At 39.8% G+C, this 121,896-nt stretch overlaps 2 long non-coding RNA genes across 2 annotated transcripts; both read right to left on the reverse strand.

Annotated features, from left to right (window-relative positions):
• Positions 1-31,694: 31,694 nt before the first annotated feature.
• LOC147996815 (uncharacterized) lies at positions 31,695-33,107 on the reverse strand. The gene is made up of 3 exons (XR_015655021.1): positions 33,066-33,107; positions 32,374-32,412; positions 31,695-31,864 (listed from the first exon to the last, which is right to left on the reverse strand). It is a non-coding gene; the product is annotated as an uncharacterized LOC147996815 (long non-coding RNA).
• Positions 33,108-62,685: 29,578 nt separating this feature from the next.
• LOC147996816 (uncharacterized) lies at positions 62,686-116,001 on the reverse strand. Its single transcript, XR_015651664.1, has 3 exons — positions 115,983-116,001; positions 67,171-67,928; positions 62,686-64,178 (listed from the first exon to the last, which is right to left on the reverse strand). It is a non-coding gene; the product is annotated as an uncharacterized LOC147996816 (long non-coding RNA).
• Between the last annotated feature and the right edge of the window lie 5,895 nt (positions 116,002-121,896).

The raw sequence follows: 121,896 nt of genomic DNA on the forward strand, positions 1-121,896 counted from the left end.
CTAGCTAATGATAATCCTCATTTTTTAGCCAGCAAGCTAAAGGACCTGCTTGAAATTCAAAACACATAGTGTTATTTTCCAGAGGACCCTGGTAAAATAATAATTCCATGTTTACTGTATAAAATGCAAAGGGCAGAGTAAAGACTTCATTTAACCTGGAATTCATAGTTAATTAATTGAATGAAATATACATACATACATATATATATTCTATTTCACTAATTATCAAAAATCCATTAGGATGTCTTTTATTATTATAAATTTTGTTTAAATAGAAGCCTAGAGTAGCAATAAACAGCTGGTCCTCTTTATTTGAGGACTGAATATTTGCAAACTTGCCTATTCATTAACATTTATTTAAAAATCTAGAACGAATACACGTGGTGCTTTTACAATCCATCAAAGACTTAGACAGCAGTTAAAAACTATAAAAGAATAGAATCTAAAGTGAGGGACAGCAAGGTGGTACAGCTATCCCACTCTCATCTGTGTGAGTATATATTTTTTTGGTGGTATTCTTAGTATCACCACATTTTTCACATTTTTGTACCTTAGTTGGTGGATTAAATGTTAAAATGTTGTGGCCAATTATAGCACTGAGAAACTATCAAGTGTACCTTAGGATGGAGAGAATACAATGTGCTTCACAGAGCAAAGTGTGTTGAATAGGCATCAGTCGGTTACAGTGACCCTGGCTGTACGTTCAATGTCAATGAATCAACAATGCTAATTAAATAAAAGGATGCTGGCTGTTAATTTGGATGATCTTCTGAACGTAAACTATTCTAGGAGAAACACTTGTGGGTGTATTTGTAAGAACATTTCCAGAAAAGTTTTCATGAGATGGGAAGACCCAGACCGACTTTGCCTGAATCCCAGACTGAATCTAAAAACAAAAGAGAAGACATCCAGTTGAGCAGCAGCATTCAAATGTCTGTAGTGCAGTGAGACCAGTCACCCACACTATTGCCTCTCTGACTACAGCCTTGATTGTGGTAATGTGGAATTGTAATTGGTACTTTGTGTATTTATTATGCCACAATTTTCTTATTATCTTAGAATACTTTCATGTTTACAGCAAAAATTGTTAAAGGTAAAACAGTGTTCCATGTTCTGCCATCAGTAGCCTCATCCATTCAGGACTACCATATCTCCCAACAGCATCATGTTCTCCTAATGCATTTAGTCATCTCTTGTTTTATTTATTTATTATTGTATTTATCTTGACTCTCAAAGAAATGAGCTCTAACATACAGCCTTGGTGTGTACGTGGTTTATGCAAATTCTGTTTATGATGTTTGCACAATGATAAAATGACATTTCTCAGAACATGTCACTGTCATTTACCAGATTGGGTTTTGTGATAGAATCATACAGAGCCAGGTATGCAATGATGGTCAAATCAGCTAAGCTTTGGCTCTGGAATATCTTTCAAATCATGTAGTTTATCTAAATGATCTCCTATGCTTTGATGATTACCATAATAGATGTCTTTTTTCACAAGGAGAAGTACCTCACATATTTTGCATGTCATATGCTTGAGTGATATTTCTCAGACCATATTTTTGCAGTCAAGAGGAAGGCAGAGAATGATAGCATACTCAGGTCCAGGCTAAGTCAGGCAGGGTCAGGTAGGAAGGAGCTCCACCCAGCTGACCTTCCAACCCAGTGAAAAACAGCAAATGAGAATAAAATAAATAATGTTCAGGGCTAAGTAGGGAAAGCAGCACTTCAGAAATTTGGGAAGCAGAGTTTTCTAGAGGCTGCCCACAGTGGCTTCCTTCTGCATACACCTAAACTGTGGCAGAAGTCAGTGATTCCATTGTCCATGCACGCTGCTTGCAGACCCAGAGATTCCAAAGTAATGAGATCCTAAGATTCAGTGGAAACAGAGCTCACATGATAGATGGCTTTCTGAGCTCCTACTTCTAACCTGACTTCCTGTCTCTGACTTTTTATTAGATGCCAAAGAAAAGGGTCTATGACCCTATTAACTAGGAACACACATGTTTTAGAGTTCAGACTAACATTAATCTCTACTCTGGTGGCTGTATTCTGTGAATTTGCAACTACAATATTGCTAGATGAACCTCCATGGTCTTCTAATAGCTTGGCCATTACAACCCAAATGAGACTTTTATGACATTGTTCTCACCTGTGACACCTTATTATGGTAATGATCAGAAAAGGACCCCCAGGCTCGTGTATTCAAATGTATTCCCTAATTGGTGATGCTGTTGTAGGAGATAATGAATGGAACTTTTGGGAAGTAGGACCTAAGTGGAGAAAGTGGGTTCCTGAGATGGGGCCAGCCTATTTAATGTTCTCTTTCAGTTTTCTGTGCTGACTCATGACCCTGTTATCATAGAGCCGTATGGCACAACCTGGTACCATTTATATGTGATGGATCACAGTCCTTCAAACCATGAGCAAAATTATTCCCACCTTCCCTTAAACTGTGCCCTGTCAAATATCTGGTCTTGGTGAAAAATTAATGAATCCACACTACAAAGGGAAGAAAGTCCTACTTGGAAGCTAGAGGTGAGATGCACTCTGGTTGGTTAGAGAGGGCCCTTAGTGTTCAAACTCTTGACGACATTACTTGTGCTAAGCACTGTCTCCTAACTGCAAGTATGTGTTTCAATACATAATGATAATGGAAGAGACACTATGAGTTCAGGAAAGCATCTGCTTCAGCAAAAGAAGGGCATTCTTTGGACATGGTCTCTAGCAAGCTTCTCAACTTTATCACTTCAATATTTGTTGGAATTAGCTGAACATTTATCTCAGAATTGTTTGAGGATTCTGTAAGGATTAATGTTTCCCTTGTGTGAAACACTGACAGCATGTCCTGGTAAGTAACACTTCTACTGTTCACTATCACTGCTTAAGCAGAAAGCATTGACTATTGATCCCACCAGCATATGGCTTCAAATTTCCTTCTAAATTAGTCATGTCCTCGTGGTGTTAAAACAGAGGACTTTCATCTCCTTTGTATTCAAAGCTGGGATTCAGACCCCCAGAGGCCAATTTCAGCTACCTTGCAGTACAGTTCTCTTTCTACTCAAGCATACCCTGAACCTACTCAGTTTCCCATGCCATCTGAGAGCCATCTCCCAAACACACCCGGAAAGCCTGAATCTACCTCCCTCAACAGTGTTCTATCATCCCATTAAACCCACCAGGAAATGATAATGACTGGGTTGGTAAATATAAAAACAAACCCCTCAAATTTTAAAAACTGAATAAAGATAACAGTAGACTAGATTGTAGTAGTCCAAGGGGTGTATCCATCTCAGTGCACTGCCATTGGTGCCTAGGATTAAATCTAATTTGGGTTTGAGAGAAAAAAAGAAAGAAAGCATATCTGCTTCTCCCTAATAAGCCCTCTGCAGCTTTTGTTCATGAGCTCTTCCCTCTGTCAACAGTGTTTTTAGATGACAGAGCTCTGGTCCCCATGGCAACATATCAGAAAAGGTCCACTTATAAAAGAGCAGGGTCTTCTAGTTGCCATAAGCAGTGTTTCTTAATGGTTTTTCAAGGCCAAAGATATGTTCAGAGTAGGTTTGCTTGCTTGTTTGTTTCAAAATTACAAGAGTGGGGTTTGTGATCTTCCACGTTTGCCTTCAGTTACATTCCTCTTCTTTGGTATGCTTTTTACTTTATGAAAACAAATTAATCTCCCAGAACATTATGAGTACCATAAACCATTTTCAATAACGAATGTTGTTTGTTTTATAAAGTCAGATGGTACAAAAGGAAAGAAAATGCTTCTTCAATATAAAGTAATATCATCTTACCCTGTGCTTATCAAGCTGTGATATGAAAATCTCAGCAATGTCAGAGATAAAAATCACCACAAACCACAGAGGGGAAGCAATTTGAAACAGATTTGCCTCTGACTTGTTTCAGATAAAACAGAAAAACAAACAGTACCTATCCTTTCCTGATAGTGTGGGCAGTCACTCAGCATTCACCTCATCATCCAAAAAAATGTTTTCTGAGCATCCAGCATGTGTGAATCTCAGCTTGACCATTCCTTGAGACCAACCCAGCAGGGTGTACGTATCAGGATGACCTTTCTGAATAAATGGTTCAAGTCCAATGACAGACATCTGTGTTTATAATATACTGAGTGATATCAGACTTAGGATACATATTCTTTTCCTACAAAAATCAATACATAGACACATCAGCTACGATAAATCACAGAAGAGGAGAGCTCACTTTTCAAAATTGAGACATAGTAAAACAAAGTAAATCCTTCACTGAGACTATGGACTGTGATCCTTGCTGTTGGGGTGTGGAGGTAAGACTTTCTTCTCCTTCCAATTTCATACATTTTATATTGTAATGCACTCTGGAAGAATTTGGAAAGACATGCGTTCATTCATTTTAAAACTAAGTACTGAATCTCTCTCTCTCTCTCTCTCTCTCTCTCTCTCTCTCTCTCTCTCACACACACACACACACACACACACACACTCCCATGTACACACATGCACACACACATGCACAGACACACTAGGAGCCATGAGACTGAGTTTTGTCTCAGCAGGGCCTCTCCAATCTCAGTGTGCTGTCTTAGGTCAAGGAGTTCCTTGAAAGATATAGATTTAATAAAACTATTTTGTTTGATTCTTTATGAGTTTCACATTATGCACCCCAATCCTACTCATCCCCTCATCCCTATCTATCCACCCTCTGCCATTTCAACATCCCCTCTAAATGAAAATAAACAAGAAAACAAAGTAAAACATAGAAAACATCTTGTCATGAAAGTGGTAGTGTGTCTGCCACAGTGTATCCCACAATATCCCCTATTGTCCACACATCTTTACTTAGAAATGTTCATTGCAGTGAGTCATTGGCCTGGTTTAAGGAGAAAGATAAGAAGCCTTATTCCCACTCTCATCTAATGTGTAAACCAAAACATCTAAGTCCCACCTTGACAAACTTGTATCTTGCCCAGGTCTACAATATTGGCAACAACTTGCAATAACTACAGTGTGGGAAGGAAGCATGTTTATGGAGCCCTGAAGAATGCAAAATGTACAGTAGTGCCCTTTTATTCATGGCTTCTCTTTCTATAGTTATGTTTAGGGATTTGAAATGTCTTTCTTAAGGATAAAAAGGAGCTTTCTTTTGGATTACTCTGAAAGAGCACTCTCTCAAATTCTAACTAGAAGCATCTATCACAGGTTGCACACTAAAATCGGGTTTAACCCAAATTACAGCTGAGTTGTCCTTTCAACAAGAGAAGGCATGACGAATAGCCAAGCACAACACTCACAGCTATGTGTATCCACTACGATGGGCTGAAGCACTGTGAAGGGACAAGGGACAGATGGTTGGTGTCTCCTGACAGATTTGTGACATGCTTCACAGCACACAGGTGACCAGATTGAAGAGTCAAAGAATGAAAGTCCCCTGAAGCTCTGTAGCATGAAGGCAGGCTATGATGAGCACTTTGAGATAGTTTCATAATTAACTGCATGCAGAAGAGGGCCTGAAGCCAGCTCTTGACAATTTCCTTTTCAATAACCTAAAAAACTAGTCAAATGAACAAACAACTAAAAGGAGCAGTCTATGCTCTATGCAAGCATTTGCCACAAAGAAAAAGGGAGAAAACACAGACATCTATGGGGCTGATAGATGTTAAAACAAATTAGTACAGAAAATAAAACAATTCTAGCCTCTCAGAAAAGAAGGGAGTTAGGGAAGAAAGGCTGTGGGATCAACACAGGAGGGTTTCTGGGAGAACTTCTTCATGTCCTTGATACTTGAGCTGTGTCAGCACGTTGCTGCTAAATAGGTAAAGCATTATAAATCTCTTCGTGATGGATGAAGCAAACATCCATTGGGTTACGTCTGCTTCTTGGCCATACAGCTCCATTAGGGTCACAACCAAATATCCAGCCTCCACTGACTGTTGGGTCCTTCCTTACATGCTTAGCACCCAGCCTCACTCCCTTCCAATGTGTCAGATTCGGTGCAGAAGCTCAGAGGCCAGCATCTGGAAATTACCCTGAGCTTCAGTCCTGCACCACTTCCTTTGCCACAGTCTGAGGGATGTTTCCTTCCTGCAGTCGCTATGTCCTTACTCAGCATCTCGCTAGACAGGCTCTACTATAAATTGTTGAACTTAACTTTCTGCAATGAAATACTCTGTAAGCTTCCTATTATGTAACTTAAGCTAAGATTAATGAAGTCATTTGCACAAAGCCACTCAGCCATCCAGTCATAGAACGGGTTCTGAACTCTGATAACACAGACTACAAATCCTAAATTCGTGCCTTTACAAAATTAGAAATGTGTTCATCATCTTTGTTTTAGTAACACCCTCCAAATCCCGAGGGGGAAATTGGTGCTGGTTCCACCTGGTTTCTGCCTGGGTCGTGAGAGCATTATGCTGAGCTCTGCGGTATGGACAGAAGGCAATCTTGGCAGTGTTTGACAACTTCCTAGGACTCCCCAGCAAGTTGATTTAAGTGGTCTCAACATGAGCTGTCACAACTAACTTTTTTCTTGTAGTTGTATTTTTAGATCCTAAATCAGAACAATATAACCCCTCTTTCTTTCTCTCTCCCTCCCTTCCTGCCTTTCTCCCCCTCCCTTCCTTCCCCCCTCCCCCTTCCTCCCTCCTTCCATCTCCCTCTCCCTTATCATCTCCCTCTCTCAAGCGCCAGCGCGTGCGCGTGTATGTGTGTGAGTGTGTGTGTGTGTGTGTGCGTGTGTGTGTGCGTGCGCGCGCGCGCACGCACGCGCACGTGCAAGCACGTGTGTGTCGCAGTTCTGGAGATCAAATTGAGTCTCATTCATGGTTGATAAGTCACTGAGCTATAGCCTAGCCCTATAATTCTAATGAAGTTCTCTAACTGAGCCCCTGAAAGAAAATCAATGTCTTCGCGCAGACATTCCCAGAGAAGAGCAGAGGGTTTGGGGTATCCCTTTTTATGACATTTGTGGTTCTGGAGCAGCTGTTCTTAGGATTTCGGTCCTCTTTACAGTGAAGCACTCCTGGGTGCATTTTAAACATAAGGGGTCATAAGAACATTTTTCCTTTTCTTTTTCATCTTTCTTTCTTTCTTTTCTCTTTTATTTGTTAAGGGAAACCAAGTGTGCCTAGTTGCTATGAATTAGCCACTTCTTGAGTCACTTACTCTGCATGGTAGAAAATGCACACTTCTGGATGTGTCCAAAGCCTTTGAAAATGAACCTATATAATACCAACATCTGTCCTGATTTCTCTGTCTTCCTAATTCTTGGAAAACTGGAGTGCACATCTAATAGCTGGCCAAAGTTCAACATCAAAGCCCATTTCACAGCCCTTAGCTCCTAATTGAAATTTCACAGTACAATACTTAAGACATAACTTCAGATTGAGTGGTCATTTAAGTAAATGTTTTTCTAGCCATTTAACTGTATGTTACATCCTCTCTACTCTGTGCTTCTCATGACTAACAAGTTGCTTCTCTGGTCATTAAGCTTTTCTGGTATTTATTTGATAACATCTAAAATGTCCTGGTTTTCTGTGGGTTGAATTTAACCTGGCCATTTAGCTAATAGTCTTAGCCATTTGCGTGCCTTCAAAGGGGAGAGCATTTCTGTTCTCACAGGAGACAATAGTGCTTGGCCCACACACTGCTGCTGTTGTTCAAACTGTTAACTCTGGCTAGTTTCCTTTCTTGATCTCTCAGCCCCAATCTTGGGATGAGACTGTGCAGAAACTCAGCAACAGACAAGATGTACAGACAACATCTGAACAATTCATGTGAAAAAATAAACAAACATTTGATAACAAGAAAGAACAATCCTCTTCTCCTCCTTCTAAACAGACTTTAAAAATAATCATAGCAACTTCAAATAATCAAAACAATAGAATAGCACAATGAATCTTCTTTACAACCATGCCCAAGAGTTAGAAATATTTCCTATCATTTTTACCTTCCACACTCAAAACAATATTTGTTTATTAATTTTGTGCTAGATTCCTGGCTAAAGAATTTTAAATTGTAAATCACTTCATCTGTTAAATCTTTCTTTTCTTACAGTTTTTTTTTTGCTATTACCACCAAAGCATTTCACCTAGCAGAATTAACAATAATTCCTCAACTTCCTCTAGTGCCAAGTTCATATTTAAATGTTCCCAGCTGTCATCTCTGACTCAGTAGAGCAGCTCTGTGCTGGAGCTCAGCTCTGTGCTAGAGCACATGCCCCTGAAATCAATCCCCAGCAATGGAAGAGAAGTCAGTCATTATTGCTTCTTAATCGTTTCACTTTAAATCAGAACCCAAATGGGTTAACATACTGAATTTAATATTTACAAATTAAAACCTCCACTCTCTTTCCTCTAGTCTTCAGACCTGTGAGTGAAACTGGCCTCCAAAAGCCTACTTCTCAATCCCTTCTAACTTGGAGTTGGGGGTCAATGGAAGCTTATTTAAATATTCACTACAAACTGGTTTTAGGCTTGGTGGCTTTTTTCTCTCATGTACCTTGTTCATCTTCAGCAATAAAGATACCAATTCCCAGTAGCTGTGTCTCAAAGGCAACCTACCGTCTCTCCCATTTGACCTGTGTATGTTCTCTTACAGCATAGCTTTGCAGTTATTTGCCCAGGGTGAGAAGCCAGTTAAATTACTCTTTTAGTCAGTAGAGACACTGTTCTGAAACATTGCTAAGAATAGGATTGGAAAATGTGGTTTGAGTGTGGAGTGTCCCCAAAGACTCAGGTTTGAACACTTAGTGCCTAGATGTTGGTGCCATTTGGGAATGTTTGGGAATCTTTGAGAAATGAGGCCCAGTGGGAGGAAATGGATCTCTGGGGACATGTTTGATGGTTTATAACCGCTGTGTGACAGACTTTTTCTGGAGAGATGCAACATACACACACACACACACACACACACACACACACACACACACACACACATCTAGTTACTCCAGAAAGGGGCACACAACACACTAAAGCAATATTTGCATTGAAGTACAGTTTTGTGGACCAATGAAGATTTTTGGAGACTACTAACAGAAGTGGAGATGAAATGCTACACACAGGCACAGATATGCTTAAGAAGTGACTACATTCCCCCACCCTACCCTCCATGTGACAACTCACAAACTCTGGGTCTCCCTGCACACCTTCATGCAGGGGGATATTCCAGTAATCTTCTCCCACATTTAAGGTGGTCAGTATATTCCCCTAGAAATTAGACAAATTCAAGAATGTCTTCCCACAGCTCTGCTGGTCAGTCTTGTCCCTCAGCAGTTATTTAATATTTCTGTAGCCCTGGGCAGAGGTGCTGGTGACTTTTAAAATTTTCAGCTTTCCCAAACACATACAGTTTTCATACACTGAATCTCATACTCCTCTCCTGAACCTCTCCACTCCTTTCTGGAAGTCATATTTCTATTCTGCTGAAGCCTAGTCTCACTTGCTATTCCATTATTGTTTCTTAATATGAACGAGCTCCAACCACCAGAGTTTTGAGTAGTGTCTTCAACAATTCCTTCTCCATACAGTAGGCTGTGTCCTCAAACGCTGAGCCTAAATAAACCCTTTCATCCTTAAATTGCTTTCTGGGTCTTAACACAAGGATCTGTGACTCCATAACTCTACAAAAGCAACACAGAGAACATTCTGATGCCACTTCCCAATTCACCCTGCCCCACTCCATAAACTGTAGCTGCAGCTCCAAGCTGAGCCTGAGAAATCATGTTCCTAGGTGTCTCTGCTCAAGTACAATATCTTAGCTGTCTTGCTTTCACTGTTCTATTATTTTTCAAAAACAAAGTTGGTTTTTTTAAAATAATGAATTTGTATTGATGGACTAAACCTCTCATGAATTATTATATATTTCCACAAAGAAACCTCTCCTATTTCCCCAATGAACAGTTCTCCTCAGTGTTAGAAACCTCATTCAGGATTACAGCTTCTTTGCTGCTTTAACCCTATTATACTACTCTGCTCACAAAATTGCATCGTTTACATCTCTATGTTCTTGCTCACTCTAAGTCTGACTAAATGTAGTGAAAAATAACCACGCCATGTTCTATATGTTATGGCTGTCTTGAAATTTCCTTAACCAAAACAACTTAATCCAACATTTAAAAATTCAGCTTCACCCAAATGTTTAGGGCAGAAGCAAAATAAACTAAGATTCTTTGCCAGAATGTGATAGAACTGTCCTCTAACCCAGTTCACAATTGTTTTTATTCCTTTCTGAAACATATAAGCCCAGCCTCTTTTGTATACATTCCGATTGCCAATCTGACCTTCCAGTGTTCCTCCACAGTGGCTTACTGAGCACAGCTTACAACATTCTCAGGCTTCTTTTTTTTTTATTACAATTATAAAGTTTTAATCAATTAATATGTACACATATTTTAATATAAAATTAATTTGTTATAAATTTTTTTTCTTTTTCATTTTTTTTATTTAGAGAATACTTTATTAGTTTTTGTAATCAAACCCACGTATATAAGACCTTACATATTTAATACAGTGTGTTACCCCTGTACAAATGGAAAAAACTTAAGTTCAACATTTCTAGACCAATATGGCTGTTAATTTCTGTACAGTGCCAACTCAACACAGTAAACGGGGATACTTTTTTCGAAAGTTGACAGCACAGGTAAAGTTTCAAAAAATTCAAATTATATATCTGTATATATATATTTATATTTATATAAAAAGACCAATAATAGCAGTGTGTTATGCATCAACAGCAGCAACAGCTTTTCCAGGTTCTGCAGTCATCTGAACAAAACTGTAGAGACATCCAGCACACTCCATTAAAAAAAGAAAGTAAAAAAACAAAACCCGAGAAAACAGCACAGTTCTGTTACTCTTGTGGTACCTGGCACCATTTTTTTTTTAAATTAGCTTCTCAATCATCATCTGGAAAGAAAACATTCTGAGCAACATCATTAAAAACAGCTCTGATAAAGCACGGTCACTACTACGTATCATAAAGCAGGTACAAGCTATTTTACATCCACAGAGGTATGATACAGTACTGTCCTACATCTATAATACTAGAGGATACAATTTAAAAGGCATTATTTGAGACTTGATTCTACTTTTCCAGCAGAGGGCCCAAAGGATGGTGTGACACAGCTTTGTAAAGAAACATACTCTAGACAGGATTTCCTTTCACTAGTGGCACACTTCTAAGGATTCATTCTCTCCATGAATGTCAGCTAAAACCGTTATTAAAAAAAATGAAATATCCCTAGAACAAAACCGTATAACCACCGGATTCACATGAAGATGACCTAGTGGAGACAAGCTGGACCTCACCTTACCAACAAGCTATCAAATCTGTTATGTTTAAACAGTGAGACCTCCAAGGAAGGAGATGCCAAGTAGTGCTTCAAAGCTTCGGACCACAATCAAACACAGCATCCTTTTCAACAGAAGCAGAAGCTCATCTGAATATGCTCATGGATGCTGACATCAACATTTAATCATCTCCTCACTCATCCAGGAAGAGGGGGAGATCAGTTACTACTGTACTTTAATGTGTTCAACCAAATCACCATATTACAAAAATAGCAAGCTGCCATAATAAAAAATAAGGCTCCTCTATCCAGCACCAGATAGCATCATTTTACTTTCAAGCCTAGAAATTGCACACTTGTATATAAACCAACCGAAGATGAGGATTGAGAGTTCATCTTGGTGGATTTTTCCTTTGATGAATATGAAGTGTCCTTCCTTATCTTTTTTGATGACTTTTAATTGAAAATTGATTTTATTTGATATTAGAATGGCTACTCCAGCTTGCTTCTTCTGACCATTTGCTTGGAAAGTTGTTTTCCAGCCTTTCACTCTGAGGTAGTGTCTGTCTTTGTCTCTGAGGTGTGTTTCCTGTAGGCAGCAGAATGCAGGGTCCTCGTTGCGTATCCAGTTTGTTAATCTATGTCTTTTTATTGGGGAGTTGAGGCCATTGATATTGAGAGATATTAAGGAATAGTGATTATTGTTTCCTGTTATATTCATATTTGGATGTGAGGTTATGTTTGTGTGCTTTCATTCTCCTTGTTTTGTTGCCAAGACGATTAGTTTCTTGCTTCTTCTAGGGTATAGCTTGCATCCTTATGTTGGGCTTTACCCTTTATTATCCTTTGTAGTGCTGGATTTGTAGAAAGATATTGTGTAAATTTGGTTTTGTCATGGAATATCTTGGTTTCTCCATCTATGTTAATTGAGAGTTTTGCAGGATACAGTAACCTGGGCTGGCATTTGTGTTCTCTTAGGGTCTGTATGACATCTGTCCAGGATCTTCTGGCCTTCATAGTTTCTGGCGAAAAGTCTGGTGTGATTCTGATAGGTCTGCCTTTATATGTTACTTGACCTTTTTCCCTTACTGCTTTTAATATTCTTTCTTTATTTTGTGCGTTTGGTGTTTTGACAATTATGTGACGGGAGGTGTTTCTTTTCTGGTCCAATCTATTTGGAGTTCTGTAGGCTTCTTGTATGCCTATGGGTATCTCTTTTTTTAGGTTAGGGAAGTTTTCTTCTATGATTTTGTTGAAGATATTTACTGGTCCTTTGAGCTGGGAGTCTTCACTCTCTTCTATACCTATTATCCTTAGGTTTGATCTTCTCATTGAGTCCTGGATTTCCTGTATGTTTTGGACCAGTAGCTTTTTCCGCTTTACATTATCTTTGACAGTTGAGTCAATGATTTCTATGGAATCTTCTGCTCCCGAGATTCTCTCTTCCATCTCTTGTATTCTGTTGGTGAAGCTTGTATCTACAGCTCCTTGTCTTTTCTTTTGATTTTCTATGTCCAGGGTTATTTCCATGTGTTCTTTCTTGATTGCTTCTATTTCCATTTTTAATTCCTTCAACTGTTTGATTGTGTTTTCCTGGAATTCTTTCAGGGATTTTTGTGATTCCTCTCTGTAGGCTTCTACTTGTTCTCTAAGGGAGTTCTTTATGTCTTTCTTGAAGTCCTCCAGCATCATGATCAAATATGATTTTGAAACTAGATCTTGCTTTTCTGGTGTGTTTGGATATTCAGTGTTTGCTTTGGTGGGAGAATTGGGCTCCGATGATGCCATGTAGTCTTGGTTTCTGTTGCTTGGGTTCCTGCGCTTGCCTCTCGCCATCAGATTATCTCTAGTGTTACTTTGTTCTGCTATTTCTGACCGTGGCTAGACTGTCCTATAAGCCTGTGTGTCAGGAGTGCTGTAGACCTGTTTTCCTGTTTTCTTTCAGCCAGTTATGGGGACAGAGTGTTCTGCTTTCGGGCGTGTAGTTTTTCCTCTCTACAGGTCTTCAGCTGTTCCTGTGGGCCTGTGTCTTGAGTTCACCAGGCAGGTTTCTTGCAGGGGAAAAGTTGGTCCTACCTGTGGTTCCAAGGCTCAAGTTTGCTCGTGGGGTACTGCCTAAGTCCTCTCCGCTGTGGCAGCAACCGGGAAAATCTGCGCCACTCCTTCCGGGAGCCTCCGTGCACCAGGGTTCCAGATGGCGTTTGGTGTTTTCCTCTGGCGTCTGGATGTGCACAGAGTGCAGTCTCTTCTGGTTTCCCAGGCGTGTCCGCCTCTCTGAAGGTTTAGCTCTCCCTCCCACGGGATTTGGGTGCAGAGAACTGTTTATCCGGTCTGTTTCCTTCAGGTTCTGGCGGTGTCTCAGGCGCAGGGATCCTGCCGCTCCTGGGCCCTCCCCTACGGGAACCCAGAGGCCTTATACAGTTGCCTCTTGGGCCAGGGATGTGGGCAGGGGTGGGCAGTGTTGGTGGTCTCCTCCGCTCTGCAGCCTCAGGAGTGCCCACCTGATCAGGTGGTGAGGTCTCTCCATTCTCAGGCTTCTTTACTTCACAGATAGCAAACTTTTCTAAACTCTCACAAGCCAGTTGTAAAGGTCTATAAACCATATGGCCAGGTTTATCACAATAGCTCCACCCAGTTTCAATTTTCCAGTTTTTTTTCTCATTTTTGTAACCAACTATGTAACAAGGAATAGTTTAAAGGAAGAAGAATTTATTTTCATAGGTATCTAAGTATTTGAGAGTATCAGTGGAAGCTGGGTGCTACAGGTTCACAAGACTTCTCCTAAAGGACTTCTTCTTCCACAAAGACACATTAAGCATTTGAGGTCTATATTTAAACACAAATATATTTGGATGATTTTTTACATTTAAACATTCTACCTTTGACTTTCAAAAGGTCTAGTCACCTCATCACAAAATATACTTTGTCTTCTTTCAATAGTCTCATAACCTTGCACTTCTAATGCCAAAGAGGTGAGCACAGAGTCTCAAGCTTGCAATTCTGGCAATTGTAAGCTGAGGCAGGATGGTTGGTAGGCTAGATAGTAAGTTAGAGACCAACATATGCTCACTCCAATCTATGGAGTGAGACATTGTCTCAACAACAACAACAATGAATGTTAGGAATATAGTAGCTTTTGGAACTCCAGGCAATCTCCTAACTGTGAACCCCACAGTATAGAAATTACAAAACAAGTTACATATTTTCATTATACAACAGTGTTAAATTTGTATATAAAATATATGTCCCACCGGCTCAAACTTTTGAGCACTTGGACCCCAGTCAGTCAGACTGTTTGAGAAAGCATGTGAAACTTTTGAGATGAATTACATTGCTGCAGGAGGTTGCTCAGGGAAGACCTTGAGATTTACAGTCCAGCCCAACTCCCCAACCTCTCTCTTCTTTCTGGTCCACTCATATCTAAGTTTCCACTGCTACAGCTTTGAGTCTCTACCACTGTTATGCCTTTCTCATCATTAGCTAATATCTTTTTATGAATAGATTTATATCTTTTTATGACAACTTTAAATATGAATTACTTTTGGGTACTACATCTGGACTTTGGTCAAGGGGGTCATGGAAATCCCAAAGGTGCTGCCAAGGTGAGCTCATGCTGTGGAGGGGGAGAGAAATGAAAAGTGTCTAAGAAACACAAAGTGTAATAAGGACAAAATAGTGTTACCTTAGCCACTTCAGGTTTATGCAGTTTGGGAAGCTAAAAACCTCCACACAGGCTGCCTCTAAACTGGATGACAGTCAAAAGTTTCAGAACTAGGAAAACCAGTTGTATAACTTGGCCAAGTTCAGAGATCTAATAACCCAAGAGAGCATCTGGCATGATTCTTAGAGAGCAAAGGGTAGAGTGGCTAGAACCCACTCTAGGGGTTCTACCATCAAGGAGAACTTGAGCATCAAGGAAGGAATTGCCTTCTCCTCTGTCTTGCTGCCATGTCTAGCCTCTGGCTAATTGAATGGTCCTGCCACACTGAGGAAAGAACTCCACTGTGCAGGCTTGCATGACAGCACTCTCTTGGACAAATTCAGAGATGATGCTTTACTGAATCCCTAGAGACTCTCCTCACTGGTCCATATGATACTTAAAATTGAGCATCATAGCATCTGATTATTCGAAAAGCATTTCGAGAAACAATAAGCCTTTATGCATTGAACTGCCTTGCCTCTTTGTCATAATTCCATTAAGCACATTCTCTGCATCTACCTCCAGGCTTTTTTTTTCCTGTTCCATTGATGTGTTTATCATCTGAGCTACTCTGCCTTGCTTTATGCCATTATAGAGCATGTCTTCAAGCCAGATAGTTACCCCATTTTTTTAGGATTATGTTGACAATTCTGAGTCATTCATTTACCCTAAAAGTTTTAAAATTTGGTATTTGAAATGCACAGAAAAAGTGGCTAGGATTTCAGGCAAGATTGTGTCAAACCTGTAAGCCAGATCAGAAGAACTGACACCTTAATAACTTTCAGTCTCCCAAGACTGAAACGATGAATTCTGCATTTACTTAGTTCTGTTGGCATATTCACTGGAGTTCAATAATTCTCCTCATATAAATAAAACACATATTACATTCGATTTGTGTTCAAGAATTTTATTTTGGTGATCAAACCTAATGTGTTCCCTCCTCTCAAATTCTACTTACTGACCTATCTAGAAAGGTGATTGGCATTTGTACATTAACTATATACCTTACACTCTTTTTTTTTTTATTAACTTGAGTATTTCTTATATACATTTCAAGTGTTATTCCCTTTCCCGGTTTCCGGGCAAACATCCCCCTCCCCCCTCCCCTTCCTTATGGGTGTTCCCCTCCCAACCCTCCCCCCATTGCCGCCCTCCCCCCATAGTCTAGTTCACTGGGGGTTTAGTCTTAGCAGGACCCAGGGCTTCCCCTTCCACTGGTGCTCTTACTAGGATATTCATTGCTACCTATGGGGTCAGAGTCCAGGGTCAGTCCATGTATAGTCTTTAGGTAGTGGCTTAGTCCCTGGAAGCTCTGGTTACTTGGCATTGTTGTACATATGGGGTCTCGAGCCCCTTCAAGCTCTTCCAGTTCTTTCTCTGATTCCTTCAACGGGGGTCCTATTCTCAGTTCAGTGGTTTGCTGCTGGCATTCGCCTCTGTATTTGCTGTATTCTGGCTGTGTCTCTCAGGAGCAATCTACATCCGGCTCCTGTCGGTCTGCACTTCTTTGCTTCATCCATCTTGTCTAATTGGGTGGCTGTATATGTATGGGCCACATGTGGGACAGGCTCTGAATGGGTGTTCCTTCAGTCTCTGTTTTAATCTTTGCCTCTCCCTTCCCTGCCAAGGGTATTCTTTTTCCTCATTTAAAGAAGGAGTGAAGCATTCACATTTTGATCATCCGTCTTGAGTTTCCTTTGTTCTAGGGATCTAGGGTAATTCAAGCATTTGGGATAATAGCCACTTATCAATGAGTGCATACCATGTATGTCTTTCTGTGATTGGGTTAGCTCACTCAGGATGATATTTTCCAGTTCCAACCATTTGCCTACGAATTTCATAAAGCCGTTGTTTTTGATAGCTGAGTAATATTCCATTGTGTAGATGTACCACATTTTCTGTATCCATTCCTCTGTTGAAGGGCATCTGGGTTCTTTCCAGTTTCTGGCTATTACGAATAAGGCTGCGATGAACATAGTGGAGCACGTGTCTCTTTTTATATGTTGAGGCATCTTTTGGGTATATACCCAAGAGAGGTATAGCTGGATCCTCAGGCAGTTCAATGTCCAATTTTCTGAGGAACCTCCAGACTGATTTCCAGAATGGTTTTACCAGTCTGCAATCCCACCAACAATGGAGGAGTGTTCCTCTTTCTCCACATCCTCGCCAGCATCTGCTGTCACCTGAGTTTTTGATCTTAGCCATTCTCACTGGTGTGAGGTGAAATCTCAGGGTTGTTTTGATTTGCATTTCCCTTATGACTAAAGATGTTGAACATTTCTTTAGGTGTTTCTCAGCCATTCGGCATTCCTCAGCTGTGAATTCTTTGTTTAGCTCTTAACCCCATTTTTAATAGGGTTATTTGTCTCCCTGTGGTCTAACTTCTTGAGTTCTTTGTATATTTTGGATATAAGGCCTCTATCTGTTGTAGGATTGGTAAAGATCTTTTCCCAATCTGTTGGTTGCCGTTTTGTCCTAACCACAGTGTCCTTTGCCTTACAGAAGCTTTGCAGTTTTATGAGATCCCATTTGTCGATTCTTGATCTTAGAGCATAAGCCATTGGTGTTTTGTTCAGGAAATTTTTTCCAGTGCCCATGTGTTCCAGATGCTTCCCTAGTTTTTCTTCTATTAGTTTGAGTGTGTCTGGTTTGATATGGAGGTCCTTGATCCACTTGGACTTAAGCTTTGTACAGGGTGATAAGCATGGATCGATCTGCATTCTTCCACATGTTGACTTCCAGTTGAACCAGCACCATTTGCTGAAAATGCTATCTTTTTTCCATTGGATGGTTTTGGCTCCTTTGTCAAAAATCAAGTGACCATAGGTGTGTGGGTTCATTTCTGGGTCTTCAATTCTATTCCATTGGTCTATCTGTCTGTCTCTGTACCAATACCATGCAGTTTTTATCACTATTGCTCTGTAATACTGCTTGAGTTCAGGGATAGTGATTCCCCCTGAAGTCCTTTTATTGTTGAGGATAGCTTTAGCTATCCTGGGTTTTTTGTTATTCCAGATGAATTTGCAAATTGTTCTGTCTAACTCTTTGAAGAATTGGATTGGTATTTTGATGGGGATTGCATTGAATCTGTAGATTGCTTTTGGTAAAATGGCCATTTTTACTATATTAATCCTGCCAATCCATGAGCATGGGAGATCTTTCCATCTTCTGAGGTCTTCTTCAATTTCTTTCCTCAGTGTCTTGAAGTTCTTATTGTACAGATCTTTTACTTGCTTGGTTAAAGTCACACCGAGGTACTTTATATTATTTGGGTCTATTATGAAGGGTGTCGTTTCCCTAATTTCTTTCTCGGCTTGTTTCTCTTTTGTATAGAGGAAGGCAACTGATTTATTTGAGTTAATTTTATACCCAGCCACTTTGCTGAAGTTGTTTATCAGCTTTAGTAGTTCTCTGGTGGAACGTTTGGGATCACTTAAATATACTATCATGTCATCTGCAAATAGTGATATTTTGACCTCTTCTTTTCCGATCTGTATCCCGTTGATCTCCTTTTGTTGTCTGATTGCTCTGGCTAGAACTTCAAGAACTATATTGAATAAGTAGGGAGAGAGTGGGCAGCCTTGTCTAGTCCCTGATTTTAGTGGGATTGCTTCAAGTTTCTCTCCATTTAGTTTAATGTTAGCAACTGGTTTGCTGTATATGGCTTTTACTATGTTTAGGTATGGGCCTTGAATTCCTATTCTTTCCAGGACTTTTATCATGAAGGGGTGTTGAATTTTGTCAAATGCTTTCTCAGCATCTAATGAAATGATCATGTGGTTCTGTTCTTTCATTTTGTTTATATAATGGATCACGTTGATGGTTTTCCATATATTAAACCATCCCTGCATGCCTGGGATGAAGCCTACTTGATCATGGTGGATGATTGTTTTGATGTGCTCCTGAATTCGGTTTGCCAGAATTTTATTGAGTATTTTTGCGTCGATATTCATAAGGGAAATTGGTCTGAAGTTCTCTTTCTTTGTTGTGTCTTTGTGTGGTTTAGGTATAAGAGTAATGGTGGCTTCGTAGAAGGAATTCGGTAGTGCTCCATCTGTTTCAATTTTGTGGAATAGTTTGGATAATATTGGTATGAGGTCTTCTATGAAGGTTTGATAGAATTCTGCACTAAACCCGTCTGGACCTGGGCTCTTTTTGGTTGGGAGACCTTAATGACTGCTTCTATTTCCTTAGGAGTTATGGGGTTGTTTAACTGGTTTATCTGTTCCTGATTTAACTTCGATACCTGGTATCTGTCTAGGAAATTGTCCATTTCCTGAAGATTTTCAAGTTTTGTTGAATATAGGTTTTTATACTAAGATCTGATGATTTTTTGAATTTCCTCTGCATCTGTAGTTATGTCTCCCTTTTCATTCCTGATTTTGTTAATTTGGACGCACTCTCTGTGTCCTCTCGTTAGTCTGGCTAAGGGTTTATCTATCTTGTTGATTTTCTCAAAGAACCAACTTTTGGTTCTGTTGATTCTTTCTATGGTCCTTTTTGTTTCTACTTGGTTGATTTCAGCTCTGAGTTTGATTATTTCCTGCCTTCTACTCCTCCTGGGTGTATTTGCTTCTTTTTGTTCTAGAGCTTTTAGGTGTGCTGTCAAGCTGGTGACATATGCTCTTTCCAGTTTCTTTCTGCAGGCACACAGCGCTATGAGTTTTCCTCTTAGCATAGCTTTCATTGTGTCCCATAAGTTTGGGTATGTTGTACCTTCATTTTCATTAAATTCTAAAAAGTTTTTAATTTCTTTCTTTATTTCTTCCTTGACTAGGTTATCATTGAGTAGAGCATTGTTCAATTTCCACGTGTATGTGGGCATTCTTCCCTTATTGTTATTGAAGACCAGTTTTAGGCCGTGGTGGTCTGATAGCACGCATGGGATTATTTCTATCTTTCTGTACCTGTTGAGGCCCGTTTTTTGACCAACTATATGGTCAATTTTGGAGAAAGTACCATGAGGAGCTGAGAAGAAGGTATATCCTTTTGCTTTAGGATAGAATGTTCTATAAATATCAGTTAAGTCCATTTGGCTCATGACTTCTCTTAGTCTGTCTACGTCTCTGTGTAATTTCTGTTTCCATGATCTGTCCATTGATGAGAGTGGGGTGTTGAAATCTCCCACTATTATTGTGTGAGGTGCAATGTGTGTTTTGAGCTTTAGTAAGGTTTCTTTTACGTATGTAGGTGCCCTTGTATTTGGGGCATAGATATTTAGGATTGAGAGTTCATCTTGGTGGATTTTTCCTTTGATGAATATGAAGTGTCCTTCCTTATCTTTTTTGATGACTTTTAGTTGGAAATTGATTTTATTTGATATTAGAATGGCTACTCCAGCTTGCTTCTTCTGACCATTTGCTTGGAAAGTTGTTTTCCAGCCTTTCACTCTGAGGTAGTGTCTGTCTTTGTCTCTGAGGTGTGTTTCCTGTAGGCAGCAGAATGCAGGGTCCTCGTTGCGTATCCAGTTTGTTAATCTATGTCTTTTTATTGGGGAGTTGAGGCCATTGATATTGAGAGATATTAAGGAATAGTGATTATTGTTTCCCGTTATATTCATATTTGGATGTGAGGTTATGTTTGTGTGCTTTCATTCTCTTTGTTTTGTTGCCAAGACGATTAGTTTCTTGCTTCTTCTAGGGTATAGCTTGCATCCTTATGTTGGGCTTTACCATTTATTATCCTTTGTAGTGTTGGATTTGTAGAAAGATATTGTGTAAATTTGGTTTTGTCATGGAATATCTTGGTTTCTCCATCAATGTTAATTGAGAGTTTTTCTGGGTACAGTAACCTAGGCTGGCATTTGTGTTCTCTTAGGGTCTGTAGGACATCAGTCCAGGATCTTCTGGCCTTCATAGTTTCTGGCGAAAAGTCTGGTGTGATTCTGATAGGTCTGCCTTTATATGTTACTTGACCTTTTTCCCTTACTGCTTTTAATATTCTTTCTTTATTTTGTGCGTTTGGTGTTTTGACAATTATGTGATGGGAGGTGTTTCTTTTCTGGTCCAATCTATTTGGAGTTCTGTATGCTTCTTGTATGCCTATGGGTATCTCTTTTTTTAGGTTAGGGAAGTTTTCTTCTATGATTTTGTTGAAGATATTTACTGGTCCTTTGAGCTGGGAGTCTTCACTCTCTTCTATACCTATTATCCTTAGGTTTGATCTTCTCATTGAGTCCTGGATTTCCTGTATGTTTTGGACCAGTAGCTTTTTCTTCTTTACATTATCTTTGACAGTTGAGTCAATGATTTCTATGGAATCTTCTGCTCCTGAGATTCTCTCTTCCATCTCTTGTATTCTGTTGGTGAAGCTTGTATCTACAGCTCCTTGTCTCTTCTTTTGGTTTTCTATATCAGGGTTGTTTCCATGTGTTCTTTCTTGTTTGCTTCTATTTCCATTTTTAATTCCTTCAACTGTTTGATTGTGTTTTCCTGGAATTCTTTCAGGGATTTTTGTGTCTCCTCTCTATGGGCTTCTACTTGTTTATTTATGTTTTCCTGGAATTCTTTCAGGGATTTTTGTGTCTCCTCTCTATGGGCTTCTACTTGTTTATTTATGTTTTCCTGGAATTCTTTCAGGGATTTTTGTGTCTCCTCTCTATGGGCTTCTACTTGTTTATATTTTCCTGGAATTCTTTCAGGCATTTTTGCGATTCCTCTCTGTAGGCTTCTACTTGTTCTCTAAGGGAGTTCTTCACGTCTTTCTTGAAGTCCTCCAGCATCATGATCAAAAATGATTTTGAAACTAGATCTTGCTTTTCTGGTGTGTTTGGATATTCCATGTTTGTTTTGATGGGAGAATTGGGCTCCGATGGTGCCATGTAGTCTTGGTTTCTGTTGCTTGGGTTCCTGCACTTGCCTCTTGCCATCAGATTATCTCTAGTATTACTTTGTTCTGCTATTTCTGACAGTGGCTAGACTGTCCTATAAGCCTCTGTGTCAGGAGTGCTGTAGACCTGTTTTCCTCTCTTTCAGTCAGTTATGGGGACAGAGTGTTCTGCTTTCGGGCGTGTAGTTTTTCCTCTCTACAGGTCTTCAGCTGTTCCTGTGGGCCTGTGTCTTGAGTTCACCAGGCAGCTTTCTTGCAGCAGAAAAGTTGGTCTTACCTGTGGTCCCGAGGCTCAAGTTCGCTAGTGGGGTGCTGCCCACGGGGTCTCTGCAGCGGCAGCAACCAGGAAGACCTGTGCCGCCGTTTCAGGGAGCTTCAGTGCACCAGGGTTCCAGATGGTCTTTGGCTTTTTCCTCTGGCGTCCGAGATGTGTGTGCAGAGAGCAGTCTCTTCTGGTTTCGCAGGCTTGTCTGCCTCTCTGAAGGTTTAGCTCTCCCTCCCACGGGATTTGGGTGCAGAGAACTGTTTATCCGGTCTGTTTCCTTCAGGTTCCTGGCGGTGTCTCAGGCAGGGGTCCTGCCGCTCCTGGGCCCTCCCCCACGGGAGCCCAGAGGCCATATACAGTTTCCTCTTGGGCCAGGGATGTGGGCAGGGGTGAGCAGTGTTGGTGGTCTCTTCCGCTCTGCAGCCTCAGGAGTGCCCACCTGACCAGGCGGTGAGGTCTCTCTCTCTCATGGGGTCTGGGAGCAGAGAGCTGCTGCGGGCCGGGATCCGCGGGTGTGGGACTTCCGGTAAACACAGAACGTGCCCGGTCCTAGAGGAATTCTGCTTCCGTGTGTCCCAAGCTCACCAGGCAGCTTTCTTGCAGCAGAAAATTTGGTCTTACCTGTGGTCCCGGGGCTCAAGTTCGCTCGTGGGGTGCTGCCCACGGGCTCTCTGCAGCGGCAGCAACCAGGAAGACCTGTGCCGCCGTTTCCGGGAGCTTCAGTGCACCAGGGTTCCAGATGGTCTTTGGCTTTTTCCTCTGGTGTCCGAGATGTGTGTGCAGAGAGCAGTCTCTTCTGGTTTCCCAGGCTTGTCTGCCTCTCTGAAGGTTTAGCTCTCCCTCCCACGGGATTTGGGTGCAGAGAACTGTTTATCCGGTCTGTTTCCTTCAGGTTCAGGCTGTGTCTCAGCACCTTACACTCTTAATATAAAGAAATCACAGCAGTCCTTTTTGGTTTATTTATTAAATTTTGTTAGCTCTTAGGTGCTTTCTATATAACATTTATGAACTATGTTTGTCTCCTAGGAACACTCTTGGTTCCCAGGAACAGTGTTTATCCCTTATAAACTCCGTGAATATCCTTATTCACTACGTGAATGGCAGCATTGTTATTACTCAGTCCCAGTGGATGTACTTTTCATTTGTTTGTCTCATTTTGTTAGCTAGAAGTGATGTGAAATCTTGAAATGAAGTGGGAAAGGGCATCTTTACCTCAGTCCTGATCTTAGGGGAATGTTTCTGTTTTCTTCCACTTAGTCCTATAGTTCGTGTGTTGAAGTCATTTGTCAAATTGAGAAAGTGTCCTTTCATTACTAGTTTTCTGGGTGTTCTTATCATTTTTATATTTTGTCCTTTGTTGGCTTTCTATGCCAATTGACATACCAATGTATTTTTTCTTTCTTCCTCAGCTGGATGAGGTGATTATTTATGTAAGTTGGTTATTGATATTGATATTCTCTTGGATATTTGAAGAGGTTCCAAAATATCTACAGTATAGATACTATCTTTATGTATTATACGTTAAATATACTGGTACGTTGTTCAAGTTTCTGAACCTGTATTCAAGAAAATTGCTGTGCTCGGTGTTCTTTCCTCGTAACATGTATCAGTACTGTAGATATCTCAGTGATATTGAGGTTGAAAAGTGATTAGAGACTCCTTCTTTTGTTTCTACTTTTTAGAAGGCACTATAGAAATCCATGCCATTCCTTCTTAAGTGTATGGTAGATTTACCAATAAAACCATTCAGTCCAGGCTTAGTTATTGAATAATGGTAAACCCAGCACTGGAGAATTCAAAGCAAGAAGCTGGCAAGTTTGAAACCAGTTTAGCTACAAAGAAAAAATGAAGAAGGAAACTGGAGAAGGGAGCAAATTCAGGCTTGCTTTTAGTTTTTAGATGATTATGACTCAGTATATTAAATCATTACAGTATAGTTTACATGTAACATACATGGGTAGATTTCATATATTGAGCTTTCTGAAGGTTCTTCCAGATTTACCTCTTTGCATGAAATTCATACATTCTTGGGTGTGATCCCCATTGGAACATGTTCAAACTACCAGTTGGCTGCACCTTAAAGAAAACTGACATCACTTCTAGAAGCTATCAATTGCCAATAGCTACTTAGCACTGGGTGAAAATTCATGTCTGTCCCCCCCTCCCCATACCAGAATTTTGTCTGTCTTGAGGAGGAGCTTGTCTTATGAATGCCCTCATACTCTCTGTAAGGTTATACCTACAGTTGTCGTGCTATGTCTGAAAGAAGCTGTTTCTCTGTGGTAATCAACACCCTTGGCTCTTATAATCTTTCTGCAACATTTTCTCCAATGGTCTCTGAGCTCTAGAAGGAAATGGTGGTAGTCAAATTCCATAGCTCTATTTGAAGTATGAAACTAGATCCCTATCTCTCACCATTTGTCAAAGGCACTGTCTTTTTTCATTTTGACCTTTTTTGTCAAAAGGCACATAGTTACAGGAGTTTGGACTTATATATGAATCTGCAGTTCCTTTCCATCAATCGATGTGTTAGTTTTTTCATCAATATCCTGCTGTTTTTATTACTATAGGCCAATAGCATAACTAGAATTCTTGCCTGGTGATAATGCTAGCAGGTTTATTTGTTTGTTTTAATGCTGAGGATTTTTTCTCTATCTTTTATCTTTCCATAAAATTAATTTTTTTCAATTTCAATGAGGAATCGTGTTAGAATTACACTGAGGATTGCATTGAATTTACAGGTTGCTTTTGCTAGTATGGCCTTCTTTGTAAGATTTAATCCTACCAATCCATAAGCATAAAAGATCTTTTCAGCTTTTGATATCTTCTTCAATTTCATTTCTTTAGTGTCTCAAAATTTTTATTATACAAGTCTTTTACTTTGTACTTACATATATTCTAAGATACTTTTTGAGGATGTTGGAAATAATATTGTTTCACTTGTTTCTTTTCAGTATATTTGACATTTGTATATAGGGAGGCTATTGATTTGTGCATTAATTTAGTATCTTGTCACTTTGCTAAAACATCTGGAGGAGTCTTCTGGTAGAGTCTTTAGGGACTTTTACATACAGAATCACATCAATCACATCATCTTCAAACAAAGACATTTTAACTTCTTCCTTTCCTATTTATACCTCCTTTTATTTCTTTCTCCTGTTTTTTTTCTCTAGCTAGACATAAAGGATGGTGGCTAGAGAATCACTTGTAGGAAGCTGGTGAGTCTTAACGGAAAGGAACAAGCCAAGATAGGAACTCTTTAACCTTTGTGCTGCCTAGAGTTTCTTTAGGATTTTCATCTCAACCATTATCTTCTGAATTGTCCTTATTATTTTATTTCTATTCATTATTGCATATGTTTTCATATGCTATGTTCCTCATTAAAGCACACAGGGTTTTATAACATTTTTAAGATATGCATTTGTTGGCTTGAAGGAGAAACATCCCCTGTAAGCTCAGATTCTTGGGCACTTGGTTTCTAGTTGGTGGCACTGTTTTAGAAAGTGGAGTGGTCTTCCAGAGGAAGTATATCACCAGTTCTTGATTTGAGAATTCATGGCCTTACCCTGCTTTAAGTTCAGGTTTTGCCTTAGGAGGCATGGTGTGTAGATTCAGGATTGAGAGTCTGATTAGCATTAATGGCCTCTGGACATAAGACTATCTGTTGTCTATGACATAGTTCTGATGAGAAAAGGCCAAAAAACAAAAACAAAACAAACAAACAAAACCAGTAGCTCAGAATGTGAGACCCCTCCAATAGTGGTAATTTAGAATCTGAAACTGATTGTAGAATGTATATTGAAAAGCACATATCAACATCGTGAGAATGGTCCCTCCCAACAAGAGAGTTACAGATGATAAGAGTGATGAGATGGGCATTGAGGGAGGTGGGTCAAGGACTTGGAAGGAGGTTGCCCAGAACAAGCAGTGTTTCCTTAGCACACTGGAGCACCACATGACAAATGTTAGAAACATGATTAATAACTTCTCTTCATGTACAGATATTCATAATGAAACAAAAGAGACATGCAATATTTTACCTAGCCATACCAAATTTTGCAAATATAAAATTCCAACTCATCTTGCTTAGCCTCCGAACCCACTTATCTAATAATTCTTTCACTCTCCTCACATTTTGTTTCTGCTCTTGCCTTGGGAGACATTTGTGTTACTAAATTTCATTGAACATGTATCTCTCTAGCAATGGGAGAAGACTATTATAGACATTTATAATTTGAGAACAATCAGTGTCTTCCTTGGGGATAAAATCCAGATAATTTAAAATGTGATTATTAATGTAAAAATAATGGAATACTGATCCTTCCATTTCTTAGCAGCATTAAAATGTCTTTAACCACCAAAGATCTTTAGAAATAAAAGGTAGCTGACAGCCTAAGATGGTGAATAATTTGGAATACAATTAATTTTAGGACTCTTGAAACGTAATGCTTTTATATTACTACAAATGGACATAACTAATCACTCCTTGTGGAATACCCATAAGCTAATAAATTGGCTATATGTTCTTTATTTACTACAGTTTCTCTTATTGCTTGAACTCTTTTTTTTTGTTCTTTTTTTTTTTTCGGAGCTGGGAACTGAACCCAGGGCCTTGCGCTTCCTAGGTAAGCACTCTACCACTGAGCTAAATCCCCAGCCCCTGCTTGAACTCTTATAGCAAAGTCCAGTATTCAATTTAAAATTATTACTAAGAAAAAATGACTTTTCTGGAAACAGTGACCAAGTGCAGACACAGCCTGAGGCTGGGCTGGTGGCCAGGTAGCTCAGTCCCACAGGTCCATTATTCTTCATCCTTCTACCATGAGTTTTAGGTGGAGAGTGGGAGGTAGATATGGTCACTATAAATTGTGTACATGCATGAAATTATCAATAAATTTTAAAACTTTACATTAAAACATGTTATTTGCTCAAGTGCAGACCTAAGCAGTCAGATGGACAGGTGAGTGAGCCCCTGCCATCTGGACTGCCCCACTTCCTAGACTCAATTCCCAAGTCCCATTCAATAGCCTCTCCCTTTTCACTTCACTACCTGCCTGGAACTAGATCCTTGCCTCCAATTTCAGAAGTCTCCAGCTGCTCAGATGTGAGCTATACCAGGTAGAAGAGACTATGGTACAGTTACACTAGATGGTAAGGAGGTCAGGTCAGTGTGGATGACGAAAGGACCCTCATCAGAAAAAGCAAAATAAGGAAGATATTCACGGAGGCAAAAAAAGTTGAGGATAATGTAGGAAATCAGCTACATGTACTAAGCCAGATCAAATATATGAAAATATTTAGAATTACAGGAAGATAGCTCTCACTCTGAACAAAATGGAGTTTTTGGTATAAGAAAAGGTGGAAGACACCGCCAGAACCTGAAGGAAACAGACCGGATAAACAGTTCTCTGCACCCAAATCCCGTGGGAGGGAGAGCTAAACCTTCAGAGAGGCGGACACGCCTGGGAAACCAGAAGAGACTGCACTCTGTGCACATCCAGACGCCAGAGGAAAACACCAAACGCCATCTGGAACCCTGGTGCACGGAGGCTCCCGGAAAGAGCGGCGCAGATCTTCCCGGTTGCTGCCGCCGCGGAGAGGACTTAGGCAGTACCCCACGAGCAAACTTGAGCCTTGGAAACGCAGGTAGGACCAACTTTTCCCCTGCAAGAAACCTGCCTGGTGAACTCAGGACACACAGAGGCAAAATTCCTCTAGGACCGGGCACTTCCTGTGTTTACCGGAAGTCCCACACCCGCGGATCCCGGCCCGCAGCAGCTCTCTGCTCCCAAACCCCGTGGGAGAGAGACCTCACCGCCTGATCAGGTGGGCACTCCTGAGGCTGCAGAGCGGAGGAGACCACCAACACTGCCCACCCCTGCCCACATCCCTGGCCCAAGAGGCAACTGTATAAGGCCTCTGGGTTCCCGTAGGGGAGGGCCCAGGAGCGGCAGGATCCCTGCGCCTGAGACACCGCCAGAACCTGAAGGAAACAGACCGGATAAACAGTTCTCTGCACCCAAATCCCGTGGGAGGGAGAGCTAAACCTTCAGAGAGGCGGACACGCCTGGGAAACCAGAAGAGACTGCACTCTGTGCACATCCAAACGCCAGAGGAAAACACCAAACGCCATCTGGAACCCTGGTGCACGGAGGCTCCCGGAAAGAGCGGCGCAGATCTTCCCGGTTGCTGCCACAGCGGAGAGGACTTAGGCAGTACCCCACGAGCAAACTTGAGCCTTGGAACCACAGGTAGGACCAACTTTTCCCCTGCAAGAAACCTGCCTGGTGAACTCAAGACACAGGCCCACAGGAACAGCTGAAGACCTGTAGAGAGGAAAAACTACACGCCCGAAAGCAGAACACTCTGTCCCCATAACTGGCTGAAAGAAAACAGGAAAACAGGTCTACAGCACTCCTGACACACAGGCTTATAGGACAGTCTAGCCACGGTCAGAAATAGCAGAACAAAGTAACACTAGAGATAATCTGATGGCGAGAGGCAAGCGCAGGAACCCAAGCAACAGAAACCAAGACTACATGGCATCATCGGAGCCCAATTCTCCCACCAAAGCAAACACTGAATATCCAAACACACCAGAAAAGCAAGATCTAGTTTCAAAATCATATTTGATCATGATGCTGGAGGACTTCAAGAAAGACATAAAGAACTCCCTTAGAGAACAAGTAGAAGCCTACAGAGAGGAATCGCAAAAATCCCTGAAAGAATTCCAGGAAAACACAATCAAACAGTTGAAGGAATTAAAAATGGAAATAGAAGCAATCAAGAAAGAACACATGGAAACAACCCTGGACATAGAAAATCAAAAGAAAAGACAAGGAGCTGTAGATACAAGCTTCACCAACAGAATACAAGAGATGGAAGAGAGAATCTCGGGAGCAGAAGATTCCATAGAAATCATTGACTCAACTGTCAAAGATAATGTAAAGCGGAAAAAGCTACTGGTCCAAAACATACAGGAAATCCAGGACTCAATGAGAAGATCAAATCTAAGGATAATAGGTATAGAAGAGAGTGAAGATTCCCAGCTCAAAGGACCAGTAAATATCTTCAACAAAATCATAGAAGAAAACTTCCCTAACCTAAAAAAAGAGATACCCATAGGTATACAAGAAGCCTACAGAACTCCAAATAGATTGGACCAGAAAAGAAACACCTCCCGTCACATAATTGTCAAAACACCAAACGCACAAAATAAAGAAAGAATATTAAAAGCAGTAAGGGAAAAAGGTCAAGTAACATATAAAGGCAGACCTATCAGAATCACACCAGACTTTTCGCCAGAAACTATGAAGGCCAGAAGATCCTGGACAGATGTCATACAGACCCTAAGAGAACACAAATGCCAGCCCAGGTTACTGTATCCTGCAAAACTCTCAATTAACATAGATGGAGAAACCAAGATATTCCATGACAAAACCAAATTTACCCAATATCTTTCTACAAATCCAGCACTACAAAGGATAATAAAGGGTAAAGCCCAACATAAGGAGGCAAGCTATACCCTAGAAGAAGCAAGAAACTAATCGTCTTGGCAACAAAACAAGGAGAATGAAAGCACACAAACATAACCTCACATCCAAATATGAATATAACAGGAAGCAATAATCACTATTCCTTAATATCTCTCAATATCAATGGCCTCAACTCCCCAATAAAAAGACATAGATTAACAAACTGGATACGCAACGAGGACCCTGCATTCTGCTGCCTACAGGAAACACACCTCAGAGACAAAGACAGACACTACCTCAGAGTGAAAGGCTGGAAAACAACTTTCCAAGCAAATGGTCAGAAGAAGCAAGCTGGAGTAGCCATTCTAATATCAAATAAAATCAATTTTCAATTAAAAGTCATCAAAAAAGATAAGGAAGGACACTTCATATTCATCAAAGGAAAAATCCACCAAGATGAACTCTCAATCCTCATCTTCGGTTGGTTTATATACAAGTGTGCAATTTCTAGGCTTGAAAGTAAAATGATGCTATCTGGTGCTGGATAGAGGAGCCTTATTTTTTATTATGGCAGCTTGCTATTTTTGTAATATGGTGATTTGGTTGAACACATTAAAGTACAGTAGTAACTGATCTCCCCCTCTTCCTGGATGAGTGAGGAGATGATTAAATGTTGATGTCAGCATCCATGAGCATATTCAGATGAGCTTCTGCTTCTGTTGAAAAGGATGCTGTGTTTGATTGTGGTCCGAAGCTTTGAAGCACTACTTGGCATCTCCTTCCTTGGAGGTCTCACTGTTTAAACATAACAGATTTGATAGCTTGTTGGTAAGGTGAGGTCCAGCTTGTCTCCACTAGGTCATCTTCATGTGAATCCGGTGGTTATACGGTTTTGTTCTAGGGATATTTCATTTTTTTTAATAACGGTTTTAGCTGACATTCATGGAGAGAATGAATCCTTAGAAGTGTGCCACTAGTGAAAGGAAATCCTGTCTAGAGTATGTTTCTTTACAAAGCTGTGTCACACCATCCTTTGGGCCCTCTGCTGGAAAAGTAGAATCAAGTCTCAAATAATGCCTTTTAAATTGTATCCTCTAGTATTATAGATGTAGGACAGTACTGTATCATACCTCTGTGGATGTAAAATAGCTTGTACCTGCTTTATGATACGTAGTAGTGACCGTGCTTTATCAGAGCTGTTTTTAATGATGTTGCTCAGAATGTTTTCTTTCCAGATGATGATTGAGAAGCTAATTTAAAAAAAAAATGGTGCCAGGTACCACAAGAGTAACAGAACTGTGCTGTTTTCTCGGGTTTTGTTTTTTTACTTTCTTTTTTTAATGGAGTGTGCTGGATGTCTCTACAGTTTTGTTCAGATGACTGCAGAACCTGGAAAAGCTGTTGCTGCTGTTGATGCATAACACACTGCTATTATTGGTCTTTTTATATAAATATAAATATATATATACAGATATATAATTTGAATTTTTTGAAACTTTACCTGTGCTGTCAACTTTCGAAAAAAGTATCCCCGTTTACTGTGTTGAGTTGGCACTGTACAGAAATTAACAGCCATATTGGTCTAGAAATGTTGAACTTAAGTTTTTTCCATTTGTACAGGGGTAACACACTGTATTAAATATGTAAGGTCTTATATACGTGGGTTTGATTACAAAAACTAATAAAGTATTCTCTAAATAAAAAAAATAAAGTAAATGTTATACCATTAAAAAAAAAAAGAAAGAAGAAATTTCTCATTTTAGAGAAAACAGCATTATAGACTGAGTCACATTTGCTTAAATGTTGGGTAGGTGTGTGATAGGACAGAGGAAGAAAAGAGATGCGATGTAGTATTTTAGCAACTGCAGGTGGTTTAGAATCTGAAGTATAAAGTGATGAGAAATAAGACACATGTAAGAAAAAAAAGTATATCAAAAATGAATGGCATAAGAAGCAATTTAAAAAACCTAATGGCTTTCCCAATTTTTAATTGGTAAAGTAGAAAAGGCTGAGATAGGCTTATCAGTAATTTGCTTTTCCGATCCAGGACACTTGTGAGGATAGAAGACAATTTGCCTAGGACAAGGACCATCCAGCTCCTTGGGTTGCCCTAACAGAGAACACGATCGTCTCACCTTAGAAAGCAATGCGCTGCTGTTAGCAGGAATCTTTCGCCAATGAGAGATGCTCCACAGTGGTGTTTGCCATTCACCCTGAGACTCGCTTGCCAAGGCCATTCTCCTTTCTGAGCCGTGGAGCCTCCCGTGATTCTGTCATAGGTTGCCGACATTCTTGGCCGTCTCCCGCAGCCTTCAGAGGTAGTCGGTTTGATTTCATTGAGAATAGAAAGATATTGTCGTGTGTGTGACAATGCAGAAAGTGGACTGGGCTTTTAGCAGTTCTGCTCGGTTACATCTGATGCCGTCAGCATCCAACACTACATAGGAATAGGACCATCCATACAGGAAGCAGCAGCAGCAGCCCCAAGAGTCTCTCACATGGTTCCTTTAACCCTTGGAGAATATGTAAGTTGTGGAAGGCAAAGCCATGGTTAACCCATGGGCTCTGCCACTAGACTGCTGGATTTGAACCCTAGGCTTATCTTTTAAGAGCTGGGTGAATCCAGGCAAGTTTTGCACTTTTTTATTTTTCTGGGCCATCATCTCTGAAATGCAATTCTAATCACACCCCTCTGTGGAGCGTTCTGAAGATTGTGTGAGCTATTACTGCATGTAAAATGTACTGTTCCCTGTTGTAATGATCTTGACTTTTACCGTTTAGATTACCTCATATTTCATTGGAAAGCGATTTGCACTTACGGTTGTTGATAATCTTCTCAGCATCAACTTTAGTGATTTCTGAAATAGAGCAAAAAAAAAAAAATCCACATTAAATTTAAGCTGGGCAGTAGAGATAGCATTTCCCACAGACCAGAAGGCCCAGCAGTGATTGGTATCCAGAACAAAGTATCATAAAAAGGTAAGAATTAGCTTATTGGAATTTTTCTTCTGCTACATTTGAACACATTGTATTAAAGGACTATCTTCATACTTTCATTGAGGAATTACATTTTGCTAACTGGAGCTAATATTTTCATTAACATCATCTAATGTCAAAAATCAGGACTATCTTCTCTTGAAAAAAAGGATTAAGTTCCATAAGTAAATCTGAATCATGTCAGTACCTAAAAGAACTACTAAAAAGTAACAAGTATTAAGATGCAAATCTAATGTTAATTTTCATACATCAAGAAAATACAAACAAGATATACCATCATTTAACAATGTTTGCTAAATGTATGAATACCTAGTGTAGAATAAGAAGCCATCCCATTTTGTTCTAAGCAACCACAAAATGTACTAGGAAAGGGATGAAAGAATGAGTTTTCTGTAATCTATGAAAATATTCATTTAAAAATTATACTGAGGACAGTCTTATACTTGGTGTTTATGACACGTTCTAAGCACAAAATGATAAACTGGCATTGTGCTCATCCAATGGGTATGCTTACCCGTGAGCTTCAGAGACCCAGGATCTGTAGTCAAGGATCCTGAGTTGTTCTCCAGCATCTGATGTAAGATGCTTTCAATTCTTCTTCTTAGGTTTTCCTTGTTTGACCAGGGGTCCTTAAACACCAGCCATATATGTGCTGTCACGCTGTTGTTTTCAGGACTGGAGACAATATAAAGTTCTCAGACAGTATTAAGGCTCACATTTCCTCCTTTCCTCTTTCTTATCTCGATTCAGCTTCCTCTTTATGGGTTTGCACAATAACATCACTTTAGATGAAGCTTTTAGTCTGTCACATGCTTACATGTATGTGTCCACTAAAGACGCATAGCTACACTGTGCATTTTGGAGGACATAAGGTTCTATATACTTCTCAGAAACAGAACTAGCCTGAGGTACCTCGGAAAGACGATCGCTGAAGACCTGACTCAGATCTCTATATTCAACAATCACTTGTTGAGCAATTGCTATCGATGCGAGACTTTGCTGAATTTCACTGAGTGATGACTAAGGCACAGTTCCTACCCTCTAGGAATTTTCAGACTTTAACGAGAGATAAGGTGTGTGTGAAAAGGACTGTAACAAATGAGGAAGAAACAGAAAGGCATTTTTTTTTACTAGAGGTACTTGGAGGAGTTACACATAACTTTTACTTAAGGAGTTAAGGAAAAGTTCATGGAAGCATTAATAAACAATGAACATTAAAGTACAAAAAAAAAAAAAGAAAAGGTGGAGAAAATTTAATGAGTCTTGAGGTACTCTGTTCAAATACAATCAATGTGAACTCTCATTTTCCTTTTATTAGTTGATAATCTGAATTGAGTTATTTTTGAGAATAAATGCTTTTGGATAAGAGGTAAATAAATAAATAACGCAGTCAACAAGAACCAGGCAATATGACACCACCAGAGCCCAGCTAGCTTATGATAGCAAGACCTGAATATTCAAGTGCAGCTAAAGCATAAGAAAATGACCTTAAAAATAACTTTATGAAGATGATAGAAATACTTAAAGAAGAAATGAAAAACGCCTTAAAATTGAAAACAAACAAACAAAGAAAAAGTTGGAGCAAATCAATAAATTTATTAAAGAATGCCAAAAATGTCAGGGATTGGGGGTGGGGGACAGATGAAGGACCTGAACTATTCAAGACATGAATATTGAAATAGAAGCAATAAAGAAAACACAAGGGAATTCTGGAGATGGAAAATCTTGGTAAGCGAACAGCAACTGAGATGCAAGCATCACCAACATATTATAAGAGATGGAAGAATCTCAAGAATTCAAGATATAATAGAAGAAAATTTCAAGAAAATTCTAAACTTGATACCCCCAAACAATGCCCAAAACTATTCCCTAGCCACAGAAAGACTCAAAAAATAAAGAAAATTAAAGATCAAATTATTTCAGGAACATTGATTCAGAAATACTCAAGAAACCATGCCTCTTAAAGTACACCCAAGAGAGGTAAACTGCATCCTATTCCTCTTGCATTCCACTTTATGCCCCACAACTGTACCTGCTTTCCCAGAGGGTCACCAGCATCAGGGACACCAGGTAAGACCAAGCCGCATGTCCACCAACTTCCCTTAAAGCACATGAAAGAGCAATAAATTTCAACCTATCCCCTGGATTCTATTTCCAGGCCTGCAACTCTGCTTGCTTTCCCAGAGGCAACACAGGTACAAGGACATCAGTACATACTGATAATAGGAAGACAAGAAGCAACATTGCAACCCGAAAAAGGAGGAAGAGGAGGAGGAGGAGGAGGAGGAGGAGGAGGAGGAAGAGGAGGAGGAAGAGGAGAGAAGAAGAAGAAGAAGAAGAAGAAGAAGAAGAAGAAGAAGAAGAAGAAGAGGAAGAGGAAGAGGAAGAGGAAGAGGAAGAGGAAGAGGAAGAGGAAGAGGAAGAAGATGACAATGACGACAAAAACGAAGAGAAGAAGAAGAGGAAGAGGAAGAGGAAGAGGAGGAGGAAGAAGAAGAAGAAGAAGAAGAAGAAGAAGAAGAAGAAGAAGAAGAAGAAGAAGAAGATGATGATGACAAAAATGAAGAGAAGAAGAAGAAGAGGGAGAGGGAGGGGGAGGGGGAGGGGGAGGAGGAGGAGGAGGAGGAGGAGAAGAAGAAAAAGAAGAAGAAGAAGAAGAAGAAGAAGAAGAAGAAGAAGAAGAAGAAGAAGAAGAAGAAGAAGAAGAAGAAGAAGAAGAAGAAGAAGAAGAAGAAGAAAGAAGAAAGAAAAGAAAAAACCATAAAACAGTGAAGACCTCCTACTAGACCTGAAGTCTTGCTGTTCCTCCCCAGAATACAATGTCACTCAGGCCAGAAGACTGAATAGAAACAGAAATCAAATGGTGAAAAACTTTAACCCATCCAACAAAGATAAACTCAGAAATTAGCTCCTAAATCTATCATAACCGCAAAGCCTAGATGGCTGAAGGACACCTTGAAAACACAATCAACAACCCGCCAAGGCAATAATGGCCACATGAGGGTCCAGCTATTCTACTACAGAAAACTCTAACACAGATGAAGCACTAAAAAATTAACTTGAGTCAAATATTATGGAGATGATAGAGGCCATTAAAAAGAAAATCCTGCCCTCCCGGTCTGAACTAGTGCCCTGAGCAGACCTTGGGCACTGGCAACCACTTCTACAATACCCAGAGGAAGCTGACGCCCAGCTATTCTGAAACACCCAGGATCGCAAGAGCGGTCACATCTTGCCCAACACCTGCCCCAACACCCAAAGTAACTGGATCCCCCAGGATCCAAAGGCACAGGAAGCCCAGCCCAACCAGTGGTGCAGGATACTTTCGGTCTGAACCAGTTCCCTAAGCAGACCTGGGGTACTGGCTTGTTATCCACTCTTGGGACACCCAGAGGGAACCTAACTCCCAGGAATTCTGAAATGTCAAGGATCACAGGATCACAGAGGAAGCTCGACTCCCAGGAGATCGGACACAACCAGGAGCACTAGGAGCGCTGACAAAATCAAGATGACAGTTGAGACCACAACATCTTTCCCAACACTCAGCTAAACTGGGGCACCTACAGTTGAGAAAGCTTGATTCCTAGGAGCTCTGATACAACAGGATATCAGAAGCTTGATCACACCAGGAATTCAGGATCTCAGAGGCAGTTAGACTCCCCAGAGCTCTGACACACCCAGGATCTTAAGATCACAGAATCCCAGAATCGTAGGATCACAGAGACAGGTAGACTCTGAGGAGTTCTGACACAACCAGGATCATAGGAGGGACAGGCTCCAGTCAGAGACAATGAGGGTAAGTAGCATTAGAGATAACCAGATGGCAAGAGGGAGACACAGGAACATAAGGAAAAGAAACCAAGGTTACTTGGAATCAGCAGAACCCAGTTCTTCTAATAAAGCAAGTCCTAGATAATCTATCACACCGGAAAAGCAAGATTTGGATTTAAAATTACATCCCATGATGATGATAGAGGACTTTAGGAAGGACATAAATTACTCCCTTAAAGACCTATAGAAAAACTCAGGTAAACAAGTAGAAGCCCGTAAAGAGGAAACAAACAAACAAAAATCCTTTAAAGAATTACAGGAAAAGACAACCAAACAGGTGGAAGAATTGAACAAAACCATCCAAGATCTAAAAATGGAAATAGAAACAATAAAAAAAATAAAAAAGGGAGACAGTACTGGAGATAGAAAACCTTGGAAAGAGATCAGGAGTCATAGGTGCAAGCATCACTGATAGAATACAAGAGATAGAAGAGTGAATCTCAGGTACAGAAGATATCATAGGAAACATTGACCCAACAGTTAAAGAAAATGAAAAATGAAAAAACAAAACAAAAAACAAAATAAGAAAACAAAAAACCTCCTACTCCAAAACATTCAGGAAATCCACACTGAAAAGACCAAACCTAAGGATAATAGTTATAGAAGAGAGTAAAGATTGCCAACGTAAAGGGCCAGTAAATATCTTCAACAAAATTATATATATAAAAAATCCCGGGGCTGGGGATTTAGCTCAGTGGTAGAGCGCTTACCTAGGAAGCGCAAGGCCCTGGGTTCGGTCCCCAGCTCCAAAAAAAAAAAAAAAAAAAATCCCTAACATAAAGAAAGAGATGTGTATGAACATACAAGAAGCCTAGAGAACTGCAAATAAACTGGATCAAAAAAGAAACTCCTTCTGTCACACAATAATTGAAACACCAAATGCACAAAACAAAGAAAATTAAAAGCAGTAAGGGGAAAGGGGCAAGTAACATGTAAATGCAGAGCTATCAGAATTCTACCTGACTTCTCACCAGAGACTATGAAAGCCAAAAGGTCCTGGGCAGATGTCATACAGACCTTAAGAAAGCACAAATGCTGGCCCAGGCTACTATAGCCAGCAAAACTCTTAATTACCATAAATGGGAGAACCTAGATATTTCATGAGAAAACCAAATTTAAACAGTATCTTCAAACAAATTCAGTCCTAAAAAGGATAATAGATGGAAAACTACAACACAAGCAGGGAAGCTAAATCTTAGAAAATGCAAGAAAATAATCCTCTTTCAACAAGCCCAAAAGAAGATAGCCACACAAACCTAATTCCACCTCTAACAACAAAAATAACAGGAAACAACAATCACTATTCCTTAATTTCTGTTAATATCAATGAACTCAATTCCGCAAGAAAAAGACAGAGACTAACAGACTAGATATGTAAACAGGACTCAGCATTTTGCTGCATACAGGAAAGCACCTTAGTGACAAAGACAGAAACTACCTCAGATTAAAAGTCTGGAAAAATTTTTGCAAGCAAATGGTCCAAAGAAACAAACTGGAGTAGTTATTCTAATATCAAATAAAATTGACTTTCAAACAAAAATTATCAAAAAACATAAGAAAGGACACTTCATACTCATCAAAGGAAAAAAATCTACCAAGATTAACTCTCAATTCTGAACATCTGTGCTCCAAATGCAAGGGAACCTACATTCATAAATGAAACCTTACTAAAGCTCAAAGCACACATTGCACCTCACACAATAATTGTAGATTTCAACATCCCACTCTCATCAGCATACAGATCATGGAAACAGAAACTAAACAGAGACACAGCGAAACTAACAAAAGCTATGAAGCAAATGGATTTAACAGATATCTATAGAACATTTCATCCTAAAACAAAAGAATATACCTTCTTCTCAGCAATTCATGGTACCTTCTCCAAAATTGACCATATAATCAATCACAAAACAGGCCTCAACAGATACAAGAAGACTGAAATAATCCTGTGCATCCTATCAGATCACCAGGAACTAAGACTGGTCTTTAATAAAAACAAAAACACATAAATCCATATACACATGGAAGCTGAACAACGCTTTACTCAATGACAACTTGGTCAAGGAAGAAATAAAGAAATAAAAGACTTTTTAGAATTTAATGAAAATGAAGGAACAACATACCCAAACTTAGGGGACACAATAAAAGAGTGTTAAGAGGAAAACTCATAGCTCTGAGTGCCTCCAAAAAGAAACTGGAAAAGAACACACACTAGCAGCTTGACAGAACACCTGAAAGCTCTAGAACAAAAAGAAGCAAATATACCAAGAGGAGTAGACAGCAGGAAATAATCAAACTCATGACTGAAATCAACCAAGTAGAAACAAAAGGAACTATATATAAAATATCTACAAAACTAGGAGCTGGTTCTTTGAGAAAATTGACAAAATAGATAAACCCTTAGCCGAACTAGCCAGAGAGCACAGACGGAGTATCCAAATTAACAAAATTAGAAATGAAAAGGGAGACATAACAACAGAATCTGAGGAAATTCAAAAAATCATCAGATCCTACTACAAAAGCCTATATTCAACAAAAACTGGAAAATCTGAAGGAAATGGACAATTTTCAAGACAGATACCAGGTACTAAAGTTAAATCAGTATCAGATAAACAGTTCCATAACTCCTTTAGAAATAGAAGCAGTCATTAAAATCTCCCAACCAAAACAAAGCCCAGTACTAGACGGGTTTTATGCAGAATTCTTTCAGGTCTTCAAAGAAGACCTAATACTAATACTGTTTAAACTATTCCACCAAATAGAAACAGAAGGAACATTACCCAATTCTTTCTTTAAATCCACAATTATGCTTATACCTAAACCACATAAAGACTGAAAAAAGAAAGAAATTTCAGACGAATTGCCCTAATGAATATTGATGCAAAAATACTCAATAAAATTCTTTCAATCTGAATCCAAGAAAACAACAAACTAATCATCCATCATGATGAAATAGGCTTCAGCCCAGGGATGCAGGAATAGTTCAATATACAGAAATCATCAATATAATCCACTATATAAACAAAATCAAAGAAAAAAGCACATGATCATCTCATTAGATGCTGAGAAAGCTTTTGACAAAATTCGACACCCCTTCATGATAAAAGTTTTAAGATCAGGAATTGAAGACCCATACCTAAACACAGTAAAAATAATATACAGCAAACAACTAGCCAACATCAAACTAAATGGAGAGGAACTAAAAGGAATCTTACTAAAATCAGGGACTAGACAAGGATGCCCACTCTCTCCCTACATATTCATTGTAATACTCAAAGTCCAAGCAAGAGCAATTAGACAAAAAAAAATCAAAGGGATACAAACTTGAAAGGAAGAAGTCAAAATATTATATTTGCAGATATTGTGAAAGTATACCTATGTGAATTCAAAAATTCCACCAGAGAACTCCTAAACCTGTTAAAAATGTTTCAACAAAGTGGCTGGATACAAAATTAACTAAAACAAAATTAATAGCCTTCCTCTACTCAAAAGATAAACAGGCTGAGAAAGAAATTAGGGAAACAACACCCTTCACAATAGTCACAAAAATGCCTCAATGTAACTCTAACCAAGCAAGTGAATGATCTGTATGACAAGAACTTCAAGTCTCTGAAGAAAGAAATTGAAGAAGATATCAAAAGATGGAAAGACCTCCCATGCTCATGGATTGGTAGGATTAATATAGTAAAAATGGCCATCTTGCTAAAAGCAATCTACAGATTCAATGCAATCCTCATCAAAATTTCAGCTCAATTCTTCATAGAGTTAGAAAGAGCAATTTGCAAATTTATTTAGAATAACAAAAAAAACCCAGAATAGCGAAAACTATTCTCAACAATAAAAGAACTTCTGGGGGAAGCACCATCCCTGACTTCAATGCAATAGCAATAGTGATTTTAAAAAAACAAAAAACAAACAAACAAACAAACAAAACTATGGTGTTGGCACAGAGACAGGCAGGTAGATCAATGGAATAGAATTGAAGTCCCAGAAATGAACCTACATATCTATGTTCACTTGATCTTTGACAAAGGACCTAAAGCCATCCAGTGGCAAAAAAGCATTTTCAACAAATGGTGGCAGTCAGGCATGTAGAAGAAGGCAAATTAATCCATACATATCAACTTGTACAAATCTTAAGTCCAAGTAGATCAAGGACAACCAAATAACATCAGATTCTCTGAAACTAATTGAAGAGAAAGTAGGGAAGATGCTCAAACAAGTGGGCACAGGGGAAATTTACCAATGGCTTATGCTCGAAGAATTGACAAATGGGACCTCATAAAATTACAAAGCTTTAGTAAGGCAAAGAACACCATCAATAGAACAAAACTGCAATCTACAGATTAGAAAAATATCTTTACCAACCCTACATCCGATAGAGGGCTAATATCCAACATATACAAAGAACTCAAGAAGGTAGACTTCAGAGTATCAAACAACCTTATTTAAACAATGGGGTACAGAGCTAAAAAAAAAATTCCCAACCAAGGAATCTTTAATGGCCAAAAGCACCTAAAGAAATGTTCAACATCCTTAGTCATCAGGGAAATGCAAATCAAAACAACCTTGAGATTCTACCCCACACCTGTCAGATTGTCTAAGATAAAAACCTCAGATGACAAGAGATGCTCATGAGGATGTGGAGAAAGAGGAACACTCCTCCATTGTTGGTGGGATTGCAAACTGGTACAACCACTCTGGAAATCAGTCTGGTAGTTACTCAGGAAATTGGACATAGTACTACCTATTGACCCAGATATACAAATCCTGGGCATATACTCAAAAGATGTTCTAATATATAACAAGGACACATGCTTTACTATGTCATACCAGCCTTATTTGTAGTAGCCAGAAGCTTGAAAGAACCCAGATGTTCTTCAACAGAGGAATGAATACAGAAAATGTGGTACATGAGTACTACTCACTATTAAAAACAATAACTTCATGAAATTCTTATGAATTTCATTCATTCAAATGAATGAAACTAAAATATATCATCTGGAGTGAGGTAACCCATTCACAAAAGAACTCACTGATAAGTGGGTATTAGCCCAAAAGCTTAGACTACCCAAGATACAATTTACAGAGTACATGAAGCTCAGGAAGAAGAAAGACCAAAGTGTGGATGCTTCAGTCCTTCTTAGAAGGTGGAACAAAATATTCACAGGAGAAAATACAGATGTGGAGCAGAGACTGAAGGAAAAGCCATCCAGAGACTGCCACACATGGGGATCCATTCCACATGTAGTCACCAAACCCAGTCATTTTTGGGGATACCAAGAGCTGCATGCTGCCAGGAGCCTGATATAGTTGTCTTCTGAGAGGTTCTGCTCACAGCAAACCATTGGACCAAGAACGGTGTGCCCAATGGAGGAGTTAGAAAAAGGACTGAGGTAACTGAAGGGATTTGCAACCCCATTGGAACAAAAAACAATATCAACCAAACAGACACCCCAGTGCTCTGAGGGACTAAACATCCAACAAAAGAGTAAACATGGAGGGACCCATGGCTCCAGCCACATATGTAGCAGAGGATGGCCTTGCAGGGCATCAATGGGAGGAGAGGCCCTTATTCCTGTGAAGGCTCAATGCCCCAGTGTAATAGAATGCCAGGCCAAGAAAGTGGGAAGGTAGGTGTGGAAGAACCCTCATGGAGCAGGGCAGGGGTGATGGGTTAGGGGTTTGCAGAGGGGAAACCCAGAAGGAAGATAACATTTGAAATGTAGATAAAGAAAATATCCAATAAAAATGGAAAATAAAAAGAAAATGCCTTAAAGAAATACAGAAAAATACAATCAAATGGGTGAAGAAATTGAAAAAAACTTCTCAAGACCTGAGTGACTCCAAAAAGAAACTAGAAAAAGAATATACTCGCAACTTGACAGCACACCTGAAAGTGTTAGCATTAAAGAAGGGATAGCATTTGACACGGAAAGAAAGAAATTATCCAATTAAAAAGAAAAAAGAAAATGACCTGAACATGTTTATAGAAGCTATAAAGAAAACAATAACTGAGCAAATTACAAAACTTAAAGCCTAGGTAAGAAATGAGGAACTACAGTCTCAAGCACCACCATTAGAGTACAGGAGATAGAAGAGAAGAGCTCGGGTATAGAAGAAATTGATACTTCAGTCAAAGAAGGTGTTAAATATAAAAAGTTCTGGGCAGACATCCTGAGACCGCAGGAAAGACTGCCACCTCTGCACACCTCTGCCCACATCTCTGGTCCAGGGGGGAACTGCACAGTGTCTCTGGACACAGGGATATAGGAACAGACAGCCACAAGTACCCGCAGTTCTGTCTGTGCCCAGGACTGAACTGAATCTGCCAAACAGCTGCCTTCATCCATATCCCATGGGAGAGAGAGCTGGACCCTCAGAAGTGTGGGATACTCCTGAAAAGTCAGAGGAGACTACCCTCTGCCCACAGTCCAGACCCAAGAGGGAATCGCATAGTGGCAACTATGCCTGCTGGGTGCAAGGACCTAGAGCAATCAGGTACAGGACCCTTTGATTCCTGCCCACACCTAGAGATGGAAGACAGTCTCCAGGAGCATTGATACACCTGAAATGAGAGCACCTGTTCTCAGGAAAGGCTGAACGAAAACAGGAAAACAGTTCTACGGGAGTGCTGACACAGAGGCCTACAGCAGGGTCAAGTCACTCTCAGAAACAGCAGGACAAGCAAACACCAGAGACAACCCAATGGCTAGAGGCAAGGGCAGGAAACTATGCAACCTATGCAAACAGAAACCAAGACTACTTTGCATCATCAGAGCCCAGTTCTCCCACCAAAGAAAATACTGGATATCCAAACACACCAGAAAAGCAAGATTTAGTTTTACAATCACATTTTTTGATAATGATGGAGGACTTCAAGGAAGACATAAAGAACTACCTTAAAGAAATGCAGGAAAACACAAGTAAACAAGTAGAAGTCATTAGAGAAGAAATACAAAAATCCCTAAATGAATTACAGGAAAATACAACCAACCAGGTGAACAAATAGAAAATGGAAATAGAAACAATAAGGGAGAGAAGCCTGGATATAGAAAGACCTGTATGACAAGAACTTAAAGTCTCTGAAGAAACAAAATTAAAGATATCAGTTGGTGGAAAGATCTTCCATGCTCATGGATCAGTAGGACTAACATAGTAAAAATGAGTACATTACCAAAAGCAACATACAGAATCAATGCAATTCCCATTAAAAATTCCAATACAATTAATTCCATACTTTGAAAGAACAATATTCAATTTCATATGGAAAAACAAAAACTCCAGAAGAGCTATAACAATCCTGTACAATAAAAAACTTTGAGTGATATCAACATCACTGATTTCAAGGTATACTATAGAACAATACAAATAAAAATTGCATGGTATTAGCATAAAGTCAACAAACAGGTTGATCCATAGATTTTATTCGCAGCTCCAGACATAAGTCTGCACAACGATGGAAAACTGATTTTTTATAAAGAATCAAGAAATATACAATGGAAAAAGAAAACATCTTCAACAAATTGTGCTGGTCTACATGTAGAAGAATACAAATAGATCCACATCTATCTTCCTGCAGAAAACTGAAGTCCAAGCAAATCAAGGACCTCAACATAAGACCAGATACGTTAAACCTGACAGAAGAGAAAATAGAGAATACCTTTGAATGTATTGGCACAGGAGATAACTTCTTGAACATAACTCCAAGAACTCAGGCATTAAGATTTACAAATAATAAGTGGGATCTTGTGAAATTGAAAAACTTCTATAAAGTAATAGATACCACCAAAAGACAAAACAGCTGCCTATGGAATGGGAAAGGATTTTCACCAGCTCTACATCTGACAGAGGGTTAATAACCAAAATATATGAAGAACTGAAGAAACTAGGCATCGACCAAACAAATAATTCAGTGTAAATATGAGGAGATGTCTAAACAGAGGATTCTAGACAGTGGGATCTCTAATTGAGATGTTAAAAAAAATCTTCAACATCATTAGCCATCAGGGAAGTGTAAATCAAAACAACTCTGAAATTCCACCTTACGCCTGTCAGAATAGCTAAGTCAAAGACACAAGTGACAGCTCATGCTGGCAATGATGTGGAGCAATGTGAATACTTCATTGGTGATGGGAGTTCAAACTTGTATAACCACATTGGAAATCAGTTTGATGTTTTCTCAAAAAACTTGGAAAAGTTCTACCTTATGACACAGTTATACCACTCCTTGATATGATGATATGATAATATACGTAAGCTATCCCAAAACATCTATCGGGGAGCTCATACAACTGACAAACAGCTTCAGCAAAGTGTGTGGATACAAAATTAACAACAACAAAAATCTAGTAGTCCTACTATATACAAACAGTCAACAGGCTGAGAAAGAAATCAGAAGGACAACGCCCTTCACGATAGTCGCAAATAATATAAAGTATACCCAAAGGATGCTCCACCATAATACAAGAACATATCTCTCAACTATGTTCATAGCAGATTTATTCCTAATAGCCAGAAATGTGAAATAACTTAGTTGGTCCTCAAACAAAGAATGGATAGTGAGGATATGGTACCTTTATGCAATGGAGTATTATTCAGCTATTCAAAATAATGAGATCATGAAATTTTCAGGCAAATGGATGGAACTAGAAAAGATCATTCTGAATGAAGTAACTCAGACCCAGAAAGACAAACATAGTGTGAAGTCACTTATAAGAGGATATTAGCTATAAAATACAGAATAGCGGTACCACAATCCACAGACTCAAAGAATCTAAGTAACAAGGAGGGCTCAATTTCTGTACATGTGAATCTCACTGAGAAGGAGAAACAGAGTACACATGTGATAGGGTAAAAGTGATGCAGAAACTGTGGAAGCGGTAAACCAATAACTGGTCCAGCTTGAAACGTATGCCATGAGGAGGACCCCACCTATGACCTTGCTGAAAGGGCCATGGTTCAGAGGCTGGATAGTACAGAGACCCACAATAGAACCAAACATGACCTGAAAAAATGTTAATGATAAAGATACTCTGCTGTACTCATAGATTGGGGTCTTTGTCAATTGTCATCAGAGAGTTTTCACTGATGGAAACAAAGGCAAAGATTTAAGTTAAACATTACGTGGGGCTTGGGGAATTCTGTAGAAGAGGGGGAGGAAGGATCGTTGGAGTCAGAGGGGCCAAGGACTCTACAAGAAAACTTACAGAAACAACTTCAACCAGGGAGCCTTTATAGGACTGACCTAGTCTCTCCACACATATGTGACAGTTATGTAGCTTGGTCGTAGGGAATTTCTAACAGTGGGAGAAGAAGCTGTCTCTAATTCTTTTGCCTTCTTTTGGGACATTTCCCCCCTACTGAGTTGCCTAGCCTTACTGCAACTTGATATGCCATGGGTAGTTGATATCTCCTGATTATTTCCTAAAACAAACAGAGGAGGAGTGGATGTGGGAAGAGGAGAGGTCAGGAGGAAGGGGGAAGCACTGGGAGAAGAGGAGGGAGAAGAAACTGTGATCCAGATGTAAAGTAAAGTAAAATAATTAAATTAAATAATTAAATAAAATACATTGTTTGGGGGAAGACCTTTGAGAAATATTAAAGCTTCTGTTTTTAGGACCCAATGAGAATTTCAGAGTTACCATAGAGAGAAGCAATTAAAAGTATGTTATTGGAAATACTTGCAAAATTTGCAGGAAAAAACATGTTACATAAAACACAGCTTGTTTTGCTTTGATTTGACACATCTGGCTATATCGTGTAGGCTGGCCTGAAATTTATGGTTTTCCTGCCTCAGCCATGTGAAATTTCCCTTCTTTTTGCCTCTTCTAGCCATAACCATCTGCTAAAACCTCTTAGCACCCACACACTTCTCCTTACAGCTAAATGTGGCTATTACCTGTAGTGTCTGGCTTCACCAAAGGAATCTTCAGCAGACTAGAGTGAAAGGCAAAAACTGAAACATTCAAAGGAACCCCCAAAAAAAGACCACAATAAAATAATAACAGGCGTTGAAAACAAACAGGCAGACAGGAAAAAGTTGCCTACACACTCTCTCTCTGTCTCTCTCTCTCTCTCTCTCTCTCTCTCTCTCTCTCTCTCTCTAGAAAGAGTCTTTTAAAGACAATCATATGTAGAGAAAGAGATTTTTCATCCTTTAAATATCTTTTAATACTTGTTGGAGCTGTTCCTGTTGTTCAAATGAAGCCTTGCCAAGAAATTTCAGGGAGGCAGCTACAATCACTTCATTACTCAGATTCATCTAGGTGCTCAAGTGGCATTCCGAGCATGCAAAGCACAATCTAGAACAGTGCTTGTTCAGGAACTTGCCTGGATCTTCCCAAGAAAGTGTTTGGGAAGTCCTTGCTTTGAGAACTCTCCCGAGTGCTTTTCATACTTATGCAAGTGATGAAAATCCCTTCATTATTTTATCGCCTGATTGTGCCACAGGTGTGGACATGAGCCTGGACTACAGCTGCTGGAGTTTCCAGTGTGTGTGCCTTTTCAAGAGTTGCACACAAACACATGGGTAGTTACTGGAGAGAGGCTAGCTTGTTAAAAGGGAAATGAAAATAAACTTGAGGGTATGCCAGACCTGTTCTACTGACTCAAAAAAGGGGGTTGGGGAGAGAGACTATGTGACCTTTTTTTGGTTCATTTTTCTACCTCACAAAATTTCCTATAAGTGGTCTTCTTGAGCACACTCCCATGGTTGGAAAAAGCCCAAGTGGGCTGAAGTCTTCCACACCTTTTTTGTCCATGCATCTTTCATGTTACTTTCTGGAATCTTCTCTACACCATTCACCCTTCTTCTGCCTAGTTTTGCCTAAATGGCTTAGCATTTACACAGTGTGACCATTTATGCTCTGTTATACCTCCAAACCAAAAGATCACTAGAGATGATTGTGTTTCTAAAGATTCTCCAGAGAATTAGAATCAATGGGATGGATAGATAGATAGATAGGTAGATAAGTAGGTAGGTAGATAGATAGATAGGATGTGTAAACTGAAGTTTCCAGAAAGAAAAAAAAGTTAGATCTGCGTCAAGGAATCTACAAGATTGATAGGTTGATAGTACTTTCAGAAAATCTCATTTTCTTATATTTCCACTCAGCTCTCTTCCTCCATTTTAACTATTTATCTGCCAGTGATTCCATGATCTTATATCTCCACTTGAATTGTTTTAAAGCCTCTTTTTGGTTTTTGGTATTAGTGCATATTAGTTTTATAAAAATAGTTTGGAAGTTTTTCCTCTATTTGTTATTAAATAGGTTAAGTAGTAATATATACATTATTATATATTCATGTATACAATTAAGGAAACAGATCACAAATTCAACTGAGTGTGGTGAGTGGTATCTGGAAGGGCCTTAAGGGAGGCAAGAGATAGGGACATGATCTAATTGTATTATAACAAACAAATTGAGGAAGACAGAACCCACAGATATTACAGTAAGGGACACGTTAGTAGCAAAGGCACTCCTGATAAACATATACATGAAAAAAATCTCAGCAAAATGCTTGTAAACCAGATACAAAACCACATCCAATACTTTATGACTAAGTCTCATTCTAAGGATGCAGAGATAGTTCAACATGTGCTAATCAAAATAAATAAGTCACATTATTGGACTCCACAACAGACATTACATGATCATTTCATTGATACATAAAAGATATTTGACAAAATCCAATGTTCATGACAAAAAAATTCTGGAGATATTAGGGCTTGAGGGAACATATCTGAACATAATAGGCTATGTATGAAAAATGAATAGTCATGGCCACGTTAAACAGAGAAATATCAAAGTGTTCTCAGATCAGGAACAGCCAATGGCATCTTCTTTGGCCACTCTTATGTAACACTTGAAATCCTAGAGAAATAAGATAAGTAATGGAAATTAAAGAGATAGAAGTAAGAGAAGAAGTCACAGTACCATTCTATACAGGAGATCCTCAAAACTACACCAGGAAACCTCAAGAACTAATAAACAGGGGCAGGTTATAAAATTAAAACAAAAATTGGTAACCTATCCATATATAAAAGGCAAACGGACTAAGAATAAAATCAGGAAAACAATCTCCTTCACAAGAGTTTCAGATACATAACAAAACCAACATTAGAAAAAACTAACAAGTAAATGATAGACCTGTGCAATGAAAACTTTAAAAACAATGAAGAAAGAAAGTAAGGAACACACCAGATGATGGAAAGACCTCCCATTTTCATTGGTTAAGATTAGTGTTAGAATATTGTCATCTTACCAAAAACATCTGTAGATTCTTGCAATTTGGATCAAAATTCCAACACAATTCTTCACAGAAAAAAAAGAAAAAAACTTAAAATTCTAATGGAAGTACAAAAAGCATTGGGTGAATAAAACAATCTCCAACAACAAAAACATTGCTGGAGTTATTGCATTACATGACTTCAAGTTGTGCTAAAGGCTCATAGTAGTAAAACCATCATTTTACTGTCACAAAAACAGACATTGATCAATGGAATATAAATCAAGAGCCAGATTTTATATACCAACCCCACATGATTTTGATGAAGATACCAAAACTATGCAATGAGTAAAACAGCAACATCCTTATTAAATGGTTCTGAGGGAAATAGATATTTAGATGTAGAAGAATGAAACTTAATTGCTATCTCTCACCTTACACACAGACCCATTCTAAAAGGACCGAAGACATCAAAATAGGCCTAGATTTCTGGAACTATAAGAAAGTATAAGGGATATATTTCAGAATCCAGGTTGAGGTAAAGACTTCCTGAATAGGACTCTAATCAGCCAGGAAATAAGGCCAAAAATCATCAAGCCTTCATGAGACTCAAAATCTTTGGTACTGGAAAGAAAATTGTTAATCCACCAAAGAGGTGGCCTACAGAATGGGGAAGGGGGTTTTGCCAGCTATATATCTGAAAGAGGGTTCACATGTAGAATACACAAGGAATACAAAAAACTAAACACAAATAACATTAAGTACCAAATCTTAAAAATGTTCTATGAATCTGGGCAGTGGTTGCTCACACCATTAATCCAAACACATAGGAGGCAGAGACAGGTAAGTTTGTGAGTTTGAGGTCAACCTGTTCTATAGCGCAATTTCCAGGACAGCCAGGGATATACAGAGAAACCCTGTCTCAGGCAAACAAACAAATTTGTTCATCCACTATGGAAATCTGCATGGAATTTTTCCCAGGAAACTAGAAATATGTTCATATATATATATATATATATATATATATATATATATATATATATATATATATATATATATGTCATACCACACCTAAGATAATACCTAAATAACTGTTTCCTGCTACAGAGACATGTTAATTCATGTTTAACACTGCTTTATTCACAAAAGCTATGACATGGGAACAGCCTAGATGTCTGTCCAGTAGCTGATAATGAATAATAAAAATGTGGTACCTATATACAAATAAATTGCATTCATCTGTAAAGAAAATTTAAATTGTAAAATTCACAGGTAAATAAATGGAGCTAGGAAGCATTATGTTAGGTGAGGTAACCAAACCCAGTGTCTTAGGATTTTATTGCTGTAAGAAAATACCATGACCACCCAACACTTGCAAAGGAAAGCATTTACTTGAGCTGGCTTACAGTTCAGAGGTTTAGTACATTGTTGTCATGATGGGAACCATGGAAGCAGCAGTAAGACATAGCACTGGAGAGGTAGCTGAGAGTACATTGGGATCTGTAGGCAGAACAAAGAAGTAAACCCCTCGACCTTGCTTGGGCTTCAGAGACCTCAAAATCCAACACTTAGTGACATTTTTCCTTCAATAAAGCCATACCTACTACAACAAGGCTATACCTACTAGTAATACCACTCCCTACGGGCTTATGGGGGCCATTTTCCTTCAAGTCACTACACCCAGAAAGGCCAAGTTTTATATCATGCATCTTGGCATGTAGTTTTTATATTTGTATGTTAATGTGTTGTACCTATAGAATCCAAGGAGCTAAAAAGCAGCTATTATTGGGAAGTGAGGAAAGCTCTTAAGGGAAGTGGGTAGTAGAACATAGGTGATATGAAGGGGAAAGGTTGTTTCTGTCATTCCATTTGAAACCACAAAAATTTTTGCTTCTTGGTCTGCTTTACATTTTCTCCAAGCAGCTGTAGAGAGCCCCGGTTAATGTCCCCAGCAACACATAACTAGAATCTTTTAAAAAGGGCCCACACAGCATCTAAGAGTTCAAGGACTCCTATGCCATATTTTATGTCTATTTATCCTGAGATATTAGGCCCTTTTCTTTTTAAAGTACAGGATATGTGGAGGGTAGTGAAGGCACATTATTGTCCATGTATATATTGACATGTGTCCTTTCAGACAGAAGACTCAGATCAGCAAGATCATTCCTTCCTTTTGTCCTGCTATTCCTCTTGGCAGAGATTTTGCCGCACTAGTGGAAATTAGGGTCACCATGAAGTATTCCACAAGGTATCCTTTCTATTTCACAAAACTGATACTATTAGTCAAGTACTTGGCAACAGGAATCTTGAGGGACTTGTCCAGCAAGTTCTGTCAGTTCGACAATACCTCACCCATGACTTTTACTCATGACAAACCAGACCCAATAGACAGTTTGATCATCTGGTTTAGGGTCTCCATTACTTCCAGATGTTCATATAACAGTTCCTGATATCGATTAATCATTGTTGTCCCTTGTAGTCCTTTAATGTCAATATGAGTACTACATTCAGACCATGAATTCTTGTCTCATAGTTAATCTTTCAGCCTCTTACATTACCATGCCATGAGTTCCCACAGACTGGATGGCCATCCTTGGGCAACATAGGAATGTTGTTTGAAGAAGTATGCCACTGAACCACGCCATGACCCCAACATTTGGGTCAAGACTGCCACTGCAAGAACAGTACAGTTTGTACTTTAAAGAAGGATTTCAGTATGTCTGTAAGTTCAGAGTGGCCACATTGGGAAGGGAAGGCATACTTGATCTCTTCAAAAGCCTTTAGCTAAAGCCATTTCCATACCAAAGGACCAAACTTTTCTTCTTTGTGGTCTCCTAAAGAGACTTTATTCAGACAGAAATGTTAAGTATTTGGATTCTACCAAAACTGGCTTCCCTGAGGAAATTTCATATTTGGTGCCAAGTTGGTAGAGCTGGGATAGAGCAGAATATACAGAAGGTATTCTCAGGGGCGATGGGAGCAAAGAGAGTTTAAACATTGGAACCACTTTTACGCTGGCTTGATTACTGCTTGTAGATGCTGAACTGGCTCTTGTTCACAGCTACTGGACTGGTAGAAGTGCATTCTAAGGCTATTGGCAGGGTTAGAGGATGCTATGCTTTGGCAGTCCTTCCAGGTGCTACTGGATCCCAATTTGTGCCTCAGATGGGATGAAATGCTGTTTCTTGGGTGTAGAACTTGTTCCTGGTTTTAGTTTTACAACTGTTGACTGTATATTTGGGCAACTCTAAGAGGATTGTCTTCAGCTCCTACTCCAGGAATCTTGAACAAAAGCTTCGGTCCCTGTTATGATATCTTTAAGAGATGGTAGAGACATCACAATTTTCCTTGAAGAACCATGAGAATCTTGGTTTTGACTTCTGGCTTCCCTGGAGTTAGTATTCCTTGACCTTACAAGTGTTCCTTGGGCCTTCAGCTTTCCCAATACATGCTGACCCATTTAAGACATAGAACAGTCAATGTGATATAAAAATTTATGAATGACTTAATGGTCACCTAAATTGCACTATCAAGGCAGTAACAGAGTCAATGTTCTTGGGTCCCTATAGTTACCACAATAGTGGTCCCTTCCTACAGAGGAGGGCCTATGTGTTTAGACCCCACTGAAAGTTCTGCCATGGTGTCTACCATAAAGTCAGCCATCCCTTATAGGTATTTGAAGCATAAGCTTCTAGAGTTCAAAATGGAGTCCTGTCTTTCTGATTATTCTTCATACTTTTCTATCAGCTAAATCAATAAAGTCATCTTCAGAAACCTGCGGTTATATTAATTAGAATGGCCTTCGGAAGCTCACATATTTGAATATCTGGTTCTAGTTGTGGAACTGTTTGGGAAGGATTAGGAGAGATATTCTTGTTGAGGAGGGGGCAAGATTTGAGGTATCAAATTGTACAAACTCCAGTATGTGTTATCTCTGTCTTGTCTCTGTATATATATACAGATAGATGATATATATATATATATATATATATCATCTATCTTTATAGTTGTGGATCAAAATGTGAGGTCTCTGCCATCATGGGGCCTAACCCTCTGCAACCATAAGCCAAATTACACACTTTGTTTTATTTTTCCTTGGTCACAGTCTTTTAGCATAGCAACAGAAAAATAACTAACTACAACAGAAGTTGTTATGTCAGACTTGACACTCTGGGGTTTTCTTTAGAGGAGAATGAAACATTCTGGGCCTTTGGGAAAGGAAGAAAATTGGATGATACATGTAGAGCTTAATGGACCATCCTAAAAGACAGTAGTTCTGAGACCTATGTGAAATGTGGAGACTCAGCTCTAAGGGTTTCAGAAGATAAGAGATTCGCATCTGAGCTAGAGATCTTTCTTATGACATTTTAGCAAAGAATGTAGCTGTCTTCTACCCTTGTTCTAAAATGTTCCCTGAGGCTTAGCTTAAAGGTAACATATTAATTTCACTAACTCAACACAGCTTATTATTGACTCTGTCATGTGATTGTTAGTAATTACTTTTTAAACATATTTTTATTAAACATGTGAAAAGATCATTGCAAGTTAAGTTATTCACATATTCAGAGACAAAGAGCTATCCTACCATGTGAAAATATGTGTGTACTGTAAAATGAACGTGATGCATCTGAATAAGACCTCTGCATCTATTATGCCATTATTTATCGATATTTATAATTAACAATACATATGTTTACAATCCTTTCAGTTTACATTTAATATATAACAAAAGATTTATGGTGTACTACTTAGTAAATGTAATCTGAATGAATATTAAACCTTAATGGAATAATGGAAACACTCACCAGGAAAGGGAGGAAATCTTGATTCCCTTCTGGAGTTTGCTTCTCTCAGTTCAACAGGGTGTTTGTTTTTTGAACATTTTTTTCCTGCTTCTCTACCTAGAATGTGAGCTTTCTTTTCATCAACTGCTTCAATCACTTCCAATCTGACAGTGGTAATGCAATCACTACCAGCCAACAGTGGGTATGGCGAAACCGAAGGGAGAAAAATCAACTTATTGAGATGAAGGAACAGGGACCCATGCTGAGATGCCTCTGGACCCAATGTGATATTATGTGGCTGGGCTGGGGCTTAGAGGACTGTGTTCCCTGAAGACCAAGATAAGAATATGACAGTCCATGATTCATTAGTAGTGAGTACCCAGAGGCAGGGGTGGAAATAAGTGCAATGGTTTCCCCAAAGCATCCATGGTACCATCTGGGACATAGCACTTCACAAGATATTTAAGATGAGCACATGAACAGAAGGTACAGCTTCTCTCTAAATGCATAAATGGTCTGACCTAAGCCACTAAGAAGGAAAATGGAGTACACTAGCTGGGGAACATTCTTTTCAGACATACACCAAGTAGGTCTCCAGCTAAGTAGTCCAGGGAGGTAAAGAGGACAGAGTGCTTCCAATGAGAGGCATTAGGAAAAGAAATCAGTACTACTGGTACCAATTCAGAGGAGTGTGGTCTGTGAATCACCCAGCCTTGGGTGCCTAGATACCCTGGGCAGGTACAGGAACTACCCAGGTGTCTGTGAATAGCTGCTTATTATACCTCCTTATAATAGCTATTAAAAAAAATACAAGGTGAGTGAATTAAAAAGACTCGGGAGAACAAGAAACCATGAAGCCTGATGCTGCGTACAGCACAGCCACTCTCCTATATGTGGTTGTGGGTGTAGGAGTGAGCTCTCTGCTGTACCTTGATTTTGTCATCATGGGTTCTAGCTTTTGGAATGTGTAAGGTAAATTAAGCACTTGCTTTGACAAGTTTCCTTGGCTGTGCTGTTTTATCACAGCAATATAAGAGTAACTGAGACAGGTCTCCTGTAGTTGCACGTTGGTCAGTGCTATAGTTTAATCTCCCAGCCTCTCCCTTTCCATTAAGGAATTGTGTGATAATACTATGATCAGAAACAGTGTGATAATTCTCTGAATATTGGGTGCATTCATTCTTCCAGTGTCCTTGTAGGCAGAAGGCACATTGGTTCTGCCCCAATCTCATATCCAGGCAAAACAGTCCTTGACTACAGCTACTTTTCTGATCTTGACTTAATGGGGTACCTCTCTGGGAATGTCTTGATCCTTCCACCAGGATGACCCTAAGCATATCTGCCTTTCCATTTTTTTTCAGACTGCTTCTTATCTGACATTTTGATCACAATGGATGAAAAACTCTCTTGCAACCTCTAATAGTTGGTTGCTATCCATTCCCGAGAAGCACTATAACTTCTGTAATTTGTATTAGATGTCTCCCAGGACCTGACCAACAATGATTGCAGGGTGCATTTGCTGTTTCTGGGTTGATGGGAATGAAAAGGTGAAAAGCTTCACGTAACTTCTCAGTTACTGCTTGGGCTCTTTTAAGGTCCCTAGAGTACCTGTGAGTATTTGCTCATGTTCATGTCCTTTTTCTTTCTTTCCTTCTAGCCACTTAAAAGAGCCTTTGGCACTGCTTGAGCATCTGAAATTCCCAAACATCATTAAGGTTCCAGTGGTGATGCTCCCTGGGGAAATGATGTTGGGCTGAAGCCTGAGAATTTGTTGTCCTTGTTGGGGAGTGTTTCTATAATCATTACAAGACAGTCTGGTCTATGTAAGTCTATGATGTCCTTCAATTTTACACAGTTAGGAAAACCTAGTACTAGGTACAAGTTTCCTAGTACTACTACAGTTTGCATGGACTTGTAGGTATGGATGGTAAACTACATTAATCAGTTATAACCTGGTGTTTCTCAGTAAATGAGGCACTATGGTTTGTCCAGTTCAGGAGATTCATGGTGGTAAAAGGCACATATGTGAGGCAACATTGGTCCCTTGTGTCCAGCTCTCTAAGTTAAGGTTACTATTGTTATGATAAAGCACAATGATCCAAAAGCAAATTGGGGAAGAAAGGGTTTATTTGATTTGTAAGTCATCTTGTTATCTGCAGGGAACAGGAATTACCAGCAAAGTCCTCTGGTTGCTTCTTGACTGGAGTTTCCAGGGTTAGGGCTGGCAGCTCTGAGGGGCTCCCGTCAGGGGTGATGTCATAGGATGGATGGCTTTAGGGGTATAAATAGTCTTTGGTGGATGCTTAACTGTACTGGGTGCAGGGAGTTCAGATGGCAGTGGAGACTACAGTAAAACATGAAGTGGGAAAGAGTCTTCCTGTTTCCACGTCAAAGAACGGCTTCTTAGTTCTGGACAACATTTTGACCCTTTATCTGGGCCACCATGATTTTACAGTTCCCTTCCAGACAGGCTTTCAGCCAAGGTGACTGAGAAAGAGCTATGTGTTCCCAGAAGTCAATGTAAGGGAATTAGTCAGGGTATAGTAAACTACCCCCAACCTCAACCCCCAACCCCTGTGATAATTCTGCTAACTAGTTCTTTTTCTTGTGACACTTTAGAGTGTCCCCCCACCCACAATGAAGTCAAATATATTTTCTAGGATGCACAGGGGTTTCAAGGAATTAACAATGAGATTATGTTTGTTTGTTTGTTTTCTTAAAAGAGGGAGAGTAGATTTGTGAGAAAAGGAAGATTAAGGAGAGGGACTCAGAGGAAAGGAGGGAAGGGAAACTACAGTCAAGATGTAATATATGAAAAAATAATTAACTGATTAATTAAAGAATATACATTTTGAGAATTTTATCATAGCTTTTAAGTAGGAATATCCTCTATTTGATACCGATTTTGTTCATCTAAAAGATGACAGCTGCATATACCAGAGAAAGGAAAAGTAAGCAATTGCTTCATCTAGCTATGCTCCTTGTGGTACTATTTTAGGTACCTACTACTATTGGTAAGATTACATAAGCCCCAATATCATAATCTCTCTAAGGGTTACCATAAGCCATATGAGGATTGTCATGAACAACGGATTGGGATTCCGTGGTCATCTTTGCTTATGGTTGAGTTAGAACTCACAGTCACAGAGTCCCCAGCCTGCCACTGCACACCATAGATTTCCAGTTTTGTCTCCTGTGAGACTACTTGAGCTATGCTACAAGGTGATCAGGCTATCCTCCCATCACTCAGGGAAAAACTTTCCAAAATGATCCTAGGTTTTGCCAGCTTGATGGACTGCACTCCCTTCGGTGGTTCCTGGGCCCCACTGGGTCCCTTGTGCTTCTAGAATCCTTATAACAACACACAGGAAGGGTTATTACCCTATGGATTATTTGGTATACTGCCACTAGGTGAGGTCACCTCTCCGAGCATCTTAGGATTCACATCCAACCAACAAGAGACCTATATCATTATCTCCTTATGCAAAAAAACAGAAGTTGAGGCTTTTTGTCAACAAGAAATGTTTGCTTGTGCCAGCATTGGTCAATGGATTCATGTGCAAAGTCTCGGCTCCAAGTACAGTAAACTACTTATATATATAATATACCTTTCAGTAGCTCCCCTATACATTTTAGCCTCTTTGTCACCCTTCTATCACAATGTACATTCTTATTAGGTGGTCTGGCATACAGATGAACACAAATTCTAACACTAATTATGCTATGTTGCCTTCCTTTTACTCTGGGAAAACCCTTATCACAAGATAAATTATAATTTGGGTCTGGATATGGATCCAAACTTGGCATAATTTTCTATGTTCTAATATGTTAATCAGTCTTAAAAATTTATTTTTCCACTTTGAATGTGTAATTTCTTCTCTCAACTTTCACTCAGAATAAACAGTAGATAGACAGATAGACAGAGAGGTACATAGGTACATAAGTACATACATGCATTCATACATACATAGGTACATACATACATACATTCATAGATAGAGGAAGAATGATAAAAATAACTTCATGATCTGTCATCTGCAAACTGGACTTCCAGGAAAAATCAGTTGGTATAATTTAGAGTTCAAGAGTTTAAGAACATTAAGGAATTAAATATATTAATAACATTAAGCATAATGCCCAAGCAAAGGCAACAAGGTAAGTAAAAACAGTGACTTGCTCCCACCTCCCCTTTTGTTCTGTGAGGTCCCTCTTCAGACTAAATGTTATCCTCTCACACTAAAGATGGCTATGTTTTCAGTCTACCAATCCCAATGCTAATTTTACCTGAAAACACCTGGGGTTCACACCAAGAAACAGTGTTCAAATAACTTTATAACCCACCCAAGTTGACAAAACTGACCACCAGTATAGTGATTATGTTTTCAAATGAAAAATTTGAAAACTGCAGACTGGATGAACTAGGAGCCTTGGTTCTGCTGTACAATGGTGTTTATAAAACTTTATACTTAGTCAAAACAAAACTAGGTTTCTTTCAGTATAGGTTCAAATAAGTGCTGTGGGAGGAGCAAACTGAGAGATGGTCAAGAGAATGGAGTTTCCAGCTCTAAAACTGGTGAGGTTAAATCCAAACCTAGGAACATTCTGCACTGCTCTGCGGCACTGAGGCATGACTGTGTGAATTTGGTCTTCTTACTCTTCCACTGAACTGTGAGCATCTTCAATATCCATCATGCACTCTTCACACACACACACACACACACACACACACACACACACACACACACACACATTACAGTATTCATCATTGGATAAATGACAGCTGAACATTCCACAGCAGAGACTGTCTTCCACATGTTGAGGTGTTAATATCTCTTGCCCTATTTTGAAGAGTAGCAAAAGGAGTTAATAGGATATTCTATAAACTTTGTTCAGTAGTAGCAAGTGACTATGAATAGTTTCCAGTACTGAAAGAAATAAAATAGAAGGAAAAAGAACCCTAGCACCCATGTATATGAACTGAGTTTTATTTTCAATAGATGTCAAAGCCTAACAAACCCAGGTCTATGAAATCATTTTCCCCTACCCAAAGTTTATACTCACTCTCATCAAGGTGCTCAGAGCCACTGGGAACTTCTCTGTCCTCTCATTCAGAGTCATTCAATGATTGTCTCATCAGATGTTTGGTTTTCATGTCCTATAACAAAGGGCCAGGTGCCACACATGACATACAACACACACACACACACACACACACACACACACACACACACACACACAATTTGAACAGTTAATTGTATCAAGATCAGTGGCCTGGTTGCAACTGTTCTCTTGGTATGATTTTCAAGGTAGCAGTGGGGGAAAACAACCAGATAAGAAACCTACATGTTACATCTGTGTTGTTTGTTGCAGTGGTTTGTGAGCTACAGTTATGTCTACAAAAACCTGATTATTAAGAAGTCTTACTTACCTGAAGCTCAATCCTACTCCCCAGTGAAGGCCTTTCTCCACAGCTCCATCTGGCTGAAGTCCATCTGTGCCGATGTTCCTTCTTCTCTGGCTTTAAGCCATCATGCAGTATGTTCCAGTCTCTGAATTCTGCACTCAGCAATAGTTATAAGCAGAATGTCAGGACATGAGCTACCAAAAAATTAACATTCTTAATCTAGAAATACCAGGTATGGCCATGGTCTGCATACAGAGGGTCCATGAATCTGAGATATTGGCCACCAGAAGTCAAACTGTAAATCTCAGTACTGCTCAGGGGATCTGCTGTAGTTCACCACCTAAGTTACAGCTCCAAAAAAGAGTGGGGGGTGGGCTCTGTTTCTAGATAAACACTCAGCTTCTGCACAGCCACGCTCCCTATTCCTTCACAGGCACACACCAAGACCTCCTCATAGGAAAATTCCACCATCACAAAGTCAATGACTGGGCTGGCAAAATTCACATTTTCTCATTTCAGTTTTAAGCCTTTTAAATAAACATTATTTGAAAGATATATTTCATATATGTGTGCATGTGTATATGTGTGTATGTGTGTTTGCAGAAAACAAAAAGGAGAGAGTTTTAAAAATTGACTCCAATTCTAAGTTTGAAAAGACTTCTGATCTTGAATCAAAATCTGACCTGACAAAGAACAAGTGTCAACTTTGTCTTGAAAGCAGACGGCCTTGTTGGTTTTCAGGCTTTCAGGTTTTCAGGCTTGCTGCCTTGCTGGCTTCCTTCTTTTTACTTTTTAGAGTAGGTCTAAAATCCTTTATTGTCCAGGATGACCTAAAATTCAGGATACTTCTGCTTCTGTTCCGGAGTGCTGGAATCACAGGTGTGGTGTACCCTACCATTATGTTCCTTTTCTCTGTAAACCTTAGTTCTAGGTACAGAAGTCTTACAAGACATGCCATCCCTGATTCTATTATTATATATTCATCTGGAATTGAAAGACAGTTATATACCATGATATCAAAGCATTGAGAATTAATCTTTTATCAAACTGAAGATTAATCTTCAAACTGAAGATCTGAAGCCACAGGAAGAAAGACAGGTAAAGTGAAAGATGCGCTCCAAGAAAAAGTGTCTGTGAGCCACACATTGGGCTTTGAAACTATGTCTACTATCCAACTCTGTTTGAATCTATAGTCAGAAAATCATATCCTACTTCCAGTGAGCCAGGACTTGCTGCAGAAAGTGACTATGTGCACACATCATCTACAGGAGCCTAAACCTCCTTAGCCAAACTTTTCCATGAAAAATATATGGTACACATGCTTCATGCCAAAAGTGGTACTGCATACTTGATTTTTTTCACTCAGAAGGCTAAGACAGGAGGGTAAGTTAGAAGCCAGCCTTTGCTAAAATAGGAAGCCCTGTACTGAAAAACATGAGACAAAAAGAAGAAAAAGGAAGAGAAGGAAGAGTAGCAGCAGAAGAGTCTTAGTTGGTAAAGTCTTACTGTGCAAGTATGAAGACTTGAGTTCAGTCCTGGGGGTTAAACATATTGGTTGAAGAAATCATCTAACATTTATCTTTGGCTTCCATGTACACACAAACACACATACACATACACACACACACACACACACACACACACACTAAATCAATAAAACACAGCAAGTATTGGTGGTATAAAATCTAATTTATATTTTAAAAATTAATCAAACACATGCATATCCTGTGATTCCTAGGATATATCCAGGTATTTCTTGCAGGTAAGTAGAAACAAGAACGCCTATTTACGGAAATAATTTAAAACTGACTATGGTGACACAGACCTTTAATCCCAGCACTGAGGAGGCAGAGGGAGTCAGGTATCTATAAATTTGTGGCCAGCGTGGTATACATGGTAAACTCCAGGACAGCCAAAGGTACACAGTGAGATCCTGTCTATAAAAAGAAAGGAAAGAAAGAGAGAAGAAAGAACTAAAGCAAGGAAGGAAGGAAAGAAAACTAAAAAGGAAAGAAAAGGGAAAGAATATGAAAAATCTAAAAATCTTGCACATTTCTAAAGAAAGCATCCCTTCATGAGCATTTCTTGTAGATGAATGAATAAACACTCTCATTCATCATGTGCTTGTCTCATTCTCCAATTCTGAAGATAACCATGTTGTAAATTGCCACTGAGCCAGATTGGGGTGGGAGGAGGATCCAAGGAGGAAGGAACAGTGTCTTTTGGAAATTCCAAATATTAGGAAACTGATGTTTCATCAATAGTAAATCTCAATACACTTCAGCCTATTTTACCCAGGTATGGAAGTGTTAGGAAACAAAGCTGATTGGAAACAATGCCTGTCATGGTATTGACCTTTAGCCAGAAAATGAACTGTTTTATCATGTTTGGCCTTCCCCCTTATTCTTCTTTCAAACTCTCCACTTAAAGGAAAACACAGTACATTTCTTCTCTGACCAGTACACTTTCATGGTCCCAGTGTCATAGAAGAATCGTCGTTTTATCAAATGACACTATGTTGGATAAAGAGAAAGTGGAGCCATCTACCCAATGATCTTGTCTAGTCAAATGTTTTAAGATTAAAACACTGGTACCTTATATCACCATGTAGCCAATGGACTGTGCAGAGCATCCATTACCACTGACCAAATGATTTGTTGTTTTTAATTAAATTCAGCAACAGTTATTGCCACTTTTGCACTAATCTTGAAGACTACAGTGGTTTTTTTATAGATGATGAATCTTGCTTCAGTAAAACAATGTGCAATGTTCTTTTTTTAATATTATTAAATTTAAATTAGTTGGAAGGGTTAAATAAATCATCACTGAAAAGAAGAGTGAGAAAGTATTGCCAGCTCAATAAATCTATCCCTGGGCATTGAAGATTGGTTTGGACTAGCTGATGGCTGCCTGGGAGAGTTACAGACTTGATCCTACTGGAAGCACTTGGGGAAATAACTCAGGAGTTAAACTGCAGGAGGCTTGGGCAATGTATCAGCTGTTTCCTTCTGGAGGACTGGACTCCAAAGACAATGAGTCTTCTTCTTCCTCTGACTTTATTGGCTATCTCCTCTTAGCTCACCAATGTTATTATCAGAGATGATTAGATGCTTACATGGGCAAATTAACAAAGTATAGGGAGATGGGGGTACACATAATTACTCAAGTAGTTTTAAGTATCTTTATACTATTGTACCACTATATCTCCATTTCCATAAGAGCTTGAAGATCTGAAAATATATTTTCTTGCTAAAAGCAAGAAAGGAAAATACGCTAAGACATAGTTTTAATAGATGAACATGTTAACAAATTACATAGGCCTAAGTGAAAGACTAGCACACAACCTTTGTGAGGATCAGGTGACACAACAGGTTTACTCAGTGTTACATGACCTTCATAGTCTTGTTCTTCACAAACTGTCAGTAATGATTCCACAATGCTATGTGTACATGTTTTTTTTTAATATTTTATGTTACTGTATTTATTTGTTTAATGTGTGGGGTCAAGTATGCATGTGTCATGGTACATGGGTCCTAGGGACCAAATGAAGATTGTCAAGCTTAGTGGAAAGTACCTTTACATATTGAGCCCCACACAATTTTTGTTTTGCCAGGAAATGCATATTTGTGCACATACATACAAACACACAGCACACTCATATTCACAGCTAAATCTGCTTATGTGTTCAGTCATAGAGATGAAATACAGCACACACTCATATGCACACACACACACATACACACACACATATACACACACACAATTATATCTGCTTATACACTTAATTCCTAGCATGAAACATAGCACAACATTCCCTTAAACTCTGATCACCCTCTTTACAAAGGCAAATGCATGCTATGTTCTGATACTCTTTTTCTTTCCTTTTTTTTTTTATTAACTTGAGTATTTCTTATATACATTTCGAGTGTTATTCCTTTTCCCGGTTTCCGGGCAAACATCCCCCTAATCCCTCCCCCTCTCCTTCTTTCTGGGTGTTCCCCTCCCCATCCTCCCCCCATTGCCGCCCTCCCCCCAACAGTCTAGTTCACTGGGGGTTCAGTCTTAGCAGGACCAAGGACTTCCCCTTCCACTGGTGATCTTACTAGAATATTCATTGCTACCTATTAGGTCAGAGTCCAGGGTCAGTCCATGTATAGTCTTTAGGTAGTGGCTTAGTCCCTGGAAGATCTGGTTGCTTGGCATTGTTGTACATATGGGGTCTCGAGCCCCTTCAAGCTCTTCCAGTTCTTTCTCTGATTCCTTCAATGGGGGTCCCGTTCTCAGTTCAGTGGTTTGCTGCTGGCATTCGCCTCTGTATTTGCTGTATTCTGGCTGTGTTTCTCAGGAGCAATCTACATCCAGCTCCTGTCGGCCTGCACTTCTTTGCTTCATCCATCTTGTCTAATTGGATGGCTGTATATGTGTGGGCCACATGTGGGGCAGGCTCTGAATGGGTGTTCCTTCTGTGTCTGTTTTAATCTTTGCCTCTCTATTCCCTGCCACGGGCATTCTTATTCCCCTTTTAAAGAAGGAGTGAAGCATTCACACGTTGATCATCCATCTTGAGTTTCATTTGTTCTAGGCATCTAGGGTAATTCAAGCGTTTGATCTAATAGCCACTTACAAATGAGTGCATACCATGTGTGTTTTTCTGTGATTGGGTTACCTCACTCAGGATGATATTTTCCAGTTCCAACCATTTGCCTACGAATTTCATAAAGTCATTGTTTTTGATAGCTGAGTAATATTCCATTGTGTAGATGTACCACATTTTCTGTATCCATTCCTCTGTTGAAGGGCATCTGGGTTCTTTCCAGCTTCTGGCTATTATAAATAAGGCTGCAATGAACATAGTGGAGGACGTGTCTTTTTTATATGTTGGGGCGTCTTGTGGGTATATGCCCAAGAGAGGTACAGCTGGATCCTCAGGCAGTTCAATGTCCAATTTTCTGAGGAACCTCCAGACTGATTTCCAGAATGGTTGTACCAGTCTGCAATCCCACCAACAATGGAGGAGTGTTCCTCTTTCTCCGCATCCTCGCCAGCATCTGCTGTCATCTGAGTTTTTAATCTTAGCCATTCTCACTGGTGTGAGAACTGGTAGCAACAGCATTAGCAATGATGTCCCTAAGGACATGAGGGCAGAGAAGGCATGAGTCAGTCATCAGATCAAAGGCTATTGGTGACTGCCTTAAGAACAGAACCCACAACCCTCATCTTTCTAGGACATCTTTTTCTGAAGGAAATTTACTTAGTCAATCTAAAAATAAATTGACACGAGGCACAAGGTATCTCTGATACTTCTTATATCCAAAGCACATTTGTGAATAGGAAATGAAGACACCGTAACATCCATAGTTAGGCCTGGAAAACTCAGCTGGAAAAAAAAGGAGAAAGTAAAAGATTAACTTTCTATATGTCTTATCATGGGTTATCATTTGAGGAAAGCATATTAATGGCAATACACTCTACAAGAACAACTCAAGGGACGAATAGATGGTTATTTGGGACACAGTCTCAGGTGGTTTCAGTCAATCATGGCTGAGAAGGCATGGCATAGTGGCCTCTGGAGGCAGGAGCATGTGTTAGAGGACCAAGAAGCAGAGAGGACTGTGGGCACCAGTGGCCAGACAACAATCTTCAAAGACACTCTCCTAGTGACCTATTTCTGCCAATGAAGCAGATCTCCTAAAGCTTTCTCAGCACCATCACTGTACTGGTTACGTTCTTCTTGTAAAAAAAATACCTGATAAAAGCAACATATTGACAGAAGAGGAAGTTTTAATTAAGTTTGAATATACAGACTGCCATAGCAGAGAAAGTATGATGGCAAGAACAGGTGTGGTCAGTCACATTGTCCCTGCACTCAAAAAGTATAGAGTGGCACTCAGCCCACTAGATCTCTTTCAGTCAACCCTAGATCATAGCACATAGGGTGATGTCCACATTCATGGAGGTCTTCCCTCTTTAATTAAACTCCTCTGGAAATAGGTTCATAGACCTGATTGAGAGGTATGTTCCTATGGTGATTCTAAATACAGTCAAGTTGACAGTGAAGATTAAATATCACAAACAGCCAGGCAACAAGCTGTTCCCTGTGGGAGTCATTTCAGATTGAAATAACAGAAAGGGTCCTGAGCACCAGGTGATCTGTTATATCCTGCAGTGATCACCACTTAGTAATGATTAACCAGGACTCAAATGTCATTGCAAAGAATAGCTTTGTTTTCATGTTCTGCTCCCCATCCCTGCCTTCTTAGACCTGATAGTAACTGTGTTCTCTGAAAACTCATAATCAGTTGAACAATATTCCTGTAGAGTGAAGAGACAGCAATTTGTCATAATCTCTTGACAAGGTAATGATAATCAGGCTCGCCTCCCACAATAAACATATCCATGAATAAGTAAAAGGGGCTGGTAAATGGCTTAGCTGATAAAGGCTCTTGCCAGGAAGCCTGACAATCTGAGTTTGATCCTGAGGACCCAGATGGAGGGAGGAGACAACTTCAAGTTATTCTCTGACTCCTGTTACTGACCTCCACAGGTGAACTATGGCACACACTTGTGCTCTCTCTCTCTCTCTCTCTCTCTCTCTCTCTCTCTGTGTGTGTGTGTGTGTGTGTGTGTGTGTGTGAGAGAGAGAGAGAGAGAGAGAGAGAGAGAGAGAGAGGTAAAAATAAATAAATGTAACTTTAAAGCAGATAAAACCTGAAATGAAGTTTCAGTCACAAAAAGCAAACAACATCGCACTGTGGTCAAAAGAAAAGAAGCACAAGGAGAGAACTCTCCATTTATCCAATATTCCTGTTTGGGGCATTTTATAAACTCTAAAAACAGGATCAGATCCTGGAAAGAAAATTGAATTCTACGATGCTAAGAAGGATAGATTTTCATGGTGGATATACGAGAAGACAGACTGACAGAGAAAAATCCAAGAATTTTCATGGATATCTGCCAAAATATTTTGTACAAAACGAAACCGAACAAAGACCACGAGAAACAAAGATGGGGGAAATTGTAGGAGATTTCAAAGTTCTAAACGTTGAAAATAGTTAGGCCCTAAGCATTCAAAGAGCTGATACTTTAAGCATGACCCAAAGTGCTTAATAGTAGCTAATGGTAGCTAATTAGCTAAATAGTGGTTAATTCAAGGCAATGCTATCTCAGTGGTTCTAAGGGCAGTTTCATCCCCCAAGGGACATTAACAATATTTAGACTTGTCTGAGGCTGTTATAACCATGAGGCTTCTGCTCATACTTACTAAGGAGAGGTTAGGGATGCTACTAAGCAATGTGCAGAGCACCCCTTAGTTCAAAATCCCCAAACACCAATTAATGTGCCACTGCTCAGCTTTAAGGCCAGTATGAACAAGCAAAAGCAAGAAAGCTTAAGGTACACAGTAAGGTCCTAAATAATAATAATAATAATAATAATAATAATAATAATAATAATAATAATAATAATAGCAACAACAACAACACAGGTATTAGATTTAAGTAATCACACAATTTAGAGGCCTTGTTCTGGTCCTGTACTCTATGTTCGTTACTGACAGGTTAGTACCCATCTTAACAAAGCTTTAAATTTTGTGGTTTGTCATATTTAGCTATTACTAAACTATAAATCAAAACAACATTCACACCTGAGGCCAGAGAGCTGTCTCCTTACTGTTCAACCCTGGTAATCCTTTGATCTCTGGAACCTTCTTAGGGACGCAAGATGACTGACTCCAGAAAATTGTTCTCTGACCTGCACATGTGTGCCATGGTACTGAGCACTTACACACACACACACACACACACACACACACACACACACACACACACCATATGCATGCATAATAATAAGATATTTCTTAAAGGCATCCAGACCTTTTTTTAAAAAACATCAGTATAATTCCAAAATAGCAGCAATGCCCATGATGTCCAGTGTATATTAAAAGTTTAATAAAGAGACAGGAAAAAATGAGCAGGTAAGGTGGTCAGAATAAACAGGCCCTAGCACAGCTATTGTCTCACTCAGCGTTTCTACTGACCAAAAGCAACTTGGGGAGGAATAGGTTTATTTCATTTTACACTTTCGGGTAAAAGTCCATCACTCAGGGATGTCAGGGAGGCACCTGGAAGCAGAGACTGAAGGATACATGAACACTACTTACTGGCTTGCTCCCCATGGCTTACCCAGCCTGCTCTTTATATAACCCAGGACAATCTACCCAGAAGTGCCATTGCCCACAGTGAATTGGGCACTCCCACATCACTTATTAATCAAGAAAATGCCCTAGAAACCTGCCCACAGACCAATCTTACTGAGGCATTATTTTCAATTACAATTTCTTTTATTTTTTTCATTTCTAAGTGAGTACATACCATTCATGTCCTTTTGAGTTTGGGGTCCCTCACTCAGAATGATAGTTTCTAGTTCCATCCATTCGTCTGCAAAATTCATGATGTCCTCATTTTTAGTAGTGGACTAGTATTCCATTGTTTAATTGAACCACATTTTCTATATTCATTCTTCAGTTGAGGGGCATCTGGATTGTTTCCAGCTTTTGGTTATTACTAAAAAAGCTGCTATGAACATAGGGAGCACGTGTGCTTGTGTTATAGTGGAGCATCTTTTGAGTGTATGCCCAGAAATAATATTGCTGGGTTTTCAGGTAGAACTATTTCCAGCTTTCTTTTAAACCACCAGACTGATTTCCAGAGGGGTTGTACAAATTTGCCATTCCACCAGCAATGGAGTAGTGTTCCTCTTGCTCCACATTCTCGACAGCATGTGCTGTCCCTTGAGATTTTTGAGCTTAGCCATTCTGATGGGTGTAAGAGAGACTTTCAGGGTCATTTTGATTTGCATTTCTTTGATGACTAAGGATGTTGAACATTTCTTTAAGTGCTTCTGCCCATCAGAGAGTCCTCTGTTAAAAATTCTCTGTTTGGCTCTGTACCTTAATTTTTAAATTAGATTATTCAGTTTCTTGGTGTCTAGCTTCTTGATTTATTTATATATTATCCCTTTTTAAGATATAGAGTTGGTGAAGATCCTTTCCAATCTGTAGACTGCCATTTTGTCCGATTCAGTATCCTCTGCCTTACAGAAGCATTTCAGCATCATGAGGCTCCATGTCCTAGGATATACAGAAAAGCATGGTAAGTCGTGGGGAGCAACCCAGGAAGAAGTGTTCCTTCATGATTTCTGCTTCAGAAGCACTGTTGATCTTAGTGCCTGAGCATTTGGTGTTCTCTTATAAGCGGTTATTAGCCCAAAATGTACGGGATACCCGTGCTACATTCCACAGACCCAAAAGAGCTAAACAAGAAGAAAGGACCAAGCAAGAATGCTTGAATTTCATTTAGAAGGGGAATAAAATAGTCATAGGTGGCAAATGGAGAGAGGAAAATGGATGGGAGAGATGATAGGGAGGGGAGAGGAGGGGGGTGTTCAGTACCAAGTGTGGGGAAGAGACTGGAGATGGGGCCAGAGGGCCAGGAGAATGAACAGAAATTGGTGGTTGGCAGGGTTGGGGGGCACTTCTAAGACATGTCAGAGACTTGGAATGGGGAAGGTTCCCAGTGATCTATAGGGGTCTACAAGAAATGCACGGACGAAAAAGGAGCAGAGACTGAGGGGATGGCCAGCCGATAACTGGCCCAACATGAGAGCTATCCAAAGGGCAAGCACCAATCCTGATACTACAAATGATACTCTGTTATACTTGTAGATAGGAGCCTAGCATATCTCTCCTCTAAGAGGCTCCACCCAGCAGCTCAGTGAAACAAACACAGAGGCCCACAGACAAACATTGGATGGAGCTTGTAGAGTCTGTGGGAAGGATGAAAGGTCCCAGTGGGGATAGGAACTCTACAGGAGAGTCAACTAACCCAGACCCTTAGGGGTTCTCAAAGACTAAACCACCAACCAAGGAGCATAAACAAGCTGGACCGAGTCCTCAGGCTACGTAGGTAGCAGATGTGCATCTCAGTCTTCATGTGCTTCAACAACTGAAGCAGAGCAAGTGCTGTTCCTAATGCTGCTACATGTCTGTGGATCCTGTTTCTGTGACTGGGCTGCCTTGTCTGGCCTCACAGGAATAGGATACATCTATCCCTACAGGGATTTGATGTGCCAGGGTTGGGGAATATCTAGGAGGTCCTTCCTCCTCCCTCTCAGATTAGAAGGCAAGGAAGGTTGGGAAGATTTTGGGAAGGAACATCAGAAGGAGGGGGCAATAATGGGGGTATAAAGTGAATGAATAAACAAACAAATAAATAAATCGAAAAGGAAAAATATTCTTTTTCAAATATTCCTTGTCTTATCAAAAAGACAAAAACCAACCAGAAAAGATGTTTAAACTGTATTTAAAAGCTTAGAAAAAAAAGAAAGAGAAAATGAACGAACAGATGTAATATCTCAACAGAAAAACAGAAAGATTAAAACACTAGAAATTTGGGGCTGAAGGGATAGATGAGAGGTTAGGAGCACTGGCTGTTAGAAAAGTTCCTGACTGAAATTCCCAGCAAACACATGGTGGTTCATAACCATCTGTAATGAAATCTGGTGCTCTCTTCTGGTATCCAGGTATACATGCAGGCAAAATACAAAATCAATCAATCCATCAATCAATCAATCTTTTTTTTAAAAAAATAGAAATTTATGGAGCTCAAATGTTAAATTTAAAAATTGCGGCCTGTAAATTAAAAACTAAGTATAAGAGATTAAATTATAAGATCCTGTAAGGAAAATAAAGGGCTAATGGCAAAATGCTAAGGAAAGGAACTGGGGCAGGAATGTTATTAGTAACTGTGGTGGTTTGTATGGAAATGGCCCCCATAGAACTCAGGGACTGAGACAATTAGGAGATGAGGCCTTGATGGATTAGGTATGTTCTTGTTGGAGGGGGTATGTCTTAGGGGTGGGCATTGAGGTCTCAGAAGTTCAAGACCAGGCTCAGTGGCTCACTGTCTCTCTTGTTGCTTGAAGATCCAGATATAGAACTCTCAACTACCTCTCCTACACTACCTCTGCCTGTGTGCTGCCAGGCTTCCAGCCATGACAATAGTGGAGTAAACCTCCGAAACTGTAAGCCAGCCCCAAATAAATGTTTTCCTTTATAAGACTGGCCATGATCAAGGTGTCTCTTCACAGAAATAGATACTCTAACTAAGACAGCTACTAACACTGGCTGGCTGCTGGGCTCCAGGAAGCTCCTGATGAGGAAGTCCAATATTTTGTCCGGCCTCCTAAGGTAAGGACACAGCAATACCTTCTGCAAGTTGTTAGCCTCTAACAGGTTCCTGACAAGGAAGTCTAAAGGCTGGGGTGGCTCATAAATTAAGGAATCGCCTTGCTCCTGGGAATAACACCCCTTACTTCCTACCCCATCCCCCAACCTTTCCTATATGGCCCCCCATCACCCATTCCACTTCCCCCATCTTTCCAATTCTACCCCTGTCCAGGCCACATCAACCTCCATTGGTAAGTACAGGCTTGAAGCTGCAGGAGAACAAAGCTGCAGATAGAGTCTACCACCTCAAGAAATCCCTCTGCCCATACAACCACAATCCCCCTATGGCACACATGCACTATCCTTACTCTGAGGAGAGGCTATCACCCTCACTGTTAAAGGACAATCTGTTCCCAGTGAAGTTGGTTTATTATTTCTCTTGTTTCCACATTGCCTCTATCAATCTCTATCCAACAGAACATATTAGAGTAATTGAAGGCAATACAGCATGAATTATCCTAACTAAATCGCAATGAAAAATTTAGGCAAAACTAAGCAGAGCCTCACTGAGCCATGAACATAGAAGAGTTCAATACACACACATCTATTCTCTAAAGTGAAAAGTTGTGGCATAGAAGATATTCAAAAAAAATTCTTTGTCCCTTTATTTTCTTACAGATTTGATTTTAAAAAAAATCAGGTCCAAAACTTTTGAAAAATTTTGAAATCTTCTGAGCAAGATATCCCAAAACCACATCATAACCAAACCTTAAAAGTCACGAGGAATGAAGCAGGAAAGGGGGTGGAAGGACAAGAGTGGTGAGGAAGTAACCACAACTAAAGGTGTGTGAAGAGGTTATCTAGGAACTACGTACTGCAGAATTTATGTAACTAACTAACGTAAGTTTTTAAAAGTCGTGGTAAAGTAGATGCACACTGTCTAACATGAAAACGGTAAAAATTATTACTGTCATTTGCTCAGAGACCATGTGAGGCAGAAGACAAAGAAAGAGCGTTTAAAAGTTCAAGGACAAAGTGTTTAATACTAAGCAGCAGCGCTGCCACTGATCGCTAACGCCAGCGATGCCTCTCATTTGCCAAGCTCCAGCCAAAGGAAAAGATGAGTAAGTAAGGAAGTGCTCGTGCCACAGATTGTACAAAGGAGACAGTCTGCAAATCCACCTGTGGTAAAACAACTAGCTACAAAAGGTACTCACACGAGTGCGCCCTCTACTAGAGGGGTGAAGAAACCTCATCGTTACAGACTTGGTACAGTGGCACTCACTCCGTGAAATCAGACACTGTCAGAAGTCCACTGAGTTTCTGATTCGCAAGCTCCCCTTTCAGCGTCTGGTGTGAGAAATTGCTCAGATCTTCAAAACAGATCTGCGCCTCCAGAGTGCAGCTATTGGTGCTTTGCAGGAGGCAAGTGAGGTCTGTCCAGCTGGCCTTTTTGAAGATATCAACCTGTGTGCCATCCATGCGAAATGTGTAACAATTATGCCAGAAGATATCCAGCTGGCACGCCTCAACTCACAAGCAAAGAACGTGCTTAAGAAGAGTCCACTGTGAGGGGAAACACTTCATTATCAAAAAAAGGTTTTCCTCTTCTTGCTATAAGTAGTTCTGAATGTCAGCTACTTTTTCCATGGGGTCAAAAGATACTAAGTATGTTATTGCCAGTGGAAACATATGGGACAGAATCAGATATTGGCACCTTTTCTACTTTCATTTCTATGTGATATTTTAATATAAATGCAATATATAAAGCACTAATGTAAGCAAAATGTTTCAGTGGATACATTTCAACAGCTCAACTTTATAACAATTATAAATAAACCTGTTAAAACTTTCTGGACAATGCCAGCATTTGGATTTCTTTGAAATAAGTAAATTTCTTATTGACAGCAATAATAATAATGATGATGATAATGATGATGATGATTACTAAACTTGTTTTTCAAAAATGAAGCAATAATAATTAAGAAAAAGTTTTTTTCCTCATGTGTTGAGAATGAAGCCCAGAGCATTAAAAAAGAAACAATGCCTTATTACTGAGCAGGGCTCCCAGCCCCAAAAGGTATTTTTGAATAAACAGAATAGGAAAAATTGTCACCAGGAAGTCTCTTCATCAAGAATTGTAACAGAGAGCTACTTGGATGAAGGGAGATAAAATTCCAAACTATGAAGAAAGGGAAGGGTGACATGGGCTCTTGTTTCTGCCTACTAAAGGGCTTCTATCCCTATGCACTCTTGGTGAGTGGAAAGCTGGGTGACCCCTACCTGTGGAAAGAGCTCATCAGCTTGTTGCCCTGATATTGAACTTGACCAAGATGAGCAATGTCATTTACCCATCTAACGTGGTCTCAAAAGCAAACTCTGTGGTTACATAAATCTGTAAAACCAGCACTCAGGTTACAAAAGTAGTGGATGAATTCAAGGTCAGTTTAGTTATATAGAAAGACCCTGACTCAAAACCAAACCAAACCAAACAACAATAGCAAAAAATAAACAAGGAACAAAATAAAACAAAAATAACACACATAAGAAGTGAAAGTTGACCGCATAAACCCAAACTTCACCCCTAAATAAAATGTTCTACTTGACCCAGAAACTGATATGAGCTGACCACAATCAGTGGCTGCATCTGTCCTCATTGCGTGCTCTTGTTGTCCTACTGATGGCACCTTCTAATTCCTTGAATGATGCCTTATTCTCTCTTACTACATGGCTTTCATCCTGTAATTGAGTCTCCTGCCTTCACCAAGCTTAGTTCAAGTCACCTTCCTTCACACCCAGGGCATTTCTCTGAGAGCTGTCCCTAGGTGTCCTTTAAGGGTCTGACAGCGCTTACCTCCCTCTATGGAACAGATAGATGTACTTGCCCTGTGACTGCTGGATGCTGTGACTTTCAGCATGATTGTCAACCAAAGGAGGGTAAGGTCAAGACTCTACTTTTCCATTCACTATTAAAACCACAACCAATCAGAATGACTCCCCATGAATAAATATTCGTGGGGGTGAAAGATTATCAAATATTAATAAAAATCAGTGGTGGAGGTTCTCAAGCACCCTCTTCAGGAATGCAGTCATTTGTAGTAGGAAACACAACTCCAAAGAGCCTCTGGGGCAGCAGGGACCACACTTCACAGGTTCCTGTGCATTCCAGGGGAGAAAATAGATCTTTGAAGCCAGTCCATGGACAGGGACTAAACAGCTATCTCTGCAGGAACTCAAAGCAAAAGCTGCATCTTTGAAAAGAAAGAAAAGTCTACACTTATTTTAAATCCTATGTAACCAGGAAGTGTTGTACCAGATGATACAGAAATATCTAGAAGATGGCAGTAAGCCAGTCATTTTTAACTCTCTTTTCTATTCTTTGAGGGAAATTTTACACATATGAAAAATTAAAGAATCTATAGAGTGTTATTGTGTTCAACTGCATCAACTTCCTAATTTTTTACCTAAGCAACGGAATAAAAACAAGACCATCTAGCAGCACTGCCAGCAACTGGAGAAACTTCTTGTCTAGCTTGAAATTGACTAAGGCCTTGAAGTGCCTTTTCTTCTTCTGAAGCTTCAACTATACACCCATTACTTAACATATGAGGAAAATTTCTATCATCAGGTTTGTGAGAAGCCACACTTATGTGGGAAATTTTTTCTTCTGTTACAAGCAGATCTTGTGATGGTTATGCAGGGGCTGCCTTCATTTCTGACATCTGGAGCTTTGTGCATCTCACAAAAGTGACCGTGGGCATTTGTAAATGACTGACAGTCCAACTCTGCTCATTAAATGCTTAAGTGTTAGGATGCTTCTGTCCTAAAGAGAAGCCTATAAGGGTGTCAGACTTGTTTTTTCAACCCTACCTTGTTTTTTAGAGTTTAGAATAACTAGGACTTTGTTAAGATGGTCTCTCATTCTTTAAGACTGGTACAAAGTGTTCTATTGGGCCAGGTGTTCTGACTCACCAGCATTCCAGCCAGTGCAAATGACATGACAGAAGACACATCTGAACTAGGCATAAATCCAGGTCCACAAGCACAAATTTCTTTGCTTTACCAAGGGATAGAACTCAGATGCTTTTTCTAACACATTCTCCCTTTTGTTCTCTCTCTGCTACACATCCAAATGCATTTACATGCGTTCATGTATGTGTATTTTGCACATAAGGCATGATCACACATCACACTGATATGCACAAATGCACACAGCCATACTCACACATAGGTACAGACTGACATAGCCCATAGGATAGATGTTAGAATTTTCTTGAAGCAGGCTGGGGAGATGGTTCAGTTACTAAAATGTTTGCCATGCAAGAATGAGGACTGGAGTCCACATTAAGAGCTGGGTATGACATTGAACTTCTGTAACTCCTGTCCTGAGGGTTTAGACAAAAATGCATTTTGGGGTCTCAATGGACAGCCAGTCTAGCTTAATTGATGAGCTCCAGGTTCAGTGGGAGGCCCTGTCTGGAGAAATATGGTAGAGAGTAATGTTAAGTCATGTGTTACTCGGTATTGAACTGTACCCTTCTTACCCATGAAGCAAGCAAATTAATCAAAAGAGACAGGATCAAATCCCACTTATAACAGTTTAGGCGCTTAACTAAATCAGTACAGGTGAGTAAATCCCCTTTAATTCTGTTGGTGGGTGATGTATTTGATACTGAAATACTGTCCAGATAAAGTGGAAAATATAGAGTAATACATGCAATGTTGAGAAAAATGCTAACATGCCAAAGACTCCTAACAGGAGATCATATTTATCTGTATTAATCTTGACCACTGCATCAGGAGTTTTTACCTGAAGGGACTGCAATCAATAAACAGCTCCCAAGAGAAAGAAACCCTGACAGCTGGGGCACAGGATGGGCTTCCTCTATAATGTGGGTTGACTAAAAGACACTCAGCAAGCTGGCCCTGGGGATACTATAGTGCCTCAGCCAGTATCCACTGCTCTACTTGAAATTAAAACCAAGTCTCACCCAAAAGGAAGTCCTGGTGCACCTGGTTTAACAGAGCTGACGCCTCTTGGTAACCTCAGTCCCTATTCTAGCTAACTTTGTGTCACCTTGCCATAAACTAGAGTCGTCTGAAAGGAGTGAACTTCAATTGAGAAGATGCTTCCATAAGATCCAGGTTTAGAATATTTTAACTAGTTATAGATGAGGGAGGGCTCAGCACTAGGTGATGCTATTCCTGGCCTGGTTATTCTTAATTCTGTAGGAAAGGAGGCTGAGCAAGCCATAATAAGCAAGTCAGTAAGCAGCATCTCTCCATGGCCTCTGCCTTAGCTCCTCCCTCTAGGTTCTGCTCTGTTTGAGTTCCTGTCTTGGCTTCCTGAAGTGATGTGCCATAATGGTAGAAGTGTAAGCCCAAACAAACCCTTTCCTACCCAAGTTGCATGTTGGCCATCATGTTTCATTACAGCAATAAGTCCCTGACTTCACTTCTAAGTAAAAGTTGAAAGCATGCATGTGTTTTCTTCGATATTTTCTCATAATTTCTTCCACTGTCTAGTGAGGTATCAGCTCTTACCCAAAATTCATAGCAGAAGACATGAGGTCCCATCATAAATAGATACAGTGCCTTTAAGACCTCTGTGGGAAAACTCTGCTAATTAAAGTAGAAGTCAATCATGATGGGACAGCCTCTGGACTCGGTCCAATATGGGAGACTCCCTTCATTAGCAGGTTTCTCCTTTGCTGACCTTGTCTAAGGAACTCAAAGCCCCCATATCTGCCTCTTCCTGAGGAATGTCACATAGACTCAATTAGATTACAGGAATAATTTCCTTTCTCCCAGTAAAGCCTATTCATCCAACAGCTGACACTCCAGAAATGCTTCTCCACGTGGCATTCAATGTACCCTAAGCCCCCAGCTTCTATATGGAGGTCTGTGGGTCTCCCTGCACTCATGGATCATCAGCCATATGGTCAGTAAGGGTAAAGGGAGTAGAGACATCGAGTGGAAGTTTGGAAACCCTGTGAGTGCCTACAGAGAATAACCACACCAGGATCACCTATCAGAAGGAAGATCTACTTTACTTAGGTTGATACAAAGCTTATGAAGTTTTAGTGTACTGAGGGTAAGAACATCCAGGATGGACAACATCAGACAGAGCTCAGGGAGTCTTGTGGAAGATTGGGGGTTATAATTGTGAGACCCAGAGGGGTCAAGGACATCACAAAAAGACCTATAGAGTCAACTAATCTGGACTCATGGGGGCTCACAGAGACTGAATCACAAAGCAAAGAGCATGCATGGCCTGGTCCTAGGATCCCTACACATTACATTGGTCGCAGATGTGCAGCTTTGTCTTCATATTGGTGTCCTAACAATTGGAGCAGGGGCTGTCTTTGACTCAGACTCTGTTGTTTGCCTTTGGATTCCTTTCCCATAGCTGGACTGCCTTGTCTAGCGTCAGTGGGAATGTGCTTAGTCTTGATGTGACTTGATATGCCAGGGCAGATGTGTGAGGGTTTGGGGGGATGTGAGGGGCTCCTCTTATCTGGAGAGAAGGGGAAGAGGGAATGGAGAAAATGAATGGGAAGGTGAGACTAAGAAGAGAAGAAGGAGGGTGTGTGTGATCAGGGTGATCAGGGTGTAAATCAAAATAAAAAAAATCAATGGAAAAATAAAGATCCCTGTCTTTGTCAGGGTTTCTATTGCTCTAAAGAGACACCATGAGCACAGCACCTCTTGCTTATAGTTCTGAGGTTTAGTCTATTATTCAACATGGTGGGAAATATGGCAATGTGCAGTCAGATGTGTTGCTGGGAAGGGAACTGAGAACTCTATATCTTCAGCAAGCAGAAAGAGATGACTTGAGCCTCTGAGATGTCAAAACCATGTTGGGGTCAACATGACATAGTTCCTCAAGTAAGGCCACACCACGTAATAGTACCACTCCCTATAGATAAGTATTCAAACACAAGAGTCTCTGGCGGGTCATTCCTATTCAAACCACAACAACCCCCAAGTGAAAGATGAGAAACCCCCCTCTGTCTGTGGGCCCTATGTTATCTAATAGGAGAGCAGGATCCATGTCAGAAATACACCTGTAAATGGACCTGCAAATCTGATTTCCTCGAACACACTGACCTCCGATCTGTTGGTAATCACTGGAGACTACAAATACACACAACAGGAGGGTACTTGCCATTTACCCTGGTGAACCTTGACTTAAACAAACGTGTATCAACAATACTTCGAACAGCGTCATTCTTGGTTTTGCTTTTCTTTTTGTTTTTATAACTTGAAATTTACAGGTATTATCAAAGACTTGACCTGGGCTTCAAATCCAGCAGTGGTGAGAAAGATACTTTTGCTGAGCAATGAAGCTCTCCTTCAGAACTGAAGCCAGTGGACTATTCTTTAGACAAACTTTGGAGAAAGTGCTTAGTGGCTTGGAATGCATGAAGGGTCCTATCTTGTTCAGGATATGAAGATTATAGATTCAACTTTTCTCTCTTTTTTTTAAATCTTGCTAAGATGCCCAAATATAATTCCTTCTGGTCTGTATTCAATATTTTAGCAGCACTGCTTCCATTCAAGTGAGGACAGACTCTTGATCTTCCTGCTTCTATTATCACCTCCATCATTGCCACTTGGTTTCTGGTGAAAAAAAATACTACTGATTCAATAAAATATGTTTCACTATTAACAAGATCAGGTTAATATTGGATAAATTTATTAACATTGTCTTCATTTAAATTTTGTTGATATTGAATTATTTATTTCCTACATGTCATAGTGGCCAAGCTGTGTGACTATATAGTATGCATGTTAAATACATTCATAAAAGACACTCAATTTATAAACAAATGTCAAAAATGAACTTAACTACTGTAGGCTACTGAAGAGCTAGTTACAGAATTTTGAGTATAGGTCAGCATAAGAACTCTCTCTAAAGAATGCTTTCTCTGTGCAAGCTATTTTAACTTCTTACTGCTTTTGAAGAGCTGGAAATTGACAAGTAGTAGCAGCAGATAGTGATTATACAAAACACTGAATATTATTCCAAAACATAACTATTTATCTAGCCACTCCCCACACATATATTCATACAGATGCACATCTACATAGCTGCACAAATCATTCTCACATATGAAAATGTAAAGGACTTCAGAGCAACAAATCCTGAATTATCTTGAATTATATTCCTGATACTCTGTTAAATCTTAGAAACTGGGGTTTGCAATTTTCCTCTATAAGGTTCAAGTCAGTGTACTACAAAAAATGATTATGAAAAATTTTAAGATGGGTCCATTTAAATAAAAAAAGTATCTTTAATGTTGCCAGCTGTGGTAGTATACACCTTTAAGCCCAGCACTTAAAAGCAGAGGCAGGGGGATCTGTGCAAATTGGAGGCCAAACTAATCCCCACTGTGAGCTGCCATTATTAGGCTGGGAGCTCCACAGAAGAATATTCCCTAGTATGTGTGGGTTTAATCATCAACCTAGCAACACAAAAGATAAATTTAGTAATAAAAGGAAGCCTTGGAAAATATATGCAGCTATTTGCTCACAGCTGTCCATCACTACAGTCTGGTTCCTATGCACATAATATGCTAATCATGAGGTAGTTCACTGAGAGTTAGATAATACCTAAGCTGACCTCCTCATAGAGACAAGTCCAGGATGCCTCATATACTCATAATGACAATAAGAAGTTTCTGCTGTGACCCCTGAATATTTACCACATCTTCACCCATGCTCATCACATGAAAGAAGGAGTTGTCAGATTTAGTCCAACTTAGCTAAAGGATTGTTGAGGTATAATTTTAATTAACTACATTGTAAATGCTTTAGCCTGTCTCTTTGCTGCAGGGATTCTCTGGATTTTTAACATTTTAATGAGCATTGGGACTCTGCAAAGGAAGACAAAGAGGCAGAATTTGCAGCATCTCACAAATGTATTCACCCCCAGGTTTTATTTTTTACTGAGCACAACACAATTAGTCAAGTGTCTTTCCTATGCCAGACACAAGAGAGAACTCCTATCCATTTTCAACACAGCCTTAGCAATAAGAAGCCTTCAAAGCCACTATTCCACAAGGCTCTCTTGAGGCAAGCCCCAACTTTCCATTCTGGAGGTGGAATACACATGAGCCACAACTATGAAAGTTTGTCAAAACTGATGAGAAGCTTACCTGCTTTCCTTGATGTGTATGTCTAGTCCAGATGGCTATGCTGACAGATACTGCTGGCATCTTCATTTGTAAACTGGATAGATTTTAGTCCTTGCTGCTTGAATTATATATTCCCTCATCAGTGACCCAGCTTAATTTTCTCTTTCTATGGGATGCCATTTATACCCTGTTTATCAAGTTAAGCATCCTAACCTAACTTCTGAACTTGATAAAATAAAATAAATTCACTGAGGGCCCTGCTGGAAATCACAAAGCTCTCACATTTTGCAGCTTATGGCAATGAAGGGTAAAGGATGTAAGCTATGTGCAAGGCCACAATGTTGATTATCCTCAGAGTGAAGTTCACACACAGAATTCAAAGCCTCAAAGACTATTTGAGTCACAATGACATTTGATAACCATTCAACATTCCCAACCTGGTCACATTTTAATTTACATGTAGTTTTCCCTTGTGTGTTAGTTACTGTTCTATTGCTATAGAAAGACACCACAACCAAGAAAATGTATAAAATAAACCATTAAATTGGGAGGTTATTTGCATTTTCTGAATGTGAGTCCAGGATTATTGTGGCAGGGACACATGGCCTAGGAGAAGTAGCTAAGAGTTTATGTCAGCAAGCATGAGTCAGACAGACAGAAGAACAGACAGACAGACACACACACATACACACACAGGGAGGGGGGAGATATGCATATGGCATGGACTTTTAAAACCTCAAAGCCCACTCCTAGTGACACATCTCCAACAAGACTGTAGGTCAATCCTTCCCAATCAGTTTTACCAACTGTGGAGAAAGTATTCAAATATATGAGGGTATGACGATATGAGAGCCATTCGCATTTGAGGTGCTGCATTTCATTCCCTGCCTTCCATAGGGTTGTAGCCATATTATAAAGCAAAAATGCATTTAATGCATTGAATTCACCTTCAGAAATCCTCATAGTCTTCAGACTCAACACTGTTTCAAAATGCAAAGTCTAAATCTCTTCAAAGACTCAAGACAATCTTTTACTTGTAACCCCCTGTGAAAGAAAAAAAGTAAATCACATACTTCTGACATACAATGGCACAGAGTAGGCATTGCCATTCCAAAAGAGACATAATAAAGAAATACTGGGACAAAGCTGGGAAAATTCTAAATCTGTAGCTCTATGAGATGGCTCTGCCCTTCTGGTTTTACTATCACTTCTTTCTCTTGGGCTGGTTCCACTTTCCTTGGCAGACATAGTTCTGGCACCTCCAATATCCTGGAGTCTCCAAACAATCCAAGCTTCACCTTCACAGCTCCACAAATGGCCTCCCTGGGCCTCCATACAGACAGAGACACCCCCTGCCACACAGCTGGCCTCAAGCTTTCCTTAACTAAAGGAAACTACACCTTCATGATTCTAAAGCCAGGACTTCTTGGTTTACGCTACCAAATTCTCTCGCCTGCTAGGTATGGAGCCTGCTCCCCTCACTGAACTACATTTGCATTAACTTTGGTTTGTTGATGTTTTCCTTTGTTGCATAAGTTTTCCTTTTTCAGGTTGCAGATTAGTTGGGTGGAGTCCTGCCTTGAGGGCACCTCTCCCTTTTATTCCATTTCACATCAGGTCTCTCCTCTTCCTCAGAGCAAGCCTGCAATCCTGAATTTCCCGGTACTCTTTTCCTCCTCAAACTATCTTCAGACCTTTTTTGTCCACCTGCTCTTTTTCACTGTAGTCCTACATAAGAGTAATCACTAATAACCACACAATATAGTCAACATTAAGCTGTCCTGAAATCCTCTCTACCAAAGAAATTCATCCTGGTTTCTTCAATTTAGCCACAGGTAGATACTTAGGACAGGCAAAGAGCAGCCACATTTTTACCAAAATATCATGAGAATGGTCTCTAGCCTAGTTGCAATCTGTTTTTCTCTGAAATCTCTATAGTCTATAGTATACTCAGAACTGCTGTCTTTCAAATCTAGTGGACTGGCCCACTGAGCACTATTTATACCCTATTACTGCTTTTCTATTCTTCCATATCCCTGCCAAAATCAGCATGGTCAGACCTATCACAGCAATATACCACCTGTTGTAGAAATTTTTAATCCCAATCCAGTGTTGCTACCCTGCCTTTGACCATTTAGTTCCAAGATAAAAGACACACAGAACCTTCGTATTTACAATAAGTCTTAATCAGCACAGAGCTGGGCAGATATTTAGATAGATAGATAGATAGATAGATAGATAGATAGATAGATAGATAGATAGATAGATAGATAGATTGATTGATAGATCATACATACATACATACATACACACGTAAAGAGATACAAAGATAGACATAGATAGACTAAAGCTTCTGGCTTGGGGCCTACTTACAATTCCAGAGGCTGAGTTTATGAAAATCATGGCAGGGAGCATGGTACTAAAACAGTAGCCGAGAGCCAATATCCCATCCACAATCACAAGGCAAAAAGAGACATCACTAACTGGGAATGGCGTGGGCTTTTGAAACTTCAAAGCCCATCCCTAATGCTATACTTCTCCAATAAGACTATGCCTCTCAATTCTTCCTAAACAGTTCCACCAAGGGCAGACCAAGTGTTCAAATACATGTGACCATTCTCATTCAAACCTCCATACCTCCTGAGAATCCCCATGTATTTGGCAATTTCATAAACATGATACTATTCAAACAAATGTGCTTTCTCTTGAATAGTATCATACACTTAAGTAAAGCACTGATTTCAGTGTTAGGTTGCTCATGTTTAGGTACTAAACATATTGTTTCCACCAATAGGACATTAGTACAATGAAGCAAGAACTGCTAAGTCCTGAAATATTGGCTTCTGATATCCTAATCCATCCATTAACTGGCTCATTCTTTTATTGTTCACCCAAGAACAATGAATCAGGTTAATATTTTAAATGTCAGCTGTGTACCTGCTGTGAGGGTTACAGCTAGGTTTGTAAAAGGCATGATCCCATTCCAAAGAATATCACAGTTGCAGAATAGTTTCAGAAAAAGTACTAAAAGCCAGAATATTTGTACAAGAACTAGGAAAATTGTACCCCAAATATGTCACCTTTTTACAGGCTGTTTTTTGAATTACAACCACAGCTACCTCAGACCCAGTGTCTCTCTAATTTCATCCAAATTCTGTCTCCTACCTCACTTTCCCTCCTATCGTAGTTACTGTCCTACAATAAAATGTTTAAGTTGGGATTTAGTTACAGTTTCCAAGGGTTAGTCTATGATCATCATGGTGGGTAGATGGCAGAAACAGACAAGCAGGCATAGTGATGGAGAAGTAGGTGAGAGCTCACATCTGATCTGCACATTACAGACAGAGAGAAAGCAAGACTGGGCTTTGTGTGGACTTTTGAAATCTCAAAGTTCCACCCCCCAACATATCCCAGTGACTTCCTCCAATAAGACAGCACCTCCCAATCCTTCCCACACTGAGCATCCCTCCCCCATCATTCCAACCTAAGAGCCTAGGAGGGCTACTCTCATTCAAATCATGACACTCGTAAAACACTGAAAAGGTCCTTGAAAGATTGTTTTAAACTTATCTTGTGAGTGCTGGGGTTGGGGTGGGGGGTCATAGAGTAGGTTGCTAGAGTCAGTTCTCTAATTCTCCATTGTGGGTACTTATGATTGAACTCAGGTTGTGAGGCGTAAGGGTGTGCACCTTTTCCTTCTGAGCCATCTTGCCAGTTCAAGGAAAAGACAAGTTTATTTATAGAACTGAAGACTGACTCCCCTAGCCAATTAGCTCACAGAATTAATAACATCCCACAGAGAACCCAGACAAATGCTGACATAAGCTATCCCCATCCTGAGTCTTTATGTACCTCATGGAAAATACTTTCTCTTTTTTGTTTGAAACCTCACTGCCACCCATCTCCTGAGAGGGTGAATTTCTAAACCCTGCTGGGCTGTTGGTAGAGTGAACCAGATACATTTCTCTGCCTTTTCTCCTCTTTACTTGCCCACAGCTCTAGCACTTCAACTGAAAAACTGAACCTCTGAGAAAGAAGTATCGTTGGCCCCCACAGAGGGAGTTAGGAGAATTCAGAAGCATCCCTGAATCAAACTTTGGGGGTGGAAGACTGAGTACCAGAGGGCACTTTGTAGAGAGATATCTGGGCTGTAGTAAGGAACAGTGAAGGTTTAAAAAAAAATCCTGAGAGGAACTCAGCTGCAGACAAACCAAGGCAACACCTAAGGTGTAACAACCATATCCATAGTGCTAGACAGAAGAGGTTGGAGGTCAGGGACAGGAAGTCAACAGCAAAAGTGCAGGCTGCTTCCTAGAGTGGGAGAGCCAGGTTTACTTCATAACTGTTATTCTAGGCCTGGGAAGCTCAGTTTAGTATTGCTGCCATTTTGGATACGGTAATTTTTTCGAGGGCCACCTTGTGTATTGTAGGGCACCTAACAGAATTTCTGGATCCCACTCACAAGATTTCAGTAGCTAGAAACTTCTGAGTCCCTCCCAGAAGAAAAACTGGTACCCACCCAAAAATCATTCAAGCATTTTCACAGTTCAGGTGGAATTGGTCAAAGACTAGAGGCAAGACCGGAAAAGGGTCTGGGGAAGCCTCATAGGCAGGGTCTGGGTCAGGGTGGAACAGAGTGCCCCATTATAAGTGTTTGTCAGTATGGAGGTAAGGATTTACTGTGAGATTTCTTAGCATGAAGCAGGGAAGAGTATTAGTTGGCTTTCCACTGATATGACTGCGTTTAGTCATAAAACCATTAACCTAATGGTGAGCCACTCACTGTCAGGGATTTCAGTGTGGCCTCACTTCAGTCTGTGGTACAATGGCAATCATAGCTAAAACATTTGAGTGGAGGAAACTGTTCAGTTTGTTAGACAGCAAAGAGAGAGACCGAAGGCCTGAGGGACCCAACATCTCCTTCAACAGCATGTCCTACAACCTTACCCCAGTAGGTTTATCTTTTACAGATTTTCAGAAGTCATAAGTTGACAATCATGCCTATAATGCATGGATATTTGGAGATATTTAAGACCCAAACCATAACAAACCAATAGAAGCTAAGTGTTTCTTTCTAGATATTGCCACTTTACAGGCAGTCAGTGAAGCCCTGGCAGTGCCTTGAGTCTCCTAGGGAAATGTTTTGGAACAAGCAATTGAATAAGAGAGTAGGGATGTGGACCCAGATAGCAAGGAAACACAGGACAAGAAATTAAGAGAACAAGAACACTGAGAACAAGAGAACAGCTATCACTAGAGTACCTAGAATAAATATGGCCAACAGTCCAAAGAGTAGAAAAATACAGGGAAGAGGGAAATGGTGAGAAGAGTGGAGGAAGAGTAAGAAGAGCCCAACACATCCCAACACCAAAGACATTTAAACTGCCTTGGGAATCAGATGCCTTTCTGTGTAGCTATTATCAGAACTGCTCTGTTTGTCTTTCTACCTCGTGTGCAAATCTGTACTATTAACTTCAGTGTTCTTGATAATTCCATTATCATTCCTCCACATCCAAGTGACAAGTCCCAGCTTCACTTCACCTAATCCCTTTTTATCCTTTGATAGCTAATGTAAATATAGATATTGATATAGCAATGTAGTTTCCCAGAGTTCCAAAGTCAGCTAGTTCTTGTGGATTGCCAAGGCCACTGTCTATAACAAATCTAAGTTTATTGGTTATATTGCCATCTTTCCAAAGTTCCATTTTAATCATTTTATTCCCCTACTCAGCAGCCATCTCTGCCTATCATATGAGCTCAGTTCCAAATCTGCCCACCTTATATTTTGGCTGTGAGCCTAGCCTTTAACGGCTGAGCCATCTCTCCAGCCCATGCCCAACTTAACTTGTTATCCTCTTTTATGAGGCCTCACCTATAAATTCCCACAATGAATCTGTGATCTGACATCAGTCTAAATCTTGGGTGTTCTACTCTTATTGTCTTTTCTCATGCTGTTTTTCCTGCTTGGAGAGGCACTGTCCCATCACCTGCCTGCCATCAACATCACTTCCTTCAGGCATGCCTCTCTGCTTTCCAGGGCCTCAGCTGCCTAAGGCTTCTTTTCATCTCTACCTCCCAGTACATTATTATCTATATGCTTACTGTATCCTCCCAGGTGGCAATGGATTTCCCAGGGAACCAAAGGATTGCATCAGTAAAGATCTGCATGTGGTCAATGCTTTTGTAAATGCAAGCTGAGAGTGAAGTAAAAATCAACAAAGAAGTAATTTCAGTATCATCCTGCTGTCTGATTTTTTTTACTATTATGGGAAAATGGACACCAAGGGACACAAGTACTAGTTGGAAATTCTCCACTTTAATTAAAGAAAGATAAGGATAAGGACTTGAGGGAGAAGAGAAGAAGAAAGAGGCTCTGGCTTTGTCTACTGTGTGCAGACTTGCTATGAAAACTGGAAAAGAGAAGAAGGGAGGTAAAAACAAACAAGCACCATTTAGAACTTCGATCTTTCCAGAATTCACAGACAGAAGGTACCATATTATATAATAAATAAATGAACAAGTGAATAATAAATTTGGAAACTAGAGTGATAGTTTGACAGTTAAAAGCACTTGCTGTTTTTTCAGAGGATTTGAGTTCGGTTCCAAGCACCCACACAGCAGCTCAAAACAAGCTGTACCTCAAATTCCAGGGGATCCGATGCACTCTCTTTGACTTTTCAGCCATTAAATGCACGTTTGAACACATACAGAAAAGCAAGCAAATCATTCATAAAAATAAAATAAAATGAGTATTTTAAAAGTAGTATTTAGTTTGTCTATTGTTAATTTTATTATATAATTGGCATGATAATTTCTGTTAATGTAAAATATATAGTGTGCTCTCTTTATCTGTATGAATACATCCCAAACTCCCGATGAATACCAAAAACTTGAACAATACTGTCAACTTGATATAACCAAGACTTATCTGAGAGAAGAACCTCAAACAAGAAATTGCCTAGATTAGACTGGCTTGTATGGAACTGCCATGATTTCTAAGTGATTTAGGAGGACCCAATTCACAGTAGGTCACACCATTCCTGAGCAGATGATTCTGAAACTGTATGAAAAGAAATCTGAGCATGTGCCAGCCTGCAAGTATCCTCCTCCATGCTTCCCGATCATCTTCTTTGGATGTGAAATAAACTTTTGGTCTTAAGGCTCTGCTGCATAGTATAGCAACCAGGCTTGCCTTCGAATTCCTATCTTGATTTCTTTCTGTGATGGACATGAATCTAGAGTTGATAACTAAAACCTTTTCTGGGGCTCCAAAGATACCTGCTCCTCCAGGGGACTCGGGTTTAATTGTCAGCACCAATATGTCTGTTTAAAACTACCTATAACTCTAGGTCCAGATGTTCTAACCCTGTCTTCTGCCCTGTATGTAGCAGGCACACACACATAATAAACATACATCCAGATAAAACATTCACATTCATTAAAAATAAAGTGTTTAAAATGTAAGTTTTCCTTTCCTAATTTGCCTTTGCTCCAAGTAGTTTCTCTTAGTAACAGAAATGAAGGTAAAATACCACATCTACTATTTTCCTATACATGTTCACACAAGTTTAAAATACCACATCTACTAGTTTCCTATACATGTTCACACAACTTTTCCATCTTGCCCAAGCATTTGCCACACATTGCAACCTTTATTTTTACAACTTAAAATGACTTGAAAAACTATCAAGAACTGCTCTTGTCATTTTACTATAGACTAGATGGAATTGATCTTCTCACCATAGAACTCAGCAACTTCAGCATATTATTGTGCTTTTTTTTTCTTATTGATAGCTTCCACCTTATTAGTCAACAAAAGCACCTTTGAGTTTTCATTACAATATCTGTTTCCAGTGTCAACTCTTGGTGTTTAGGATAGTATTAGGTGCAACAAAAATAAAATTATTTTTAACACAAGTCCTGTAACGTGATGACAGTTGATTGAATGAACAACAGACATGACTTAGTCACTAAGGGACTAATGGGTGAGTTGTATATACTTAGTGAATATGCTACATGATTCACATCCTAGGTAAGACAACTTAAGAGGCAGCTATCCCATTTAAACTAAACCATGTAAGGTCCTAGTTAGTTGATACCCCAAACCGCAGACTCAACTGTTTAAGAAATATCCAACGGGCATACTTGGCTACAAGATCTGCAGGACCCATGCTAAAAGAAATGCAAATACTCGTCTTAATTTTACTGAGCACAAGTCTCCATATTCCTGCACAAACCAGATGCTGATGTGATCAGGCCTGCTGTCATTTAAATGAGTAAGGAAGCTTGATCACCGACATGTCTGGCAAGCTGTCTATGATTCTATGTTCCCACAGTTGATAAATGAAGTCACAGTTCAGCCTTCTACCCTCCTGCCCACTGGCCTCAGTGAGGGCAACATCTACATCTCTGGGCTTTTCTTTTGGGTTATTTCATATTTTTAATCACTCCTTGATCTAAAAGAATTAAGTCATGGCAAAATGATTTCTGCTAAGGTCTTCCTCAAGAAACCAGTAAGCACAAGCCTACAAACATAGAGAGTCATGCACCAGGTGGGCCTTTTGCAGGATTCTGTTCTAAAGGCAGAGCATAGGTGATCTGAGAGGACAGTGGGAGTCTGGAAAAAAGACTTAAAAACCCTCAAAAGCTACAAGAGCCAAGAACAAGCTTTGTGGAAAACTCTATTGCTCTAGTCACAAAGCAAGCATACATTCCCATGTGAATAAAGAATGAATGCATTATTTACCTCACTAGAAAGAGTCCAGCAGGATGGCAAAGCTAGTTCACTGAGTTCACAGAACAAGTTCCAGAGTGTCTTCCAGGAAAAAGGAGTAAGAATTCCCTGAGGTTCATTTTCTAAGTAGAGACAAGCTGTGATAATGCTCTAAGAAGCAAAAGGGCAAAGGGGACAAAACAGAAATGCTGGACTTTGGGTAGAAATGTCCCTACTTGATACCAAAAATCTGTACCTCTACTGACAAGGGCAAGTTCACAGTCACCTGTAAGGTCTCAAAATATAAAATGGCCACAGTCACAAAGTCTAATCCCAGGGATAGCAACATGACAAAGTACAGAGCAAAAGTGACTTTGTTGAAGTAGTTGACTAAGTCAGTTGACTTTGAGCTCAGGTGGCTTTAATCTAATTTCAAACACCCTTAAAATAAATTTTCTCCATCTGGTGACAGAATGGAAAGTTGATGACAGAATGGAGTAGGGGGGAAAATTCTGAGCTTTGGTGATGGAAAAACAGTATGCCCCAAATCCCAGAGTTCCTCCAGATTTAGGAGCATCTCAGTTTGATGAGTAGTGGGAAATGGGAGCTCAATCCTACAGCCCCAATGCCTAGAGAACAAACAGTACCTAAGTGAAGAGAACATAAGAATAAGAACAGTCCATCTCCTCGATCATTTGTACCCTTCCCAGCCGGCTTCAAGTTCTTATGATTTCTGTTCAATCCTAATGCATAGGGGGCTATTACAAAGCACCCTGTCTTCAGATCAATGCTGTGGTTTTCAAACATTTTTGTCAACTTAACACTCACAGCATTGCCCCATGTCTCTGAGGGACACACTCTTTCATTATTAGTGACTATACAAATATTCATGAAATAATGAATATCATGGCCTAAAGCCATGATAGTGCTAAATATTATAACAAAGATACTAATTTAAACCAGGCATAGTAAGATATCACAGCAATAGTAAATTAGGACAATATTCTATAATAAAATGTCATGGATAATATCTACCTGTCTCATTGTATTTATCCTTTTTATAGTAGTGTAATAAGTTAGATAGCTACTAAGTGACTGGTGACACATATAGCATGGACACATAGGTCATAACAAGAACTCACAACCAGGCTGAGATAGAAGAAGACAGCACAAACTTTGATCATGATGTTCCAATTATTATGCAACTTAAGGCTTATGATCTGCTTATTCTAGAATATTACTTTTTAATATTTGTTACTTCATAAGTGACCTCAAGCAACTGAACTATTAGAAAGTAAAACCACAATTATGGAGAAGGACTATTATATTTGAGGTTAAAATTTGACAAAACACATACTAACATTTTATTAACCAAAATGTGTCTCCTTAAAATGTGTATTCTAAAGTCCTAACCCTCAGGAACTCATATCAGGCCTTTATTTGGAGATAGACTATTTAAAGAAGCAAATTAAAATAAAACTATATTTATTAAACATAATCCAGTATAATAACTATCCTGGATAAAACAGGATATTGGAACATGGCCACACAGAGGAAGCCCAGTGGAAGACTCTCAGAGAAGGCAGCTATCTGCAGTCTAGGGAGAAAGGCCACAGGAACAACCAACCTTGTTGATTCCTGGACTCCAGCACTAAGAGAGAGTGTGTCTCTTTTAAATTCTCCAGTTTATAGTACTTTGTTAGGTCACCCTGAGCAAATCTAACTCAAGGTATACCTGAATGTTTCTTTTTACTAAAATTTATGTATATTTATGTGTATGGATGTTTTGCCTAGATGTATGTCTGTGCATCATGTGCAGGCTGAGCCCAGCAGGGTAAGAAGAGGCCGAAGTCACATAAAGTTGTGAGCAACCATGTGGGTGTGGGGAAATGAACCCAGGTTGTATCTTCAGATTCTGAACTTAAAAAACAATAAAAAATAAAAGTTTCCCATTATGCAGACCAGGCTGGTCTTGAATCTATAGAGATCTTCCTGCCCTTGACTCCCCAGTGTTGGTATCAGAGACATGGCCAACACATTCAGATCTATTCTTTCTTTTTTTTCATCCTCTTGAGTGCTGTTTGCAAACGAATATATTCCAGAGACACAAGTGGACATCTCTTCCAAGCTGAATAACAGAATTCTAATAGTCTCTGATTTCCTACACTAGTAAAACAGGACAAGGTTTTGAAATGAAAAATTTCATATGTCTGATTCAGACAATCAGCTTGAAAGATGGGGGCTAAATCTGGAGCTTCCACAGTGGAAATTAACTCCCCCAATCACTCCAGAGACATATGCAATAAATAGTCCCTTCTATATCCCTTTGAAGTATTGTACATGAGTTTATAGACAGAATTGCAATTTTTCAGCTTTTAATACAATTATGTTCCACTCTCTGGTTGTGTCTTGGTTGCATGACTCCTAAGTCATACATCAAGGGAAAAAAAAGCAGTGGTCATGGAGATTTGGTTTCATTCATTCTGGAAATATAGGCTGAAGTGGCACAGCTAGGGCTTGGTAGAATCAGTTTTATATGAAAGACAAGAGGACATTGAAGCAGAACCAGAGCTTGTGAGGATATTTTTTAGAGCAGGAAATTGCTCAGTGATCATCTTTAGCTTCCACACAAAAGAAAAGTTGAAAGATTGGAGAAAATGTTCCTCACATCACCATCACCATCACCACCACCGCCACCGCCACCACCACCACCACCACCACCACTACCATCACCATCACCATCATTATCTCATAGTGATAGCTGCTTTAAAAATGAGAATGTGTGTAGAATTTCACAGCTCAGTAAACACTTATTACAAAAACCATTTTTCATTCAGGCATTAGGACACAGTGGTCTAAGAGTGCAGGGTGATAGTGGAAAGGGAAGCCCTTGGTCCTGCCAAGACTGAACACCGAGTGAACGTAATTGTTGGGGGGAGGGCGGTAATGGGGGGAGGATGGGGAGGGGAACACCATATAGCAGGGGAGGGGGAGAAGTTAGGGGGATGTTTGCCTGGAAACCGGGAAAGGGAATAACATTCGAAATGTAAATAAGAAATACTCAAGTTAATATAAATAAATAAATAAATAAATAAATAAATAAATAAATAAATAAATAAATAAATAAATAAAAGAGTGCAGGGTGATGTGAATTGCCTTGTGGTCTAGAACGATAATGGTATATGCCAGGCTCACAGGGCCTCTCTGATCCTCCCCTATATCCCAACTTCTGAGCTCACTTTCTAAGTGGGTATAAAACAGCACACCTGCTTCCTACACGCGAACTCCCTGAATCACTTAAATGTGTCCTCCTCGCTTTTGTCTACTTCAGACCTTCCAGTCTATATGAGACAGGTGCAAAACACACGTCTATCCAAGTGTATATTCCTATGTGTATGTTCATGTGTGTGATGTGTGTGCCTGTGTAAAATGAAGATTCTGATTCAAAGTCTGAGGTGGGCTCTGATGTTTTCTTCTTCTTTCGTCTTGTTTTATTTCTAATTGATATTTGACATTTGTAATTACAGGGGAATCATGAGATCTTTAACTCCAGGGAGGACCAGCCATGCATCCAGAAAGCAGCCTCTCTTCCACTGAAATTATTTAAAGAGCTTGTGAATTCCAAGTCCACTCCCACAACTGGACTGACGTACATACTCTGGGTGGGGAAGAGGCTGATATAGAGTCCTAGTGAGTGCAGCCTTGGAGAGCCAGGAGGCTCTGCATCTGGTCACTCTGCCCAACTTTTTCCAAAATGCAAATCAAATTTCCAAGTTGTCCAAATACCCACCAGGAATTCCATGGAATTCTCTAACCAGATGCTTTTCTTCTAGCAGCACCCTTGACCCTACTCCCTCCCATAGCTTGGCAGGCTACATTTTTTGGGAATGTGAAATTTACATTGCATATGCCTCACCCTGAAAGGAAGGGATAATGTACAGCAGTCTGATTCAAACAGTCCAAAGGTAGAGATTCCCAAGCACCTATGGGTGGCTGAGTCGGTATGATGACCACAGCCAAACTTCGGCTGGGCATTAGCAGATGTCACAGAGTCAACTCACAGGTGGAAAATTTGGGAAAACAGCATCTGTACAGACTACACCCTGAGCCATTTTCTAAATGCAATGTAATAACTGTTTACAGACTATTTTTATAATATTAAGTGTTAGACTTCATCTATGAGTGATAAAGAGGCATATTGGATCATATACACAGATTACATGTGAACACTATTCTATTTAGAATACAGACTTGGGTATGGAGAGATGGCTCAGCAGTCCACACTTCCAAAGGACTTCAAATTCCAGCACCCACCTGGCAGTTCATAACTGCCTGTAATTCCAATTCCACAGGACTTGCAACCCTCACACAGACATGCATGATAGCAGAACACCAAAGTAAATATAACTTGAAAAATAATTAAGTAAAATATAATAAAATACAAACTTAAGCATCCTCAGCTCTCTGCTCCCAGGACCTAGACAATTCCCCGAAGATACCGAGAAATAGCTGTTTTACCCTATAGCATAAAATATTCTCTCATCTTAAGTAATTAATGCATGGCATGGCAGTACCCTCCTTCAACCTCAGAATTTATCAAACAGGCATAAATTTGAGGCCATCCTCATCTACATAGTGAAAAAGACCAAAACAAAAACCCAGCAGAATCACAGATGGCCTAGCTCTGCTCTCCCTTCTTCCTCTTTTAAGGTCCATGCCAGATGAGGATATTGCTGCAGTCATTCAAGTGCAAAACTGTCCCTTCCAGAGCCAGTCAATTCAGAAACCTCTAGGGTAACCCTTCTCTACACTCCCTAATGAAAACTGTGGAAACTATGAGCAATCCAACACTACCAGTGAAGCCAGCGCACATCTAGATCCTAAAGATGTTGCCATCTTTCAGATGCTTGGAGGAGTAGGTAATATTGTTCATTCAGATCATGCAGGTGTACCACAATACCACTGCATTTTATTGTATTTTCCACTGACAGGAATTGGATGTGGTGAATATAACAATTCACTTGTCAAAGAACCACTAGCAAAGGTGGCCTGTGCTTATGGTGTGCGGAAGGAAAAACAATAGAAACTATCTCAGAAGTCTTGTTATTGGTGGGAGTTTAAAGTGAGAAGTTAGAACACCAGGCAAGTGTTTCAGGTTTTACACCAAATGTATATCCTGTGTGTGTGTTAATGTTTGCATGTGTGTGAGTATGCCTCTGTGTGAATGGTCCTGAGTGTGTGCTAGTGCATGTGTTTAAGTATTCCTGTGTGTGAATGTGGGTGAATGAGCACATGTTTAAGTGTACATGGGTGTATGGATATACATGTATGTGTACATGTGTGTGAGTGTACATTTATATGGGTGTGTGAATATAAATGTGTGTGAGAAAGACGTGTGTGAATATATGTGTATATGTATGAGTCTTAGAGTACATGCCCATTAACATGAATACTCAAGAGATGAAAATTAGTTCCCTGCCCTTATTTAGGGAGCAGTCTATACACTGAGGACCACTTGGGTTGTTCTTTCAATATCTTTAATTTTAAAATACACATTGAAAACAAGAGGAAAATCACTATTAACTTAATGATGCTTTGTGATATTTTACATTTTATTAAACTGGAGATTTGTGGACACCTGAGGAGTCTTACATAAGAAAGGAAGACTTTTACTATTGATAACATTGCTGTGCTGGCCAAAAGGCCTCTCAGACTGGACACTGGTGCCTCTGGCGAATGTCACGGGCCCTGAGGATTGATTAAGTGGCTGTAGGTCTCACACGCCATCTGACTGGACTGCCTATACAGAAGTCATTTCAAATAGAACGTTATGGCCTCAGGCAAAATCGAAGGATGAGAGACCAAGACCTCTTGGAAAATTAAAACTCTTTAAAAAGACAAAGGCTGAACACTATACTCTCATTGCTAAATGTCCCTAATCCCCAGGCAAACAACAAAATATTCTCAATCTCTGTAAAACTCAGGGTTTGCCACTAAAATACATTGCCCATTAAACTCATCTGATGAAATACAGAGGCTGATTCTGATCTTATTGTAGAAAACAAGGGGAGACTCGGGAGATAGGGTTTTGGCATTAATGAATAAAGATCAACCCTGTGTAACAGTTCAATTTATTTTTAAATTTTCATATGCTGGTTCTTCCACATCACTATTAGTTACACACACACACACACACACACACACACACACACACACACACACACACGAGAATAAGACACAGTCTGCAGGGCAGCTTTTCACTGTAGCACAGAACATGGCATTATTCTTTTTGGAGGATGTCAAGCTATGTTTATTTTTATGATGACAAAACTGCTCTTGGGAAAGTCACAGGTATCAAGGGAAATGTTGCCAGGGGGCATGTGAATTATACATTCAGAATGTCAGCAGCATTCTTTAGGAGCTGTAACAACAGTCTGGCCTCTTCCAGAATGGCCAGAGCCAACATAGAATCTCTTCTAAATCCACTGGAAATGCTGGCTCAGAGAAGACTTTTTCAGCGGAAGGTGAGTTAAAGTTAGAAATAAATATAATTTCAACAGAAGGTGCACACCTTTAATCTCAGCAGTCAAGAGGCTCATGAGCTTGACCATCCTAGGCTGGGCAATAACCAGAGCTCATAGCAAAATGAACAAATGAAAATAAAGACATTCAGGGCTACACTACCAGATATTCTGCGTGAAAGTTAATTGATTTCTCCATTCACATCAGAAATTCTTGCAGAATCAGAGGCGGAGGTCCAGGAATGAGGAAATGCTTGTAGACTGGACTCTCAGGCTGAAGAGCCAGTGTGTTGCTCTCATGCCCATGGTGCCAATGGATTCTAAGAAAGCCCACTGAGCTCCAGTCTGGCCATGCTCAACCTCTTCCTTCTATAATGGCCCAAGTGTTTAATGACAGACTATTAGATTTAGACACACCATGTTTACTTCTCATGCTACCCCTCTATCAAATACAAATTTGGAAGCCAGGTATGGTGAGGTATAACATCCAAGAAGCTAAAGTGGGAGAATTTCCAAGGCAAGCCAGCCAAGACTACAAAGCAAATTCCAAGTCACTCTGAGCTATGCAACAAGACCCTGCTTCAGACAGGAGGTATTTATCACAAAAATTTTGCCAAGACAGTTAGGAAAAGTGTACTGGCTCTGCTGACATCTTAGCAGTAGCTCCTGAAGGACAGTTTTAGCTTAGAAAAGCATGCTTCCTCTTTTGGTATGACACTTCTCAGAGAACATAGTAAAATAGAACTAAACTTTTTTTATATATATATAAAAAAATCACACTTTTATTTAAAGCGTAGGGAGAGGATCTAGATGAAATGCAAGACGGTGTCAGATCAAGCCACTTTATTATTTTTTTTATTGGTTATTTTGTTTATTTACATTTCAAATATTATCCCCCTTCCGGATTTCCTCGCAGAAAACATCCCAACCCAACCCCTCCCCTCTGCCTTCACCCCCACCCATCTGCCCACTCCCACCCCACCACCCTAGCATTCCCCTACACTGGGACATCAAGCCTTCACAGGACCAAGGGCCTCTCCTTTTAATGCCAGATAAGGCCATCCTCTGCTACATATGCAGTTGGAGCCATGGGTCCCTCCATGTGTACTCTTTGGCTGGTGGCTTAGTTCCTGGGAGCCCCCGGGGGTGTGTCTGGTTGGTTAATATTGTTGTTCTTCCTATGGGGTTGCAAATGCCTTCAGCTCCTTCAGTCCATTGCATGACTTTTCTCCACAGAGGGAAACTAGGTGGCTTCAGCAAAGGTTCTGTCATCAGTGGTGTGAGCTTCTCACCACTAGATGGTGCTATTGCCTACAATGCACGCCCCGCCTCTACACTTTTTGCCTTTGGGGAGGGGCAAAGAAAAATCCGCCTTTACTTTAACCTAGCACCCTGGACCATTAACACGATACCTCTGAATCATGTGCCACTTCATCGGAGGTTTTAGTCAGAATAGTCAGGCTCCTCTTCAGTTTTCTCCAGGCTTGGAGGATGGTGGTGAATTAGGCTCCATCTTAAGGTAACACGAGTACCATGAATGCAGCAGGCATCCATCAAGAGGCATTTGAGAGAAAGACTCAAATTGAAATTGTTCTGGAGAGAAGCAGGTTTGGAATTAACAATGAGCTTGAGAGAAGTACACTGAACCTGAAAAACACCTTCAGCCATAGGAGGACGACCTCAGGGTCCGGAGCCTCGGTATAATATAGGCAGCTGGGGAATTTGATCCACAGATGCCCTACGCTGTCTGGGGGTGTGCAGTCCTTGGGCAGTGATGACATAGCATCACATGTCATGCAGGTAACATTTTAACCTCTTCCAAATGAAGCAATGAGTTGAGGCATCTTCTACACAGTTAAATAACAATGCTGGCTACATTTCCTGCCTGGAGCTTTCTTTGCACTCAGACTGAGACCTGGGGACCAGTTGAGCAGGAACTGTCAGTAATAGATGAGGGCAGAGGGACAAGGAGAATGTCACCTCCCAAGTATCACTGCAAAGGCATTTGAGATGCACATCCTTTAAGAGGGCAGGCTGCACTGGTGCCTATGGTTTCTCGAGTGTGTCAATTATTAAGAAATGACTCGGGGAAATATTGACTTTGCAGCTTTATTGGTGGATGCTGGAGATCGAGCCCAGGGCCTTGTATATGCCAAGCACCAGTGAGCTGCAATCCCCAGTCCTACCAGCAGTGGCTTTAAAGAGAGAATCTCAGAACACTTGAACTACTGTCCTGAATACTAAATACATGGGAGAGCTCCTACCTAGGTTTGTGCCAAAGGGTAAGAGTAAGAGGAAAAGGTAAAGGCTACCTTTTTGGGAATTCCTCAGTTATATCAAGTCTAGGCCTATACATTTTTAAAAGGAGCCCACGGGAAGCCCATGAGGTAGGTGGCACTCTTCCAAGCACTAGGATTTGCTACAGCTTGAAAATGAGAAATCTGGGTTTCATGTATGTGACACCCCCTGCTGTACACAGGACAGTTCCCTCTTTCAGATCAAGAAACAAGACCGTTCTATAACAGAGCTTGAACACTTTCCTCTGTGGCGAGCTAAGCATGTTTCAGTTTGGCAGCCCCTGTGGGAAAAGCACAGCCACACCCTTCAGGAGAGTAGAGACAGAAAGGCAACTCTGTGGGCCTCCTTCTCCTCCCTCCTATTCTCCACAGCGTGCAGGCACCACTGTGATCAAATGGGCAAGGCAAGTGTTATTTTAAGAACTAAAATTTCCCAGAACCCTGAAACACTCCAAGAACGTTCAAAGAAAGCTATTTTTGTACTTTGAAGGTTAGGCTAATATTTAATCTTCTCCTCGAATGCTCTAATATATTGCATAGATAAGCCCTTCTCCAGGTTCCCGAGATAAAGTTGCATTCACAGTGCAAAGCTTTTACTTTCTAGTGACGTGCAATGGCAATGCCAAGGTGAGCGGAGGCCCTGGGGGATGGTTTGGACCACATGTTTGCAGAGGTCCTAAGTCACTGCAGGCACGAGATGAGATCCTCTCTTTGTGTATTTTTCTCTCTCCCCCTACACTCCAAGGTGACTGAGAAAAGTTTAGCATGTGCTATAGAGAGAAGATATCACCCCTCTACAAGTCAAAGCCAAATTATTAACTAAAAAAGCAAAAGAGGATTCATTTGTATTTTTTAAAAAAATATTGTATACTTTTTCTGTTGCCTAGTGAAATTTTCTTAATTATAAAAAAATTTTTAGTTGTTGTTATTAGTCATAACCGCCTGCCAACACTTTTATCTTTCAATCAGAACCAGAGACTGCTTCCAAAGTGATGTGCACTGTCTCGACCCACTCTGTTCTGTGTGAATGCTCACCATGCGCCAGTGGCATAGTGAGGAGTGGCAAATGCTTACACTTAGATAACCTAATACCAATAATAATAGGCTTCAGGGACCAGTATTCAATGATGGACAGAGCATCCAGAGAGAAAGTCAATAATTGCAGATTTAATTCGGGTTATAAACCAAATGGATCTAATACACCTATCTAGAACATCCCACCATTGAGAACAATGGCCATTTCTCCAAAGTGCTTGCAGTGGTCTCCAAGGCAGACCAAATGCCAGGCTCAAAAACATGTCATCAAATCCTACATTATATCAAATTATATTAAATAACACATCAATTACATTATATCAAATTCCTTCTCTACTACAATGAATGGCTCTAAAATGTTACACCAAAAGAAAATGGGACAATTTATAAATAAATTGGGCATGAATACCTAACCCACTAGGCCAAAGAAAAAATTAAGACAGCAATTAAAAAATATCTTGAATCAAGTAAAAATAAAATGTATCAAACCCTAGAGATTCAGCAAAGCATTCATGAGAGGGATGTAGAAAGCAAGAAATGCTGAGTTTAAAACAATCTAAGTCTTATATCCTAACTTTATACCTCAAGTAACTAAGGAAGAGGAGGAGGAGTAGGAGGATGAGGAGGAGGAGGAGGAAGAGGAAGAGGAGGAAGAAGAGGGAGAAAGAAGAAGAAAACCAACTAGCTAAGTTGGCAGAAGGAAGAAAATAGAAGAACAGAAATAAATGTGATAAAGGCTAGAAAAATTACCTTAAGATTAACAAAATGTACAAGTTTTATTTAACTGAAAATTCATTAGCATAAAGGCATCTCTGAACAGTGTGTTCTAGCACATTCCCTTTTCCCTCCTCTTCCTCCTCAGCCAGCTGTGACTGTCACCCTTCCATAGTCTCCCCCAATCTCTTTTTTTGTTTCATTACCTTTGACCCACAAAAGAGGTTTGAGTGATTATCAATGTGACTACCATGAGTTGGATATTCCTGATGATCCAAGGCTTTCCCCCAAAAGTTAAGTTCTATATCCACTACACAGAATGGACACATGGGACCATCAGACAGGATTTCTACATGCTCTTATCAGTCGAGGAGAAAAGTCAACTAAGATACAGTAAACAAACAGCACATGTTGCTGTACCACAGAACAGTGTTCCTTTATGGTGGACTTGGTAAGGGCTGAAACATGGGTGTCGCTAAGTCTCTGACTTCTGTTTCTCATGATATTGTTGATCTTTTCCCAAGCATCATCTCAGAGGCTGATGGCAAAGGCAGTGGATGCCTTGGCCGGAGCATCTATTCACATTTCTTGTGCACTTTGATCATCTCTGATGCATTTATGACCTCTGTACACCCACTGTGGGTAAGTTGCAGAAAAATATAAAGTCCAGAGGGGTGACCTTTTGAATCAGTTTTGTAGGATTTATAGATAACATCTTCACTTTGTTTAGCAAATCAGAAATCTATTTGATCTATTTCAAACATAACATGGAGCCCAAAATAAATGTAAGATCTAAGAAAGAACCTAGAAGAAAGATGACCATAATCTGTGTTACAAATTATCTGACAGTGTTTCCTGGAAAGAAATATGCTGTGATGCTCTCACAGCTGAAATAAAAAAATTACAGGTGGCATGTCAGCCAGTAATCTTCAACTGAGTATCACAGAGGGGTAATAGGCCAAGGAAAAGGTCAGGCCAGTCAAGGCACCTTCTGTTATAATTTATGACAATTGGATAGATAGACATAACAGAGGAATCTATCGGGAAGAGGGAAAGATGAGGGGAAAAGCAAGTGGAAACAGATGGGTACTAAGAACCAGGGGCCAGTGGTAGAGTTTGCCTGAGCTTTAATAGCTCTTCTTTCTGTGTGAGCCTGCCTGTTTCTGCTGATTATGTTCAATATCCACCAGAACTTGGGTTTTTCAGTTTAGTGCTTGCAACCTGTAAAGAAAGTGACCATTAAAACATTTAATAAGATGAGTTGTAAACAAAGCTATTTATCCAGCTATAGTTTTGAATTAAAAGTATATTGTCACCTTTTGAATATAAAATAAAACGGAAAAAAAACATAAAAGAGTATAAGTGTAGAAACCAAATTGACTTTTCTCCCAAGAAGACATTCAAATGACTAGTAGGTTTATGGAAGGGCGTTCAGAATCACTGAGTGCTGGGGAAGTGCAAATCAAAACTGGAAAAAGATAAAATGACTGCTGCAAGAACAAAGAGGAAGAAACTAGTGTTGGTTCAAGTGTGAATTAAATGAGGCCTACATCATTTGTGGAGGTGCAAACTAGTCCCTATAAGGAACAATGTCAAGATGTCTCAAAAACTTGAAAGTCGAACAATTTATGTGGCCCATCTGACTTGTGGTATAGATACAGAAGAATTAAAACCAGCCTGTTATCTGCTGCATTTTCGTAATAGCAAAGACATAGAACAATCTGTAAATGAATAAAGAAAATAGCACGCACATGAAATATTGCTCTGCTCTAAGCAAGGAGACTCCTCCATTTGTGGAAAAAGGTAAATGTGAAAGATGTGCCAAATAAAATTACGCTAAATAAGCCTGACACCCAAAAGAAATGTTGCAGGATGCCACACCCATGACAGTGAGGTGTTGATTTGTGTGCAGATTCTGGGTTTCAGCTGCTTTTGGATGAGTGTGTCTTCCAGCAAATCTAGCCCATGCAGCTGTCAGCACAGGCAGAAACTCAGCAGAGTTACCGTAGCCATGCCAACCACAGGAATGAAACAGATGCTCTCTCTGTCAGAGAGTCAGTCAGGACACTCTGTAAATTTTATTCGTCACATGTATAAAGGGCATCAGTAAATCAGTATACACAGGAGATACCCAACTTTCTAAGAGCAGGTGTTGCCATGCCGTGGAAAGGAAGATGGAAATTTGAGCTATGCCCTAAGCCCTTAAATAGCAGGTGGACTTCATGGGTATTACAAGACCTGGTACATCATAAATGTCAGTACAATTCAGGAGAAAATAATGCAAAAGAACTTGACTGCTAGCTTCATTACAGTGGAAGAACTCACAGAAAAACAAATCGTTAGTGATAGATAACACTGGGGACTTAGTATATGATTCCAAGAGTTCATCCTGTCCATCAGTAGAACACACATGCCAGCTAAGGCAATTGTTGCAAAGGAATAGTGACCATCGAAGAGCAGGCCAGGAAAGAACCAGCTTATCAGTCTTCACTGTCACATCCAGTTGTACTTTACCAGACCAACTGAATATGTTTCTTCCCCATTAAACAGAGTTTTGACTCTTCATCCAATTACAGAGGAATTGACTACCCCCTTGAGATCATTTAGATAACCATTTTAATGTTTGTTTTACTACCTTCTATAATTTTTCTGCATACAGCAGCAGATTCCCACATTCAAACATAATACAGAGGATCTGGTGAGCCTCTTATTAACACACAAACTCCAGAACTAATTTTGAATGTTTCCAAAACAATTACGTGTACAGAATGCATCTTTGAAGGGGTGACTGTGAATAGAAGCCACTTAATATCCACCATCCATATTGATAGGTAAGAATGGGAGATCTCACCAAAAAACACAAACAAACAAAAAAACCTTCACAATTTCATGATTCTCTTTTATAAAATAATGACAGAAAGTAATAAAAAATCACTGAAATAATTTCCAAATATTAATGGAGATGTCAATTGATTCTCTGTCCAGCTATTAATCAGTGGTCCTACGAGTGTCCTCAAAATTGTATTCAGCTGATGCCTTTAGTGTTCAGTTGGCATGTGAATGCCAGGAAACAAATGAGGTCATGGGAGAAATCAGGAGTTGGGTTTACTTTATTTCTTCCTTCCTATTGTTGGCATTTCATGTAGTGAAACTGATTGAAAACAGGCATATAATATCCATCCCAGGAATTTACCCTGATAGATGCATCTGGTCTCTTTTTGTAATGGTTTGGGAGATTGTATTATGAGGTCCTGAAAGTACTCTCCATAAAGAAACATTCACATTTCTCTAGGCCAAAAAATAAATGCTTACACAGAGAATCTGGCATAAAAGGGTTATCCTGTATGATTGTTGATCCCTTTTTGCCAAACTGCTCTCCTGAAATGTGGTCCAGCCACACTTTTGCCACTTGTATATGGCTTAATATGCTGTATTTTTTGTTAATACAAAATAAAAATTGAGCTGGAGTTATAATGCATAATAGAGTTCGTGCCCAGTAAAGGCCCAGAACAGCAGAGCAATAAAATTAAAACCAATAAGAATAAAATAAAAATAATACTGAGAGATAAAACAATGGAATTTTCATCATATTGCTCTTTAAAAGTATGTTCTTCTGGAAAATAATTCTTGGGTGCTGAGATGGCTTTGAGGGTAAAGATAACTTTGTCCAAGACTGACTCCCTGAGATTCATACTCAGGACCCATATGGTAAAAGGAAAAAGATCTAATTCTATAAGTTTCCCGTCAACCTCTTCATGAGTATTGCCCCTGTGTCCAGATACATTCACAGAAAGAAATGAGCAAATAAATAAGTGCAATAAAACGTGTTTAATAATTCCTGTAGTTCAGTGTATAGTTGTCTGCCACACAGAAAAGGTACTATGTCTTCTCCTGTTCCTCATTCAAATTCACATATGTGAGCACAGATAGGAGCAGAGAGCACTTGGTTAATATAAATTAAGTGGTTTTGAACAATGTTATCCTGTCAAGATGGTTAGTAGAATTACATTTCATTGACATTATTTTACTTTTACTATGTGTGAAGTCTTTGATATGTGTGTGTGTGTGTACATATAATACATGTACATGTATATATATATATATACATATATATATATATATATATATATATATATATATATAGAGAGAGAGAGAGAGAGAGAGAGAGAGAGAGATTCTTAGCCAGGTGTGATGAAACATGACTAGTCTCAGGATTCAGGAGGCTGACCTAGTAGGCTTGTCTTGAGTCTGAAGGCAGCATCGTCTATATAACGAAACCTTGTCTATAATAAACAGATGGAACGTTCTGTGGTTTTGCAATAAAAAAACATTTTCAAGATACATGTAAATAAAAATTATGTCTACTTTTTCAAACAGAAAAGAACTAAGAGGTAACAGATAGTCTGACTTTTAGGTCAACGTGGCAGAGATTTCCCATAGATTAAGTTATAAAACATTAAAGTGTTTGCCAACAAACTGCAAGTATGTGATAATGTGTTTTATCAATGATACAGAGTCTCACAGCAATATGAGCTCCCGGCTACTTCAGGAAACTGAGTCAGGAAAGTAATTAAGCCTAGAAAGACCTACCTGAGGAAATTAGTAAGGACCCTATCTCAAAAGCAGAAAATTTAACAAGGGAGTGAGGATTGATCTCAGCCCAGTATAAAAAGGAGTTTATAATCACACACTAATAAAGGTATTTTTTCCTCCTTTTTGCAAACAGTGTCTTATTATGTATGCCAAGTAGCCTAGAACTCTTTGTCCTCAGTCAGCCCCCAATGCTGGGATTGTATGTGTTCATGACCACACCTAGCTCTTATCTTTGATACTTTTGATATTAATGATTCAATTTTTTCAACCCTTTTAGAACTTAAGACCCCAAAAGAAACAGTAATGATAACTATGGGAAAGCCTGCCTCAGTTCAACAGAAAGCTGTGTGTAGATTCAAGAGAATCCTGGTAGACTACAATTTTAGCTTTTTTCTTTTTTCTTTTTTTTTTTTTTTTGTTGTTGTTATTGAGCTGGCTCACAAGTTGGAAAGTTGTAGATGACTGTCCCGAGCAAAGAATATTGATGGCCTTGTGATCTATAATGGTTATATATGCTTAGCCCATGAAGTGGCACTATTAGGAGGTGTGGCCTTGTTGGAATAGATGTGGCCCTGTGGGTGTGAGCTTTAAGACCCTTGTACTAGCTTCCTGAAAAGCTGGAACTTCCAGTCTCCTCTTAGCAACCTTCAGATGAAGATGTAGAACTTTCAGTTCTTCCTACACCATGGCTCCCTAGATGCTGTCATGATCCCACCTTGATAATAATGGACTAAACCTTTGAACCTGTAAGCCTGCCCCAATTAAATGTTGTCCTTATAAGAGTTGTCTTGGTCATGGTGTCTGTTCACAGCAATAAAACCCTAAGACAGGATCCCTTGCTGGAGAGGCTCTGTTAATTTCTTCCTGGTGGCTGAAAGGGGCTGGCTGGCTCCATTTGAGCAATTCTGTGGAATTTGTGCACCCAGGCATTTGTTTCTAGACTCTCCAGGGTCTGGTTGGAATAGTTTACTGGTTCCTTCTATGAATAGTTAAGTGACAAAGTTAGCATATGCTTACTTTACAACTGTATGAGAAATGTGACAACGTTTTTCATTGATCTTGTCTTTTAATATTATTTGTGTTGAAATGTCTTTCTCACATTCCCCTCAGAGATTGAGAAAGTAAATGACTTAAGTGGTAAACTCCATGATAGTCCAATTCTGATTTTAACAAACTTGAATCAAGCCAGTGAGCAGACTGACTGAAAACAAATTTTCAGGATGGACTGATTATTCATGATTTAGTTACATAATCCCCCAGACACACAAACCTAAATGTTGTTGTATTTACTTTAAGATGCTAAATTCTGCCTTTGTCTGGAATCAGTCTGAGTCTATCACAGGCATCAGAATCAGCTGGAAAAGAAGCTTATTCACACAGTAACTGATAAACTGCCAATACTATTCTAACAATTGTTTCAAAACCAATTTAGTGCTTTGCTATTTGGGTTAGTATATCTGCATTTTTTACAGAAATCTATGATGCCAAGTATAGGGAAATGACAGGTAAAGGAGGAAGGAGGGAGTGGGTATATGGGTCAGGGAGCATCCTCATAGAAGCAGGGGAAGAGGGGATGGAATAGGTTGTTGCCGGAGGGGAAACCGGGAAAGGGGATAACATTTGAAATATAAATAAAGAAAATATCCAATAAAAGAAAAATAGTAAAGAAGAAATATTTATAAAAATAGACATAATAATCTATTATATTGGGGAAAACTGTGTGGAAAGTGAAAAAGTTAAACACATAAGGGGGCAAAGCTTTTAACTTAAGCCTATTAAATTTTCTCTTTTGTTTCATATCTCTGTGTTTTTAATGGTGGAATGGTTGTTCTGCATTTTCAATGACTAGGCTATTATTATTAGAATATAATAGGTCCAGCAGGATGGCTTAGAGGATTATGACTAAGGTGTTTGTTCAGACTTTATTGTTCTTAGTTAAAAGTGACATACTGTGTGAAGGCCTGGATTCCATCTCTAGTGTCAAAAACAAAAATTAAAATAGAAAAATTAAAATGACTGAACATCTCATATGTTTAATGTCAGTGTTTAAATATAATAAGAATTATGGCCTTCTCAAACACCTAAACAGGACATGTCGCATGAAAGCTATCCTTACTACCTGTGAACAGGTGAGTGGTTCCCAGTGGACTTGGAAAAATGTTTGAAAAGCAGTTCAGAGTCTACTACCATAACCATGGATACTGAATTTGGGTGAAGATCTTCTATTGAAATCGAAACTGTTTCACATAATTCCATTTCACATTATCACTATCTGTGCAGTTACTTCTACTTTCCTGATGCTTAGTTAGTCCTTCCTATTCACTTTCACTTCTCTAGTGTTTAACAGCATACTGAGAATATACTTAAAGGATAAATCCCCTGATACCTTCTACTACCCTTATTTGCTAGACATATCAGCTCTTGCAATTACCACCCCAAGAACATAACCGCCTGGGCTAGACTCTCTCCACCAGGATTTGAAAGCTTTTCCACTCTCACTCTGTATTAATAAGATTTTTTTGTAACAAAACACCAGGAATAATTAACTTGTAAGAGCAAAAGCTTATGTAGCTCAGGACCTGCGAGATCTAATCTGATAAAGGTGGACTCTATTGCTTTAAGCCTTGGGAACAGCTTAGCAGCACAAAGCAGGAAGAAGAGAGACACTGGGGTCTCACAATCCCCTTCAAAGACATCCCCACAATCACCTAAGAACTTCTCACTAAGCTTTATTCTTGATCCTCCTGCTTCAGCCTTCCAAGTGTTTAGATTACCTGCATGCATCACCATATCTGGCTTCATATTTAATCCTTCCACAGAAAACCTGACAGTGTGTGGTAGCATGTGCCTATAATCCTAGCACTGGAGGGCGTGAGGCTGGAGGCACAGCTCAGGTAGACCTCATCAAAAAAAAAAAAAAAAGTAAAAAGGAAATTAACAGAATATGCAGAAACTTAAATTTTTTAATCCTCTTAAAATGTTTCTAAATGTTGAAGGATTTCATCAAAATACGAGAAACTCTCAATTCATTAAAGTAATGTAATGAAGTTTTTGACAATTTAAATACTATAGAAATTCACAGTTTTTAGAAATATGCCCTCTAATGAAATGGATGACACTGAGGATTTTTCTACATTATATATCAATCGAAGAATATTCCATCTCATAAGCACAAAACTAATCTCAGGTTTTGGTTTGTCTTTTTTTTAACATGTTAAGATAAAGAGAAATTTGCATAAATAAACAGGTGGTATGGGGTTCATTAGAAGCTGTATTCCTCTGGGCCATATGCTAGAGGACTGGAGCCATACTGTAAGGATGAAGAACTATCTCAATTGATGTGACTTTCTCTTCCACAATGAGTAGACCCTCCAGTACAAAAGAAGCAAAGCCCTAGAACATTTGCCTGGATTCACAGTCCAACCCTCAGCCCCCCGCTTTCTCAACAGTTTACTCATGCTTTTGTCTGCTGAGGAGTGGAGGCCTTTTCCCCTGAGCAGATTCACCCTTGATTTGATTATAGAAAGTCTTGGGAGGGGAGAGAGGGGAGAGAGGAGAGAGAGGGGAGAGAGGGGAGAGAGGGAAGAGAGGAGAGGGAGAATGGTCCTGGGAGGGAAAGACCCATACTTTTACCAGATCTACCAGAGTCAACCTTGGCATATGGCAAGGAGAGGCTAGGGCATAGTTCCTTTAAAGCTTCCACTGTCCAGGACCAACTAACATGGCTTCCCAGCACAAATTCATGATACCCTATAGCCTTCTTTCTGCTTTGACTTCAGAGTGAAGGATCCCAGAAAGGCTCAAAAGTTCTCTAAGCTAACAACTGAGAGATTGCAGTACAGGGAACTGGAGAGTGAGCTGACTCCAAACCAAAATAGAAATCTGCTCCATGGTGCCAGAATTGCACAGACTAGTGCATGTGTCTTTTGTTGTTGTTTTAAGTTTTGTGGTCAGAAGCTCTTCTACTGTCAAGAATGGCTCTAGTGAAGGAAGAGAATGCCATTAGGTGAAGCCAATTGTGGTTTATGTCTTTATTCTGGCAGCCCAGGCCAGGGTCCAGTTCTTCAGGCAGAGCAGTAGTCTGTAGCCCAGAGGTTCCAAGGGTTGCTAAGCAGAAGGAAGTGTGTATCTTGCTTCACAGGGATTCTGCCCATGGAACAGCGCCAGCACTGAATACAAGTTAGAGGAGGGGGATATTCTTGGTGGATGTAAAGATAGGCAGGCTAAGAATAAGACCTTGTTTTGTGTATCACTTCCACTCTGTCACCTCTTCCTCTAGTAGCAGACACTTAGGCAGTGTGCTAGCAAGGGCTATGTGACAGAGAACCATAGGTTCCACAGATGGGACCTGCTGTACTTACCCAGCCTCTTGGAGCCTTATCCTTGAAGAGGTCTGACCTGTCCAGACTGTAGCTCAGGGACTGCTTGCTAAACATGTCTGAGATAAATGCTTCAGTTCTGATTGGGGAGGGGGTGGAAAGAAGGGAAAGAGAGAGAGAGGGAGGGAGAAAGGGAGGGAGGGAGAAATGGAGGGAGGGAGGGAGAGAAGAAAGGATGGAGAGGTCATCTATCAAAAAAATGTTAATGCGGCCAGGGCTTCTACCAGTTCATCCTCATTTTTATCTGTTCTTATTCTGCAACCCAAGGTATCCATCCTTGAAGCTGCCATTCTCCAGCTTCAGGCCCGCTGAGCACTAGAATTCTAAGTGCATCTGACTCTAATCAGCTTTCTTGATTATCATTAAAATGGTGACTTGAGGGAAATCCAGGTTACCAAACAAGTTTTTTGTCCAGCAGGAGCATGGAGCCTTGTTACTTCTTCTTTAGAGAAAGACAGGAGCCTAGCTTTAGTAAGTTACAGTTAGCAAAGGCAGTTGAGCCATGGGTCACTATCATGGCTCTGCTGAGCCTTCATTTACTTCTCTTCCTACTTCCCTATTGTCCAAGATAACACTAATCACTTTCTTCAAGTTTCTAGGGTTATCATTAGCTTAAATACTTTCTTTTGTAATTTTTTAATGTTTTTATTCACTTTACATCGCAATCACATACACTCTCCTCTCATTCCAGTCCCACCCTTACAAATCCTTCCCCCCATTGCCCCTTCCCATTCTCCTCAGCGAATGGGAGACCACTTTGGGTACCACCAGACCTTGAGACATCTAGTAGCAGCCAGACTAAGCACATCCTCTCCCACTGAAGCCCAACCAGGCAGTACAGATAGGGGGAAGGTGATAGAGAGAATAGACTGAGACAGCCCCACTCTACTTGTTAGGTGATCCACATGAAGACCAAGCTGCACATTTGCTACAAATGTATAGAGGGCTGAAGTCCAGCCCCTGCATGCTCCATGGTTGGTAGCCAAGGCTCTGTGTACCCTCACAGTCTCAGGTTAGTTGACTCTGTATGTCTTCTTGTGGGGCCCTTGACCCCTCTGACTTGCTCACTTCTATACCCAACTCTCCCACAAGACTCCCTGGTTTCTGCCTGATGTTTGATTTGGGTCTTTACATCTGTCACCATCCAATCCTGAGTGCTTCAAAATCCTTTACTCAAAATATACTTGATTTCTAATACTGCAAGTCTCTATTGACCCTGCCTTCATCCTTGATGTTGGTTCTTACACAAGATACCCTCAGTTCATCCTGCTCAGAGTCCAGGCTCTGTGAGACCAGCTGGAAGTACTAGAGACTAGACATAACGACACAATGTACTCCAGTGGACCTTTGATACATAGAAACCAATACCATGGTATAGATCCAGTAGTTGCTCAGTCCCACAAGGCAATCAGGAGAAGAAGAGCAAGTCTTCCTTCTTCCAATGTCCTCATGTAGGTCTCCAGCAGATGATGTGGCCCAGATTAATAGTGGATACCACCATGCCTGAATCTGGGACTTGTTTTGTCCCAGGCTGATCTTGAACTCAGAGATCTCCTTGTCTTAGTCTCCTTTGATTTATAGCCACTATGCCTCAAGATCTCCATGCCAAGATCCAGGTCAGAAATGTGTATCTCACAGCCTCAAGATCTGGATCACAGGTTAGTCTTCCAATCCTGGATTGTAGATCATTCCAGATATAGTCAAGTTGACAACCAGGAATACCCATTACGGCCACCACATATGACCTAGGCATGGTGATATTCTATCCCCTCACTGATTTGGCCCACACTCAAAGGGAAGGAACTATTCAGAGCGTGAATATTAGAATATGGACTTTGACAGTAACTAAGAATTCTTTCCACCATATATTTATTCTACTTGAGCCAAATCTGATACAAGAATGTCTGGCTCCATATCAGACCTACAGAAGAGTGAACTTGGCTCCCACTTATAAGCAAGAACAGACAGCCAAAAGAATGTTTACCATTGTGGAATAACATGAGTAACTAAAGACAGAGAGAAGCAAGTCAGACTCTGCCCTTGCCCAGTATAGTTCCATTATCATTCTCAGACTAACCTCTGACCCACTGGATGCTTTCTGTAGGTTAGATATACGTGGCTTGCTAGTGAGGGTTAGAATTTTCCAGACAGATGGGCACTTTGTACAATACCTTGACCCCAACCATGTCACATGGATCCTCCTACACAGTCAGCTCTGCCAGTGCTAAATGCCAGGATCCCAGTGACTGGAAGAAAAGGAAGGAGCTTTTAAAACAAATGGAGACGGTGATTTGCCACTGGGCAGATGATAGAAGAGATGTGATCTTTCTCAGTTCAATGCTCATCCTGTATCACACGGAATAAAAGAGAAAACTCAGCAAGGTTTGAGGGCTAACATGCAGCTCAGTAGAAAAGTCCTTCCTTCCATACATAAAGGCACAAACTCAGCACCACAAAAAGTTGACTCCTAGCTTTCACTATTAATAAGAATCTGTAAGAGTCACGATGTGTTTGATTGGATAATTTTATCTGGGGTCTCCCTGCCACCATCAGCATGGCATGCAACTTCATCCGACTTTTATTAATAAGTTGATATAGGCAAATAACTCCTAAAGACCAACAATAGAAAATCAAAATTATTTTCACCCAGCTGTGAAGATCACTGGCTGTACAGTCTACAGATTCATGTATTCTAGAGTTTCCAGTTTTTATATTGAGGATATTGTTGTTGCTTGATTTTTAATTTTTTTCATTTAACATTTTTTAATGAAATAAACCTAGACCATGTTTTCCGCAACCCCAATTCCTCCCAGATCCCTTTACCTTCAAACACATACGGTTTTACATTCTTTCTCTCACTCTTTAAAAACAAACAGTAAGTAAACCAAAACAAGAAACATGTACTCATAAAAATATATAGACAAAAATTAGAATAAACAAGCAAGAAAGTGATGGCATTGAAATTGTTGCTTGCTTTTGGTAGGATGGCCATTTTCACTATATTACCCCTAGTGATTCATGAGCATGGGAGTACAATTTTTGGCATTTTAATATTTTTTTTTTACTTCAGTGTCTTGACTTTTTATACTCATCTTTTATTTGCTTGGTTAGAGTTACTTCATGATTTTTTTTGGTTTGTTTTTTCATTACTTTCTATCTGGTTTTTATTTTATTTTGAAACTATTATGAAAGGATTTTTTCCCTGATTTATTTCTTAGGCCATTTTTTATTTGTATGTAGGAAGGCTCTTGATTTTTGTTTATTAATTTTGTACCCAGCTCCTTTGCTCAAAGTGTTCATCAGCTCTGCAAGTTTTCTGGTGCAGTTGCTAGGATAGTTAATGTGTAAAATATAATCTGCAAATAATGATACTTTGACTTTTTTCCTTCCTATTAGTATCCCTTTGGTTTCCTTGGCTGTCTTATTAGTCTAGCTAAGACTTCAAAGACTATAGTAAATAGATATGGAGAGAGAGCGGACAACATTGTCTTACTCCTGATTCTGGTGGGCATACTTTGAGTTTTTCTCTGTTTAAGTTGCTGTTGGCTGTGATTTTGCTATGAATTGCCTTTCTTATGTTGAGGTAGTATCTCATGTGTCTCTAATCTCTGCAGGGCTTTTATTATGAAGGGGTGATAGATTTTTGTGAAAGGTTTTTTCTTTTTTCTGCATCTCGTGTGATGATCTTGTAGATTTTGTCATTTAGTTTGTTTTTATGGTGTTTTAAATTTATCAGTGTACTTATAGCAAACTGTACCTGCATTTCTGGGATGAAGTCTACCTAATCATGGTGGGTTATCTTTTTATGTGTTCTTACATTCTGTTTGCAAGTAGTTTTTTTTTTAATTTTTACATCTATGTTCAAAAGAGATATTGGTCTATAATTTCTGATAGGTCTTTGTATGGTTTTGGTATCAGGGTAATTGTGGCCTTGAAAAAGGAACTAGCAAATATTTCTTCAGTGTCTATTTTGTGGAATAATTTGAGGAATATTAACAGCAATACTTCTTTGAAGGTCTAGTAGAATTCTGTACTGAATTCATTTGGCCCTGGGTGAGAAAGTTGTAATTAGAACTTTGATTTCACTAGGGGTTTAAGGATCTATTTACATTCCTTCTTTGACCTTGATTTAGATTTGGTAGCTGGTATATATCAAGAAATGCATCCATTTCTTTTAGGCTTTCTAGTTTGGTAGAATAGAAAATTTTAAAGTATATCCTTTTGAATCTCCTCAATGTCTGCTATTATATCTCCCTTTTCATCCCTACTTTTCTTGATTTGGATCTTCTTTCTGTGTTGTTTAATTAATTTGGCTAAGGGTTTGTCAATATTAATAATTTCCTCAAAGAACTGGCTCTTCCTTTCCTTGATTCTTTGTATTGTTTTGGTGGTGGTGGTGGTGTTTCTGTATCATTGACTTAAGCGCTTCAGTTTGATTATTTCTGGCCATTAACTTTTTTTGGAATATTATTTTTTCTTGATTCTCTATAGGCTTTAGGTGTATGTATTGCTATGTTATTAATATGAGATTTCTCCAAAAATTTTTTTGGACATTTAGTACTTGTGAACTTGCATCTTAGAATCTGTTTCTTTGTGCTCCACGGGTTTGGGTATGTTGTATTTTCAATTTCATTCAATTCTTAAAAGTTTTGCTTTATTTTGTTTTTTATTGTTTATTGAGATAGGGTCTCTCTATGGAGCCTTGGCTGTCTTGAAACATGCTCTGTAGACTAGGCTGGCCTCAAGCTCACATCAATCCACCTATCTCTGCTTCCCGAGTTTTAGTACTGCGATTAAGGGCTTGGGCCAGCAACCCCCAACTTCTGTCTTGTCCCATTTTTTTCATTCAGAAGTGAGTCGTTGAGTTTTCATGCTGGGACTTTTTGTGTTCAAGTATGTGGTCAATTTTGGAGGAAGTTCCATGAGCCACAGAGAAGAAACTATATTCTTCGTGTTTAGGTGAAGGTTCTGTAGACATCTGCTAGGTCAATTTGATTTATGATATTGTTTGATTCTACCATTTAATATATTTTCAATCAGTGATTTTCAACATTCCTAGTGCTGTAACCCTTTAATACAGTCCCCCGTTTTATGATGACCCAACCATAACATTATGTTGTTGCTACTTCATAAATGTAATTTTCTATTATTATAAATTGTCATGTGAATATCTGATAAGCAAGATATCTAATATGCAACTCCCACAGGGGTCACAACTCACAGGTTAAGAACAACTGCTTTTAGTGGAATTTTCCTTGAATAAGTATATAGAATCCTGCTCTATTGCTTCTTATTAGTTTTTGTTTGATGCGTATTTTATTAATATTTAAATACTACACATGCTTGCTTCTTGGGATTATTTGTTTGGAATAGATTTTGTTGTTGTTGTTTATTTGGTTTTTTAATCCTTTTAACCTGAGATGATGGCTATCTTTGATGGTGAACTATGTTGTATATGGTAGAAAGATGGGTCCTGTTTTCTAATCTAATGTTAGTCTGTATGTCTTTATTAATGACTTTGAGGCCATTAATTTTGAGAGTTAGCAATTATTAATATGTGTTGATTCCTGGTATTTTGCTGTTCTGCTGCAGTTTTTCTTCATCTTTTAATTTACTGCTTTGTCATTATTTCTTTGTTGTGTTTTCTTGTATGTGGTTAACATCTTCAGACTGGAGTTTCCATCTAGTGACTTCTTTAAAACTATATTGATAGAAAGAAATTGCCTATTGGTTTTACAGAGGAAATATTTTCATTTTTGTTGATTTCAATTGGTAGTTTTGCTGGATATAATAGTCTGATTTGAAACGGGACCCCCATTGAAGGAGTCAGAGAAAGGACTGGAAGAGCTTGAAGGGGCTTGAGACCCCATATGAACAACAGTGCCAACCAACCAGAGCTTCCAGGGACTAAACCACCTACCCAAAGACTATACATGGACTGACGCTGGACTCCAATTGCATAGGTAGCAATGTATAGCCTAGTAAGGGCACCAGTGGAAGGGGAAGCCCTTGGTCTTGCCAAGACTGAACCCCCAGTGAATGGGATTGTTGGGGGAAGGGCAGCAATGGGGGCAGGATGGGGAGGGGAACACCCATATAGAAGGGGGATGTTGGCCTGGAAACTTGGAAAGGGAATAACAATTGTAAGTAAATTAGAATTACCCAATTTAATAAAGATGGAGAAAAAAAACAGTCTGGCTTGAAATCTGTGGTCTCTCAATTTATAGAACATCTGTCCAGTCCCTTCTGGCTTTCAGAGACTCCACTGAGAAGTTAGGTGTTATTGTAATAGGTCTTCCTTTATATATGACTTTGCAGCTTTTTTCCTTAGTGGCTCTTAATATTCCTTCTTTGTTCTATAAATTTAATGTTTTGATTATGTGTCCTGGAGATGTTCTTTTCTGGTCCTGTCTATTTGGTATTCCGTGTGCTTCTTATAAATCTCTTTCTTTAGATTGGGACATTTTTCTTCTATGTCTTTGTTAAAACTATGCATAGATTTGGATGTTTTGTAGTGTCTCCGATTTCATGAATGTTTTGTGTCTGAAGTTTTTAAGATTTAACATTTTTGGACTGAGATATCCATTTCTTCTACCTTGTCTTCCATACCTGAGATTCTATCTTTCATGGTTTAAAATCTCTAAGTGAGGCTTACCTCTGAGTTTTGACATCCTAAGTTTTTCATTTCCAGTTTGATTTCAGTTGGGTTCTTTTAGTTATTCTGTTTATTTATTAAATTCATGAAAGGTCCTTGAATATATTCTTAGCAACAATTTTGAAGTCCTTATTCTGTGCTTTTGCTATTGCATTTCTCAGAGACTACAGCAATAAAGATAGTGACTGTAGGTGGTGGCATATTAACATAGCAGTTCATACTTGTGTTTTTATCTAGGCATATGGAGTTTGAGTTGTTTCTTGTAGATATCTGGTCTTGTCTTGTTCAGTGGGTGTTCAGTTATTTGGTCGTCATTGACCTTTCTGGATCCTAGGTATACGTAGTTGCTGTGGTGTCCCTGATAGAGAGTGCTACTTTGGGTAAGGAAGTAAAGAAAAAAATGGAGATGGGTTAGAGAGAAAGGCTGAAAGGAACCATAAGAAAGAGCATAATAGCATCAAGTGTTGGAGTCTCTGAGGAGTGGAGATATAATGGGAGGAAGTACTCCTGCAAACAGGAGTAAGAATTAATCTGAAGAGCTCTCAATGTAGGATAAAAATGTTAGTGAAAATCTCCTGAGTCCCAGCTCAGCCTATATCAGACTGGCTGTTAGTGTACCTGTGAGGAACTTTATTTATTTATGTATATGACCTCTGGAAAAGCAGTCAGTGCTCTTAACCAATGAGCCATTCTCCAACCCCCAAGCTGTGTAATAAATATTAATAAAAATCATCTCGCTTTGTTGGTATCATGGTTGTGAATTAAACAACTACCTCAAGTTCCTGCTATATATGATGCACTGTGACCTGGAATTATGATCTAAAATAAGACCATACTCTCCAAAGTTGATTTTTGCAAGGGTATTTTATCAAAGCAACAGAAATGAAATCAGAACACATTTAAGATTTTGCCGCAAGCCACAGAAGATGTTAGTCATTTTACCTTCCAGATTGCAGCTTGATATTCAGCTATTTCCAATGAAACATTTGCCTTTCCTTCAGCAAATATTTCATGGGTCCCATTTCTCCAAAACATAGTCAAGTCTTCTGAAGCTTCTTTCACATATGCCCCCTGGTCATTTTTATAGCTTGTGTGTATAAGTCATACACTCAATAGCCATATCCAATTAAGTTTGTTAGTACTATTAGTTTTATTCACGTGTTAGGCTTTTCTTTGCGGAGACAACTACAGGGGTTAAGGCTGAGCAATAGTGAAATAAGTTGATGCTCACTGGCAAGGAAGTCACACACAGACAAAAAGGAGAATCCATCAAGCAGGTGAGCTATGAATGCCTTGTTCCCAGTATGGTGAACTCTGCCTGTACTGGCTGGTTTTGTTTGTCAACTTGACACATGATGGAGTTATCACAGAGAAAGGAGCCTCCCTTCAGAAAATGCCTCTATGAGATCCAGCTGTAAGCATTTTCTCAATTAGTGATCAAGGGGGGAGGGCCCCTTGTGGGTGGTACCATCCCTGGGCTGGTGGTCTTGGGTTCTATAAGAAAGCAATCTGAGAAGCCAAGGGAAGCAAGCCAGTAAGTCACATACCTCCATGGCTTCTGCATCAGCTCCTGCTTCCTGACCTGCTTGAATTCCAGTCCTTATTTCTTTTGGTGATGAACAGCAACATGGAAATGTAAGCTGAATAAACCCTTCTGTCCCCAACTGCTTCTTGGCCATGATGTTTGTGCAGGAATAGGAACCCTGGCTAAGACACTGCCCTCATTGAGAGCTTTTGGAAAATGGGCATTAAATCTTCAGCTGAGAATCTGATGCAGGCTCTCTTTAGGACTGACATGAGCTCAACATTTCCAGTGTCCTATGAAGTTCATCACCAGATCTCCCACCATTGCTGTTTTTTACAGGCATTAAGCTTGTTTCCTGTGTCTTCCAAGGCAGAACCCTCCTTACCTTCTGATAGCCAGATAGCATATCTCTCCTCCTGTGTTATGTCTCTCAGGATTTCTTCATGTCCATGATGCCACCCCTGCGTCCCAGGTTTGTAAGTTCACATATCTTCTGCTATTTCAATGCAAAGAGGATTCTTTTTTTTAATTATTATTATTATTAACTTGAGTGTTTCTTATTTACATTTCGAGTGTTATTCCCTTTCCCGGTTTTCGGGCAAACATCCCCCCCCAATCCCTCTCCCTCCCCTTCTTTATGAGTGTTCCCCTCCCCATCCTCCCCCCATTGCCGCCCTCCCCCCAACAATCACGTTCACTTGGGGTTCAGTCTTAGCAGGACCAAGGGCTTCCCCTTCCACTGGTGATCATACTAGAATATTCATTGCTACCTATGAGGTCAGAGTCCAGGGTCAGTCCATGTATAGTCTTTAGGTAGTGGCTTAGTCCCTGGAAGCTCTGGTTGCTTGGCATTGTTGTTCATAAGGGGTCTTGAGCTCCTTCAAGCTCTTCGAGTTCTTTCTCTGATTCCTTCAATGTGGGTCCCGTTCTCAGTTCAGTGGTTTGCTGCTAGCATTTGCCTCTGTATTTGCTGTATTCTGGCTGTGTCTCTCAGGAGCAATCTACATCCGGCTCCTGTCGGCTTGCACTTCTTTGCTTCATCCATCTTGTCTAATTGGATGGCTAATATGTATGGGCCACATGTGGGGCTGCAGTTGCCACCACAACTACAGTCCACACACCACATGTATCCACTGAGATCTGAGTGTGGATGTTGGCTAAAAGCTGAAACCTATTATGCCTTCGATGCTGGAATGCTCTGTCACCCCAGAGAGGTGGGCCACTGTCTGCTGCTTCTCAGCATGGTCATCACTTATACTAAATTGCAAATCTAGATACTGTGGTCCAAGAAAATTAGAATGGAGCCTGAGAATTTAATTATGACCTGTGGACTATAGATCACATGACCCTGAGCATTCCATGGGTGGACTGCATGCTCTGGAGCCAACTTCTTAGGATAGACAATCCTCTATCACTTCTTGGCTCCTTGGTACACAGGAATGTTTTCCAAGTTCCCAAACAGTAGAAAGAGAGTGGAATGTATATCATGTTGGTTTATATCATGTTGGTGTGAAGACATCATTAACACTAAAATGTGGAAAACAGTATGGCATGTCTGAAGTAGGCAAAAAGATACCAGATATCAAATTACCTCTCACATCACCAGTCCAAGAGTTTCTCTGAGATTGTGTGGTTTTTCTGAGACGGATAAAATGAACCAACTCAGGCCACACAGTACATGTTGTGCCCTCTACATGATATCTTAATGAGACAATGGAGTCAGGGGAACATCTCCTTATTCATAATGGGACTGGCTTTTTGCCACTTGAATCCTCCTGGTGGCTTTGTGGGTGTTTTGACACCTCCTTGAACTATAATGCTTGTGGCAGGCAGAATATGTGCCTTTAACACCATGGATAATTTGTGATTTCTAAACCACCGTTCTTAGGAAAATTAAATACCAAATATTAGATCTGTGTCGCACCCACCACCCACCAAATTAAAGAAGGGTAACTATGAAGTTACGTGTCCCGAGGAGTGGCTGAGTGTTGTCAGTGGTACTGTAGCTGCAGTTTGTCACCCCACTAACAACTCTGTGTGTTCCTTTTTAAGTGCCCTAACATGCTGAAATGCCAGAGAAAACCTTGCTTCAGTTCAGTAGGGAATAATTCTTGTTAAATATGTGTTGATCGAAAGTGGTAATACACAGTTCCATTTTCTGCAAGGAAAACATGGAAAAGTCAAAGTGACTACAACTGTAAGTGGAGCCTGTGTTTCCTCGTGGGCAGAGGTAGAGAATGACTCTAAATGCTTCAAAGAACCTCTGATTTATGGAACAACTACACCCATGAGAGAATAGAGATGTCGGTCCAGAGCTGAAGCTGCTGCCAAAATGAGGAGCACACTGTTCCCCACTTTGAAAAGATGGGCAATATCAGTAAGGGGCAAAACGGGTGATTGAGATGAAGTAGCGCATGAGCTTTTTAGATTCAACATGCATGTGGATGGCTGCAGAAAAAGAGCTGATCGAAAATAGTAGAGAGGGTGAGTCAGAGGTCATCTTGATAAGTTTCAAAGGGAAAAAATGACCTTGCTTTAAATTGTTGGTGTACAGTTCTTCAAAAGAAACGGGCTGGGCGTTCAAATGGGCCCTTTGTTCTTTGATCCTGCAGTTGATCTGGAAGATGAAAACTTCATCATAACAAAATGGATGTCAATTTAAATAATGTCTAGTCTGGATAACAAGACCCCATCAAAGGAAGAAGAGAGGAGAAAAGAAATGATACTCACATAGCACAAAGTGGTTCTGAGAACCGAGGAAATCATTTCCTCCTGGCACAAATGTAAAAGGTAAAATTATAAAAATAATAATTACTGGGACAATTTGTTCCCAGTTCATGTTTGCTGTTATCTCATTCTATATTTTAATGGAATTCCAGGAAAAAGAATTGTTTCCCATTTCTCTTTTTCATTTCGACCTATGTGTCTGTACAGAATTAAAGGTGTCTCTGTGTGTCTGTATAGAGTTCAGAACCAGGGCTATTCACAGTGTTCGGTGACATTTGCGGTACACAATGCTATCTGGGGTCAGCTCCAGTTTTACAGGCATAGGGGGTTCTGCCTGGACTTCTATAGCCCATAGAATACTCATCTCCCATCTGTGGACAGGTCAGATTGTAACTCTTAGCTGGCAGAGAGACCAGCAAGACATCTTGTCAGCAAAGGTTGAACAACCTTGGCTTAGATGCTAGAAGGTTTTCTAAAAGAAATTCTCTCCTCAGTCTTCTTTTAACCTCGGTCCACACCACTGGCTATTGATTTGAAATGGACTTTCTCCTGCTACCACACTGTGAACATCCCACATGCTGGACTTAGCCTAAAGCTGATAATAACACACACACACACACACACACACACACACACACACACACACACAAACACACACACACACTATACACAGTGCTGCCCTTGGCATAACTCACAAAAGCTTGTATGTAGTGTTTATCAGATGTAACAAGAATAATACTCCTTTGAACTAGAAATATTTAAACACCACAATCAAGAGGAATTCTTTAATGGTTTTAGTGATTGAAAGTTAATACTTCTTCAAATCAACAAACTAAGAGAAAAATTACCTGATCAAAACAATCCCCACAGAAAAGGCAAAATCCAGTAGCCTTTTGTGATGAAAGTTCCCAATGCCCTAGGACAATAAGAATCATTTCAGCCATTAGAGGATGTCTACAGTCTTCACAGCTAATGTCATGCTTACATGCCATTAGTGAGAGGCACTTCCCTCAGAGATTAGGACAGAGGCAGGGTACACTTTCTTGTCACTCCTTTCCATCATGTGTCAGAAGTCCCAGCTAACACAATGAGACAAGAAATTGAATGAGGAGATATATTGATTGGTACGGGGGAACAAAGCTTTGCCTCTGCAGGAAAACCCAAAAGATCTGACAGAACTCCTCAGACACTGCAGAGACTACAATCACTGTGGGTCAAGGTTTTGGGCACAGTTAACCAAGACCCCTTCTTTGAGATCATTTTAATCACTTTGGAGTACTTGGATTAACGAGCTGCTTCTCCTTGCTTTCTAATGCTGCAGTCTCATCTTCCTGTTTCCACTAGCAGTTCTCTAGCCATGTGGCATAAACCAGTGCAAGCTTGAGACTTGCATAATAAAGAAGCAGGTCACCCCTGCTCCCCATGCCCATACCTGCAAAAGCAGTGTATAAGCCGACAAACGATTCGGGCAGCACTAGTCTGGGCAACAGTCATTGGTGAAACAATGATTTACTGTGATTTTCAGTAAAATGCACACAGGTATTTTTCAACTTACAGTGAGATGTTGTCCTGATTAAACCATCATAAATTGAAAATACTTGAAGTCAAAATGTGTGTACGAAGTTGGGAGTGTCATACTGTTGTAGAGCAGTTTGTTGCAAGGACCTGAGTTGATCCTCAGCAGCACATAGTCATGCACACATGCATATGCACATACTCTCAGAGGCATGCATGTATACACACAGACATACACTCGCTTGCATATAAACACATATGCTTATGCACAGATACTCACACAAAGACACACACTCATGCAAACACACATACATACACACATACACTCATAAGCAGACACACTGGGCATGCAATATACACAGCCTCCCACACATTTTAGCTCAGATATGAAAGCACTGCAGAGTTTCAGTTTCCCCACAGTTTCCTGGTGACAACTGCAGTTGCCCAGCATCTCAAGAAAGGGTCGGGTCTCACACCACTTCCTATTAAGAGATCAAAATTTAAAGCTTAAGCTATGGTTTCTATTGAATGCCCTGCCATAAAACCAAAGTATCAGCAGTAGAGCCAACCTAAGTCAGAGGTTGTATGGGCTTTTAAGATCAATAAGCAGAAAAATCTGAAGGTTGAGTCCAATAGAACCTTATAGCTTGGAGCACTGTATTTTCTTCTAGAAGAACAAAAAATTAAGCACTTTTTTTTTCTTTAGTTGTACAGGAGTGAAAACTGGGTTCCGTTGGGCAGGTAGCATTGAGAGATTTCAAGTATAAAAGATGATGTGACCATAAAGAACACTGCCTTCTACAACACAATGTGTTTTTTTTCTCTCTCTTTATTCTTGAAAAGTACATTTTGATACAGGATCTTGCTATATAACCTCAGGTGGCCTAAATTTTGAGATAATCCTCATGTTTCAGACTCTTCAGTGATAGATCAAGAGAAAAAAACAGCTTGCAAATCCTGGAAGAATCAGTGTTCTGTTCTCTATATTGGTCCATTGTTGTAAATAATCAAGTTAGATTCACTGAGTTAATAACTTTGAATAGAGAGTTAGGCTAGGCACCCTCTCCATCACCACCTTCCATGCACAGACTTCCATGTCCTCCTCCAGGGACTAGCCTGATGAGTACCCCATACCACCTGACACTCATTTTTCCACAATTCATCTTTATCGAGCTTTGTGCCCCAGCCTAGTATGGCCACCTGTGCCTGCATAGAAGGCAACCTTTAGACTTTTAGACTTCACAGATGGACCTAGTTTGAATACCTTTTCCCTTGCCACAGCCAGTTTTTAGAATTCTATCAGGATCATTTCTACCTGCAGTTACACATAGGTCCCTCCTGAAATGCTTTTATCACCCCCTCTAGATATTCAGAATCCCCATATCTTCCTCTAGATTCCAGCCTAGATCACCACCCTGTATCCCAGCCTAGTCTGATCAATCTTGACTGGGTTATAGCCAAGTTCTAGGTCTCCACCAGGACCTGCCCTTCCTGTAAACACTTATAGGCTTCTTCTAGGTCACGTCTGACTTAATATCTTCGTAAAGCAATTCATAAATTCCCCCTCCACCACTCCAGTCTACATATAGACTTCCCATATTCTTCCTCCAGGGTTTAGCCTATTGGGTACACCTGACCTTGGGTATTCAGACATGCCTTTTCCATAACTTAGCTCATCTAAACTGGGTCCCACAACCAGTACACTAGCCTAGACTGGCCTTCCCTTGACGTCATTGCAAAGGAGCTGTAAGCTTGGTCCAGGATGCACTGTATCTATCTTCCAAATCACAGGACTCTCCCACATCATACTCTGCCTTTCTACTCAGCCTCATCTGCCTCCACACCCCTGCTCAGGACAGGAAGCACATCCTGTATACTAGCCCAGTGTTCTCTATCCGCCTAACTTGATTCCACCCAAGCCATTTTCAACTGGTAGATCCAATCTGACCCCATATCATCCCTTCTTCCCTAACCTGCTTTACTCATAACAAACTCAGAAATCACAGAGGAAGTCCACATGTGCACATCCCATCACAAAGATACAAACAATGTGAAAG

The sequence above is a fragment of the Rattus norvegicus genome, chromosome 1, assembly GCF_021556685.1.
Source record: "Rattus norvegicus strain SHRSP/BbbUtx chromosome 1, alternate assembly SHRSP_T2T, whole genome shotgun sequence".
In the NCBI taxonomy this organism is placed as follows: Eukaryota; Metazoa; Chordata; class Mammalia; order Rodentia; family Muridae; genus Rattus; species Rattus norvegicus.